The sequence below is a fragment of the Haemorhous mexicanus genome, chromosome Z, assembly GCF_027477595.1.
Source record: "Haemorhous mexicanus isolate bHaeMex1 chromosome Z, bHaeMex1.pri, whole genome shotgun sequence".
Lineage (NCBI taxonomy): Eukaryota > Metazoa > Chordata > Aves > Passeriformes > Fringillidae > Haemorhous > Haemorhous mexicanus.
In genome coordinates, this window is record NC_082381.1 from 3,300,307 (window position 1) to 3,434,017 (window position 133,711).

Below are 133,711 nucleotides of genomic sequence, written 5' to 3' on the forward strand. Positions count from 1 at the left end.
CTCTCTTACTTCTGCCTCTAGTGTTGCTACTGGTCCTTATTTTTCCATGCTTTCCATGCTGGCTTTCCACACTGCTACAGTCATGCCTGAAAAGCTTTCAGTGGCTAAAAATATCATCCTTCTGCACTTACCTCCCCTCTCCCTATTAGTTCAGCCTTGTCAGTGGCTGAAGTTAGCACCATAGTAAAACAAGGTTATAGCAACTACCAGATCAGCCCCTGCTACAAAAAAATTGCCCTTCACCCAAGCTATTGGAATATGCGAAGGACACTGTATCAAGGAGCCTCCTACAGGCATGGCTTTTGGCAAGCCTAGTCTGGGTGCAATGGCATAGAAAGTCTTGTGATTTTCAGATGTTTAGGCAGGAACAGGTGAAGAATTTTTCTTGGAGCAGAGGATTTAACTCCCTTCCACATATCCTTTCTTTCACAAATTATAGTGTACTTAATCAGGGTTTTATTCTTAATTAGCAAGGTATGCGGGGGAAAGTGCTTCAGAACAAAAAGTTCTAGGAAAAGTCATTTTGGACACTGTCTTAGTGAGTCACAAGTGAAAAGAGTAATTCTGGCTCAGTTATTTACAGAGAAGCTAGAGTGCCAAGGTTCCCCCTCCCCTGCTTCCCATACTGTAGCTCTTCTGTCACACACCTCCCATCAGACACTGTGCCAATCTGTCCTCCTGGGTTAGGAATGGCACTCCCCAATTTTTGCCCCCTCAAGACTTTCCAAACCAGACACCACTCTCTTGCTCCATCTTCTCCTCCCCTTGCAGTGTGCTGGAGAGAACTGGAGGCACAAAAGACAAAAGATCACAGGCTGAGAGATAAGAACTATTTACTGCAAACAGCAATGAGATATGAAAATGAATACTAACAGCAACAAACTCCCCAATAACAGACAATTTTGAAGAATACTTCTAAAATCAAGAGCTTTCAATAATACAGTGGACAGACAGACAGGTGTGTAGCCTCAGTTATGTCAAAGATACTCTGCTGCCCAAATTAATTCTGGAACACAGCCTGAGTTTCCACACTTTTGTATCTTCTGTTCAGTACTTTTGTTGGGACAGTAATCATCATAGAAACTGCTTCAGGAAGTCATTTCACAGTCAGACAATTCCACTGACTAACACTGGCCTGCAGTAACAAGAATGTGTAGTTCTCTACTGCACTGATGGCTCATCTATCTATTCAAAGGAACAATTACAATACTTCTCCTTTAATACCTAAAACCTCCCAGATTCCAGCTCATATTTTGTAGTGGGTTATTTTATTTTGAATGTGTGAATATCAAAGCCTGAAATACCAGTTTCACTAGCAAAGTTCATTGCCAGGATGCTGTGAAGAGAAAACACCCACTGAAAGCAGATATCCAATTGTTGAATTTTACTTATTCAATAGTTAACTTAATAATCAGGACTTTATTTTAGGTCTTCAACATTCTGTTGTAACCTGCATTTCCAAATGCTTAACAGTTATGGCCAACACTGTATTAAACATTTTTATGGCTTTCTGTTGAAAAGCAATTGACTCTACAATCACTCCAATGCAGCTGACCCCTTGTAAAATCCTCCTGGGTTTAAACTTACATGTCAAATCTGCAGCACTATTTTCTCTATCACCAGAAATGTATGAAGTTTTACTTAGAAAAATAAACACCCAAGAAGTTAGAATTGCTTAGTTTTACTTCTGCAAGCTCCCTAGGCTCACTGTTTCAGGAAGACCTGAATTCTGTTAGTCTCCTTGCTAAGAGACTTGCTAGAAAAACCATTAGAACACTACAAAATGAAATGCTACTATATTTATTTGTTAATTCTGAGAGAAAGTATTTACTCAACAATAATATATTCAATAATAATATTATTTATATTAATTTCAGGTTTATTTTTACAAAACAAACCATTAAAACCACTCTTTTTCTACAGATCACCTGAATTAATTTTAAAAAATTGCATTTCAGTAGGGAAATGGGATGATACACACATCTGTGGTAAAGTAAAATTATTTACCAAAAGCAAATTCCAATTTTTGGAAAAAAGAACCCCAACCTCTGAAAAAACAACAGTCACAGAATAAGTCGAGGATAACGTAGAAAAATTACCTGCACTTCTGATGCTGCATTAACTGATAGAACAGGGGAAAAAAAAGGAAAACTTTTATTTAAACCTACAATTGAGAAGAGTAAGTTATTTGGAGAAAGTGACCGCTATGAAAGACTTGGAAAAGAAAACTATGCATTTCAAACCTGTCAAACATTTGTGTAAGTTTTAAGAACCAAAGTTCACAATCATCAATTTGTTGACGGTTTTCCTCTTTAGCAATTTCTGAATTCTTGAAACTCAGATGTTTCAATAAAGATATACAAAATACTTCTGTAGAATCAGGATTCAGTCATGCTTGAGAGGTGCCGTTGCCGTCTCTTGAAGCGCTTTATGTTCCATTGGTATGTCCCCAGCATAAAAGGTCCATTGTAGACAAACAGCACAGTCATCTTGTCATTGTACGTGAGATTCTGCAGGAGCTGGTGAAAAACACAGAAACAAAAGTCAAAATAGCTAGATGTTCCCCATTATCTAAAAAAGCTGAATAAGATCTATGAAAAACCTTAGATCTCAAAAATATCACTATACTAGGATTACAAACTGACAAATGAAGTGTATTTGTTCCAAGAAACCCCCTCAAAGGGACTAATTCTTCAGGCAATTTCCTTGCATCACTATTCTTATTAGAGGAAAATTTTCATATCTAATCTGTACCTTTCTTGCTGCCATTGACCTCATTGCTTTTTTCCAGTATCCAGAGAACACCTCCACTCCTCTGTGGGCACAGAATAATGTTTTTCTCTTTTTTCCCCAGGGCAGGACAGGAGACAGTAATTGCACCAAGTAAGTCTGTCTCTCTTGAGCCTTGTGCTCCTCTGAGCTAAGCAATTTCCATCAGTGGAAACTCAGAACAATCAAAATTACTTAGAAGCTGCACTGCTACCTTCTGGAGTAATTCCAGCGCCTGTACTACTTTTCTCAAGTGTAACAGCCAAAGCTGGATACTTATGATAATCCAAACTGTGCCAAACACAAGCCCAGCAGACAAAGATGTCAAGAAAACCACAGATTATAAGCAGTGCTCAGGATGACATTGAACAATTTACCTGCAACTGATGCTCAACTTGTCACTTCCCTCTCCCCAGTCATTTAGGCATTACACCAGATGCTGTTGTTGATTTTTCCCACTTAAATACAAAATTTTTTGTTCGTCTGTACTGAAATGAATCCTGTTTTCAATAAAATTAATCTAACCTAAGATTATTTAGAATTTCACTTTACAGCAAAAAAAGGATTAACTCCCAACAAGGGAGTTATCTGTATCTTTAATAAATGTAATGTTTCACCAGATTTGTATTAAAAATACTGATTTTCAAACCCACTTCTAAGAACATATTCAGTTCATCTACATATTATGACAGCAAATCACAGCTATTCAAAATACAGTATTCCTAATCAACTTAACTGCATATTAATTTATACCCCTTCCCTCTGCAGCTTGTTAAAAATACAACCAGGGGAGGTGTCAACACTGAAAAAAACGGTCACAGTTTTTCCTGTGTCCACTGGATACACACATGGAACTTGACCTAGTAAGACAAACTGCCACACTTTCTAGTAAGTGGTGACATATAGCAGGGGCTCAGGAACTGCAGGTAAGCCATGAACAGCAGAGTCTGGCCTTCTCAGCCCACCCTGTGAAGCCTTTTTAATTATCCTCTGATGCAGCCCGTACAAACACTCTCAATCAAGTAAACCTTTACACAATGTACTCTCTCGACAATTTTTCTTGTGACAGACCATGTGACCTGCCTGTAGAGGGAAGAGAGAAGGAGGCACAAAGAGTATCTTTAGCCACCTCTTCATAACCCTGTCTCTTGTTGCTGAATAATGTTGCAACATGGTCCTCAAGTTTCCTCTTACCATGATGTTGACTTTTTTTGTTTTTTTAAAGCTCAGAGATTTTTTAAATTATGCTTTCTCATTTTAATTTTGATCTTTCTGGTTAGCTCTGCAGACTCAATTTTCCCGTCTCTATTCTTAGTAATTTGACAACAGACTCAACTTTTACAACAGACTCTGGACCCCAAACAGCAATTTTCTACAACTCTTTAAATTTGGGAAGCATTAGAGTTAGTTGAGCCATCTATCTTTCAACATCCAAATCATGTTGTTCTTTCCGTAAGTAGGGAAGCGCATGGAAAACCTGATTCAATAAGGAGAGGAATCACAAGAGGACAAAACAGAAGAGACAACACAAAACAACAAAGAAGTAATGTGGTCAGGAAATGACCAAACTGCTTGGAGGTAAGCATACTGCAAGATCAGAAGGAACAACAAGCATTACCTTCCATCTCCTTCCAGTAAGGTAAATGCTATGAGGTGGCCTTACTCAGACCCTTCAATTGCTACTTACTGAATAAAAAGGACATACCAGCCAGATTTTCTAAAATACAGTGTATAAGGAGATACAGGAGTGACCCTGTAGAGTGTTAATGAAAACCAGCACACTTACTGACTGCTTGTCTCACTCTTCAGTTTCCTACTGAAACAGTAATATTTACTGTTTCAATTTGTCTTGGACCAAGCTCAATATAACATTAGTCTTTTTTTACGGTGCAGGTGGACAGCCACTCTACTACCCCTTTCAAGACTTGGCACTGCATCACTGCATGACTAGTATGTCGACTGCCTTTTTTTAAATTTTGACTGAAGAGTACAATTAAGCTCATCACTTTCAGAACACAGATCTTTTCTGAGCCTCTAAATCTCAGATTAATAGAGGAAAACTATTCAAGTAATCTCTTCTAGTTCTGATGTCAGCAGCACTAGCCTGCTCCTCCTCCAGTATTATCATCTGACTTGTCTGGAAGTTGGTCTCTGCTACAGTTTGAATTTTATCTTAGCTAGACGCACTACCTTTTACAGCCTTTTCCATGGTAACCCTGGTCCACTGGTGGCTAACACATGATACTTCCAGTGGGGCCACAACTCCAGAGCAGGCTTCTGAGGAGATAAGCCTTGGCCTAAGTTGTCTGAATTCTTGCCTGACTGTCCTTAAAATGGACAAATACTCACTTTAATCCAAATTTCTTAGGTAAGTTATGCAGTGTTTATCGGTGTATTATCACACCAAATCCCATTCTCCTACACTTTAAACTTTCTATTTCATTTTCTGCCACACACCTTTGGTGTAATGAGGAAGTACTGAGATGTCCTTTTTTTACAAGCAGTTTCCACAACCATTTCAAAAACTCTTCTCTCATTCATTGGATCCATTCCCTGAAAAGAAAAGAAAAAAAAAGTCTGATCTCTCCACTATGTCATAAGCATCTGTATACAGAAAGAGCAACATAAAAAGAGCAATACCACACTATTGATTCTCACCTGATTTATTTCATCAACAACCCTGAAAGGACATCTGTTGAGTTCTTGCAGAGCCATCAGGTATAACATAGTGGAAACAGTTTTCTCACCCCCACTATGATGATATGGAGTCAATTCATGAAGTTCAGTGCTACTGTGGAATTTGACTCTAATGCGAATTCCATACTTCTCATATTCCTCCTGTGAAAGCCAGTACCTTTTAAACTCATTTTCTTTTTATTATAGCTTATTTTACAACAGCATGCAAAATACAGGACATTTATACAAATGTACACGGGTCTATCAACTACTCAGGTTCAACTTTTAATCAATATATTAATTCTGGTTCATTTATATATATTAATCCTGTTTCATTTGTTTTCCTTTATTTTTGTCTGCTTTTGCTGCAGAATTTCCAACACCATTCCCTTTCCATGAATATGATTTGTTAATTCCTGTTAAAATAGGTTTTCTATGTAGTAAGAACATCAACAGGAAAATAAAAATCTTGGCTAGAATAAGAAGAAAGCAATGCCCCTATAAATCCCATTAATGAAAAAAACAAAAGCCTTAGGATACTATCAATTTGAACAGTGGAGTAATGGTGTGTGTGTAGGCTGTGTACCAACCTGAACCTCTTTAAGTGCAAGCAGCTCAAAATCCATCAACCATTTGCTGTCCAAATCCAGGACAGCATTTCCTTTCCATGCTTCAATGGGAAAACCACACACAAGGATTCCAATGCTGGCTTTTCTTTAACAGGAAAGCGAAACTTGGCAGCAGCCTCAGCCAATGATATCAGGTATCACGATAACGGATGTGGTTCAAAAGAAGGACCATGCATTCATGCTTTCATGCTTAAGATGAAAAAGAAATCTTCAGAGGACTCTCTATGATTGCTGAGGTTGTGTTCAGTGGCCACTGAGTTCACTTGGTCGGTCAGAGCATGATGCTAAGAACACCAAAGTTGTGTTCAATCCCTGTATAGGCCATTTACTTCACAGCTGGACTTGATGATCTTTCTGAGTCCTTCCAACTTATTTATTACTCTCTGAGTTGTTCTGATTACAATTTCATGTAAGGAGAAATAAACCCCAGAATCTAAGGTCTCTTAAGTCCACTGCAATTTAGGATGCTTGACAAAAGTAGGTTTGAAAAAGTGAAGATACAGGCTAGCAAACCCAATTAAAAAGATTGCTGCGAAACACAGCCACAATGGCATCAGTCAGACCTTGACAACTGCCACACTATTCTGAATGCCAGCTGGTATAACTGACAGATTTTCCAAAATCTGACGAAAATGATGCTCAAAACTCCTTACGGAGTGAGGGTTACCATGGCTAGCAGTATGAATTCTGGCTACTAAGTGTTACCAAGGAAAGTCAGACTGTTTCCAGAGGTTTCTGCTAGAATGTTAAGAAAGAACCCAGTAAAGTGTTTCACATAGTATCACAGAGTCCTTTTGGCTGGAAGAGGCCCCTTAGACTAGAGCCCAACCTATGACTGAACACCAATCTGGGAAACAGACCATGGCACTCAGTGCTCTGTCCAGTCATTCCTCAAGCATCTCAGGGATGGTGACTCCATCACCTCCCTCCATTCCATGTTTAATCACCCTTTCTGTAAAGAAGTTCCTCCTAATGTCCAATTCCTCTTATTATCCAATGGTGACAGCAGGTAGTGTCACCAAGGACATCCTATAAGGCAGACTAACAGAGGCTTGAACTTCAGTGTCACAGAAATATCTCTAATAAAAAGTAAGTCAACCTCAAGAGTCCTTCTCTTCTTATCTACAGGAGAGGCAAAAGATTCTCCTGCAGAGAACAGCAAGGAGTGCAAACTTGAGAACAAATTATCCACCCTTCTCGACTGTAGCCATTGATCCCTTGAGGAAAGAAGTTTTACTCAATGGCACAGTACTGGTAGCTAATCTCTTAAAACTATTTGTGAGATCTTTGCTATAGAAAAGCAAGACCTTCCAAAGAAGAGATTCAGAATGGTACTCCACAAGCCTTTTGCTTTTAAATAGCTTTACTGTTCTTTCTGTGTTCTCCCTTTCAACATACTTTTATGTAAAAGACAGTTTTTGTATAATATAGATCTGTTGATGTAACTATCAAAAGACCTGCAAAGTATGTTTTAATGTTCTACTTTTTCATATTACTAGTCTCCAGGTAGACATTTGTATGCAGTTCATATAAGAGCCTTGCCAGTCACTCTTTTGCCCTGAGTAATAACTGCCACTGCTATTTTAAGAAAGGCTGCTTGAGTAATTTACAACAAAAAATATAAAAGCCAGAAAAAAACTATGTTAAATTTCACTATTGCATAATCTATGTGTTAACATATGAAAGTCTCAATATCATTATTTCAGTGATCAATTTAAAACAAACCACCAAATTTCCTTCTCCAGTTCATTGCACTGAATACTTCTCCCTAGGTTCTACTGATGCTTTAAACTCTTCACCAGAGGTAAACCCTACCTATAAAAGTTACTGAGAAGGTAACAGGATAGGCCAAATGACGGCTGCTTTCAGAACAGATCAAATGCCCTCAGACTCCAGTAAAAACTGCATGTAGAACCAAATCAATTCAACACCTAATAAGAGAATATGTAGATGATAATAGAGGACAAAAATTAACTGAAAATTCCAAGTTAAATAATGAGCTCAATAAATCTGAGTAAAAGCTAAGTAAATACAGTGTTTCTAACCAAACTTTGTAAGTTGCAGGGCTATTCCAAAAGTCAGGAGTCTAGATAAAGACTCACTTGTCTTCAATCAGACTGATAAGTCAATCCTAGTACACTGAACGTGTTGAGTAAAAGTTCAGTGTTTTTAAAAAAAAAATCTCCACATGACAACTTGTTATTTTTCTGTAGCAATATATGATCAAAACATTATGCAAGAAAATATTAATGTAATATGAAAAAATCAACCATACCTCATTTTCCGTATGAAGATCAACTTCACCAACACACTGCATAGAACTAAAGAACTTACTGAACTTTCCATTAATTTGTTCAATCATCACTTTCAAGAGGTTTAGCCATTTTTCTTTGACCTAAAAACAGACATATCCATGTAAAATCAATTTAAGACCTGAATTTTCCCTTGGAGATAGCATTTACACTGAAAAAACATCATAATTAGGGAAGTTAGCATCTCTGTTTACACTCAAAACAATCTGAAATGTTACCATTTATTTCTGTACATACATTCCCACAATAACATAGAATTATAATAGTGATGCAGAAGTAACTTGAGCTATTACCTGTGAAATGTTTTGCTTATAGTTATTCAACTCATTTTTCTTTTCCTCTAGATATTCTGTTAACTGCTGTATTTCTTGTGTTTGTTTATTGTATTCTTCAACAACCTGCCAGAACAAAAAAACAAGCAGTCAGCAAAATATTTGCTAATTGTAACCCTGACTGTAAAAATACCACACTCATCAATACTGTTCAAACACAATTACACATACTGCACTGCATACTAAACAAGACAGTTTTCTATCTTTAAAGCAAGGAAATGGTAAAGCTTTGTTTCTCTCAGATTATTGCAACATATTTTTTTAAAGAACCTACTTAAAATCTGAGTAGATGCAGAATATGGCACTTACAGCACATTGTTCCGACTGTCTAGCTTATTATACCAAGATATCTAGCAGAGAGTGGGAAACAAGTACAATGTGGGTAGAGGGGGAGGGAAAGCAATGAACATACCGAAGCACTGAGGCCTGTGAAACAGGAAGCCCTGGTTTTCTCTTCATTCAGAAAAGCATCAATTTCTTCCAGTGTGTTTGGAAGAGTCTGAAAAGCCTACAAGACAAAGGATTGTGCATGTTATAAAGCAATACTCATGAAGGACTCAAGTTTTCTTAAAAAAAAAAAAATTAAAAATTTGGATAAACCATAAATTATTTTTTTACTTTTAATCAGGGTGTCAGATACTCAAGGTTTAACACAGCAAGATTCCCCCACTAACTATTCTGGACAGAGAAAGAAAGTTGGAAGTGCTGTTACATAATTAAGATACATAATTAGTTGTGCTTTAGTTGCCTAAATTTTTTGTGCACAGATACTCAGAGATTCAGTGTAAGACATGGACTATGCTAGATAAGTCATGCAAATGAATACTTTTTAGAGGCTGGGTTCAGACCCCAGATCTTTGGTGTTGCTCCATTAGAGCAGGAAGGTAGAAAAATATGGCCTCTATTTATTTCTGTGAACACAAGACTGTGGATTTCAATTTAAATCAGACGTCTAATTTTCTCTCCCCTCTCCAAAACTAAGTGGTAGTCAAAGGGTATCTCAGCACTATTGCAAAGGTGGTTTAAAAGGCCAATGACAGTAAGAGAAGTACACATAATCCTTTACTGGGAGCCTTCTAATAAAAAAATACATTATTCTTTGCAGGAGAAGTTAGAAATTCAAGAGATATGTGACATTTTCTTTTTGTACATACAACTTTAAATTCTTCTGGAAAATCTTGATCCGGACCCAATCTGCAGATGTGTTGAGCCTCTTTCATCAATTCCTTGCACTTCTCATAAAGAAGTTGCTTTCTATTATCCAGTTCATGAAAACGTTGCTATAAGAAATATTAAAAGGTATTTTTAAAAATCACCACTATATTTTTAATATTATTGTGAATTTCCAGAGCTAACTCTAGCACACTAGCAATAAACCACATCTGAAGCAGAAAAAGTAGGTGAAACCAGACTATCAAAATACCAAAACAATTTGCTTCAACTAACAAAACTCATTATACAACTCCGCTCATCAAGTCAACAGATACCAAGGTAAACTGATCAAAAGCAAGTTCTTCAGAAATACCTACATTTCTTTTCTCTGAGCTTAACAAGTGTGCATGTAGATTCAAGAGCTAGCTTCCCAAGTTTTACTGTTGTGTTCTTCAGCTAAATATAAGAGCCCTCCAGTGGTGAAAAAATTTCAGTTTTCATTTGAAATCATACAGTTAGAGAAATACTTGTTTCACAGTTTTAAAACCAGGACACAGACATTGATAGTCACTCATTACTTTCTGGAATTGTAACTGATTGTTATTTACTAAATACAACAGAAGCAGTAGTAATGGGTATGATCATTAGTGATCATCTCACACAAGTTACCTGTTCTCAGCAGCTATCAATTCAAAAAAACCTGTTCTCCACTAAGCACTACGAAAAAGATCTTCGCATTACTGATCAGCATTTCACAACCTCCACAAACACACTGTAAACATATTTTTCTATACTGAGTTGGTGCTTTCAGAAAGTTTAGAAAATTTTTAGAAGAGGCCTTTTTTAGACCATCCCTTCTACTTCATGAAGTCCACTGCAGAGGAGGGAAATGTCACATGGGTTGCAAGGACTGGCATTAGAGCTGTACAGATAAAACAGTAAAGAGAGGACGTCCCCCCTTTTCTTTCCAGCCAGGATCTCAAGCTACACTGAATTAGCATAAATGCCACTGTATAGCACAACAGTTACCTACCACTGGATATCTGCATATGCCTTGTAATAGTTTTTTGGATCCCAAAAACTTAAAAGTCAAATGGCTTCATCTGAAATATTCTGACATGATAATGAAGGCAAAAGATCCTGTGAGAGGCACCCATACTTTTTTCTACAAGAAGCATAAATTTTATGTATTTGACCATTTCCAGAGCCCAAATCAATTCTGAATCAACTGAAGTGGGGAATCTCAATTTCCAATTGTATATAGAGCTCTCACTTGAAGGGAGGTCTGCAGAAAAAAGAGTTGCTGCGTGAAAAAAGAGTTCAAGTTGATCTGTAGGCACTTAAAATCTGAAACAGATTCAATATTCAACAGATTGAATATGCCTTATCCAAGCTATGGTAAGTAAAATTCTTCAGTGAAGAGGAACATATATAGTTGGAAGGAGAAACTTCAGTATGTGACAGAAAAACTAGAAAGCAATAGATATTTGATGTTACTATCAAGCATGTACTAGAATAAATGCACTGACAGTTCAACAAGTCAATTTTCAATTTTCACTCAACTTTGCCAATTTACTGTCAATGCCCACATGCAAAATGAAATTTAGACAAATATAAATACACAAGCTTTGATTCCTTATTTCTTCTATATATTAGGAAATATATGGCAATGTTTATGTTCCTGTTAGTTTCCTGAGGGGGCCTGAATAGGACTCCACTTGACATATACACACCATTTACTAGGAAAGAGGCAATTTTTAAGAATTATCAGAATGTTCCTAATCACCAATTCTATCTACCGACCTGACCAGATATCTAACTATGTACCAGCCCAAGCTTCTCCCTAAATGGTGGTGATATGTGCAGAGACAACTAAAAACATTACATGAATTTCCCAGTGACAATACACATAACTGATATGAGGTTCATGGCTTGTTATACTTTCTTATTCCTTATTGAGCTCCAGCAATTAAATGATTTTCACTGAACTTTGATAAACCGAGTAAAAGATGCATCATGGGCAAGAACTTATGCAACAGTGGTTTTTTAAGTAACATGCTGGACTTCATCTCTTCAACTGTTCAAGTTACTTTCTACTCCTCTTAAAAACTTCTCCTCTGCCTAATTTTCCTGCAAATGATGGTAACTGTAACTCAAGTGGTTTTCTAACTACATGCTAAGACCACTCTTTTTGCAAGTACCCATCCACGCAAAATAACTATCTACTACCTTTCAAGCTGCTTTCCAATTTCTACTTTCATCTTTACAATCAAGCTGACAGAACTCTTGAAAGACAAGGAGAAATCCCAACTTACTGCCCTTTACTTTGACAGTTCATTCCCCAGTGCACTGAAAGATTGCACTACTACGAAAATACAAAAATTGACCTTTGCAGCAATCCACAAGCAAAGACAGCATCCTCTGCTACACATTAGAAGTGTGTACTTGCTGCGGAACTAACTCCTCTGACTTTTCACCTGAACTGAGCATAGCTTCCTAATAAGACCTAGCAAGAGAAGAATCATTCCAGTCTCTCTTCTGTCCTCCGAGAAACACACTTAATTACAGTATGAAAAAATGAGCTATGAAAGAAAGGTAAAATAGCTCTGTTATGGCACTGCATTTTCTGGGTCATCTTGAGCTTGTATTTCCCATGTGGGTTGGAGCTACTTGCTTATGGACAGACTCAGAAGAAAGTAATCCTTTGAGTAACACCTGGCCTTTTTACACATTTCTTATTGCAATAAAAAGATCCAGGATAAGATGAGTAAGTGGCACATTTTCACAGCAGCTTAGCTGTCTTAACTGAGGATGGCAAAGCAACTATTCTGCTTTAAATGAAGAGGCTGAAGTCAAACTACAGAAATCAAGGCTAAATATTTATCAGTACTAACAGCCACCTCTAAACAAAGACACGGAAGCATCCTTTTCAACAGCATAAAGGCTTACCAGTGAGACATTTTCATAGTAGATACCCCAACATTCTTAAATATTGTTACCTGTGCAGCTCTTAGCTGTACAGTTCCTGCTTTGTACTCTGATTGCAGTCTGTTCTTCTCAGCAGTCACCCTGGTCATCTGAAAAGCCAAATCTACTTTGTCGACGTTCAATGGTATGATCCTCTACACACAGGAAAACAAAGCAGATTTTCTTTCACCAGACTCAAAACTGACATAATCACTACTTAGAAACTACCCATCCTTTTAGTCATAGCATACAATCTCACACTGTGCTCAGGTCATCAATACTGCTGTCAAATTCAATTAAAAGTGGTGACCCAAGTTCTTAAAGAGGTATAGTCCACATGTACTTTTAAGTATCTACAGATACATATATAATTTCCACCAAATATATATAAATACACATACGTAGATATATACACAGGCCTACTTTCAACCTTCCCTCGCCCCATTCTCTTTCCCTTCTCAATTTATACTATCATGTGAAATATAAGAAGAGCTAAGGCTCTTCACTGTTACTCCATCTCAGTTGTTACTCAGAGAGAAGAATCTAACAGGTGGATATTGGTGGACATCATACGTCTCACAGACATGGAAAAGGTCAAAAAAAATAAACACAAAAGACATACACATCTTGTAATGATGTTGCAGTTGACTGACAAGATGTACAGCAACTCTTATATCTGATGTCTTAACTGCAACAGCACATGACAACTAAACAAGGCTGTGTTTGGAAGTTACATAACAGATTTTAATGATCACTAGAATCTGGTTTGATGACATGGACATTAAAATGTTTGGGTTTTTTTTCCAAAAAAGTCAGCCTCAGGAACAATCCAGAGGCTTCAAAACCATCAACACATTTTTTACTGTCTAAAGCGTAGCTACAATTATGGGCCATTGGAAGCAACTGCTTATTGTGTTTTTATGATCAGCACATAAATACAAATGAATCCTCTCCCTCAATGAAAGGGAGGATAAGGTTTCTTCTGTAGACCTAGGGGACCGACAAGATAAATTTTTGAGGGTGCTAGCATCTGACTACAGTGGTGAACCAAGGTCCGAGATCTCCACTATTTGTCATTTTAACACAAAGTTACTACAGTATGAACCTGGGCACAAGAAAAAGTTTATTTGTTTCCTATTCTCTTAAGCGATTTAAAAATAATTATCAGAAATACAGACTTTAAAAAAAATTAGAAGAGGATGAAAAATGGAAAAGTTAAGATTATTCAATAATTAAGAAAGCTAGCTTGAAAACACTAACAGTAACAAATGTTGCATGTCTCCTACTTAAATTACATGAATTGGACTCTTCACAAAAGTGGAACACATACCAAGTTAAAAATACATACCTTAATGAGATGCATCAATTCAGTAACAAGTTCTGCTTTCTGTTTATTTATTTCTTTGATCTTTACATTTGCCAGCTGAAATTCCTTCTCTAAGTCAATAGCATCTTGTTCCAGCTGTCTTAAACTATGGAAGGAATCAAATATTGATTCATTGTGATGAAAAATAAATCATACTAAAAACACAAACATTCTTACACTTGATGACAAACCAACAGCAAGCAAGAACAGGAATTTGTAATCAAAAACACTCCAAACACCTTCGAGGCATTCCCAGCCTACGCACTTTAAACCAAAGAAATAAAACAAACAAAAAAGTAGCAATTAAAGAAACTCCCCTTTTGGCTACTAACAGCATCATTGTGCAAGCATAGTCCTTTACTTCTGTAAATTTCAAAACAGAGAAAAAACATCAGTGTAAGGAATGAACTTTTCTTCTTCTGATACCTCTTTTTAACAATACAGGTGAGTTCAGGAAGTTGACTTAATTCTTGTTACATAGTCTAGCCAAAAAACGATTGTATCCTCATCTCAGTGAGGAAAAGCAGAGTTTTCACGTGTTTTAGAGCTTCAGAACATGAAGAGGAACCATAACATTTAGTGAACTGCAAACCATTTGGAGGTTTTCTAAACTGCTGAACAGGCCAAGAGGATGATACAGGAAACTACAGACTGGTCATTCTCACTTTGATCCCTGGGAAAATTGTAAAACTAGCCCTTTCAGGAAGCACTTCTAGGGGCATAATGGAGAAGGTGATCATAGAGATTCATCAAGCATTTATGAAGGGCATGCCATACCTCATGAACCCAACTGTAAAACAATGAGGTGACTGAGATCAATCGGCTGCTACTTACATCAATTTTAGCTTTCTGTTAGGGTACCTGATTGAAGTTCACTTCCACACATATAAAAGAGACAACAGCAGCTGCCAGAAGTCCAAATAATATCCTGCATCTTGGCTATACCCAGGCTACCACATGAGTCACGAGTCCATGAAATGCTCATCTCCACAAGCCCAGAGGAGCACAGGGCCATGGGAGCAGATGGGAATGCAAATTCAGGACTCAGAGAAAGGGACACCCTGTCCCAGGACAGTCTCAGTACCAGTGTCCAGGTGTGAAACCAAACAACCTAGCCAACCCCAAGGCACTCTTTGGGCTGAGGGGGGTTGCCTTCTTGCACTACATGAATCACAGAATTGGCTGGGCTGGAAAAGACCTTAAGATCATTGAGTCCAGCCACTAACCTAACACTGCCAGATCCTTCACTAAACTGTGCTCCTAAGATCACACCTACATGTCATGTTATAAACCAAAAAAGTAACTGAAATAAACCAAAAATCCACTCTTCCAGGCAATGATACAGCTCTCATGGAATTTCAGGCTCTGAAATGCAAAAGTAGTATCTGAAAATACTATTGTCAAGTAAGTCTACAGGGGTACCACACTGGGCTTCAAGAAAATGAGTGAACACATGCCTGTCTGTGACTCCATCTGCAAGTCTGAACAGCAGTCCCCTACCCTAATTTAAGTGGTGGCACAACCCTTGCTGACAGCTCTCCTGGCAAAGAGACAGGAGAGCTTCATGTTCCTTCCTCTTTAAGCACGTCCTTCCTCTTTAACAAGCCAGTTATTCTCTGCTGGCTGCAGTTCACCTGAAACCCTGTGGTTTCATGGCTCTTTCATGTTTTAGCGGGCATTTCTGTCTGCATTAGCAGTACTGTGAATGTACCAAACATGCTGCAGTGTATTTGTCAAATACTCTGAGTGACCCAAATTTCTCAGTGTGACTGAGCAGCCTCACTGCTGGCCAGCGAAGGTTCACCAGGGTTGCCAATTGCTCACTGAAGCTCATGAACATATGGATATCTTTTTGAAGCAGCAGAGTGTAAAAATTACATAGAGGAGACAAAACAGTGCTCCTACTTATGATATAGAAGATATCTAAATAAATATGTAATTATATAACATAATGAGGGGTCTTGTTTCTGACAATTTTGCTGTTATCTCAGTGGAGATTGCCCTGAATCTTTGTTCCTAAAGGCCAAGTCATCCAGCTTCACTAGTCATCAATTCAGCGTCAAAAGAAACCTCAGTCTGCAGGGGGTGACATTAGTGTCCCTGAGAACAGAGCGCTTTAACCTCTGCAGCCAAAAAGCCGCTATCAGCTGCTGTTACTGAGACTCCTCCCAAGCTGTTCAGCCCCCAGCCCACTCCTTTGCACCTCCTGTAGAACAGCACAGTGCTGGACATTGTGGTCTAGAACAGACATTATGGGATCCAGCAGAAAAGCACAGGACCCTTAATATTACATATTCAAGGCTGTGAACAAATGTGAGGAACGGGAGGAACGAGGTAACTTGGAGAATAACATGTATAGGAAAACAGAGGAATATGAGGATAAGAGGGACACTTAGATGCAAATAGTGGGCTGGTTGCTACACATGTCCAGCCATGCCCAATTGGCACATTCTCTTTTTACTCAATTCCATTCCTTACTCTTTTCTTACTTTCTACTCAGCACTCATGTTTGGAAGTCTAAGTTCAAGCAACTTAGACTTCCAAAGTCAGAGGGAGAAACCTGCTTGTCTGTGATGGCTGCACTGGCTGGAGAGACCAGAGTGAGTCTACTATGGGATGATGCGATGGTCCATGCTGCCAGCACCATGGTACAGGTGTGCTAGAGAGTGTTTGATCCCTAATAAAGACCAAGGCACACTAGACAAGTGGCCCAGGAGCCAATACAGTACGTGAGTCACTAAGAATGACACCATAGGAAGAAATGGCTACTGGAGGGATCAGCCTGGCTGACACAGACTACTGCCATGTGTATGTATTTATGGGTAAGAATACAGGAGTACTGGCTATGGGGTACAGACTGGGGGAGTGATGGCTACCTCTGTACATACATATTATCTCTGTATCTCTGAGACAAGGACCACAGAATGAGATACTGGAAACTAGGGAGTCATAGCCAGTTCAGCATGCAGGCACACATGGGTGAGGGAGGCAGTCTGTACAGGCCAACAGAAGCAGGGCTACTGCCCTAGGGATTTGCATTTCCAGGTACAAGCAAATTCAGGAGGACTGAGGTCTAGGGGTAGTGACTGTGCAGATTTAGAGTGTATGGAACCAGCTGCCAATGGGATCCGCACTGCCCATAGATATGCACAGACAATGCACCAGTGTAATCCCATGCTGCTCAGACACAGTATAAACATGAGGCAACCACCAGTGCTGCATCTGTCCAGTTGCTCTGTATGACCACTGTGCAATGTGTAACTACATGCACATATGCTGTTCAGATGTGCTCTGTGTGTCTAGTGGGAAGTCAGGCTTAGCTCACTACTTGGATACATGCAGGAGCATTAACCTGCACCAGCTTCATCTTCCTCTCAGTCGGCTGGATCCAGACTAATTTCTCTAATTTGCTGAATCTCAGACTAATTTCTAATTTTTTGAGTGCTGTGTCCCGCACCATTCATGCATCTGAATTTCAAGACCACAGTCTGGAATAATTAAAGAGTAAATAGGTAAAAAAATGTGGTTCTATGGTGACTCTTGGTTTGTTTTATCTTGCCCAGAAGTCAGTACCAAGGATTATGTTCTGGATCCTGTCCTGTTTAGGACTCCTGCCAGTGACATGGAAGAGCAAAGAGAGGGCCCTGTTGTTAGGTTTTTAGACTCTGAACTGGGAGGGAGCAATAGGCCTGCAGTTCACAGAGGTCTACTGGAGCTGGGGAAGCGGTTGACAGAAGATTTGTGAGATTCAACACAAACACAAATACAGAGTCCTGTCCTGAAAAGACAGTGGGTCTGGCAGTAATACAGGCTCAGGCTCAGGACAGACCGGCTGCAGCAAAGCTCTACAAAGAACCTGAAGCACTTGTGGACAATGAGCTGTGCATAAGCAAGCAGTGCACCCTGGCAGCAAACCAGGCTGTATGAGTAGAAGCACAGGCAAGATAAGTGATTTTTCCTCTTTGTTCAGCATTGCACACCATTTGGACCACTGTGCCAAACCTCAACTTGGTACAAACCCAGAGAGCAATCAAGATGGTCAGGGATTACAGCACACACTCTACAGCACAGGATGAGGGTGATCTGTTTGTTCACGGTCAAGAGACTAATAACAGCCCTATATCTTTCCACAACAGAAACCACTGACAGGATGGGAAAAAGTTCTCTTATGAGGTACACAGCAGAATTGAAAACATTGCTCCTAGGTTAAAACAAGAAAGGTCCAGACTGGATGTTAATGTTGTCTACACTGCCTACTGGGAGTGTGCGCTTAAATTAAATACCTGTTGAAACATGCCCTGACTCTGCCTCATGACAAACGGTAACAGAAAAACTAATTGCAGAGGCCCACAAAAACAAAAGATATGTAATGAATGATACTATGGACAACCGGGGCCTTACTCAATCCCTGACATGCTTGCTTAGTACCATTTATGCACATTACGGCATTACCTAGACATGCGCTACAAAGTTAGAACATTAACTTAATATTTGAGTAAATACATGCAGTGATATTTAACTGGAATCCTATTATTTTACTACAGAAAATCATCTGGAATATTGATATATGTTGTCTCAGATACTGTCGTAATTTCTAAACACCTTCCTTGATTATCACCTGTATTTAATGCTCAAATACTGGTTACTTTTTAAGGATGAAAGCACGCTGCAGTAAGAGAAAACAAAAATATCTCTGCTTTTAAAATGGTAACATAGATATTATAGATTTTTTCATAGATAACATAGTTTGTTTCCTACCTATCATACTTCACACCAATTTTCGATTCCAACTGCCTCCTCCGGTTTCCTCTCTCTAAAAGCGCCTTCTTCTCTTGCCTGAGTTTATTGTCCTTGTGATCCAGAAGTTTCTGTCTCTCGAACAGTGCAGTCAAACGTGCATCCAATGACTTTAACGTATTACTGATGTCCTAAAACAAAAGAACACGCACCACTAGCATTCTTACTGCATGCCATACTAACATATGCAGGCTCTGCTTAATGCATGACAAAACGGCTAAAAGTTCACAATGTACACAGTTAGAGAAATACATTGGTACCTGTCGCTGGTTTTCCAACTGTCCTCTTTCCTCTGTATCCACTGAACTAGTGAGATACTGTGCCTCCTTCAAGCAAGTATTACTAGAGATGGTTTGTTTTGTGTAAGAAGATACTTTAATAATATATCTTTCTTCCGCTGTATAAATTTGCCTCAGACTGGTTTCCTGTATGATCTAAGAAATACAGAAAAATATTAATCTGACAAAAGCATTACTTAAGGCCTTACTTTTCAGAACAAGGAAAAAGTGTGATTGATAAACACAGTAAAAAAACTTCAGCTTATGCAGGTCCTACTTATTAACAACCTTTGCAAAAGGAGGTTAAGTTTAATGCAGCATTACACTTGTAATTCAGACTGGTAAGCAAAAAACTGTTGAGATACTGTTGGAGTATATTACCATAACTAATTAAACAAGTCTGACTGTCAAGATATTACAGACACCAAAAAAAATTTGTTAGGATTGGTACTGTATAGTAAACAAGGATTGTATTCACTTCAAGTATGTAATATGTTGCACCTGTATCCTGTGTAATAAAGACACAAAGTACTAAAGAATTAATAGATGAAACCATAAAGTGAGCTGTAATGTATTATTCAAGCAAATGCATCTGTAGGAAAAAAGAAGGTATAAAAATACCAGAGCTGCTAGTTTTAAAAGCTTCATATTAAAAAGAATAGCATAAATAACCAAAGATTTACCATAACTCAAGATACCTAAAGGGAAAAAAATGTCCACTAAACCAGAAACAGCAAAAAGCCTCCACAGGATAAGTTACATTTGACTAAAAATGTTGCTCAGTTTATATATGCAGCATCAGCTATATTCTATTACATTTAGTGAATAATTAGGTGGCTTGAATTTGTTGAAATGTCTTGCAATATGTTAGCCCATAATGAAGTGTTCCCACTTCTACAAGGCAATCAAAAAGGGTAAATAAAATTGCTAAAGCAATTTTTTGCATTCTCCATATTTACTTGCCAAACAACTTCCAAAATAAAACTCCACACCACAGGTGCATTTATGCTTCTTCATATGGGCTTCTTCTATACTTTACCCTTTCAATCATGTCTCTGGTCTTCTGTGTTCCCACAGGAACATCATGAATACGGTACTGATAACATAGGTAATTCATCACGGGAGAAGGAGCATCAAACAACTCTCGTAAATATGAATAAAATCCATATCGGCTGAAGAAGAGATAAAAAAGCAAGCATCACAAATCAAATTCAGCAGGTAAGCAAGCTGAAGTTACTGAAGGGTCAGAAAGAAGTCCCACTAACACAGAACTAAACTGGTGATAATTTGATTTGCATAAAAAATTCCAATATATAGCAACAAAATAAACCTGCATTTTAAACTATTAAACAAAAAACTACTTAAACATTAAAACTATTTTAAAACACAATCAGATACATACTGTAATTCTTCAATAGGTATTGAAGGTAAATTTTCAGCACATGATTCAGCAGGTGCACATACAGCATTCACTCTTAGTTTCTGACGATCACGCACCTATATTAAGATTATATTAGATTATTTGGTAAAGACCAGAAAAATACACAATGTGCAAATAAAATATTAATTACTGATTCAGAGTTAGAATTATTTCCAACTGATGACCTCTGAAAGAACTTGCAAATTTACTCTGGCTCAGAAATAACCAAGTTCTCTAAAAGCAAACTCTACTAACATCCCTGAAAACACTATATGCTAGAGAAAATAAAAACAATCAAAGAAATCCAGAGCCAAGTGCTCAGTCTAAAGAGCTAATCATATAAGTGAAGATCAGTTGAGCTGGTTAAAGCAGCCTTGAACCGAGCTCCACAACCACACAAGCAAGATAAGCTCCCAGAACTTCAGAGGGCTTATAGGCTTCAGGGGGCTTCAGGATTTTATACCTGAAAAGTACCACTACTGTTCAGGTATAAAAAAGTGGTTAGCTTCCATGAAGAATGGATGAGTCTTCAAAAAACGCAGGACAGTTTGTCACTGCGTTGACAGTAGTTGGGAAACATTGTGACAGTTTAATACCGTATCTTCTGGTTTTTTCCTCTTGCATCATCTGCCTGACTTTCAAAAGTAACAACCTTCTCACTGTTTCAGGAGACAGCAGAATTATGAAAAAACAAGCTTAATTTGCTGCTTAGACCACTGCATGTCACAAAAGATGCTTCCTGCCTCTTTATTCAAAGGGCAGTGGAAAATTTTGGTACTAAATTTGTAGATTTATGCTGTAGCCATTTTCTTGTACACAGTATTTTCTACTTAAGTGATTATTGCCTCAAGGATGGAAGAAAGGAGGAAGACAATCTAAGAAAACCACATCTTCTAACATTCCTACATGCATCCAGTTAGTCTAAGGTTTAAGGAAACCTTAATTCAGAAGAAAATCTTTGAACAGTTCACATTATCTACTTGTTATGATATATATATCTATCATTACCATACAGATTTACTCGGTAGACTCCCAAGTTCAGGGTTCCTAATTCAGTACTTAATAAAGTTTTAAAATTGGTGTCAACTTGCCTCCACCAGAAATGTCTCCATATCTTCTTGACATTCAAAAACGAAAGCCCTCATGTCATTGGATGAAATGTGATTTTCAACATACTTTGCAAGTCTACTGTCTTTCATATTGATCTAATAAAGAAAGGTAATGAGCAAGTGATTTAACACAATTCAACTTAACACCCCCAAAAAACACTTCTAATAATCAAGACGATATCCACATGTATATTTAATGAAAACAAGAACTATGTCTTCAAAAATATATATTTTTTGCCTTTTTTGCAACCAATTCTCTTGGGAGGAAACCTACGGTAAGTCACAGATCACTGTGCTTAATTTTTAGCCATCCATATCCTTTTTCAGCACTCCTGGAGTTATCACCATGTCTCACCATACCACCTCTCCCACTCCATCCTGACCTTACAATTGAAACCAACCCCGTCTTATGTTTAATGGCACCAGAAAGGGTTATTCAATTAGCAACAGAAAACACCATACTCCTTAAGCTGAAGTGCATATGAATTCCTAAGAAAAAAGGCCCACATACTTAAAAAGGACAATGCTTTCAAAATCGGAATGAAATGTTAATGTTTGTGTTTTTCAGTTAACTTTCACTAGTAATTAAACATTACAACACTATACATGAAACACAAAGGCAAAATTACACAGAACTACACAATTTAATAATCTCAAATTGGCTAAAGGCTGGGTACAGTTAACAGCAATTTGAAAGCTGGACTTTTTAAGTACACGAGACTAATTTACATGATACCAAAGTGCACTGGTTTGGGCTGAGGTAGGGTAATTTTCTCCACAGTGGCCAGTATGGGGCTGTGTTTTGTGTATTGTGCTGAACAGAGGGTTCATTATACAAACTGGGTTGTTATTTCTGAGCACAAGGCCTCTTCTACTCTTTGTGCTGCCACAGTGCTAGGGTAGGGACGCATGGAGACTGGGAAGAAACAGAGCCACACAGGTGACCCAAACTGACCAAAGGGTCATCATCCTCAGTACAGAATGTGAGAGAAAGGAGAAGGAAGGGGGTACACTTGGAGTGATGCCTTCCCAAAAGTCATAGTTTCGGAATGGTGTTCTTCAATTTAGAAGGCCCACTAAAACCATGTCACTGCTTGCTCCCATTGTCCCCTCCCTGCCTCCTGCTCCAGCAGGATGGAGTTGAAAACTGGAGGCAAAAAAGGTAAAAATCATGGGTTAACATAAGAATAATTTATTGGAAAGAGCAATAAGATAAGAGAGCGACCAGTAACTGGAACAATTTTAATAATAAAAGGGGTAAGACTAACAATTTAGACTCCGAACAAATGCTGACTGCCCACTCCACTGTGACTTCTCCCAATCTGAAAGGGATGCCATTCTCAAAAGCAAGAGACCTTTTCCCCCACTCACCCTGCAAAGAGGTGCAGATTAGGAACAAATTAGGAACAAATTAGGGTCTGGCCACACCCTCTCAGCCACACATCCTCTCAAACATCACCAAAATTTAACCCTGTCCTTGGCCAAAACCAAGACACCAAGTCACTGCTACATACGATAGAGCCCAGCTCTCCTGGAGACAGAACAACTGTCCATCCATGGAAATGGTGACTTAATTCCTTGTTTTGCTTTCCTCATGTGCATAGCTTTTGCTTTCCTATTAAATTGTCTTTATCTCACACCATAAGCTGTCTAAGCTTTTACTCTTCTGATTCTCTACCCAATTCTGCACATGGGGCAGTGAGTGAGTAGGTGCCTGGGGCTTGACTAATGGCTGGGGTTACATCTCAACACAGAGAAAACAAATCCACACATCAATTGATGTCACAGAGGTTAATGAGGCCATAAGTAAAAGTAAAGATGTTCTTATTGAAGCATGTATAGAATTATCTTGATGTGGTCTTTCAGGGAGAATTCAAAGTTCTGTCTATAACAAGAAAAACCTGGGATTCTATTCTAAACAAAAGTTAATTTTGAACAGTCCTAGTATATGTACCAAGTGTAAGAATTTGTAAAATTCTTTCTTATAAATATTCTAATATACTTAATAATATATTGCTATAATTTAAATTAGTAAGTTCGTAATTCTGAAAAGAAGTGCAACTGGAGATCATCCTCTTCACATTATATGGAGCATATACTTCAAGAGGTGCAATGCACTAAAAAAGTAATATCCTGTTTGAAAACTTAGCCCTGCTATTTCTAGATCACACAGCAGCTATCAAACCAAACCAAAACACAAAACAAAACTAGCAACTGATTTCTGTGTCACTAGACGGCTGGGTAGAGCAAACAAAAAAACCACTCAGAGATCACAGAGGAAGTAACCACAGCTGACCAGGCTATTCTGTAAGGGGAGATACTCAATTGCCAACTACCACTGCTTTTTTAAGCAGCAACTAAGAACTACTAAAGAAGTAAGACTGGATAATAACCGGTTGCACCACAGAGGAAGCCTGTAACAGGCATCTTCTTGTGGAGGAAAGGAGCATCCCACCTTATTCAATTACTACATTGCCTATGGAATTCTAATTATGAATATCCTGCATGTACTTGGCAGTACATTCCAAGATGCGTCAGAAGTTTTCCAGTCATTCTCGAAGCCTTGCAAGACATACATAATCTAACCGTAATAGAGTGGTATGCCAGTAAATCTTCTTACTTCAAGCATCATGGGTTCACAAGTTTGTTTTTTAAACTTGTCTTTGTTGTTTCTTAGCCACATAAGAGCAGAGTGCGTGTCTCGGAATCTCATTTTAAGGTTCTCTTCCTTCATATGCATTATATTATTAAGTTGTCCAAGGCGATCAATTATTCCTGTAATTTAAGGTATTTTCTTAAACAGAGTCCACAGCAAGTACACATTATAATGAGCATTTTCTGGTATCTAGTGACTACACTCCTCCGAAACTAAGGTTGTTAGTAAATGGCAAAAACTAAGTTTTTCTTTCCAGAATTGAGATGCTGCTACTTCTGAAGAAATCTTAAAAAATATAAAAGCTTAAAATCTAAAATAAATTTAAAAACTTATCCAAAGAATAACAAAATATGGTAAGCACGGTAAAAATACAGGAATTTTGCCCTGAAAGTATGTTTTTTCAAGACTTTGAACTCAAAAACAGAAACATTCCCAGAGGAAAGAGACAGCAGGACTAGTAATGTGAAGTATCTGTGTTACTTCATGCTGGCAAAAACCAAAATGTGTGACAAGAGACTGTATATTAAAGCATCTGCTATTCAGAAGAGATAGAGATCAAAACCTGAGAATTTTGTGCTACTCAAGATAAAATATAGTCTCCTTCCTCAGGTCACCTGGACTCCCTACCTCAGTTTCTTCTTGGATTCTATGATTCTTGGACTGCCAGACAGGTATGTGCAAATGAGCAACATTCACTGAGGAATATGCATACAACACCCTCACCACCTGTCAAGGTTCAGTTTTTAAATTTAATTTCATTTTTTAGAAAGGACTAATTGCAAATCCCAGAATAATGTAAGAAAACCTGGAATTAAGGTTCCCTAAAATTAACCTAAGAAGGACAATTGCAGCATCAGCAGCTAATATACTACATATAATATATGAAGTAGCTAAAATACTGCCTCTTCAAAGCAAACTGCTTTCTCCATCAGGTTTGGGATTGCTTTTCACAACCTGCTAATTACAGACCTTCCTTTTTAACCAAAAAATCCCCCAAGCCTCCAAACTGCCAAAGGAGTCCCCTTACCCAGATATCAGAAATACTAATTCTTTGAAGGATAGTTTTAAGGTCAACTGTTAATTTTCCATCTTCTTGTTCAAATTTGAAAGTAGTTGTTACTTTTAATAAAGCTGTTAACAAGAAACAGGACTGCTATACATGTAAGCCAACTTCAAGGCTTGAAGTAAACACCTTGAATTATTTCACTACAGCAAGACAAGGAGATTCTGTACAAGCAGATTCATTAAAATAATAAAATAAATTGACAAAGAAAAACCGTAAGTAACTTACTTTTCTCTTCCCGCTCTTGGTTGTTTTTTTCTGCTCTTAGATCACTGACATCATTATCAATATTTGCCTTCTCGTCTTGTAATTTTTTCAGCTCAGTATTAACAGCATCAATTTGTGGCTGAAGATTCTCACAGACTGCCATTGTATTTAGCTCATTCTGCCACTCTTCTATTATTTTTTGAGTTTGGTGTATTTTCTTCTGCCTGTTTGTTTCTTCATCTTTTTTCATTCTGAATGCTTGATTAATTTCTTCAATCTAAAAATTTGGAATATTTCCAACAAGAAATGAGTTTGGTATACAGAACCTACAACAAATACCGAGGATACCTGTGAAACTGCTATTAAATGCTGACATAACCATGCACCCAAACTCAAAGAGCCTATGTTACAGTTCCAACAGCACTATGATACAGTTCCAATAGCACTATGGCAGTTGAAGATCGTAAGCAAAAATACACATCAAGCCTATAAATCAATTTCTGAAGTTCCACCATTTTCACAAAAGCAGAACTTTAAAGGTTAATAAACTGATTAACAGTTGCATAATACATCTGAAGTTTAGTCTATGATTAAGTAAATGTATAGCCCAAACACAACTTGCAAGTTTTGACTCTGCATCCTTATACATTTCATTTACTATATATTTCTTGACCAAATGCTTAGAGGAGACTGTTTCACATCCTTGCAAGGATGTTTCTTTTACAAGACGCAAGATGTATATCCTCAAAAGCAGTAACCCCAGCCTCCCACACTATAGGGTCTGTAGCTTTTGAAGGAAAGCCTATCACAAACAGCATGTGTTTATGTCTCTATCAATATATACAAAACATACTGTCTATTTTAGTAGGTGTATATGCAGTATACACCTCTCTCATAGTAATTCCTGTTTGACTGACAGAGTTTAAAGATACATTGTGTACTGGACGGAGTGAAGAGTGCAAGCACATGCAGCATCTTCATAGATATTTGCTACTCTGCCAACAGAAGAGCAGACAAAAAACCCAAAAACGAACACCAAGAAAAGTCAGCAAGACTCTTACCTGTTTATCTTTCATCTCCAAAGCATCTTGTTTCTCTTTACATTTCTGGGAAATATTTCTGATTTCAGCAGTCTGCATACAGCAAGATATTTAAATTTACAGTCATAAATTCAGTTATATTTGTAAAAAGTAGTCAGATTTTGAATAACATCTTGTATATGCATAACTAAGTATTTACTCCCCATTTTACTACTGACAAAGCCATCCTCACCCATTTCTTATTCTTAACTGTATCTGTAACATGTATAATTTCAGCAATTTTGAAGACTTGCATAACAGCATTCGTACTGTACTGTTCACAACCATCCAGCCATAGGTCTGCATATTCTGGCATGACACACAGAAAAAGCTCCTAATCTGAAATTAAAATACCTCCATCCTTGATTTAATACAAATGTTACATTCAGATGCCTACAGTTATAAAATGTTCTTGCCTCTCTCTCCAAAGCAATTTTGCAAAGAAAGGTGATACTAAAGAGCGAGCAAGGCTTAAGCTCCTAGGCACAGGATGGCCAAACCAGGGTTTGTTGAAGTCATCCTACCTCTGAAATGCATTGTGCTAGAGCTAGATATTACACAACTGAGCTTGACAACTTTTTGGCTCATGTGCTGTCATCCATGTCTCTGCTCCTTCTCTATCCTCAGCTTCTATAGTGCGGACGAACAATATAGGTTGGAAGGAATTTCTTGGCATCATGCAGTCCCATCCTTTCTCAGAGCATGTTTTATTAGGTCAAGTCGCCCAGGCACTCACACAGCTGAGGTCTGAACACAGAGGAAGTACACTATCCTTTCTCTGAAAACTGAATTCCTCCTTCCCTAAACCCTCAAGGCTGAAGCACTGTGAAAAGAATACTAGAACACTACAGAAGGATGGAAAGACTGCAAGAAAATTCCAGCGCAGACATGGAAACCAACACAGCACTCTCAGCAGAAGAAACGTCTTCCTACGAAAAGTCATACTGAAAACATTAACATGCATCAAAAAAGGAGAAAATAAAACTATGCAGAATTTTTTCCCTATCCCAACCTCAAAAAATCCCCAAAATTTTAAGACTCATGCAGACAGTTTGCATAAAGCAAACACAGAAGAAATAAATCTGGGTCTTGCAGTTGACTGCTATGAAGAACTGATTCTGTTTTTTATTTACCTTGTATTTTCAGTTATATGTTTCTAGATAGACCTACCTACAGAACAGACAAACAACAAGAACTGTCTTTATGATTTTCATTGTACAACCAAAAAGATTGCTTTATGCCATTAAATATTGCTAAAAAAGTGCATTACATAGTTAACTCTGTTCAAATGCCTTTAAAGAGCATGAAGAAACTGTTCTGAAAACACACCATTTCAAACTTTTCCTCTAAAATGGGTCCATTTCTTTTTTCCACATTCTACATGATACCACTCAAAACACCAAGTGTTACTAAAAATTTTTATTCTAATCCAGAAATTGAAAGGGTTTTAAGAGAAAGAGAGGAGAAAAAGTCATGCCATGTCTGGATATATTCATTAATATAATTCCCAGATTTACTCCACCTTTCCTTGCTGTTCAGCTCCTTCCAGACAAAACTACAACTCCATACAGGGCTTTTTGCCAACAAACTTCAAGAAAGACAAAATGAAGATGGGTTATTTCTGCTCTCACGTATATATCCTCATGTCAAGAGAAAGATCTCAAGAAGCAGTCAGAATTAAAGTCATTTGATAATGGATATAAGCCTGGAGCAAAGGATCTGAAGAGAATTATATTCCCTACAGGTCTGCATATCCAGAATAGAGCAGACTTAAATATTAAACTGCTTTTCCTTAATGCTAAATTGAAACTAATCAACTCTTCCTGGCTTACACAATATTTACCTGTGAAATTCTTGCCAAATGCCTGCCTTTTTACAAAGACAGAATAGTAAGTTACAAAAAATTCAAGCAGTCTCTGAAAAGGTGAGGAACTAATCACGACACAGCAGCTTAAGCCATTTTAAGCTACTTAAGTCTTGCGCTTTCATACTACATCAAAACTATCTCCTGACAATGCAACCAACACTGATTCTCCTTTCCAAGGACATTTCAACAGCCCAACTCTCAAATTATGTGTGAGGGAAATCCATTTCAGCAGCTGAAAAAAAGGTACTATCATGTAAGTTCAGAAAGCAGCAATACATCTCTCAGATCTTCTTAACTTGCCTGGTATCTTGCAAATAGCTAATGCCATAACGACACATATAATACATTGCCTAACGTCTTTTTCAGCAATTCTGGACTCTAAGCTAGAGACAAAAAAATTATCATTCAATTTAGACCTGACCATATCATTTAACACCAGAAAAAACAGGTTTGGAAGTGTCTTAGTATAATACTATATACAGAATAGTATTAGTTATGAATAAAATACAAAATTGTAACTCATCACTGGAAAGCCATATTAGAGTATCTCAGTAAGTCTTCTACAAATTACTTATTTCCAATTTATCCTCTTCTTCTTCCTGTATTTTTGGCTGCTGGAATACTGTAGAACAAATGTACCTAATCCAACTGCCAGACATAAATTATTTAATTTATTAATTGAATAAATAATTAATTAGCAGAAAGTTAACCTTTTGATTATACAGTACATGAAAGCTTTACTCGACAAGTTTAGATTGAAAAGAAAAATATGCTGACTGAAGAGTATCAATGAATCATCTCGAACATTCTCTCAGGCTTTCTTCTACTGTTTTATAGGAAGTGCCTACGCTGAGCAAGCTCCCTGCAAGTTAAAACTAAAATGATCATGTCATAGAAACAAAGTACAACCTTTAACAAGAAAGATTACTTTTATATGAAAACAGCCCAACACTTCCAAGGACAGTGCTACCAATGATTAAGCAGAACTGCTCCCAGTTTAAAAAAAAAACCAGTAGCTTAATACATACAAGTAAAACCTAACATGATAAGACCAAGCAGTGAGAACAAAATTTAGCAATTCACAAGCATGAAGGAATTCTTGTATTATGAAAATCAACTTTAATTTTCCAGATGTTAACCTTTCTCTAACAAAGTACACTTACCTTTAAACAACAAAAACCTTCAAAACAAAAAGCCCAACCAGACAAAAAAAAAAAAGGCAACAGCAGTAAGACTGCAACATTTTGGAACACTGAGGTATTTTGCTTCACAGCATAATAAACTCTTGCAATACTGTAGGACACAAAACCTAAATACTTTCACCAAAGAATTTTCTTATAATATGAGGTACTTGAGTACTTCCTAATGTTGGTGTAGTGTTTATCACAACAAAAACAACAATATTGTGAACAACAATCAGTAGGAGTTTTTTGTCTGGTCTTTCTCATCTGGTTTTGGGTTTGTTTTTTGTTTGGGGCAAGGGCATGTGTTTTGGATGGGTTTTTTTTTTTTTTTGAGGAAGCACATAACTAGTTTATTAACTCACAGTGTAGTAAATGCCACTGAAGTTTCAGACCCCCATTCAACAAAATGCTTCAACACAGCAGTGCTTTACAGGTGTCACATGTCTCCACATCAACTCTTCTGAGCAGGTCACTTACCTTCAAACAAAACTCACTGCAGCAAACAAACATTCTCATGTGATCATTTAACTTTGGTTATACACTACAAATTTGTGCAGCTTACACACACAATGACTTCTGCAGTCTGAATAGTAAATACTAGTCAAAATCCTGCAGGAAATTACAGTACTCTTATTTTTCATATGGAAATAATATTTTTCCATAAAACCAGGAAGAGTGCTATTCAAAAAACTTACATAAACTGTAACATATAAGTAGGTTTACCATTAAATTCTCTTATGCATAAAAATATTCACAACGCATGGAAGATTACTGTCTAATCAAAAAATCAAATCCTACTTATGCAATTATGTTCAATATTAGAGGAATGCTTTTAGGCCAGTAAAGTTGTAATTTACCTTAAATAAACCACATTTCAAGAAGATAAGAGGAGTGAGCATCCCACAAACCCAAACCACAGAACAGATGAAAACAGGCATCTAATTTAATGGAAGTACTTAACTTGGGGAAGCTATTAACATTATACCCCAGCAGATTTTTAATGTACAATGAAGAGAAATTTTAAGATTTGCTTTAACAAAACCAAGACCAGACTGAAGAACTACTACTACAGGTTTACTAAGGAACATATTACTTGAACAGACAGAAAAGGTACTGAGAACCAAGGGCACAGGTGCTTCAGGAAAATTTGTGCTGAAACATCATTATGCCACACTAGGAAAAAAGAGGTTATTACTTCACATTTTACAAAGCAAAACCAGAGCACCTGAAATATTACCTATGTTAAACAAGAACTTCAATACCTACATTATCTCTGGTTTTCATATCCAGATTGTTTAAATTTTCTTCAGCTTCTTGGATTTTTCTTGTCCATGGGGCCTGCACTTCTCTCAGAGACTTCAGTTCTTTCTTAACTTGGTTTCGGCACTGTTTCACTTCTTCATGCTGTTCACGAACATTTTCATATTCCTTGGTGGAGTTGAAAGTAAAACAATAAAAAACTGCCGTATTCTATTGCAGTGTTTTATACGGTCCAAAGATTTTATTTAACTACTCATGAGTTTTAGAAAAATATCTCTTTCAGAAACTAGTATTAGAGCAACTATGTAATTAATACTGTTACTAGTTCCAATGACAAAGAGTTGTAGGGATTATTAAGTATAATATTAAACATAACATTATTAATACTTCTTAAATAATATGCAATTCAGCTAGAAGAAGAAACAACCAATTTGTCTGCAATTACCTTGTCTCCAAGTTCATGTGGGATCATGGAGAAAAAACTCCTTAGCCCTTCCCTGTTCATAGTTTGAGACTACTTACACAGGAGTCTAAAAGCTAAAGAGCAAATAACCACAGAGAATTTTGGGAGAAAGAAAAGGAAACGAGCTGGATAGATCCTTAGAGCAAGTTACAGAAACAACCACTGCTGAAGTAAACCAAGGGGACAGAGTGGAACATACTTTTGGGAAACAAAAACTCCATCACACACCAAAAACACCAAAGCCATTGCTATCTAGGAAGTTTAACTCAAGACACATTCATGAGAGAAAAGAGATGGTAAGCAGTAGGGTGACCAAGAACCTCCACTTCAAGAAGATGGGAATTTTGTACAGAAAGCAGTTTAAGCTAAAGGAGTAATTATTAGTGATTTTTCTCTGTGTGTTATACCCTCTGGAGAGAAAAAAACATTAAAAAAAGGAAGGACAAAAAGAAGGAGAACCTCTCCTCAGCCCCTCCAAACCAAGCAACATATGAGAACAATACATTCCATGACTAAGAAGGGTTCATGAGAAAAAAAGATGTTCAGAGGCCCAGAGAGAAGAGTAGATTCATATATGCAGGGGGACAGAGTGAGGGAAGGCTGTTTGACTTTGCACCTAATTCAGAATACATGCCTAGTTTATTACAAACCCTGGAGGTTATTATTACAATAGTAACAGTGATAGTAATAATAATGTTACATGAAGACCACCTGGAAGCTACTTTTAACAGGTGAATTGCTTTATGTGCTACCATTTTTTCATTGTTACTTAACTAACCTGATGAATCCCAGATAAGTCAACCTAGGCTACAAAATCTAAGGTCTTTCTTGACAGTTATCTTTTTCATAAAGTCAAAAAGTACTTGATGAAAGCTGCTGTAATTCTGTGAAGCACAATCAGTAGCCACTATTACAAAATTACAGAGATAAAGGGATTATATTTTCATTTAGCCAAAAGATTAAGCTTAAAATTTAGCTCTGTTCTAAATAAGGCATTTTATTTCAAGATTAAAGCAAATGCACTCATGTAAAATTAAACTTCAGATTCCACAAATACAAAGTATAAGCAAGTTCCACAGAACTGTCATGACATGATTTTTACACAGCAAATCCTTTTAATACTTTAAGAAAATCTGACTTAACCAAAATACAGAGATCTTGTGTATCTGTACTCAAGAAACTTTGATGCTTGTGATTATGCACTCCACTAGAGACCTGCAGAACTCCCAAAGCATTTCAGCTTTCTCAAGAGATATTTGCATCTTAAAACAATGTTTTTCTTAATTGTAAATATGAGGGGAGGAAAAGAAGAATGGACATAGTTGACCAAAACACATTTGCAAAACTACATGACATGATTCCAGGAACTATGGAATTCTATGGAACTTAAAGTATATGTTCAAAAACTTATTAGACATAGATATATGTGAAAATAGTGTATAATTCTCCACATATAGAAGCAGTTGTCACCGTCTAGGGGGAAAAAAAAAAAAAAAAATCGCTTGACAAAAAAATGTTCCTCAGGCAAAAAGCAGTAGATTCTTCAGAATTAAAATGCACTTTAACAGTGATCAGAACATGAAAAAGCTCATCACTAGACTTCCTCTTTTCCTCTACAATTTAAAAAACAGTCTAATGTAATATTTGAGTTATCATATTTCCAGGCTGTCTGTTTCTCTATTTCACAACGTCATGCAGTGTTTATACATCTGCCTTCCAGCTGACGTGAAAGCTCAGGTATAGCTACTCTGCTTGGTTAATCCACAGAAAGAAGAATAAACTCCCATACCTTCTCAACTTCAGTAAACCTCACTTTAAAACACAAACCCACCAATTTATTCTTAGGACTAAACACAGTGCTAGGTCAAAACAACAAAAACACCCCATGCTCTTGTAGAACAATACAATTCTTCTTTTAGAAAGAGCTTGGTATTTTGCAATGTAACATAATACCAAAAATTCTGTCACAGTTTAACAAATCACAAAACAGCAACAGAATGTGAAATTTTATTACAGCCTGTAATTCAGATATCCTCTACCTAGTAAAACAATTACATCAATGTCCTTAGATTTCAAAAGTAAATTAAGTACGTGAAAGATCTCATGTTAAAATTTATTAAAATTTCCCTACAGTCACTGCTCTCAGCATCTCTAAAGTGACCATTTACCTCCAGTTCTCTTCTCTTTTCCCTGAATCTAGTATACACTACTGATTCTGTACTGTCAATCAGAAGCGTCAAAGCACACTTGTTTCCATGGATTCAGTGGCCAAAAAGTTACAGTTAACTGACTGCAACCACTAAAAGCCTTTAACATACTGAGCAATATAAACCTAGATGTCAGCAGTGGAAGTAAGGTGTTTAGTCAGACAAAGTCTGACTAAACTTGCTTAAGCATCACATAATTACCAGCAATGTTACCTAATTTATGGAAGGCAACTTAATTGACAGCAGATAAAATCATTAGCTTAGTCTTCCTCTACCAGAGTCCAGCAAGCCTTTAGAGCTCTGTATAAGCAAGTATCTTACAGCAGAGATCAGCATCAGTCCACATTTCTTAGGCAACACCAGGCTAACACATGTAAGAAAAAAAATTGCACCATTAAGCAAGTACTGACATCACAGAAGGTATACCCTACTTCCTTAACACCTACCACCATCCATCTATTTAAATTGCTACTCCTAAATCCCTCTGCTGTTAGCAAGATAATTTGAAGGCAGTGATGGGGTTCCCAGCTGCTCAAGATGCAAAGGCCATAACGCTCTTTGCATAGCCATGTGAGGCTTCGTTATAAGCAAAATTGCAAAAGTAAGTTTTCTGCATTCTTCACGAGTAGTAAATCAAGTTCTCTGGAAGTTCTATACCTGTATTTCATTAACTCTATACTTCTATATATAGTATAATTAATTCTAAGCTTGAAAACAAGGCAAACAACATATTGTTTTAGTAAACTGAAATCTCCATCAGTTTGAACTGTTTAGAATCATTTAAACAGACTGATCATTCAACACTAAACTAAGGAAGTATTAAAGGGCTCCTCAGAAATACTTACTTTCATTTATATAAATCACCTGCTCCTTACTCAAGGTTCTTTCAAATGTGTTTAAATATTTTTCTGTCCAAATGCTAATATTTTTGAGATTGGCAACTTAAATTCTGCGACATCTGTCATGCACACTAAACTTCAACTAAAAAATCAAGAGGAACATAACATCTAAAAATTTTTAACAAAAAAAGTAAAAAAAGTTACAGCTGAAGAAGCAGGTAGAGCTGTCTACTAGAGCTTAAACCAGCTGTCTCTGCACAGAATAAAAGGAGTACTGTTCTTGGCATGCACTACTGGCTTTCCTAACTGTGCAGGAACTGACTGAACTACTTCTGAAGCAACCTGTGCAGCTAGGTATGTAAGCAAACATTACAATTAGACCAAGAACAGAATTTAAAGAACTGGTCTGCTTGCACTAAGCATTAAGCAATGATATTCAAATTACTCCAGTCACACTTCTTCTAAAGCAACTTTTGGCCAATTTCTAATTTCAAAGTCTTACAGAAAACAGGTTAAGTGAGAAAAACATTGGAAATTAAACTTACCACCCAGGGCCTTTTCCTCTCAAGCATCTCTATTAAGTCTACATGTCGCTTGCATTCATGGTATCTTTCAACATCTTGCTTGTACCGTTCAACCCTCTGTTTCATTTTCTCCAATGAGGCAGTTTTTTCTCTGCACAAGCTCTGTAATATATATTTTCGGGTTTTACAGTATCTAAACAGTTCCCAGAAAATAGTCTACATCTCACCTGTACATTAAAGCAGAAATTTAACATCAGAGGAGACATTTTAGTACAGCAGTAACTAGAGGGGAACCGTCCAAAACTATATGAACAGGAGAACAAAGGATTAAAAGAATGGCCTGTATGGCTAAGGACAGACATTGTTCCCAGAACACTGGTCCTTTTCCTTTTTGTCTGTCTTTTCATTTTTGGGGAAGTGAGCAACCCTAAAGCAAAGGACCATGCTTGTTCATAAGCCAATGACTTATAAAGACATAAAATTTCTGTCTAGGAAAGTTGTTGACAGTCAAAAATCCCAAAGAAAGAAGTACTTGACAACAGGCATCCCTCATCTTTTGGGTCTGGACCATTTGCACACATCTTCATACTTACAAGCATGTGAGTGTCCGAGTGAATGAGTTCTGAGAGAAGACGAGCTTTATTTGGTAAAATCAACTTAACACAGACTTTGTAAATAAATACCACTTTCTAATTCTATTATATGTCAGGGTAAAATTTATTTCACTTTTCCTACATTCACTGCTGTCTAAAGAACATATTTACCTCTAGTTCTCTTTCCTTTTCTCTGAAATTTTTCAGTTCGCAATGAAACTGGTACATTTCTGGAGAACCAATGGACTTTTCAGTGGCTTCGAGCAACTCAGTCTTACTCAATTTTGTAAATTCTCCAACCTTGTCCTACAAAATTTTAAGAAGTTATAAAAAATATAGGATTAGCTAGAACAGTGCAATACAGTAATACTGGATTTATACACTGAAACATACTTGTCAAGAACATCACCTGACTTACAGTTCTAAGCTAAATAACTCTGTCATAGTTAAGGAACATCTCATGGAGTAGCCACCAAGCCTTCCAGAGCATATGTTCTCAGGATGCTGAAGCAGCCTTGCAGTATAAATTTTTGCAGTATAAATACTATGACTACCTCAAAAGTTAAGCCGCGTAGAAGATATTATTAAAGCTGGCAGACAAGGCTATTGGAAGTATTTCTGTTGAAATACTGAAATACTCTGTTGAGCAGAGGAGCTCAAAACTGAGACTGATGCAAGAAGTGTGCTTGCTGTTGATACACTGGAAGAGAACAAATAAACCAGAACTATCAACACTGACTGAACTGACATTTACGTACTAAAGAGAAAAAGTCCTTTTAAACACAAAGGTGTTTTATCAGAGTATGCTCGAAGCTCCAAACAAGTACTGTATGTAGGTGAAAATGAAAGATACGCCACCTGGCATATTTTTATTTCTGCAGTATTAGCTTTCTAAACTTTAATGCTCTTCTGCATGTCTTCTTGAATTCAACAATAACCCCATAGCTAGGCTCTGATAAGGGTTCTTTTCACTACCATTCCTGATGATCCAAATGAACTGGGAAGGAACCTGTCACAACTTTAAGGTGCAGTGTGAGGCAACTTAGCTCTCTACACAGGAATCCTGACCTGCTTGAACATGCATTCAAATACAGAAACTGCCAGTAGTATTCTTTAATCTCTCTCCTTTAAAACTTACCTTCCATTAGGATGGTTTTACTCTTACATAATTCAATCGTATACATCTTTCAGCCCCTATGCTCAACAAACCACTGACATTACCAGAAAGGCTGTATTAGCAAGTGCTGCTACTTCAACACGAAGACAGGGAACATCAGCATCTTTCCTTTCAGAGTCAACAGGTACAAAATTGTCCTATTAGTGAGCTTTAAAGGTCACACAGCTCCTCTTTCCTTTCACTGCCTCAATCCTCTTTTTCTTTGTGCTGTCCCACTGAACTAGGCAAAGTGCTGCTAAAGCTAACCAGCAACAAAATCTTCTCAAAGCACAGCACTCCATCTGCACCTACTGTCTTTCAAAATTGATTCATACCTGAGGAAGAAACTGGCACAAATTGTCCACCTGGATGTTAAACTCTGCAATTTGTTCTTCTACTGCTTTCAGGGTTGCTGGTTTTCCATTGAGAAACCACACTGATGTGTTGTTCATCACATGAATCTCACGTGTGATAAAAATATTCTCTGGTGACTTACACCTGATTAATAGAAAGAAGTGTTTACACTTTCAAGAACACCTGAAAAGTGTTACACCTTCAAAGGTTACCCAGTATCAAAGTATTGTTAGAATTTATAAACAGCTAAATATTTAATCTAAATTAACTGTACAGTAGCATGAGATTGTTGTTTTCATGATTCAGAAAACATCCAGTACTTCAGTGATGAACAAAACTCACATAGGAAACATCAAGAATATCTGCAAATCTTAACTCAGAAGTTACTTATATAAATGAGATGCTCATGCCGAATGTAAGAAATACTTTGAAGTTGCTAAAAATATGAACAGTTTCTATAAAAGTATAATCTGTGTGACATTTAGTAAGTTTTAAAATTGATGTGAAGGAGGTACAGTACATGTTTAAGTATTAGTACACAGAAACACATAAGTAAGCTGTGCATATATACTCAATTAGAGAAAAAAATAGCATACAACACAAAAAAACTTATTTTCATTTTCTGCTTTTAAAAACCACAGAAGATACATTCATTTTTATTTAGTTTTCTAGCTCCATACCTATTTTCAAAAATTTAGTCTGGTCAAGATGCAGCAATAACAACTAAGTCAAACTCCTGGAATTTTGGTTTACCATTTTAACTTAAAAATTGCCTAGTGTCTGTTAAGCACACTCTTAAGGATGGAGAATATAGACCTGCAGAGTGGCCATGTACCTCAGGACACTTAAGAATGAAGTTCAATGCAGAAGTGAGTATGCATCTGCTGCTGGTGTTTGGACTATGCGCCACAGGGATATGATCCTGTTTCTTGATTACTGAAGTACTACTTCCTGCATCACCTTATTTTAATTTATGAGACTTCCTTCCAAAGACCTACAAAGCCATACTCTCTTCTTTCACTAAAATAACATCATTTTACTATCATAACTTGGGTTTAGCTAAATTTCAAGTGCCAAATTCAACAAAGGCAACACATGCTTACAGAACTTCAATTTTTAGTTCCTGTCAAAAAAGCTATCTTCTGCATCATTGGTCTCCCAACCTAGATGTTCTATTTAAACACTTTCTACCAGGTGGACAAAGGACTCAACTACACTGCAACCATGACATGCTAGGTCTAACGAGCTATGAAATGCTAAGTCTTCACACATTGCAAGATTCTCTCCAGAATTTCAAGAAACATTTAAATATATTTATGTTAAAACAACCACACCATCTACCTGAAAGACATCCTATCTCCTGAACATATTGCCTGGCCAATCCCTAAAGAAGGTCTTACTTGATCATTCCCACAATAACAAAAACAGACAGACAAAAATTTTTCCAAGGCCCGCTGCGGTATCTTTTTTCCCCTCAGTAAAATTATCTTTTTAGAGAAAATAAATTTTCTCTAAAATTCTCATCACGGTGGCCAATTGTTATGGAAATTAACACAGCCTATGAATCAGGTGACTATCTCTATTTTCTCTTTCATTCAGGCCAACAGACTAGGCTAAGGTGTATTAAAATCAACTGTGTCATAGCATCTACAAAAAAAGATGCATGTAGTATTGCCCTATGCATAAGCTACTAATGGAATTTTAAGTCCAAAAGATTTCCAGTTGCTCTGTTTTGCAACAGCTTACCTACAAGACTGCGTTACGTGGAATTAGTCAGATCTTTTATTTTACTTCTTTTCTATCCATATGTGATGCTTTCAGTGAGAATGCATGCAAGCTCCTCCTACCAGCAGCATCAGTATAAGAAAGTGAAGGCAGATCAATCTGTTTTAAAACTTAAGACTTTTGTCTTTTTTCTTTAATGAAAAGAATTCCAATGGCCAGGTAGTGATGGCAGTAGTGACTAAATCATAGTCACTTAAATGTAATCAAATGTAATCAAAGGCTAAACATACTATATAGAACTATCTTTTTCTATGCATTTTTTGTACATCAAGACAAGGTGAAATGCTTCAGAAAGTGAGATCAAGAGCAGCCACCACTGCTTATTTCTTGTGTGATAATTATACAACTTTATGTTCTGAAGCCTGTGGGGATTAAAAAAGGACAAATTAAGCTTAAAGACAGACCTCTGCACAACAAATTTTTTTCTCACAAGTTTGTGAATGATTGTGTGGGGAAATGATCCAATTAAAAGCGCATGAGGAAATAGTTTTACTACTTACAGTTCAATTTCCACTGTGCCTTTCATGCACCCCTGCTTCACAAACAGACCGATCTACAAAATTAATTTACAAGTTGTTATTGCAAAATAAAATGTATTATCTTACAAGAATACACATTTGTATAATGGAGCTACTTAACAATGTATTTTATTGAAAACTCACAATTAAAAGCAAAATGAAGCACTAACTAAAATAAAGGAAGACACTACTATCCTCCATCATCAGCATTAGAACCTCCTCTACAAGTTAAGAACTTCTGATCAACTTCAGCCTCCAAAAGTGAACAAATTATAATCAGCAGATCCACAGACAGGAAGAAGTTCCCATGAATTTGGGTAAAAAGACAAGTGAAAAGACACTGCTGAGTACCTGTACTAGAACTGACAACTCTAATAGTATGAAAATACATCATGAGAAGTAAAGAGAAATACCAACAATACTGTCATGCAGGCAATTCCCATATTCTCATTTGCTTATGACTGAGCAGGTTCAAGAGAGTATATGTAATCATTCAGGCACCCAGATTCATTGCTCCAAACCTACTCAGAGAAATTGCACCCAACAAGAATATCCAAGAAAGCAAAAAAATTGAAAATGTCAAGATATTAACTTCCTACTACAGTGTCAAGGCATATCTTGACAGTAAAAAGTGAAAATAAGAGTACAGCAATCCAAATCTCATTTAAATCAAAGATCAGTGCCTCTATGCTTTCAGCTGAATTTTCAAAACACATTAGTGAGTAGGTTATTTCTAGAGGTACTGTGTATTTTGGAATTTATTTTAGACTTTGTCTATTTCTCCTTTAGTTGGTAACTTCTCATCAAATGTTTAGGCCATTAAGTGGCATTTTTCTACCCCACTGTGGAAACTTAGCCATCTTCAAATAAAATCTCTAGCTGACTCAGACTGCCCTACAATTTAGGTGTTTTAATTTCATAATTTATACAAGACAGCAAGTAGTTAGTTAAAATAACTCCCCTTTGTCTCTGGACCAGGTTACTCTTCAATTCAGATGCCTTACTTTTTATAAAAGTAAAGCAAATCAAAGAAGAGTCTTTCCCCCTATCCTCTGCTAGACAGCGCTCTGAAAGCAATTCAGAGTAACTATGAAAATTACAAAAGCTCATAATTACCTTATCAGCTCGCCCTAAGAAAGAAGGTTTTCCAGCCAGTCCCAGGCAGATGGCACAAACAATGCTTGACTTGCCTGTGCCATTAGCACCTACAACCACGTTCAGGTTGGGCCCTGGATGTACTTCACAGACAGTGTATGTCCTGGAAAGCACAGTAAGTTTTTGAATTTTAAACCACTATATTACCATTAAAAAGAAAAAAAAAAAGAATTTGCTTAGAAACATTTCATTACTTTATTAAAGAAAAGATACAATTACCTCACCTAGACTCAATCGTGAAACACCATTTTGTAAGAAAGTCTCAAGAGTGAAAACTAACATTTCAGTAAAACACCAGGAAAGACATTCCCACCAGCCAGAGTACTCACCAAAACTTTCCTGAAAATCAGTGACTATGAAGAATAAAATCCAGCAACTTTTTAAATAAACTTACTAGGGTCTCATTTTATTTTATGCATCAAAAAGAAGACAGAAAACGGATCATGCAGCAGCTTTCTGCTCATCTCTAGTGTTCGTTTTTTTTTTCTAACTGCATTAGACATCTTTCATCATGTGCATCCAGAATGTCTACTGCAACAGTAACTATGGGAAGAGACCAAACTCACCCATGCAAACTCGTATCAAGCTAACACCCAAAATTTATAAAGAATCATTTGATGAATCACTCTATTCCTGAAATGTGCCAAACACAGAGAGCTGAAACACTACCACAAAAGGGGGAGTACATAGCAGTCGATGGCAATGCAATATTATAAATCATGTACTTGTGGAAGAGAAGGTATATGAACCCTTAAAGAGGACTGAACTACTATCACTGAGGTTTCAATCAACACCTAACAGCTGACTCATGCACTACACTACTGAACATTTCCAAGGCTAGCATGGACCCGTAAGAAAATGGTGCGACAACTTCTGCTGGTCCAAATGCATCCAAAAACCATGGTATTTGCAGTACACAGCAGGTGGAAAAAACATGTGCAAAGACCACAGACACTTCCTCCTAATGGATCTCAAAGCCTATCGTCACTGCCCGACGAGCACCTTCTGCAGTCTCCCCTTCTCCAGTGCTTGGCAGCCACCTGCCTCAGAGGCACAGAGCACGCAGAGGCTGCATGGCCGACAGGAGCCATCGCCTCTGGGCAAGGCTGGCCAGCACCGGGGAACGCGCTGCCAGGGAAGCGACACTGCGCTGACAGCCCCTGGGACTCGTAACCCACAGAGCAGTGTCTCCCAGCTCCCCACGCCAAGTAAGACACCACCTTCCCTGGAATACCGCCTCCCGTACTTCCTCCTCCAGCCCTCGGTACCCGCGCGACCCCGCTCCGCTGCTAAGGCCCCTCTACGGCGGGGCGGAAGGAGCAGGCCGCGGCCTCTCAAGGGGGAAGAAACGCCCCCCGCTCACTTACAGAAAGTTTTTCATTAAGATCCTGACGATGGAGCCCGGTACAAAGGAGGACTTGGACTCAGTACGCTTCACAGCTTTCCCCTTTTCCCGCGCCGCCGCCATGCTTCCCCCCCAGGCCACCCCTCCTTCCCCCTTGGGGCCGAGCCCGCGCCGCGCGCTCGACCCGATTGCCTGAGAGGGCGGGACTGAGCCGCCCTAAAGCTCCTCATTGGTCGGGAGCGCCGGAGCCCATTGGCTGGCGGGGCTGGGCGGGGTGCTCCCGCCCTTGTTGCTGGGGCGGCAGCAGTGGCTGAGTCCTGCGTGGGGCTGGCCGGGGGCGGCACCAGCCCCGCGTTCTGCCGCCCGTGCGGGCCGTTCGCCGCCGCGTTCCCTGCGTGGGGCCGGTCTGGGGCGGCACTGAGCCCCGCGTTCCGCCGCCCGTTCGCCGCCGCGTTCCCTGCGTATGCTCACGACGTTACGAGCAGCTGGGCGCGTTTAGTTTGGAGAAGACTGAGAGGGAATCTCTCATTGATGCATAAAACTCTCTGAAAGGCTGTTGCCAAGAGAAGGTTGCTCGACTCTTTTCAGTGATGTTCTGCGACAGGATGAGGAGCAACGGCCATAAAGTGAAGCTCAAGAGCTTTCCTCAACACGAGAAGAACTTCTTTACATTGAGGGGGGCAGAGCACTGTAACAGGCTTCCCCTGGAGGTTGTGGAGTCTCCCTCTCTGGAGGCATTCCGGCCCCACGTGGACACACATTCCTGTGTCCTGCTGTAGGTGATCCTGCCTTGGCAGGGCGGGTTGGAATAGCTTATCTCCAGAGCTCCCTTCCAACCCTTGCAATTCTGTGATTCTAAGATTCAGGTAAATAACACTCCAAGACTGCCTGTCAGACGAGAAGTTCCCAGGTGTTTCTGTTCAGCTCAAGGGTGAGCCCAGGAGCCAGGAATCAAGGCTGAGGCCTCAGGAGAATTCCCAAATGGCCAGACCGAGGAGTGTGGCTGGGGAATGCACCACAACAGACAGCTCCTCTTTTCTTTGAGGTGGGATGACAGTCAGGTTTTCTCTCTCAAAACATGAGAGATAGAACAGGACTGAGTGTGTCCGTCACTTTGCAAGTGGAGTGTTCTCTCTCTCTAGGCTTTGCCGCTGCTCCTTTGGAGTGGTGGGTCTCCTGAGTGAGGGCAGTCACACTGGCAAGCTCTGCTCACATCCAGGTGGATAAAATGCCAGGTCTTTTAGTGCTTGTTGAGCTGTCTTTGTTAATTTTCATGATTGTAAAGTGAAGTTTATATTAGGTTTATTTTGGTGTGACACCACAGTCAGAATACCATTTCATTTACTTTACAAAGACAGAATAACAGTGACATTTTATAACAGTTGTTATTCTGGATTTCTGTTGGTGAGAAATGAGAAATGAGGGAGAAATTTCTAAATGAGATCTGAATTTGCCCCTCTTTTTGGAAATTAATAAGGATATTGCTAAAATGAAAACTAATGGGACAATATTTATAGAATAAAACCAATATTAAACATAAGGACAGTATTGAACAGGAAGTCAATAAAAGGGCTTTACACTGATCTCAGGACAAGCTGGGTTCCAGTCCAGCACAAAGCTACATTTATGGCAATCAAATACAAGCCCATTACCGCTTGGGGCATTATAGCTGCTTTTCAAGGTTTTTTAATTTCCATTTTACAGATTGTGACATAAATGGGATCAAAGCAATTACTTGTAAGGTTTTCAGTAGCTTTTGAAGCATTTTCAGACATTGAACAGGCCTGGTATGGCAAGTCTCAAAAGAACTGCTCTTTGCCCCACTGTGGTACTGGTACAGCTACTGCAGCAGTGAAGAAAAGGAAAAATACTAAATAAATATGGGTCCAGGACAGAAATTATTGTATGAGGAGTTTCCCATTTGGACAGAGCTGATAGAATATTTTTTTATCTCACCATAAAACTGAAGTTTGCTAGTGGAGAAAGCTTAATGCACCATACCCAGTTTTCAAATGTTTTGTAGCCATTCTTTCAGTAGTCTCTGAATTTCCTATTCTATGAACTGGCACTCATCAGGCACCTTTCAAATTTTCCTTCTGTACTTTAATTCCTGCCACAAAAATGATTGGAAAGGTGATATTCACTACTTAAGGAAGAACTTAGGTGTTTCTTTGGTTTGGTTTTTTTGGTGAGTTTTTTTCCTCCACTTTTCTTTTGCTTCCCTTCCCCTCCCCTCATCAGGGCAATGCCTCACACATCGTGGATAAGTACATAGTTCAGTAATACTGATAAAATCACTGTAGCAGTGAGGTCCCTAGAAATCACTCAGTGGAGAACAGGTCTGAGTCCTTCATTTAGGCTTTTATCAGCCTACATCTGATTCCTTTGATGGAGTGAGGCGGAGTTATATAAATCTTTAGAGACAGAGCCTAACAGTTGTACTTCATGCTTCATTTAATTTACATACAGAGAACCACCAAGTCTGATTATTTGAACCACTTCATCTTCACTTGTTTTCTGCTTAGATAATTTGAGCTGAATATTGATAACAAAACATGCACTTTAGAGAACTGTAAAATTGTGTTGATGCATAGGAAACACTCCATTATTTCTGTTTGCTTTCATTTTTGAATAATACCAAGAATGATGTGTTCATAAGCAGCTGACTAGGGAGACTGTAGGTACCTAGGAGAGGCAGATAAGATATCAATTCCTTTTGGCTCTTCCTCAGTCTCTAGAAAACAAAAAATGGCTTCAATCTGTGTGGTTAAATAAATTTATGAGTATTAAATGTATTACACTGAACAATCTCTTCAATTGTTTCTGCCACCAAAATGAAAATTTACAAAAGATGCAAGGGCCTAGATCATCCCATATTGGAATAAAAATAGGAAGAGGGCAAGGGAGCAGGGGGAAGGGAAGGAAGAAGTTGGCACAGCTGAGGGACAGGATATTGCCTCACACCACAACAATTCCAGGTACTGTTGATCCTTACAGGCTGTTAGGAAAAGCATATTCTTTGTTCTGAAAGGACCAGGATATGGTGGCTGTAAGAATAATTTCTACCACTCACCACATAGCTTCCTGCAGCAGTTCAAATTACTTTTTGTCAGCCTTCTTACATGATGTCATCCACACAATTCATTCTATTCATGTTGAAAATAATGAATTCAGGCTACTTTATTAGGTTCAGTTCTTTCTCCTTACACTGATTAGTACAAATTCTAGAGCAGAGCAATATGATACTCAAACTTACATTTTATTAGGAAGTTATAGTAAATTAAAAAAGAAACCTTACACACAAATACATAAAACCTTAAAAAAAAACAAGAGGTGAATTCAATTTCCTATTAATATAAATGCAAGACATCTGTAGTTGGGCTAAGTGTAAGTGCATTCTCAGTGAGTGTACAAACTTATTTAATTAAAAAAACCCCAAAACCAAGACTCTCATCCCAGAAAACATATGGCTTTAAAGGGTTTCATTTAATATAATTCCACAGGCCAGCATCTTATGCTGAATTATACTGAACACTAGAAGTGAGTTTGTTATTGACAAATATATTTGTTAGAGTAAAATAATACACTATCACAAAAAATTGCCAGCAGAGTATTAAGTTTCCCAGAGAGATTTGTCATTGAGAATAATTGCACTTAACCTGTAGGAATTCTAGTAGCTAACACTATTTTCTTCGTTATTTCAAAACATTTATCATTTTCTTAACAAAAATCCATTCTATCCCCAACACAAAACATTCACTGAATGCAGATTTAAGATAACACATTATTGGACTTCAATTGTGCAACTTCAATTTCCTCTTTTTACTTATATACCAGAAATGTTAAAAAATTAAAAATTAATTATCTGTGCAAAATGGGAAGCCTTTATGTAATAACTGATACCTCATGCAAAAGAGGAAATAATATTAAAAATTATGGTCTAAGAAGCCCTGAGTCAATAATTTCATTGAAAAGGTAAGGAACATGAGTGCTCCGAGTTCTTCCTATGTATTGGTGTGTATTCAAACCAGTCCAGTATTTACTTAAATCATATTTTAAAACAGGCAGTTTGTGCAGTTTCTCACATACAATTCTTCAATGTGCTTAATTCCTTTCAGCAGACTGTATTTAATACTCAATTTCATTTAAGCTGTCAGGATAGCCTGATGAGAACTGAATTTCTTCTACTTCTGGAATACAAAGAATGAAGAAATACTGTAATTATTTTTGGTTTTGTCATACATAAGAATACTTACAGCAGAATTTAATTAGCATGCTGGATTTAAATGGTACTGTCATGTGGTTTTTAAACAGTTTATTAGCACTAGTTTACTAGTTGAGATTCTGAGGATGATCTCACATCCTATTAGAGGGTAAAAGTTCTGCACTAACCCAGCAGCCTGATATTAAATTCAAATGGAGATTCAAGGGAAATATCACCCACCCACAAACAAGCACTGTGAATTTCAGGTATCTCTTACAAAGTACCTTGAAACTTACCCAAACAAGGTCCTGCCTGGAACAGAATATCATCAATAGCAGTGTCACTTCTTATTGACACACCGCGGATTGCCTCAAAAATAATCTGTAAAGTAAGACACAAATTTTCATTAATCCAAATGGTGGAAGGACTGAAAAAAATAACAGCCATGCAACCTATTCAAGGGACACCCTTTACCCCCTCCTCTGCCCCTCCCTTCCCCTCTCCTTAGACAGACCTCTGGCTTTGCATCATCCCTTCTCCTTGGTGCCCCCTTAGAAAGACCATGCTACACGAAGCTGCCATTTCATCACAGCTCAGTGGCTGGGTCAAATCTGGACAAAGCTACAGACAACTGAAGGAAAAGAAATTACACAAATGATCTTGAAAAAGCCCTACCACTACTGACAAAAAATTATAGCATTTAAATATGTTTTAAAAAATTTGAATTCAGAACTATTTTCTCCTTGCAACCTATTAATGTCTTAAAAAAATCCCTCCCTAACTTCATTTGTAAAAAATTACATTATTTCATGTTCTTCAGGTATCCATTCAATGCCATCTACATTCAAACATTTATTATTTTTTTAAAAGCAATAGAAAACTTGGATTCTAGTACATCAGTATTCCAGTTTGATTGCTTCTTGCTTGTTTTTCTTACCTGGTAGTTTGTATCACTTTCATATTCTATGAGTCCCCTTAGCCATGAGATGCTTTGTTCCCCTGTCCTCCTCCAAAGAGGTATCTCTTCATCATCCCCTTCCTTTTTTAGATAAACACTTAATAATCCAGTCCCCGCTCCATACATATGATAGAAAAATGTTAGGCACTGTTTTCCAGATGTTCCTCTTAGTGATCTTGAAACTAGGTATGCTCTCTGTCCATAGACCATGTTAGATGCCTCTATATACATGTAGTATCCTTAAAAAGATATAAGTCAATATTAGCAAAGTAGGATACATTATGTTGGAATGTTCATTATGCTCAATATACTCATTATATTAAAAAACCCCTGATGATTGAAACTATTTTGATAATGATTCATAGACTTTCTGCATTTGTGAACTGTAATATTTGAGATACTGTAATAATTGTGTGCTGTAATAATGATGGATTTGAATTCATAAAGCCAAGAGATGATCTAGTTTTTCTAACAAGTTTATAGTATGATTCAGTCTTTAGAGAAAAAGGCAAGTTATTTTATTATGCTGTAATATGAGCTTTAGGTTTTGATTTTTAACTGAAGGAACTTCTATGCATAGCGAACAACAAAGTCTTTGAAATGGATTGCACTAGGTTTGGTACAAACCAGCTTGGGAATTCTCCAATACCCTGTATGAATTATGAATCTACAGCTGTAGGTAATCTTCCTTTTCACATTCTCTCTTGACTGCTGCTCACCACCAAACTACAACCTAGCTTAGAGGGGATGTCTTCACTAGGGGTTTGCGCAGAAAATAGGACTCTTGAGTATCACAAGAGACTCTCAAGCATCCACTGACTGCTGTTGCTTCTCTCAGCATTCTGCCTGTCTAACTGATCCTTGGGAATTCCCACTCCCTCTGAAGGCAATCTCACCCCCAGGCCTTGTGGTGACAGACAGGCAGGTAAAGAGACAGACCACAAAAAGAGAACATTGGGACTGTATGAAAAGCTCCTGCATTATCTGAGTTCACTGTCTTCTGGCAGAGCATACATCTCAAAACAGAACAGTTGCTTTATGTAGCAGATGGGATGTGGGGATGCTTCTCAGTCTTCTCACACACTTCTTTTTGCTCCAGCTGGTGATGTCTAAATAATGGAATGAGGGGCATGAATTTGCCTTCCACCAATTTATGGCCTGAACCCTCAAAACTTGGTTATATCTGTTGAAACACGTAGCCACAAAAAAGAATACAAAGGAAGAATATACTACACCTGCTGTTAAACCAGGAATTGCACTCTGATAGAGATTGATTCATTGGAATTCCGAGACAGCTGCAAGTACATCTGAGGGTATACTTTAGGCTATGGTTGGTGGTGATGCAGTTTTCTGTGCATTCATGCTAATGGGGGTCCTAAATACTTGAACTGGCACTACTGAGCTTGTGGAGCACATTTTCAAGATAAAGGGCTTGTGGGATCTCTTTTATTCTTCATGTTTTCTTTTAAGTTTGAACCCAAAGTGGTTCATACAGAAGAATCCCAACCCCTTGCACAGCATGCTGTTCAGAAATGAGCGAAGGAATAATCATTGACAGACCAGGCTTAAAAGGCTCTCAGTTTTAAGGTCAAGTATCAGCCTCACTTCTCAGACTACTTAATGATCCACATTAACTAAAAATAGGTCTAAAGTCAGTTTCAGGGAATATTTACATAAACTGGGAGTTTGGAAGGAGCTTTTTCTGTGGGATCTGGACAGTCATCCTCTTCCTTTATCTCTTAAGGAAAAGGCATGACAACCATATTACCCATGTCTTAGAGATAACTCAGATAAAATGTCATGTTCTCAAAATCACTCATGAGTTCCCTGCGTAATGTGCTTATTTCATTTGATTAGTAACTTTTCTGAATAGAAGAGTAAAAGCTTTCTCTATCTTCTGGGTTATAATTGAAAATATTTAATAAATATTTTTTATTAACTGTCAATCTGTGATCTGAAAGTTCAACATGGAATTTAACTCACCTACCCCAGTAGTGTGGTCTCCTTTCGGTCCAGTGTAAGAAGTGGGAGTTGGGCCCCTCTTCCTGTGCCAGCTCCCGCGACCTCTCTTCTTCTGGGTAAACACACACTCATCTTTTTCAAAAGTACATTCTCCAGGAGTGGGCAGCAACAAATCTGTAAGGAGACAATATAGTTTAAAACCTCAAATAATTAGACTGATATATGGAGAGATTACACAAGTAATGTATTGCATTTCCTCACCTGCTGACATCAATTACAGCTACCTGGCAATGCTTGCAATAGTCATAAGCTTATACAAGCTACCTTCAAACTGTCATATAAAATTTAATTTAATTCTCTTCACATCTTTGGGAAAATCTGTGCCCTAGTCTAGCTCAGTGACTAGGATTCATTAGTCCTAGGATTCTTTAAAACAGTTTATTAGTCTTCACAATAGTGTTTTGGACTAGATGATCTTATGAGGTCTTTTGGTTTTAATGGTTTGATTCAATGGTCTTAGAGGTCTTTTCTAACCTTAGCAATTTTATGATTCCATAACTGTTATAGGCTTTGTTATAGAATTACCAATGTAATTTTCTTTTGGCACCCCAAGCAGGTTAGTAAGTCCCAGCATGTATAACATACATAATAAATGAGCCTTGTCAAAGACTGGAGTTTCTGTGAACTGAAATCAATGCCACATTTAGCTCTCCTCTGTTCCTTTGGCACCAGACTCTACTGCAGCCTACAACAGACCACAGAGCTGCAATTACTAGAGTATTTTCATTATTTCAATCCTGTTAGATCATAAAAAAGGTGATAAAATTCAGGGGCATGTCAGGAAGCTTCTGTCAGGTAATCTTAATTTGTCATTCAGAAGTAGACATTTTGAGCTGCCTCTACCTTTTGAAGAGGAGGAAGCCTTGATACCTCTGGGGCATTTTTCAAGCATTTATTTTGCTGCCATCAGAGACAAGCCATAGCATGACTATACACCCAGACACCAGTTCTGCACCTTTGGTTCCTTTTCCAGTTACTTAAAAATTACAGCAAAACAACCACTGAAAACAGTTTAGAAAAATGGCATCTTGTTTCATACATGTGAGTTCTCTCTGTTTTGTTAGCCTGAATGCATAAAATCCAATCAAAAGAGGTAATTAAAAAGCTATTAGGGCCATTGCAAAGACATGGCTTTATTCCAAAGAACAGGATTGTAGATTGTGCCTGCCTCATGAGAATGTTTTTTTTTTTTTTTTAATCAGGATACAATTGTTGTCTTGTCAAACCTCACAAAGCCACAAAAGAGGGAGTTTGGTGCGTTCAGAGTGGTTGGCCTGTGCATGTCAGAGGGTAATATTTTACTGAAAACCATTCAGTTCCTCCCACTACAGTGGGAGTCTTGGACTGCTTTTCTCTGTCTTCCTCAAAGAACTGCAGTTCAGGTGAGGCTGTGTCTTGGCCTTGCACAACTGTACTTCTTGCATAAAAAAAAAAAATTATGCTGTGTTTTGAAAAATACTGCTTTGGGGTCCATTCCTGGCTTCTTAAAGACCATTTGAAAACTACTTTTCACTCAGTTGAACTATGGGTTTATTTTAATGCCCCCAAAGGACCTTTCACCTATATACAACTTCTCTGGAGTAACTGAAATTTATTAGGAGTTAGCTGGTACCCCTGTGAGCAAAACCAGGGGTACTTCCTTGCTGGAAGTACCCCTGGAAACTTCCTTGCTGGAAGTTCGCTACTTTGTAAAAACAGGATTTATGCAATACTTATTGGAAAAAAAGAAAAGACAAGAAACCACAATAGGATGAAGTCAGCTGTAGGATAGGCTTGGAAAATGAAGGTGTATGAGGAACTCTACTCAAAAGGATAGCAGCTGTTGGATGACAAATACACATGGTCTTACCAGCAGCCTGGCAGCTTCCCAGGCTCAAGGATACATCATCCAGTGCCACAAGCCCACAGTCCCAGAAGCTTTTACACCAGCTAACAAAGACAACCTGCGATAGAGGAAGGAAGTTTCAGGTACAAAACGTGGCACTGTTAAGAGTCTGAAATATTAACTGTTTTTTCCAAATGCACAGATAATTTTGAAATTTACAGAACAGGATTAATGGATCCACTTTGCCTTGGCACATTCTGCCAATGACTTAAATTTCGATTCCAGTCAGGACTAAACGTATGTTTTCAATCTAAAGAAAATATTTTCTCACTTTTGTAGGCAAATTATGTATATCTCTATGTAATTCCCATTTTACTAGAGTATTTTTTATTTCTGAGAAAACATGACTCACTGAGGTTGTGTTTTTTTTCTTGCCCAACATCCAGCATGAACAGCTGAAATATCTTCAGCTATCTTATCCTCATAACTTAGAGGTTTTATCCATGGAAAAATAAATTTGAAAGAGTAATGTGGAGTGATGGACAAGAACAGCTGTGGCAAAATGCAAAGAATAACAGAGATGAACTGAACTACTACACACAATGGGATTATTCATAAATGACTCAGTGCCATGAAATCGTAGAGCAGGAGACTTGAAATGTTATGCATAATTCACAGTGTTCATTTGAGTTTGTGAAGATTAATAAAAACATCCAAGATCATTGATTTGAGTAAACATTAATTCTGCCATGGAAAATACAAGTCACTCATGAGATAGTAAAATAAAATATAAAGGAACTTTAAGACTCTCAGTTGCCCTTCTTCCAAAGCTGACACAGATCTCTTTGAATTACAGAAGACACATTAGGATTTATTTTGTGAAAACACTGCTGGTGGTTTTCTTGGCCTAACTATTCCAAACCATCTGTCTGACCACTGGGGTTATGACCATAATTTAGGAGGACCTTTTCAAAACAATTCCTTTGTGTTGAGTTCTATTCTAGTGATTGCAGATGGATTACTGTCACTTCTAACTGTTTAATCTTCTGGACAACACCTCAGTTGCATATTTGAGGTTAAATGCTGACTGACAAGTTTCATGTGGATACAAAAAGGCATTCAAAAGTTGTTAGAGCATTATTTAGCATGTTCTCTTCTAGCAGGCTTGGCAACACCTTCACTATGGTACTTACATGGTATTTTGCCAGTTTGTTTTGCTATGTAGTATTTATTGACTAATTTGCTTATAATAACAGTAACTACACCAAAAACTTGGAAGCACGTATGCATTCTGCTGCCCAGGGTGGAGCAATTTTTGCGACTCTTTAATTCACTGCTACCAATCCTGATTATTATTGACTATCTGTCTTGTAAACTGCCACGGGTATGGAGTTAAGGAGTGCCCTGCACAGAATGCAAAACTGCTCAACATAGGGTGGCCTAAACCTCACACTTTGTTTTGTTCTTTTCTTCCCACTGTAGAACTGTATCTTAGCCTCAAGGTTTAACAGGAAAAAATTTTTTCATACTTTTTCATACTTTGTTTCATACTTTTTTCATACTTTATAAGTTCATTGTCAGGACACGGGGGCAGTCCTTTAAAACAGTAGTATCTCTTGGAAAAAAGCATAAAATAAGTGTAAGATAAGATACTGACATTGGGTAAATATCATTCGCCAGAATTTTAATAAATTCATTCTGGTGAACATTTGTAATGAACTAAAGACATATTACAGCCCTAAATTCATGATTCTTCAGAAAACCACACATGTAAGGGTGAAGTCAGTCCCCATTTGTGAAACAACATTTCCACACTGTGGAGTCATGTTTTAAGCAATGCTTTAGTATTAACCTCATTGAGAGCAGGATTAAGTTCTTTATTCTTAGATTGCAGTAATTTGTTCCATACAAGGTATGGAACAAATTACCATACTGGTAATTTGTTCTACCCACTGGACCTTGGAGAAAGCCCTACATTTAAAAAGCATCACAACAATAACTGTGGTCTCTCAAAGGCCATTGAACCAGTAATCTTAGTACAACCAAAGGATTAATCTGATTCAGTGACACTTGTAAACTTGTTCAGCTTTGCCATTTGTAGCTTAAGCTTCACTTGATTCTTGTGGTGTTGAGGGACACACTGCCACGGGCACACTCCGTAATTTCAGGGATGAAATTACAAAGTCTTCTACTTGGAAGTGTGGAGTTTTCAGTATTGGCTATAGCAAATCTACTGAAATTGTTACAATCCCCTCAATTTATTTTATTGTTACGTTCTTGATTTAGTTTTAGGCAATGGACTAGAACTCACAGGTCAAATTTATTCACTCTTCTTCTGTTTTCAATATCCTTTTCTGTCATAAAGCAAAATGTTTGAGTATTTGAACTTTACCTACCAAAATTGTATCAACTTGGATTTACTCAACTACTCATTTTCACAGAGTCATCTCTGAATCCTTCCTACAGTCTCAATGGAACTAATCTCAAGTTGCTTTGCATTTGTTCTTGTTTTGAATTAAAATATTTGCTAGGTCAATTTTTCCAAAATAAAATCTTATGACTTTATCTCATGCCTTGGAGAAGACAATATAAGATTCTTTGTGCTGAGCTTTTCTTGTCATAAAGCATGACAGATGAACAACATACTGATTGCAAGCTAGGTAAGAGAGATTCCTGGACTCACATGCTATTTTGCATGCTAAATTAAAAACATTATCCAGTGAAAGCAGTTGTTGCCTGTGTTACTGAAAAATAAAACATATTTCTCATGTCTCTTTTTGTTCCAATAACAGGACACAGCTAGAGCATTAGTTTCCTTCCAAGCCACTGCCCCAGCTTAGAAGCTGGATTGTTTATCTTGCAGTGCCTAATCAATGGTCCTGGCCTTCAATCTCAAAGTATCAATAATCCTTTCTTAGCACTTATCCTGGATGATATGAGGTATGAGCAATGCCAGATGAAAACAGCTGGTTGAGCGAGCTTCTGCCAAGACATCATATTGGGTTGTGCTGCAGATACTGGGTGAGGTAGAAGGGACTTCTCATCCCTAGCACTCAGCTACAAGGAGTTAAAACTCACACACATATAAAGTTAATCTGCTTTTAGAGGAGAAAAAATAGGAGGACATGCAGTAAGGTACCTTCAGGGTAAGGAGGGATAATGGGGAAACTTGCTATAGGAGGTTTAGTGGGAGCTGGACGGAGAACAGGAGAAAGGGAGATCCCTATGTGTTCCCTTGGATTCCTATATGTTCTGTGTGTTTTCTTTCCTCCTTGTTTATCCCAGAACATATACATCTTGCTCAATTAGAGCCAGATCAGCCAAACAGAAGAAAAGCATGAAAACAGCCCAATCTGGTGACTTGAAAGCAAGCTATGCCTCTGCAGCAAGCTATGCCTCTGCATCTTTTCCATCCTAATGAATATTCCTAGTTTAAATGATACACTGTAAATCTATGTAGACACAAAACTCAGTCTGTCACTTAGACACATTTAAAGTTCAATTTCCTAAAGAAGAAGAACAGTTATAGGGGAGTCTGAGGTGGGGTTTTTTTCTGAGAAGCTACTATTTTAACTTCCTCACAGTGAAACAAGTATTACAAAATTAAAAAAATAATTTGAACACTAGAAACAAAAGTGTGACCTGACAGGAAGAAGCAGTCAAGATTTTTCACATAAGACAGGGAGCCTGACTTTTCAGTCAGTAATGCAAAAAAAGAGTTTACATATAAGCATGTATGCCAGGGACTGACCACACAGGGGATGGGAAAACCATTTTGACTGTCTCAGGGCTTTTCAATACAGATGTTTTAAGTGTAGACCAAATTACTCATAGCTAGCTTAAATAAAACTAGATTTTAAGTGGCTTGTATTTCTTTGGCCAGTCAGAAATTCATTTATCAAGAATTCAAGTAAGCTGTTACGCCAAAATAAGAACATCTGCAAACTTCTGTCATTTAAAACAGATTGATTTAAAATGGCACTCGCCAGGCAAGTTCAGTTTCTTCCCATGTAAACGGGCTTCTGTGGGAAAAATAATGTAATATGAAAGCTTTTACATAAATAATTGGATAACATTGGTGGTAAGCTTGTGACAGTTGAACAAGTATTTTTGAAAACCTTTCCTGTCCAAGAAACAAAGAATGAAAGAGAAACATAAAGCTAACAAAATAACCTAGTGCCACAGGCTGTTTGTCCTACATCTCCTCTTGCTGGATTACCCAGCCCAGTAGAGAACACTGCCTGCACACAAATACATACAGGACACTGACATTCTCATCTGTCCCCGACCACCCTCACAGATTTCCACAAATCTACTGTAAGGGCTCTATCTTCATTCCCATCAAACAGTTCCCGTCTATTAAGGATCAGAGATACCAAAAGGAGATGTGTAATATTTCATGCAACATATCACCTTGCTTAGCAACTGTGCAGATGCAAGCCATTTAGGCACTGCTTCCTAACCTGAGTAACTCTTTCAGTTTCCAGTAAGCTGTTTCCATAACCATGCATCAAGCACCGTAGGAACTGAGGTTCCCACTTAGCAGCACTATACTGCTCTTTCCAAACTAACTCAACCATTTTTATTTTAGGCATTTCTGGTGACTGTTCTTCAAGAAATTTTTATTCTAAAAGGTAAGGGAAGGAATGACAGGACTGTTCTACAAAACTGCAGCTAATTCCAGCCTCTTTAGGGTGCATACGTTATTGTGGGAAGACTGATAAAGGTTTTGTTGCAACAGTACCAAAAAACTCTTTTATTTGACACAAGTGTGAGTTTTTCAAAGGAGGAGCAGGAGGAGGAGGAGGAGGAGGAGGAGGAGGAGGAGGATGAGGACGAGGAAGAGGTGAGGAGGAGGATGAGGATGTCTGCCCTCCTTCAGCTGGCACCTGACTGGAGAACTGTGTTTTTCACACTAGTGACTTGATCACAGAGATCTAGGGTTTCATTGTTTATCCATTAGATTAGTTTAGTCATTTACCTATGACTTTGGTGGACAAGCAGGAAACACTGATTTCTTGCCAGCAAAGAGAAATAAATGCTAGAATAATTTAACATTGAGCATCACCATGGTGATGATGTGAGAAGAATGGTCCAAAGACAGTCAGATCAAGTACTAGGAAGGTAGCAGGGTGATGATAGATATTTAGGAAAAACAGTACAAGAAACAAACCAGCACTAAAGCTTTTATATTTTGTCCAACCCAAAAAAGGCTGAAGAACTTGCTGGAGGTCACAACTGGACCACTGTGGTTACAGTCACTTTGAGGTCTATTTTCCATAATTTTTTAAAATCTTTTTTAAAATATATGTCTACTATTGGCCTCCACAGCATCTTGCAGCAAAGTTTCTCAGTACTGTTCTGAGAAAGTCCTCTCTTTTCTTTGTTTTAAAACATGTAAATACTCAAGTGCAACACAGAGTCATTTGATTTTGCTTTCTCACAATTGCAACTAAAATTACTTATGGAGGATAAGAGAAAGCAAACAGACAAACTCAAGTAAAGAGAGTGAGGAAAAAGCCATCAAAGAGGAATAAAAGAATACTTAAGCAAGGAAAAAAGAAAAATGCAGCCACAGCTAGATAGGATAGTAGAATAGACTGTTATGCCAATTACCTTTCTGAGGATTTGATTTTGAGCTCTTTGGGAGGTTCAAGCACTATTTTACCAGGTAATATTGCAAAAGCTTGCATGATGGATAAAAAACATAAGATGTTTGCTTTCAAATACCTGAGCTTCAGAATGGTAACCCAAATCTAGCAAAAATGAGCAGAATTGATAAAAGCAGACCCAACTGAACTCAAACCTTCATTTTAATTTAGGTATTTGGACTTCGTTGTGAAGTTGCGTAAGAGAAATATTTTTCCATGCTGGTGTTTACTCACACACACACAAACACACAAAAAATTAAAATGTACATTCTTGCTTCACAGTTCATGTGAGCTTCTCAAGGTTGCAAATGATATGTGAAATTTTCTTCCAGTTAGCTCCTCCATTTTCCTGACATGAATTGGCATGAAAGATCAATTTCAATCAACTGAAAATAATCTATATAATTCAGATTTAGGTTTTCATGCTGCCCTTCCAGAGGCTTATACAATAAACCATGAAGGATTTAAGTGGATTTGATGTCAAAAAACATTAGAATGTTTTTTTTTATTATTTCTTTCTTCTCACACTGATTCCCTGGGCACAATATAAATCAATATACAATGCATGTATATATGATCATAGGTACTTACACCAACTAGGAGAGACAGTGCTGCAAGTACCAATTAGGAAATCAGGATTTTAAATTCCCTGCCTTCTCACTAGCATTATCAGCATGTGTTTTTATAGTATGTGCACACAAACACACCAAAATATAAATATAAATATAAATATAAATATAAATATAAATATAAATATAAATATAAATATAAATATAAATATATGCACACAAACACACATATATGTATGTAGGTATAGACATTTATGACTTGCTTAGCTGAATCATACCTGCCTAGCCTTTGAAACATTTTATTTTCAAAATGTCATATTAAAGCCAGCTGGCCAGCTTCATATTTCCTGCTCACAGAACTCAAGCCATCAACTTGTGCCAGACTGCAGTTAGCTAATTCAAAAAGAACTTGCAAAAACCATTACAGAAACCAAGAAGTGAAAATCTGCATCTTTTTATTGTCCTGATGCAGACAAATATGCTGTCAAAACTAAAATGTATTAGATGAATTTTATATACTTTTCAAAGTTTTGGGAGTAGTATTCATAGTAGAAAAAAGATGAAGGCTGTGAGTAATTGGTTATTTTGTAACAACTGTTTTCTGTCTAAAAAAATAATTTTCAACTTCGGAACACATTGCCATTGACTTGACGGGCTGTTAAGGAAGTGCCAGGAGACTGTTTACTGTTTCCACGTGGGCTGACCCAATCCAAAAGTGGCTCCTGGTAACCAAGAAGATGCTCAGCCAAACTACTGTGCATGCCTACAACTTATTAGCATCCAAGTCTTCCTATGATACATCTCATAAAAAAATAAATAGGCACATCAGTCACTAGGTGTGTATTAGAGGAAAGGTGGCAGCCCTATCTTATTTTGAGACCACCTCTCTCAGCTGAAAGACTGGTTTTCACTTTTCTAAACATTGCCAAGACACAATGATCTCAGCTCAGATTTTCCATGCTAGGTCCTTCCTACAACCTTGTTTTGGAAGATTTAATCCAAAACAGTTCCATCATTTCCCAGAACAAGGCTAGGAAAAAGGGCTTATTTTGCCCCTATTAAACAAAAAAAATTCTGTGAAAAGCTTGAGCACTCCAAGGCTTTGGAGTAGAAGCAAAAAAGTGTCAAGAGTCTGATTTTTATGCCAGTGCTATCTTTTCCGTCAAGTCATTAGTTTTTGACAAATTAAAATTTGTAAGAAATGGGACAAGCAGGGCAAACAGAATGGAACATAAATAATACTACATGGAAAAAAAAAATTGACTGTCCAGAGCTGAGAGTAAGATGAGGACTGGGGTGGGGGGCAGAGGGGTAGTTCATTGCCTATGGGACAGGTTAGATAAAATAAAGATGCCTCAGTGAGGATGCAAGAGACACAAGGACAGGTTGCAGGAGACAGGACAAGAGAGGTCAAGCTTCTGTCATGTCTCTCAGCACTGTCTCCTTCCAGAGCCAGAAGTGTAATCCCTTACTTGCTGGTTCCTACCACTCCTTTCTACCTGCCAAAACATGCTCTGGTGCACCTCCACAGCTGCCCTACACTAAAATGAGTGGTTTTTGCCAGCTATTTCCCTACTAGGCAGACACATCTTCACAGATAACTAAACTGAGTGTTTACACAGTGCCACACAGTAATACTTTTTTTCTTTCTGTTGCCTTGGAAAAGAAGAAACAAACAAAATAAAGCATGAAAAGACTTTTAAAAGTATTAAGGTAGAAGAGCTGGTGATGAGATTGCAAGAAAAAGCCAGAATCAAGTTCACTGTGCAACTTCATTTGAGCCTACTTCTAAATATTATGAGCAGACAGCCTGTAACTACACCAGGTTTTCATCCTTCAGCAGACATGCTTTAACTTTGGCAGTATTTATCTTTTTTATGCTACCTTCCCATCTGTAAACATACCTTGATGTACTTTTCCATTTATTATGTTTCAGAACTTCACCCATTTTCTTCTGTTTATCTAAGGAAAACCTTGTAAACTGAACCCCTATTAAATTCATAGTTATTTAGCTAAGGGGTGCCTGAATTATGGTTTGCTGAACATATGCTGACTTATGTAAAGCCCAATAAATCTCCCAATATTTTGTGATATTTGAGGAATGCCTCTTCAACAGAAACATTTTTCGACTTGTTTCCATGGGAAGGAAGACCTTCACAACACCTGAAGCATCCAGAGAAGGTTTTTGAGAATTGGCAGAGGCCAATAAACCATTCTGCAGGCATAGTTTTTCTCCCCCTCCTACACATCTTCCAACTCAGAAGCAGTGAGGCAAGCTTCTTCACAATTTTTTTACATGTCCTAACTTCCAGGAAAATAAAAATTGTTCTTCACAAATTCATGCTGGGAAAATTTTCCATGTAAATGTCTGATCCTAAAAACCTGCCACCTCCAAGGCTGTCAACCAATCTTAACAGTCATGCTCAGATGTCATCACTACTCATGCAGTTGGTTATGCTACAAAACCCTTCCAGAAGTAATAAAGAAATACCTCAAAAGGAGATGACAAAAGTAAATTATAAACTTGCCATTTTAACTTCTCTGCAAGTATCTTGGGATGATACTATGAGAAACTTTTCTAGTATGTACTAGCTGAGCACTAATAAAATTCTTTTTTTATTCTCTAACACTCGAAAGGGAATTACAAATTCTGTTATGTTTCATGGATATAGTACATTAAAAAAAAAACCCATTGAAACTTTAAGATATCAGGTATCTGATGGAAAACACTACTCAACAACTGGGACTGAAGTTTTAAACATAAATTTGCCTCTCAACACAGTTAGGCATCTGGTTTTTGGTGACCTTTTATGGTCAGTAACTACTGTTATTTCAAAAACTAATTTGTGGTGGAAAAAATATTTAAGATGCTTGTCTTTAATTAAGAAATACTTAGAGTTGCAAGACAAGCTTCCATTCAAATGTTCAACATATTATCACACTCTGGTCAATGTGTAGTGATCCATCTGGTTCTCCATAGATGACTCACTGATAGTGAAAATCTGTTACAGAAATCAGGATAAATACAGAAGTAGCACTTAGAGAAATATGTGTAAAAGTCGGTCTTTGAGAAAAGAGTGGAGATGATTTACAATGGCTTAAGGACTTACTCAGGAGGTGATGTCAAGTACCAATGTGTTATTAATTTGCTGAGATAACGTCATGACCTCTCTAACAAGACACTGCTAATTCTTCAAGTCCATTGCTCTCATTTACACTGACTTCTAGTTTCATATTGAAACCCAGCAGTTGATTTCAGGGAAGAAGGATCAGCTCCCCATTTTGACCAGAACTTATCAGTACTTTTTGGACTAATTAACATCTGCAATTGAGTGCAATGATAGTATGACTCACATAGGAAACAAGCAAACAAAAATGAGAGGATGTGGAGCATGCTCAGAAACCAAGACTCAAATGGCTTTTGTTAGAGCTCCTCTGGTGAAATCTCCAGCTAATTCACTTTGCAGGTATAGCTCACTTAGGATTAATCCTATAACAAAGAACTCTGAGAAGGCAAGGAAAATTTCCTCTCAGAATTCGGAAAATTTGAAGAGTCTTACCTTGCAAGGCATAGGCTTTTTGAAGGAGATTTCAGCTTGAGTCCAAACTCCCTTTGGAGAGTCCAAGACAGACCAGATTTTCTCTTGAACAACATGATTCTCCTCAAAGACATAAACTGCAAGAGTGCCACTCATCTTGAAAAACCCATATAAGGCATAATAAAAACGCAGACAAAACTGCAAGTTTCCTGGCAGGGTTGGGCCATACAGACGCCCAATGTACCCAGGCTGTGATGTAAACTTTGTATTTGCCAACAAATAATAGCCTGCAAGACAGCATAATTATTGTATTTAATATGGTATTAGCACAGCTGATTTCCTATTAAAGCAGCTTCTGTTATTGCATCAGACTTGGGTAATAAAAACAGTTCCAACTGGCAAGAAATAGATTATCACACTCTGACAGGAAATAACCATTTTTTCCAAAAGCATCCTGTCTGCTTCTAGCTAAACTGGCACATGGCTAAGTTACCAGAAATAAGCACTTATCAAACTTATCCTGAAAAATTCCCTGGCTTGCTGGCCTCACTGGAAAACTAGCCTTTTCAGGGTTACCACTGCGAGAAAAAAAAAAAAAAAAAAAAAAAAAAAAAAAAAAAAAAAAAAGAGGGTGGGGCAGAAGGCCTATTATTCCCTGCACCAAGTAAAAAGAACTGAGACGTTAGTGCATATGATAAATAACCATGAATACTCTACGCAAAGAAATGTCTGAATTTCAGAACTTATTTACAATCTTTCCACCATGTAGTTTCACTAGACAATATTTATGTTTTCCCTGAAAAAAGCCAACTATCCCAAGCCTAGAAGAGCTAAATGGCCACTTTTCCTCTCTAAAAACAATGCATTAACCTATTATTACATTTACTTCCATGTTTCTTTGGATTCATCCCTCCAGCAACTACAGAGCAGTACAGTGAAGACACTCTGATTTATGGCCCTGCCTCACTATTCAACAGGACCAAGCTGTGAGTGCTGATTTTTAATGGCAGAGAGTTGCACTGAGGCAAGCTAACCATTGTGCCAGTGATATTACTTAACAGAGTGAACAATGATACAATAGGTTAACCTTAACCTTTTATACAACATTTATATATAGTTTGACTCCTCAAGGAGAAAGCAGTTTTGATTCACCGAATCCAGTAGTGTGATCTCCCGCTCTGTACACATTGCGCTTCACTTTCACTCTGCTCCATCCTGGGCCATCTTTGTGATCTTGGTAAAAATTACACAGATCTTCCTCAAAATTGCAGCCTGCATTGGCAGGATTGAAAGGGGCTCCTAAAAGAAAGATGCATATGTTCTGTTAGGATGAGTACAGTGTGATAAACATAGGTTTGATGCAGCAGGATGCCAAAGAAGACTTTGGTTCGTCTTGCTTTTCTTTCCCAAAGATAAGCACGTGCAAAGATGTTACACATATATAGTGCACCGCCATGATGAAATCAAACTATCAAATTTTTATTGCAAGTTGGTCCTATATTCGTATATTTTTTGCTGGAGCCAGTAGAAACCCTGCTTCATTGCCCCCCTAAAACACAAATGAGCTCCAGATACTAAGACCAAATTCTTCCTCCAGGACAGATAATTCACAAAGACATTCAGACCATTTTTTTTCATCTGCTTCTTCATTCAAAAGATTATTAGGACAAAATGAGTGTGTCCATTTGGCTGGTTGTGCACTGAACATCAACATTGAGTATTTTTTTTTGAAGAGCACTTAATAAAAATCCTTTATATAGTTACATGTAACATGTGTGTATGTGCATGCTCTAAGTAGGTAAGCAAAATAGTTTTTAGTTCCTGTACCACCTCATGGCAACTTTGCTCTGGAGCTTGCCTCACACTGTACTAACACTGCAGTGAAGAAAGCTGAACAATTTATAGTAAAGTTGATTAAAAGCAAAGCTAAGACCGGCCCAGCCCTGCAGATGGCTCTCTCTAAACCTGCAGAATGGAATTCATGGGTCAGAACTTGCTTCACTCAGTCTGAAAAAGAGTGACCCTGCTGTGTGGGCCATGCTAGTAAGTAAAACATTTCTACTTCTTCAAAGGCCTCACCAGTCTCTCATAGAAGGTGCTTGGGGAAGGAGAGGCACAACCCAAAGCAATCCGGCAAATTTTGGCTTTGCCAGGAGCCAAGACACAGGACATTGTGTACACCACTCTACAGCAGCACATATGACCTTTCTTCATGGAGGTGAAGAGAGCTTTTTCACCAGTGGCAGATACACAGGCAATCAGCTCTAGTAGAACAAAAATTGTGGCTTTGGAGCGATGCCTGAGGTCTTTTCAGTCTCAGATAGGCCAAATCTAAGCCCTCCTACGTGTCTGAATTCTTCCTGCAGCCATGGCCTCCCACCTCTGCTTTCCTAGTTAAAGAAAAGGCAGGTGGAGCACTACCATGTGGCATTAATCCCATATTCTGACTCAGCCTTTGCTGAGCAAGTTACTCTGGTACCTTTTCCTCTACTTGGCTAACATCAAGACTTCGGCTGAACTCAACTTCCAGAAAAAAAAAATAAAGAAAAAACTTAGTGCTGTTATATATACTGGTATGGCCAAATACAAGGAGAATGGAGAGCTTTTGCTTTTTAACATCTCTGCTCAGAAGAATTGAAGATGACAACAATTGATAAGTCTGAAGGATCAAACAGTATATGTTGTATATGGTGTATGTAACAAAGTACAAAGCAAATAATTTACTTTCATTTCTCAAACAAAAAACCCAAAACAACCACAAAACCAATCTTCAAAATCAAAGTTAGCAGGCAGAGTTCTAGATGAACCTATCATATTCAGAACAGATTCTGATCCATTCAGATTAGATTTGAACTTCAACCATTGGGGCAGAAAATGCTATAAAATTTATCCCATTTCTCAACAGATAAAAGTTGTCTGAAAATTAAAATGGGAAAAACAGATAAGCAGCTCCAACCCCGTGAAAACTGCAAGCATAACTTACGATTTTTGTTGCAAAATAAAGCAAATACCAAAAAGTTATTGTGGAGATAATGAAAAATGGATTTACTTAGTCAGGAGATGTGGATTATTAATGATTAATGTTTCTGGAATCTACCTCCTTCAGCAGTGATACTTCAGCAGTGGAGGCAGAGCTAGCAGATACTCTGAGATAAAAAGGGGGAAAAAACAGCCCCTTTTTCACTGATCACTTTAAAGAATTTGCCAAAAATTCAAACTTCTGACCAAAGGAATAGATGGCATCATTGGTAAACCACTAATCGACTTTTGACTAGTATTTAGTGCCAGAGTAAAACCCCAGCAACCAGCTGCTTAAGAGGCTGCACTCACAAATGACAATGTCCTTTGTCCCAAGTGTCTCTGCATCAAAGGTCACAGGGATTCAGGTGGCTTCTGTTGCTGTGAAAACCTAACAAATACTCGACAGATACGCCCTGCCTGAGATGAGTAATACGTCCTGGAGGAGTGAAGACAGGGAAGCAAAGCTAGTGTTTTGGCTCTGAAGAACACCTCAGGACATGTGGCACGAAGAATGCCTACACTGGCATTAATGAAAAGCCCAGGGCATTTTCTTCCTCATACCATCACACCTGGGAAAACCCCCCCTCTCTTTCTGTGACAAGCCTGCAAGTGGTAACTTCTCAAAACCGGTAGTGATGCAATTACACCATTCAGTCCAGCACTCCAGCTGCAGAACCCTGAGGCAAGGTCTTTGGAAAGGAAGCATTAAGAATTAAGAATTGGTTTCTGAAAAAACGAATGGCACAGGTGTTATCCGCTGTTATGTCTCCTGAAGGTAGAGGACCCCAGTGGTGTTGGTCATTTGAGAAGGCAGCACCAAAATTGCAAATACTGACAGACAGTTCTGAGGGGCAAGGCATAGGGAGAAAACAAGGGAGATAAATAGCAGCAAGAGCTTATCATACCTGTCTGATTGCTGCAGTAAACCGGAGAGAAAGAAATGTCATCAAGGGCAACATAACCTCCCTTGGCACTGTTGAAAGCCACTTCAAATATTACCTAGAAATTATAATAAGTTGTTATTCTTCTGCCCTATACTCAGCAATAATTTTGGTACACATCTTTGAAATACAGAATTCTGATTGAATGTCCCAGACAGACTCCAGCGCATCTCATACAGTGCTGAAAGTGTTGGGACTAATTAAATTATATAACTTATTAGGGACATAAATCAGAGCCTGACCTTAGAACTAGATCATTTTCCATTCAAGGTCAAGGAAACACCAAAAGGAATATAGCTCTTCTTCTGCTTTATGAAGCACCACTTTTAAAGATGCAGTAAGGCTTCTGCCACCGTATTATACAAAACCACTATTCACAATCATCAGTCTATACTGACTAGACCTCCAGTTTTATCTAGAATTTGTCTGGAACAAGAGCTAAAAACCCCGTGGGTTCATTACTCTGCTATTAAAATATTAAATTTTACAGTTTTCTGGTAATATCCTAAGACACTGAAACACGTGACTTGACATTAGCTGTCAGGGAAGATTTCCTGTACAGAATTTATTTAAGAACCAGAAAAGCTATTGCTGTGTTTTGTTTACCACAAAGATCAAACAATGTATTGTTTTAGTCATTCCCAGGGGAAATAATTTCCTCAAGTAAGTGGAGGACCATCTATAACTCTTGAGGAAGTGTCTTAAAATTTCTCTTAAGTATCAAAGGTCTGAGATACAGGAATACTTTGAGAGCCAGCCCCAGGGACAAAGCAAGGAAATAAGGACAAATGCTTTTGGAATGAGATTCTTTTCAGTGAAAGCAATGCCTGTGATGTTTTGCAAACTCTCCTTTAGCTAGATGAAACAAAGAGTAAGACCCTCTTGAAGCGACTGAAGAATTTATGTGTTAAGGTTTAATATTATTTCTATAAAATGATCTCTGAAATAATTACTGTCTTAAATAACATAGAAATTCCTGGAGCAGATTAAAGGCCTGTCTAGCCCAGTGTCTTTTTTCCAGCAGAGAGCACCTACAGAAAAAACTGAAGACAATTACAGGCTTAACATTATATTTCTGATGGATTCTTCCTCTCCCATTAATTTTTCAGTTTTTTAACTGATCTTAATAATGGTATCTACGATACATTGTGGAAGTGAGTTATGCAGTGGAGTCATATATGAAAAGACCCTCTGTTCACTTTATTTTAAAACTGCTACATGGTAACTAAGAATATGGAAGAGCAATGTAAATTTTGAGAAACAGGGAACAGTTAATCTTTTCTGTGTCCTTCATGACTCTTAAGAACCTCTAACATATTCTACTTCTATCTTTTTTTATAAGGGCTGAAAACTGTTATTTCATTGATGTAACTTCTCCATACTTTTCATTATGTGCATATCCCTCTTGGACAATGTTTTTAAATCTGTTTTTAATCTTCTTAAATCTTTTTTTTTTTTTTTTTTTTAACTGAGAGAGCTGAAGTTGCATACCCTGCTGAACACAAGGTTTCCCCATGCATTTACCCAGCTGTACAACATCCTGTTTTGCTATTTATTCCTGTATGGATAGTTTCCAAAATTCTGGATAGATTTTTGAATGCCACCAGGAAATGAGATGATATTTTCACAAGCTCAACAACAGTACTGCCAAGCTCTAAGTGATCATTAATTAATTTCCATCAATAGTGCTAGGGTTTTCCCCTTTTTAAATGTGAATTTAGTTTCTATTAAGTGATTCAGTAATTCACTTACCATTCTGTATTATGCAGCCTTCTGAGAGCTGCCTTCCTTTCCTGTGAAGTCTGATGATTTAAATGGATTATCACTGACTTTACCTGAGAGTGTAAAAGCCCTATGTAACATCTCATGAAAATTAGCTTTACCCCTAGTAATTTCTAGAAGTCAACAGGTTTATGGTGAATTAGCAAATAGCTCAGGTGGAATTGAAGCAAGTAGAATCTATCTGTAATCCATGTATTAGAAGAATATAAGTATAGAGAGATTATATGTTTGTATATATATAAAAATTACATATATATGTGTAAAATACATATGTAAGTATGTATGTATGTATATAATATACATACACTGTTTATTTCAATCTTCTAAGTTTGGCGTATTTTTTTAGAAAACACTAGGGAATAAAATATTCAATTTTCTTCTGATACTCTTGACAATCACTATAATAACCATCAAGAGCTGTCTTTCACACTTGAGGACTACTGTACTCTTAAGACCCATGTTTGGACTTTCTCTCATGAACTACAGGATCTAAGTAAGGTGGAGAACAGACCCCAAATATTTCTTTTAATTTTTCTTCTGCAGTATTTTTCTTACGCATTATTTTATGATACTCAGCATCCTCAAAAATGGATTACAGAGTCACAGAAACAGGGAACTGAGAGAACCTTGGTATTATTCAGCTACTAAAAAACTTCCCATCAGTGAGACTCTACAACCTCCCAAGATACTTTGATCAAGGACTAAAACACCTGGCTTCAAAATCAAGCATGAGGGTAGAAAGTGATCCCTCCTTGACCTTTATGCAAAGGGCAAAGGATATCACAGATCACCAACACCTTTACAGCTGTCTTTCAGATACTGCATGGTCCCTGCTATGTTCCTGGCTTGGCCTGAGTTGGCACTCATGTCTGAGGCAACCTGGAAGTGGCAGCTGGACTGTGCAGGAAGGATTGCTTTACCTCCATGGGATACGGTGCATTGAAGTCGACTTCTGCCAGTGCCCAGTCCGCGCTCAGTGTACTGTCTGTTCTCCAGATCTCTTCATAGAAGCCACTCATGTCTCTCAGATAAACAGTAAAAACAATGCTGCTTTCCTGCTTAAGTTGATAATAAAAAGATAAGCAGCCAGATATTGGGGCTGTGGTCTTTGGTGAGATTAGCTGGGCCATTTCCTGAAAATGTTTGACATACACAGAGTCCACATACATGTAGTGACCTAGAAGCAGAAAAGCATTTGGTATAAGGATGCTCTTTAAAGACCACCACGTACAGAGAGTATCAACAGATGAACAAGGAATAGACATACATATCTATGAGCAACAATGGTTGCTTCCTAGAAAATTTTAGTAATTCTAAAAATTGTTTTTCCTCTCTTTTCCTCCTATGTACAACCCAAAATTGTTTGGCTAAGATACCAATTGGCAAAAGAGTCAATCCCAGCTCTTTCTATTCTTAAGTCTTTATTATTATTAGAAATAATATATTTATCTATATTTGAAACATAATAAACTCTAAACTTTGGGAGCCATTCATAAATGGAAAAATGTGCAACAACGGTGTTAACTCCCTGCCTCCCAACAGCTAGGTATGGTATTTAGTCTGTGTAACTTTTACTGAAGCAATCAAAGTAAATGAACAACTTTATAAGCCATGTGTTTTATCATCTTTTACAAAGCAGTTTATTTAATATATCAAATTACTGTCAAATAGCTTTTAGTCCTTATATATCTGCTCAGTGTATCAATGAATTTGTTTATTAAAAAATGTCTTATTTTTACTGCATGGACTGGCGTTTTTATGTAAAATCCTTAAAGAAGATTTTTGGGAGATGTTAATGAACAGAAAAATGCATTACATTTGAGGAGACTATCTTCCCATCATGAATATGAGCCAATATGACCTGCAGGATTTTCTAAGGGTACAGCTTCTAATATTTTGATTTTGGGAGTGCTATCTCAATTTAAACAGGACACATCCATGTTCACAAACATGCTGTGCATTGTAGTTTTTCTTCTTCTGCACTCCCAGAAGCACAGCATCAAAGAGTATTTGATGAACAAGAAATGACTCTTCACAAGTAGAAGGCCTGGAGAAGACAGAAACATGAGACTGGAGGAGTACTTTAGCATGAGCACTGCAAACTGTGCTGTTCAGTTTGAGTGGGCACCACTACAGCATTAGCACACAGCAGTCTCAGACCTTCAGATGTCACTTCTTGCTTCACTCTGGTGGAAGGAGGAGAAAAGACTGCTTGGCTGTGGGTTTCCTCCAGACTGCCCACTGCCAGGGACTGGTGACTTCAGCGATACTTGCCTGCAAGGTTCTCAGCTTCACTTTTGTTCTGCAGTTTTAGCACATCGCATGGTTTAGCTACAATCTACCTGGATGATGCAACTTCACAGCCCAGTTGCTGCAAAGAAGTCTTCCATAACTTTAGGCTTCCTGAAGTCTTCTCAGGAAATGCTCAGCAGGGAGGGCTTGGTGTGAAATAGAAATGCTGTGGCTACAAGAAAACACATCCCTCCCAGCTGGGACTATTGCCTCTCAAAGTACTTATTTAATAGGCTGATCCACTGTCTGCTGTTGAAGTTGTGGCGAGTGTAAACTTCCATCAACATTTTACTGGCATTTTAGCGCCAGGGGGTGACACAGGGACGGAGGGACACTCTGTACTCAACTCACACAATTGTGAAGTAAATAAAAAGGCACAGCGGCATGAGTTAAGGAAAGAGGATCAACCCTGCTTTTCATGAGGTGCGACTCCTTGCACTGCCACAAGCATCATGCAGCCCAGGAGACACAGGGTGCAGCACCAGCCCCAAGTCCTGATCATCGCCTGCAGTGGTACTTTGTGCAAAGGTGAAGTTATCCCACAACCTTCTTCACAGCTGTGTAAAAATCTCTTCCCCAAGCAAGGTGTCCAGGACAAGCATTTGCACAGGCAAGTGCAAAAATTCCAATAATTCTTCCTAGCATTATGTCTCTGACGGTCTGTACTAACAGTATCGCATTTGATTGAAAGAAACAAGACTTCTAAACTGTACAGTTTCACCCAAGAGTCTCCAAGCATGTTTTAATACCTTAGTTTTTGTACTCGGTTTTCTCAGTAGCCATTGGAAAGGAAACCCCTGCCAGATGTACAGAGCAGCAGTATAAGAATCTAAAACTTACTGTGGCCCATACACTCAGAATACATAGAAAGTTGAATTGGGCTCTCACATCCAAAATTTCACTCTTATCTCTGAGTACTTCTGAATCCTAGCAAAGAGTGTAACAACCTTTTTATAAAGCTTACAGGCAGCTTTGTCTGAACTTCTGCAAAATCCCCCAGCCTCTTTCTAATTCCTTTTTTTTCCCATAAATCACTCTTACCATCCCCATCCCAGCCCCACAATGGAAAGAACTCACATAATAATAACTTGCAGTATGAGAGTCATACATGAATCACAGACTTAGACTTTTCCACTATATTTCTGCTCTACATTTGTTACTTACCCAGTGCACTGTTAAGTGTGTGGTCTTTGGGCAGGACAGACTGAGAATTCCGAATGTTCCCTCCACCAACAAACCAGTTGACGTTAGGATTCCAGCGGTTCACATAGCCACAAAGATGATTTTCTTCAAAGTCACATTCTGCAATTGCAGACACCACCAGCTGAGTGCACACATTTTCATTGCAGAAATAGGAACAGCAAATTGCTAAGCACTGGCCTCACTTCACATACAGCAGAGCAGATAACACCTGTATTTATAAAACTGGACACAGCATTTAAGAGCTCATAATAAACAGAAGCAAACCTATCCAAAATTTTAGATTATTTTTTAATGAAATTTTCATTTCCATCCTCTTTGGACCAATCTGTCTTTTCACCATTTGCCAGGACAGGACTGCTGTAATTTAGAAACAAATAAAGCAGATTTAAATATACCACCTCCTTGTAGTAAATAGTCAAAGCAGAACTTTCACCTGTAAATCAGGGATGGCCAGAAGCAAAGCCGGATAAGTATCTCATAACAGTAATGCAACAGCTTTGTCTCCTTCACAGACACAAAGAATTGTGACAACTTGTTTGGACTCCACCAGAGCTCTCCAGAAATGTGAAGATGTCCCAGCCTCCTAGACACTGGAATCTTTGAACTTCATTAGCAGTTTTTAGCAAATATCATGAGGAAATGGCAGTAAGTGTAAATATATACATATACATACACACACACACACACACACACACATATATATATATGTGTGTGTGTGTGTGTGTGTGTGTGTGTGTGTGTGTGTATTAGCACAATGTTTTGTCTGTAGCCTCAAGATGACGCTTGTAAGGAAGCCATGAGCAGGCAGAGAGCAGAAATAGTCATGCAGCTGTTATGCCTAGTATTTGAAGCAGTGGAAAGCTCTTTAAAATATAACAGTTGTTCCTGCTTGAACAATAAATAGATTTGGAATTATATTGTTGTATATAATACATATGTATGTATATGAATATGTATATGTATATATGTATATGCATATTTATATGTATCACAGGGATAGGTGAAAAAACCCTACTTCTAGCTTGTGCACTCTTAGCTTAAAAATTATCTGTATTGAATATGGCAGTGTACTTTTCAATTAGGAAAAAGCTGATGTCTTTTTTTTAAAGCCGGACCTTCCATCCAGTTTTAAAACTGCCAACAAGGCATTGTCTTCCATGCAGAGAATATGAGGCTTGAGAGAAGAGTACTTACCAATACAATATCCTGAAGTTATTTTGATTTCAAAAACTGCTATACTGGTGGATTTATCTTGTCCCATTTCACCTTCCAGGACCAGCTGCACAATATAAACCAAACTGTCAATTTTAGAATTTCATTAGTACCTTGAATATTTAAACAGGATAAACAGGAGAACAAATTAAATGTTTCTTGGGGAACCATCATCCTTACAGTCAGGTGTGCTTTTGCTGAAAGAGCTTGGCAGAATGCATTAAAGATGGAGCCAGTGCTCTTCTTTAACCACAGAAGACTCGCTGAAGGACAATAAGACAAGGCAAAAAATTCCCACACTTCATTTAAGAGTATGGAATTCCATATTCCTCAGCTTTGATTATGCAAGACATTATTGTGAGTGATGCAACATGATGGCTTCTGGGTAGAAATACTCTTCTGTCAGCATGTGACTCCTTCCAGAAAAGCACAGAGGGCAGGAACAAGCGAGCCCAGCTGCAGACCCAGGACCTGGGGGTTCCTGTATCTGCCATGTGGCATCAGCAGCTCCACAGGGATACCAGGAGATGAAGCATCCTCATGGCAGGGCTCAGCTGGCCGTGTGTCCCCATGAGCTGCTCCATGCAGTTGCTGGTCAGGGCACTGCCTTGTGCCAGCTCTGCTCACAGTTGCCAGGGACAGAGGGACTTGTGCTGCCAGCCTTAGACAGGAAAGCCAAGAAGAGGGCTCAAAATAAGTCTGCTTATATTAAAAAAAGAAGTTTGTGCAGCCCAGAATATGCACCAAAAAGCCTGTGGCATCTTCTAAAACTGGGCTTACCTTATACTTCTTTGTGCTGTTGATTAAATCCAAGCTAGCTATGAGCCAGCTGTCTGACGGCTCCTTGGCTGACCACAGCAAACGATCAAAACTTTCTCCTTCCTGCCTCAGGTACAGATTGAGCCTGGCAGGATCAGGTGAGGTGTCTGAAGTTGTAGCTATCTGATAGATCAGTCTGACACAGCTCCATTCCTCAGAGTACAGGTCAGGGCTGGTCAGCACTGCTTTCTCACCCTCGTAAGATGTATCCACAGAAATGTAATGTCCTGGGAATAGACACACAGCAGAATAATAAATGTCAGAGGCTTTGCTTTTGCATCCCTGGAGAAAGTACTTATTTAGGAAGGAATAGGTAGTTCTGGGACTAGGTTAGGAGGTGAAACTACCACTCCTCTGGTAAGTCACTTAATCTTTTGATATCCTGCTGTACTCACACAAATGTGACTTCATGTGTCTTCCATCACTATTAAAAACAATTTTTAAATTATTGGAAATTTTGAGACAAGATATTTTATCAGTGTAAAGCAGATTATTAAGCAGTACCCTTTGGAACTGATAGCTGTAGATTATCTTGTCAATTTGATTAACAAGATAATTTGCACATAAAGAAATATTTTGCAGGAATATTTAGTTGTTTTATAGACCAAAACTTTTTAATTTCATGTTGGCTTAAAAACAACACATAAAATGAGACATTGCAGCTAAGAACTCCCAAAGCACTTCTGGTTTCAAATAACAAAACTAGTAAGACATTTCTAAGTAGTAAAATTGACATGTTCGAGACTGCCAACTCAAAAAATTGCAGAATGTAAAGCAATATTTAAACATACCAGCAGTCCAAGATTATTTTAAAATTACTCTCCGGGGCAAGGTCTATAACAGCCTTCCAAAAAAAATAAAAGGGTGCAATGACAAGATGAAAGTGCATGAGGAGGCAAAAAAAGTGGAAAAGAAACAATGAGCAGAAAAATGAGACAACAGCAAATAAATTATAGCGAAGCATAAGCACAGTCCTGGAAAGTCTACTAAGATATCAAAACCAAGAGTAAAATGGACTACAGGAGTCACAGAAACCTGAAATGCAATGCCAGAAACAAGTGATACAAAAAATGAAAACTTAAAAATAAATTTTAAAAACCCAAAACACCACAAAACAAATCAGTAAGACAAACTCTTTATCCCACAGATTATCAGGAAAAGTATCCTAACCTATTGTCAATGTACATTAGACAAATCCCATTTCTGATACTAATTCTCATCTCCCAAGCTACAAGTATGCTTTAAAAGTGCTGTCAGGGCCTGTGTCCAATTAGCCCTTTACCCTGCAGCACATCACACTTTCCAGGGAACACACTTGTTCTTTAATCTCATCTCACTTGACCACAGAGTTCATCAGTTTCCATGCATATGTAAATGCTTGGATAACTCAGAAATGTCAGTAGCCACACTGATGTCAAATACATTGCTTGTCTTTGAGGCACAAAAATCCCCCTCCCAAATCCTGCCCGAACCCTCCCACTCTATCAAGACACCCTGGGGTTGCTTCCCAGAAGCTCCCTTGTTGCCTTTTAAAAAGTATTCTCTCCAAAGGAAAAAAATCATCTGCATGGAGGGTCACCACCCCGTCGAGGCAAAGCACATGTGTAGATCTGCTTTTTGAGGTTCCCAAAGCCTTCTCCCATAGACCCCCCAGGAAGATGCCAGGAGCAGACACTCACTCTGACAACACCTGATTCTTTGGGAACTGCGAGTCACAGCATCGCCCTGCATCTGCTCCCTTTCTCACCTGCAGACACAGTGCCCAGCAACACATTTGTACTGCACATTTTGTTTAACTCATGTAAGATAAATGATGCTAGGAGATAGCTGCAGCCCTAAGCAGTGTAAGAGGCTGTGCAAACACAGAAAAGCTGCATTCTCTTTCCCTTTTTAGGAAATGGATTTTTTTTTTTGCCTCTTTGATAATTTCTCTTTATATCTGCTGTCTGGTTTTAGTCTACTGGGGGAAGATACTTTGTATCACTGGTAAAGTACAAGTAACTTGTTAGTGCAGCAGTATTTGAAAGAAAAATAAACACAGGAATAAATATTTAAAAATAGGTACTTAACGTGCGTGCCAAATACTTAATCTGCCACAATGTTACAAGGAAGTCCGTTCATGCATTAATCCGGTTAGCTCACACAAGTTAGCACAGCCAGCATTTATTTGCTGGCATATGCCTGCCCAAGGTACACGTTTTTTCACCGGAAGATAGAGGAAAATCACCGAGACTCCATCAGAAGTCAAATGCTTCTTGCACATTTGGTTTTCATTGATGTAATTGATAATATCCTACTCACATGAACAATCTATGTTTTTAGGCTAGCCTGAACTTGAATCATTTTAATGACAAAGAAACCTACAATTTGGAATCCATACCTGGCAATTTCAGCTCAGATTTCAGCCCTGTTTTTGCCTGTACTTCAAGAGAAACTCCACAGAAAACAGATCCTTCTTATAATAGTAATCTTTTTTCTTCTTTTTTTTCAGAAATAAATTAGCATTGACATAGGAAAATACATTCACATGAAGACCACAAATTACCAGCTATGAGGCTTAAATGGCTGTCAGGCTGCCAGGTTTTAAAACTTAATTGTATGTAGACTAAGGCTTCTTCTAGAAAAATAGTGGTTTCAAAGAAAGCCTCTTAGAATTTCCAATCGGGATGATTATGTTGGTGTAAATTTGCCTCTGCTGTCTGTGGGTTGTGCACTTGCTCCCACTTTTGTCTGATTCACCACAGGTACAAGAGCAAAGATCATGAACTCCCTTTTTAACTGGTTGCTTTTTCTGAAAGATTAATTTTACATATTCATTAACTCTCCAGTAAGAGAGAGCTCTCACTCCCAACCTAATAATTTTAGCTTCTTTTGAAAACTTTAAATGTGTAATTGGTTCCACTGAAATCAATGTGAGTACTGATAGAGAGCTTTAAGTGTAGGTTCAAATGCTTTGCTAATCAGGATCAGGGAGCGTGGCACTTGGCAGTACCAAGCACAGAAAATGCCAACATTACATTTCTGCCAAATGAATGGGGGCATTGACTACATGGCCTTTACCCTAAACTGTCCTTCAGTAACAGCAGTGACATGCCATTGATGTAGAAAAGAAGGTCTCACAATGCAGACCTCAAGGACTGACACAGAGCAATTGTGAGAGCAAAGCAAGGCAAAGGCGGGGGGGGGGGGGTCCTTGGAGTAAAGCAGACCACTTTCCACACTTGTTTGTGGGAGTAATAGAAGGTTATTTTCCAGTCTGTGGAGAATATGATGAATGCACAGTGGTGTAGCCTCTCAAAAATGAAACATGCAGCTTCATTTTGCAGCATGCCACAATCCTCCTGCAAATGCCCATGACAGTTGATTTACAGCAGTCATTCAGGAGTTATCAAGAGAGGGCTACTCTTCAAAATCACAGGAAGGCAGATGAGAGTAGTCACAAAACTCTAGGAAAAGCCTGATGACACAGGAACACAAGCATGCAATTTCCAGCAATTACTTGCTCAGGGGGTAGATGCAGCCCTTAGTGTATTTCCTGCAAATACAGGAGAGCTGAACTTTCTTTGTCATTTTCTGAGTGACACAACTTTCTGAGTATCATGGAGAGCAGCCTGGCAACTGTAGAGTCAACTCCCTCAGGAGTCTGGGATACATCTCATCAGATCCCATAGACTTATGTATGCTCAGATTACTCAGGTGGTCAAAAACCTGATTCTTTCTGAGGCACTTAGCTCCCCCAGCCACATTTTACAGTCCATTCACTCAAGAGACATGGGGAGAGAGGCTGCCAGTGAGGGTTGAGGCAAAAAATTTTTGAGCACCTCAGCCTTCTCCTCGTCCTACTTACCAATTTGCCAGCCTTGTCATCAAGTGGGTAAAAGCTTTCTTTGACCCTCCTTTTTCTGGCTGACACACGTATAGATGCCCTTTGGTTTTTCTTTGTGACCTTTGTGAAATTCAGCTGCAGCTTTGCAGCTTTGCCTCACCCCATTCCTACACAACTCAGCAGTGACTTCCCTGGACACCTGTCGTTGCTTCCACTGACTGTGTATTTACTTCTTGCCCTTTAGTTTAAACAGCAGGTCCTGACAACCCATTCCAGTCTTTTGCCTCCTTTGCCTGAACTTTTCCTCTTTTGGCTAGTTCTTGTGCTCTACAGAAAGCAACCTTAAAGATCCGCCAGACTTCTTTTGCTACCTTGTCCCTCAGAGCAGTTTCCCAGAAGATCCTATTGACTACATCCTGGACAACCTAGAATTTTGCTTTTCTAAAATTCATCATTCTGACTTTAGTCTTTACCAGACCCACATCCCCCACGACTGCAAACTCTTGAGTGCATGATCATTGCAGCCCAGGCTGTCTCTAATCTTGAGGGCTCAAATTAACTTGTGTTGACAGCCCACAGGTCCAGTATCACACCCCCTGTGGTAGGGCTGTCTATAACCTGGCTTCAGAAGTTATCCTGTGCACTATGGAGTCTCCTGGACTGCCCACAGCTTGCTGTGTTACTTGCCCAGAGTTGAAGGCCCCTGGCCAGACACGAGCCTGCAAGCACAATGCCTCTTGCAGCTGGACCATGAAGGCTTTGTCTGCAGGCTTCCTTTGGTTGAGTTCTCTTTGCTGGCTCTGCATGATTCTTACCACAGGCTTTCAACCTGCTCATGCCTGTTCTTCAGAGACAGAACTTCACACTCAATCCACCCCCTGAAGCACAGGGCAATCCCTCCAACCTTACTTTTCTGGAACAGCCTGTAGCCATCCATAGTTGCAATCCAGTCATGGGATTTGTTTCAGTAATGGCAAGGAGGTTATAACCTCACAGCAGCACAGTGGCTTCCTCCTCCTCCTGTTTGTTGCCCACACAGTGTGTACTGGTGCAAAGGCACCTCAGTTGAGCTGCCAGCTCATGCTGCCCTCTTGGAGGAATACTCTCTAATCTCACTGAGATATTTCACTGGTGTTTCTTGGCTTCTGTTACACCTCAGGAGTCCCTGGCTTGTCTCCATAAGGCATCAAATATGCTCCAGTGTGGCCAGCACATCTCAGGTGCACTGGCTGAGAACCCTCACCTGCACCCTGTCCCTTTAACCTTGATATGTCATCCCACAGCTTGTCAGGGGCAAGCCTGACATTGTCCCCTTCCCTGACACATCTAGTTTAAAGCTCTATCAATGAGCCCTGCTCACTCCTCAGCAAAGACAAACCTCCACAGACATGACAAAAGCCATGGATTGCTGACTACCTTTGACAGCTGACAGCCAGCAGATGCCTGGTGAAGGCAAACACCTACAGCCAGGACAAGGGACGGGAGAAAGGAGAGACAGATATGTTTCCCTCACCACTCTCTCACTACTCAGGCTAGTAAGTAATGCATTTTCTACTTACATTTCTATGATGATGTTTTACCTACCATATAACTTGACTGTCTTCCACTTGACAGCTGAATCAAACTTTACAGGACCAAGCATGGTCCTGTAAAGTTTCATTTTATATTCCTCCATGTCCAAGGGGAATTAGGACACTGTGTTTCAAGCCTATGCCCCCTCAATGCAACTATGCACTGATGAAACTAGATATTTAAAATCCTCCTGTATCAATGTCTGTCATCTTGCTGCTCTAATAAGCAGTTCTATACAGAGCTTCTCTCAATTACAGTTGGTGATGCACTACCTCCATGAGTCATTCACCCAAGTTTTCCAAAAATATATACATAAAGGTGGGCACCAGGAGATCTGTCAGCAGTGGTAACATCAATGGCTAAGGAATAAGGGCTACTGAGGTCAGAAATCGTGCTTTTTCCGAAAAAGAGCACAGAAACTACACTGATTACATCCTCTGTAAATAGCACAAACAAGACAAAAAAGCCAGATGCTGGCTAATAAACCAAAACTAATTGCATTGGGAAAAATAACAAAAACCCCAAACATCCACTGAAATAAAAAAAAAATTACCAGTTAGCTTTTAAATTATACATGTCCTCTGTAAAAATTTGGAAGGGTAACCACAGACTTGTTCCGGCTCTTGGTGGAGTTTATATCTGACACAGCTGTTCACTCAGTTCAGCCACAGCACAGCTTTACAAGAAAAACTGAATATAAGCAGCAAGCTCCAAGAGAAACAATAATATGGAAATATGAAGCAGGAAAATTTGAGAACTACAATTAATTAGATACTCATTTATACAGAGAAATGGCAAGAAGGGTCTAACACTTGCAAGTCCTGTTTTCATTTTTCTCTGTATTTCCCATACAGAAACAGGAAAGAATGTTACCAGGGTTCCTTAGGACAAAAGCTGATCTATTGATACTTTCTGCGGAATCTCAGAATCTCAGTTTTGGGTCTTTGCTTTAATTTTGGGATTTCTTTTTATATTTCATTGCCAAAAAAAAAAGAAAAAAAAAAAAAGAAAAGAAAGGAAAAAAAGAAGGCAGAAACGCAGTACATTTCTGAGATCTATGAAGTCTTCTTACATCTCCAGAAAAATATGGTTGGAAATATTAACAACAGAGCCAGAGGGACAAAATGTTGCAAATGAAGCGCATCCTGCAGGTAAGAAAATGCAGCAACAGTGTGGTGGATGACCCAAAATGTTATTTCATTCCACATCTATCTGTGCCCAAACTTGTTACTGTCTCTAAGACCCAGCAGTGTGCCAGGAAACACGGGGCCAGCAGGTGCTGGGTCTTTTTAAAGCCAGGGTCGCCCAAGCAGAGCTCTCTTGCCTCCAAGCTCTGCCTCACACCTGAGGCTCCCCTTTGTGGGTTTTTTGTTTCCCTCTCGCCTTCAGAGAGAGGGGGCTGTTTCGGGCAGGTTTGTGGACCCACAACAGCAGCGACCCGAGAAGCTGCAATTCAAAACCTGTTTCAGAGTGAATTCTGCAGTGCGGGGCTAGAGCCGTAGGGGCTGGAGGGTGCTGTTCTCAGCGCTTGGGGAGATCCTTTCTGCCCCCCAACGGCTCCCACGGCTCGGGAACAGCAGCACCAACACCGGTGGCGTTCAGCAGGAGGCTGCAAGAGCAGAGCACCAACACCCAGTGAACCAGAGCCTCTGCTACACCAGCAATTCTGCCACCAGAACTGCTTGGTGAGCTCCTGCCTTCCCGGTTTTTGATCCAGAGATAAGGCTGCACCGGGCAGGGTCTGTCTGCCGTCTTCCCAGACGATGCAGTGGCCTGAGGAGAGCAGGTCTTGGGCGGGTGGTGACTCCCCCATTTGGAGTTTCCCTTTGCTCCCCAGGAGACAGTGAGATGTCAGCACCTTTGTAACTAGTGACCGCTAGTGTTATTTTTTGCCTGCTGCTATTTTGTTTTGTTAGTAAAGTGTTATTTTCTTTGCCTATATCTACTCCTATTTGTTTCTCCTCATTGGTGGAAAAGGATTGATTAAAACTGTAAAGGTAGGTAACTCATATCAGAGTGTCACTTATTAAATTGTCTTAAAAGAACACCAGCAGTGATCTGCTTTTTCCAGAGCTGGTGTTTCATCCCTTCCCTTTGGCCCGTGGGAGACTTGCAGCAGCAGTTTCTCCCCTGAACAGACAGATTCACTCACAATACACTCAGCATGGCTGAGCGGAAAAGCCTGGCCCACACTAATGAACGTAGAGTCTCGGTCCCCAGACATTCAAGGGGGTGCCCTGATTACAGCTACTTGATGCTGCAGGGTATAACCAGAGTTTTCATTCCCATCAAGCCACAGATTATTTTATTTCTGGTGAACTGTTAGATTCACACCAGACGTCCTACATGGTATACCCTGAGACTAATCAGTGTTGTCATCACTGAAAAAACGTTCTGTTCTTTAAGCCTCCTGGCCTCCTCCGTGGTTTCTTAAAAGCAGCTCTGTGAAAGCAGCTGAGGGATGGAGAAGTAGAAGGTGGGTTTTTTGTGTTTACTGCCTGACATGCATTGTTATTGTGAAAGTTTTGCTTTCTCTTCCGTACCTACAGGGGCAGCAGCAGTTTCAAGCCCGAAGAAGCCTCTGTGGTCCCTCCTGGCTGCCCTTCCAGGCAGGGAGGGAACTTGAATACCCCACCAGATCTGCCCCTGTGCTAGTCATCCTCAGGGAGTCAACAGGGTTTCCAGGTAACTCTCACAAAGCTGAGTAGTATGTTAAAAAAAAGAAGAATTTTTTTAGAAAAGCACAGCCTGGTGTGATGAACACACAGGCAGTTCACACAGGTAGTCACCCACCTTCCTCTGGACAAATGGACACACCTGACAACAGCAGTTCCTCCAGCAGCTTTCTCTCCAGCTCACCTTACTTTACAAGCTGAGTCTCCCTACAGGGACTGAGATTAATGATTTGATCTTCTTGCCACATTCACCAGACCAGGCCAGAGAACTGCTAGCCAGCCCTGGGGCATAAATCTGCCAAGGCTCCTTTCCCAAAGGATGGCTTTATGAATTAACTACCAGCTCCACCTCCTGCCCTGGCCTTTGTTCCCCCAGGAAGTTCAGAAATACAGCTGTTAGCAAGCCTGTCAAAACTAATACAATTAGCCCTGAAACACTCTGTGACTGTGGCATCTGCCTGCAGCTACAGCCACTCTGGAAAAGTCTTTCAGCCTCCATCCGTCAGCTTGCCTGTGAAGGTCTGGCAAGGGTCCAGCCTGAGCTGCTGTTTTCTGCTTCTGATTTAGAGGAGTTGCTGAACTGCACTGGGGATGCTTCATCTCCTTGTTCTCCTTCAAGTCCCAAGGTCCTTACATCATGCACCAGATCTCCTGTTTGTTCTGAGCCACAAGCATGTGGTTTTTTCCTTTCACAATGACCTCAACAATTTTCATGCACTTTCAAATTTTGTTTCTCTTGTTTCAACCAATCCATCAGTCTCAGAAAACTGCTGTCCACATCACTCAGTTCTCATTTTCATGCTACTCATCACATAATTTCAACAACTTTTCATCTGCTGACACAAAGGCTGCCAAGTTTTTGTTGAGTATTTCTGATTTTTCTTTAAACAGCTCTCTCCAAAAGACATGTCCATGACTTCTGTTAGTTGGTATACATCAACATCCTATGTCTCCAATACAGGTAATATGTGGAGACACAAGATTCTCTGCTGTGAATTTCTGGATGAAAAATAATTGAAAAAAGTTTATTCTCTGGTATCTTAAATGAATTTCCTTTGCCCCCAGTGCACAGGAAATACTAAAGATAAGAAGCAGATACAGAGGAAATCACCAAGCATCTATTTGTTCACATTTCTCATCTCATCCATTACTAGCTCTATTTCTTTGCTAAATCATGTTTCCACCAGGATCAAGCACACAAGGGAATGCACTGTGACATCTCTTCCAGCACAGCTGCTTGCCTTGGTGGAGTGCATCCCTCCTTCAGCAGAAAAATACAAAATTTCACTCCCTTTGCATTATGTTATCTATTTACTTTGCTCATCACTCCTATTTGCTTACACAGGTGCATGTGATGTGATGTAGTGGAGTATGCAGGTGACATATTACGAGCTCTGCTCTGTATTATGTGCACATAATGTGCTCTGTGCTATGAGCACATCTCAGCCTGGCCAAGGCAACCTGCCTAACTGTAGTCCACACAGTTTTGGGGGCACATCTTAGAAGAAAAAACTATCAAACCTGCAATCCACATCAAACTGTAGGCCAGCATTCCACAGGGAGCCAGCATAAGGAATTTGGTGAGCCAGGCCATGAAATAAGGGACTTCTTGAGGCGTTTTAAAAGGGCACATTTATGGGGCCACACTTCTCCTTGGATCAGAGTGACAACAACAGCCATGGGGAGTAAGAGTTTAAGAAAGAAGAAAGAGATACTCCAACCCAATCAACCCTGTTTTGTTTTCTGCATGTTTGGACTTCCATCATCTGGAAGATCAGGACTTTGCACATCAAAAGTAAAGATTTCTTGGCTGAGTCCTGTCCTTGGTGTACTCCAAAGTGATTAAACTAAAAGCCCATGGTGTTTACCATCTACACCAAGCTCTGAAGCAATCCTGGACTTAGGGAAGCAGTCAGACTGGTCAGAGGAAGGAGTGGTCCTGGGAGGGAGAAGCAAGTAAGCTTTGGAGTTGGCATGAGCAAGGAACAAGTCTGCCCATCATGACTTGGCTTTGGTTCATGACAGAATAGGGTCACAGCATGCATGGGAGGTCCTGGACCAGGTTTTCCCTTGGGGAAACAAAAAACCTCAGCTGGTGGCCTTCTGGAGTGCATCTGCAAACCATGTCCAAATTAAGTGCATCTGTGGATGCACTAAATGCATGATTATAAAAGCTAAACTTTTCTACTGCCTGGATCTGCTCTCTCAGCATCTGCCAAATCACTTGGCCTACTGCATTACCCTGGAAAACAGCTCATCTACCTAAACACTTGTCTGTCTCTCACAGCTACATCAGATCAACTAAAATGCAACCTCTGTCCACAAGCCTTGTCTCTCCAAGGGAAACTATAGATCCACTTGGGTAGTAGAAATTACATTTATTCTGATACTCAGCCAGGCCCCAGGTCCTACACAGATGGGAAAAAAAACAAACCAAAAAAACCAAAAAAACCCAACCAACTTGAAATACATATTTGGTTTTTCTAGCATCAGAAGTTGAACTCCCATGAGTTCAGTTTCCTGCTTTACATAAGCTTAGTAGTTTCATAATCTTTTTTATACCAGAATCACTGGCATAACTGGCAGGCTCATGGTGGGCTGATCAATGCTCTCACATCATAAAATGCAAAGAGAACTGCAGACAGGTGAGGCACATATTTGTATACATGAGCTGAAACAGCTGGCTATAACAAGAGCTTACAGGTGATCTAATCAGATCCTGATGAGTGTGGGCAGTAACCTGGTCACAGGTCACCTGAGGGAACTGGCTTAGCCACACCATGAGTCTCCAGAAACTGCTGGAGATCACTGCCTTCTAACGAGTCTATCCCAGGCTGCTGTTGAGCAGCCCCTTATTTCCTGCTCTACTTACTCAGTGGCCACTCTTGAAGTGGCCTTAAGCAAGAAAGCAGCTGCTCTGACTCATCTTCTGCCCCAGCAAGCTTCATCCTGGACCAGGTGCGTGCAATGGTGAAGATTCAACATGCACAATCACAAAACCTTTAGTCGAGGCACACATCTACTGATGTTGAACATCACAACCACCAGGCCCATGGCTAACATTTCCTGGAGTTCTGCACAACTGCATGCATCAACTGACCATTTCAAAGATTGGCTTCAGTTTATTAGGGATGCTTCTAGGCTTGCAGTCCTGTACATCATTCCTGCTTGGCAGGGGCTGGTAGCAACTGAAAGTGTGTGTGAGGTATACAGATAGACTGAGCCAAAATCCACAAAATCGGAGAAGGGTTTATCAAAATAGTCCCAAGATATATAATTGTAATGTCCAGAACACTGTCTCATACACAGTGGTGAATTTACTGATGGTCTCAATATCCATAAAATTCACAAAGTATTTTACAGGATGCTGTGGGCCTTTGTGGGGAGGGGCTGTTGTCCTAGGATTCTCTCCCCTGTCCCTAAGTAGTTGCAGTCCCTAGAACCACTGGAAGAAGACTCAGTCATGGAGCTTCTGCTTCAAGCAGGATAATTGAACTATCCAAAATTAGTGAGGATCACTTAGTATCAAAAACAAAAGACAAGTCCTTGAGCACACTCTGATATAAGGAACAGAAAGAGACAGATGCCACTCAATGGCATGAATGTTTAGTCATTAGGAGATTTAGGAAGCAGTATTTGGCTTTCTATGGCATATCTAACTGCTGATTGTAAGCAATTGAGTTTTGATATATTTTAGCTTCCCTAGGTTTTATTTTATTAAAATAGCTAGGCAAACCCTTCTTTGTCCAACTCAGTGAACCACCTAACACATCTAAATTCACCTCAGGCCATCAGATGTCACCAGCCCCAGGGCTCTGCCATCTGTCCCAGTCCAATCTTCACATGTCTGTCACATTGTGGTGGCCCCTCTGCTTCCCCTTGCTAGGCAACAGTCAACAAATGAATTCCTTCAGGCATCCCCTTCAAATACTCCCCAGCTGCCCTGGGCCACTTGTCATCACAGATGCTAAGATTTTATTGGTAACAAAAGCCTCAAATATTTCCATTTTTTTTCCTAGATTACTTTTGAAGTGAAAAGCTCATGAGAATGTTAGTGAATTTTCGCATTTTTTGCAATGTCATTCCAGTGAATATCCAGTATTATCCTTGGGCAATTGCTCACAAAGGAATTCGGCAAATTCCACTTGAGCTGTAAGACACATTTATCAAGACTGAAGTAAAACCAGAGACAAAAATGAGTCATTGAAAAAAATCTATCAATCTGACCCTGCTCAGTCATGAAACTGTTTTCTTCAAGATGTGCTCACTGACTCTTGTTTCACAGTCAAAGCAAAAGCTTGTCAAAACTTTCCAAAGTAATTGAGTTTATAGCCTCTCATTAGATTTTTTTTATTAGTATTATTCCCCCTAAGGGATCACTAAGGCTATTAGTCTTTATTCCACTTATTTTATATCCTAAATAGCCCGGAGAGGAGGAGGCTGAGGGAAGGCCTTGTTGTGCTCTTCAACATCCTCAGAGGGGAAGTGGAAGGGCAGACACTGATCTCTGCACACTTGAGACCAGCGAGGGGACTCAGGAAAACAGCCTGAAGCTGTGTCAGGGGAGATTTAGGTGGGATATCAGAACAAGGTTCTTCACTCTGAGGGTGGCTGAGCACTGAAACAAGCTCCCCAGGGAAGTGGTCCCAGCACCAAGCCTGACGGAGTTCCCAAAGAGTCTGGACAATACTCTCAGGCAATAGTGTGATTCTTGGAGTGTCCTAAGCAGGGCCAGGAATTAGACTTGATGATCCAGATGGGACCCCTCCAGCTCAGCACATTCTGTGATACTAGGGTGATCAAACAGACATCAATGAAGTTTATGTAAATCCATAAAACACTGTTTAAATTAACTTACACTCAGTGTGCTAAATCTCACTGGGCACTTAACACTACCCAAAGGAGGGGTCCCTTGCAAATGTACACCCTACCTTTGAGTATTGCTCAAAATGCAGTTAAAGAACTCCAAAATGTGCCAGCAGATCTGACCTCACCTCCTCCCAGCTGGCTGTTAGTACCCAAGAGTGGTCTCAGATGGATGCCCAGGTATGAATAAAGTGTAGAACAAGCACACTGTGACACCACCATCCTGTTGCCTCCCAGTTCCTGCTGCCATTTTTCAACATAGAGGTCTGCCTGTTCTGGTTGTTGTATCAACTGTATGAACACACAAGCCTAACCAAGCAGCATGTGCCTCACATTTATTCTGAATAAAAACAAACTATGCAGAAAATAAACCCTGCAGAAATAACTTTGCTCTATCTGCCAAGCTTTGTGTGGTCTTTCTAAAAACAGTCCTTAGTCCATGTCTTCTGAGAATGCTTTTTAGTGTGATATTTGCCATGAAGTATAACTCATAAGTTGAGACAAGGCAAATGCTGCAATGCTTGAAGGCGTTACCAAAGTTCAGACAGCATCAACAAACACATTCAGTGCAGATCCCAAACACATGTTCTCTGTGTCTGCAGCTTCCCCAGGAAGAGCAAATTCTCTGCTGCAAAAGTATTTTCTGCAAACACGGGTCTCTCGAGGGGAAATGGGAGCCAAGAGCTCGCACGGGGCGCATGTGAGTGCTCCCATATGCTGCTCACTCACTGACAGGAGTGCTGGCATGTCTGGCTGGTCACTAGCAGTGACTCACTGCTTTGTTTCTAGTGAAACAACTCAAGAAACAGATTTTCAAGCCTGTCCCTGCAGGTGATTCCCCCAGTTTCGCCTGCTACCCTGCAGAGCCAGAAACTTCTGCTGCTTGCAGAGAAAGCTCATTGTTTACTGAAGAAATCTGCAGTTGTGCTCATCCAAGAAGTATCAATGGATATCTCTGGGAATAGAGAGACAATTAATTCCTTATAAAAGTTAATGAGTGATTAGACTAACTGGACAGCTGTTATTTTGGGTTCAGATTTCATACACAGGCTGCTCAACCCTTAAAAATAAAAAGGTGTAGGAATGTCTTTTCCAGCCTCTGCTCCAAGCTACAGACTCAAATAGCATCAACAGCTGCTTCACAACACAAACACACCCACCCACACACCCACACCCACACATGAGATTTGCCACGAAACGTGCTATCAGTGCAACCTTCTGACATTGTCCCCAGCCAGTCCCTCTGCCGTGAAGCAGGAGAAAGACCCACTTCCAGAGCATGCAGAGGGGGAAACTCCCAAAGCTGCTGTTCCTCCACACCTCAGAAGCTGGGAGTTAGGCCACAAGAGAAGATGCTTGCCAAGTTTTACCTTGGAAAACAAGGGGAATATTTATAGCCATTGGGAACTCAGAAAAGACAAAAAAGACAACTTTTCAAGGCATGATACTGAAGTAACCTGAAGTACTGAGGCCTACAGCTGCAATGCTCTGAGGAAGGAAAGAAAGCCCAAGAGCTCACATACCAGTCTTCAAAAACCTGGTCCCTAAAGCTACCAAGAAGCTGACAGAAGCTGACTTAGTATGAAGCAATTATCTAAGGCAAAAAGTCTTCACATTCTGAATTAAGGAAAATGTAATGATACAAGAATGCTGCAAAGAACTTTGCTATATGTATTTTACTTTTTCCATTTAAAAAAAATTATAATGGGGGGGGTCAATAAAATACATCCTGCAAGTAGGTAACTAAATTTTCTGAAAGATTCTGTGAGATTCATAGAGGCTTCTGGCCAAAAGGAATGACAAAAGTCAGAGGGTCTGCAAAAGCTTATCAAGTTTTGTTAGTAAATTATATCCTTGCCAAGGAAATTGGGAGCTTGTTCCTGACCTGCTATATAAACACAAAACAGTGGGTTTGGGATAAAGGGGTGGGGTAAAAGAGAACAGGGAGAGAGATGTTAATTAAAGAAGCAGAGAGAGAAAGAGAGAAAGGAAGAAAGAGAGAGATGTCACCAGTCCTGGCTCTAGTATTGAACCAGCCGGGGTGTCCAGAGTCCTGGAAGTGCCCAAGCACCGGGGCTTTGCAGAGTTACCTTTCTACAGGTCAGTTATCCCTGCCCTGGAGATAAGTTTCTTGCCTTCTATGTGAATCTGCTACCACACATGGTACATCCTTTTAGACCTTTATGGAAAGAGTTCAGAGGGCTTTAGTAGTTTTTGGTGGTCTTCATTTCCCCCTACAGTCCATACCCCCTTGTTGCCCTCAATTCTGTGCCAGCACTGTACTGTGCTGCGCTTATCTCCCCATTATTATTATTAAATATTATGCAGTTGTGCAATAAGCTGGTGAAATAGGAGAATAAAGCAATAAGTATAGACTAGTTCATTACAGTTGGTGTTTTAAAAGCAATTAATTTAATTAATTGCTTTAGATGAAAATTAAAAATACGCCGCAACTGGAAAAAAGAGCAAAAGCAATTATTTGGAGTATTACTTATATGATCTGTTTGATTTTAATCTGACCAGGGGATAATTTAATCAAGAATAAAAGTTTGGAACTGAACAACCCATCTCATGCTCATTTCTGATGCTCACTGAAGTTGTCACTGTACTGGTCCATTCTCCCTCACAGCTTATGGCTCTTTGGCTGTGGATGCTTGCAGACTGTTGCTGACATAAGACTCTTGGTATTGGCTACAGATGATGGGCAGCAGAAGTGGTTGATAGAGGACTGACAGAGGTCTCCATATTTCATAATTTTTATAATTCTCTCAGCTTTCTGGAAAAAAAAATTGATTTATTGTTTGACAACATACTGATATAAAAAGTTGGAAGAGATGAAGTGATTGGAAAGCAGAGCCATGACTCCTGGTTAAATTTTGAAATTCCATGCTGCATATCAATTCCTCTTTGACCTGGACTCCTCCAGCACCCTTTCCAACAGATATACTGTGGTCTACCTATCTAATGCATTCACAGCTTTGGACTATCTACCACTCCTAAACTCTCCTCCATGCCTTTGCAGGGCTGTTTCCTGCCACCTTCAGGCACCTCAGGGGACAAGAGTGACCACAGCAGCACTAGTGGAAACCCTGCAGCAGATTCCCTAGGCACACCATGCAACCTCCTCAGCGACTTGTGCTTAAATGCACAGACCTCCTGGCCAGGTAAAGCCTGCAAGCATCTCCCCAAAAGATTTTACAGACTACCTTCTTCCATCAGGCTAGAGAAAAACATTCCTGTGAGGGTCCTTCTGTCTGCCACGGGCTACACTGCAGTACAAAACAGCTCATACACACACTGTATGAAATCAGATGGTACAACTGCTGAATTAGAAAAGACCTTATGAGGATGATTCAGCTAGTGCAGGTGTCCAGCAGGCAACAATTCCATTTTCCAGCAAGTTTCAAAGATAAAGTAGGAGGTTTTTTGTCTTTTCACAGAGTGGTTTAAATATTTTCAGACTGTGAACTTCTGTCAAGACTTCTTACTGCTCTGGGCTTCAACTTCCTCATAGTGGACTAACCTGCAGGTCAACCATAGGCATAGCATCTGTTAGTTATACATCCTTCTAGATGCATAACTAACAGAAAACACAGAATGGTCTCTCTCAAGACAAAAAAATAGTTCAAAAAACAGCAAAAAATCTAAGCAACCATGAAAAGAGTAGTTTTTTAACTAACAGAAGAATATCTAGCTGACCCAGCACAGGAAAAGATTCTCATTCCTATGTTAGTAAGGGATGATTGATCATGTAACCCTAATTTTGGCTTCAACACCCATCAACTGTGAATTTATATTCACTTTATACTTACTCCAAATTTATATAAAAACAAACACTGATTACAGCTCTCAGGTTTTTAGCTACACGTGGTAGTCCAAACTACACATACCACTCATCTTATTTCCATATAAGACAACTTCACTGTGCAATGTTCTCTCTTCTTTTTCAAACAAACCACAGTTACTGCCCTAATAACTCTCCAGTTTGACACTCGGTTTAAAATAACAACTAGAAGTGGCTATATTTAGAGAACAATCTGGTATTGGTATAAAGCCTCTCATGTTTCCACTCAAGCACACAAGAATATCCTTGGCCAGGAAAGAAATCCCTCTGTGAAAGGTCTTGTAAGAATTCAAATGCAAAGCAATGACTGTGTAGGAACTAGAGAAGCTTAATTCATTTGAATTCCTCCTGCTTGTCAGTGAACTTCAACTAAACTTCTACAAAGCTCAGCTTAGATTAGCACTGCCTGGCTATATGGATGCACATTCAAAATGTTAAAGGTCACTCTACTTGAAATGCTATAAAACAACATCTTAAAATGAAGCATCCTTGTAGCTATATGTACATTCTGGAGACTGTCTATGAAGATGCTAATACCTCACAGTGAGTACTGTGAAGCTCAATATTAAGCTGCAGATGCAAACACTAAACAAACCTGTATAATGACACAGACTAGAAAATGCACTTTATTCTGTACAGGGTCAGATTTTATAGTTGCTTGTGCCCACATTATCACGTCGCTAAGGCCTACCTCTGAGGGAAAAAAAGGTCAAGTATATCCAGTTTTCTTAGAAAAATTATTGCTGCTATATTTGTTACCTTTTAAAATCCAGGCACCAGGATAGCTGCATTTGCAGTTTGTGTTTGGGTATCTCTGCGTACTCTAGCACTCAAGGCAGACTTTACTTTCCTTAAGAGCGCAGGAATTGACACAATCAAAAAGTAGTTTACACTATGGAAAACCATATCCAAATTTGTTCTCAGCTAGGGGAGTAAACCAATCTGTAGCTCAAAGCCAGAGAAGTACTAGAAGTTCCTCATTTTCTTGCAGTCTGTATTAAGTAAATTTTCTGAACTGAACAGTTAAGGACGACACCAAACCGTCAGGCTCTATAATGGAAATTACTATGGAGTAGAGGCAAAATATAACAACAATGGCATTACTCCAGTTCTCACTGTTGTACTACTGTAATCATACAGGACAAAACTGACTGTCGCCTGACACCTGCATACAAATAGGATTCTCCTGGAATAAAAAATACCTCAGGAAGATTGTGAAGCATGAAGAAATGTGTCACCAGGTACCCGGTCTGCTGATTCGAGCTCCTTCCTAGAGCTTGCAAATGACTGTGATTGATTGCCACAAGTGTTTACATGTCTAAGGCAGAGAATATGCCTTGCTGTACACCCAGCATCTGGCAATCAGGGGAAGGAGAGAAGAAGGGATTTGCTAGAAGCAGACAACAGCAATAAATACTGATAATGAACTGCAGGTCAGCTTGAGGATACATGGCTTGAGAGAATTAAGGACTCTATTTCCCAAACAGATGCAAGGAGAGAGCAGAGACATCTCCATCTGTTTCATCACCTGCCTGAGCATAGTGATGAGCTGAGAGCAACTCAGAGTCAATATCCATTCACTCATCTGCTTCCCTGTTGGCTCCAGAAAACAATGATGCCAATACCATCAACTCTCTCATATGGCCTAAAATGAACTCAATTCACTTTGGCCAAACAGCTGCAAAACTGTGGTCTCAGTCAAGGAGGTTCATGTGCAGAATGATCTGCCAAGAGTGATTAGATGGAGCACAACTATTTTGCTAAAACTTCCTCAGGATAACAACCATGTCTCAAACAGAACACACCAAAGGCAAGCTTTCCAAAGGAAACTACTAAAAAAGTAGGAAATTATAAAGAACAGATCCTGTCACAAAATGCATCAGAGCACTCTACACTTTAACCCATCTGCTTCCCATGAAATTCTGCAGACATAAGCATTAGAAAAATTAGCTACATGACAATCAAGCTCCAAAGATACCAGTAAGTAGCAAGTTCTCTGTGTTCTGCTTACAACTAAGAGATCATTCATCTAACAGGATCTACAACAAACTCATTTCTTCTCTTGCATAAGGGCGCAGAGATTTCATATATACATACATATAAATGGGTCAGGCATCTACACATAGCATGTGACTATTCTGTTTAATTCTTAACTTTAAAAGGAACCAGAAATTCTTACGTTCTTTTCCTGTGCATGAAGATATCTCTGAAAGGCCACTGCAGTAGGGCTTTTTTAACTTTCAGTCAAAAATACAAAGATGCTGCAGAATCACAGAACAGTTAAAGTTGGAAGACACCTCCAGAAATCATCTGTTCTGACCCTCCTGCCCAAGCAGGGCCACCTACAGCCAGTTGCTGAGGACCATGTCCAGACAACTTCTTAGTATCAGCTGGAATAGAGACTCCACAACCTCACAGCCACTCTCACAGTGACAGAGTGCTTCCTGTTGTTCAGAGGGAACATTCTGTGTTGCACTGTGTCCCCACTGCCTCTGGTCCTGTCACTGGCTACCATCGGAAAGAGCCTGGCTCTGTCCCCTCTGCACCCTCCCTTCAGGTCCTTCTATTTATTTATAATATAAACTTCCCCCTCAAGCCTTCTTTTCTCCAGACTGAACAGTCCCAGCTCTTGCAGACTTCTCTCACATGAGAGATGGCCTAGTCTCCTAATCTTCACAACCTTTCACTGGGCTCTCTCCACTATGTCCATGTCTCTCTTGTACTGGGAAGGCCAGAACTGGCTAGAACTCCAGACAGGGCTTCAACAGTGCTGAACAGAGGGGAAGGGTCACTCTTGAGCTGCTGGCAACTGCAAATGCAGCCAGGACACCATGAGCTGCCCTTGCACAAGGACACACTGCTGGCTCGTGTCCAACCTCGTATCCACCAAAGCCTACAGGGCCTTTTCTGCTGAGCCGTTTCTAACTAGGCCACAATATAAAAAACATGAAATGTTTTCCCAAAAGACCCTCCAGTGCTCACAAATCTTGCAGTATCCATAAAGATTTTAAGTCAGAAGTGACTCTGCCTTACAGGTACCTATAACTCCATGGGCCTGGCTGGATTCTTATAGCCAGGCACCAACCTTATCATCTAACCCTGGAATGCACAGACAGACCTTAAAGTGGTGTTTGCTGCATTCCACAGTTCTCCAACCCAGAGAAAGCACTCATCCCACCTGCTGACTCCAGCCTATTTCATGGGCCTTCTCAAGTCGTGTCCACGGTAATTTCTGAAAAGCATGAAACCATGTTCCAGGCTGGAATAAACACTGTTTAGAAAATGTGAAAGAGGCTGGCGAAGGGAGTCACATTTTCATTGTCAGATCTACAAATGAATTAGTAAGTTCACTGGACAACTAAGTTCCCCATCTTATGTATCCACTGAGTATTTCTACTGCAAGGGGAGAGTGCTTTTTGGAACACTTGAAAATTTTATGAAAGAGAAGCATTTACAGAGAAGATCTAAATTTTGCTTAGTGCCTTAGAACATGATTTTTAATGTTATTACTACAAAACAGGGAAGTCTGCTTATTCACAGATATGATCAGGTATAATTGCCTGGCTTCCTTACCCTCCAGGCAAAACATTTTGCCACAAATGCGTGAGCATTTCCCTAGACTTCACTGTCACGCAGAAGCCTTCTCCAATCTTTTTGAAGCATGAGGGACAGACAAGGCAACAGTCCCACAGTATTGATCAGTTGTTAGTGATGTAACATCCAAATAACAAGATCATCTGAAAATGGATAATTACTTCCTTCAATAGCTTCATATCTCACTATGGTTTTGTATACAACAGCTGTAAACTGCTCTTCCATTACTGTAGCTCTTTATGCATTTTTAATATCAAATACAATTTGTGGGCCAGGAAATTTGAAGAAACTTGGCACAAGTCACAAGAACACCTCTTAAAACATTTTAACAGTTTGCTAATTGAAAACTGTGAAGACTCTGTTTCCTAAAAGACTTTGGCTAAAGTTTCAAATGGAAATCTAATTACCATGATTCATGGTTATTTTCATACTAGACTTACAAGGTTTTCAGAACAGAGAGAAGCACTAGTAACATGTAGCTCATACTTTATCAGAGAATATTTCTATTTAAAACAGCATTCAAAGTACACCAACACAATTACTCACACTTGTAGAGCAGTCTCAAATACTGATCTTGAGCCACATTTAGCAAAGGAAAATGTGTTGGAGGAAAGAAACAGCCATACAGTGTAGAACACACGGTTAATCAGAGACCACTATACTGTTACATAAAATTGTAGGAACCTTTGTCTTGATTATGATGTGAAGAAGAACTGCAATAATCACACGTTAATCTCTGGCTGTCTAGAGACACAGTGAAGGATTGGACAAAAGAGGCTTACTCTTTTCAATGGGAGCAATAAAATTCCTCAAATGATATAAAGCATTCTAAGCAATCAAAGCATTATATAAAATTACATGGATCACTGTGGTCTTTTATCTGGCCTTCTGCAGCATAACAACAAACAAGTATTATTAAGACAGTAAAAACTCAAATGTTAAACGAAAATCTCTCAAATTTTTAAAGTGTATTTTCGTAACCACAGAAGATTTGGCCCTATTTGGTAAGTTTAATCAGTGAAGTAATTATAGCTTTGCTTGCACTGCTCTTGCCCACAGTGGCTGGGGACAAAACATCTCAGAAAGTAACATCATGGGAGAACTCCAAAAAAAGCAACCAAACCAACTAGCTGTAACTGGTTTGGACTTACTTTTTCAGTAAGCCTTCAAATATTTCTACTCAATAGCATCCTATATAATAAGAATATTAGGGCATTTTCAGGCTGATTATGTTAAAGTTTTGAACAGCCTGAACTATGTGCAAGATGAACAAATCTTTTCTAGCAGAAATGCTTCTGGATTGTCATGATCAGCCTTTCAGAACAAGTGCAAGCTTACTTTTCCTCACTGCCCATCTTAACTCACATTGGATCTTGACCAAAATTTATAGTGAAAATTTCTTCCCTTCCCTCCAAAAAATGAACTGGCAAATGACTGGCTTTCCTCTTCTTCTTTCAAAATGATTACACACGTAGAGTAATAACCACAAAATACTGCCTAACAGCACTTTTACTGATAAAAAAACTCATGCCATGCTGCATCTTGAAATTCCTGAAAGGAACTTAACTTCCCATCATTTGCATCTTCCATTCTTTCTCAGAAAGCTGAAAATATTTCTAGCAGTTTTCAGTGATTTGCATGTCTGTACTTGAATTTTAGCAAACTTCAACAACATCTGCAAGGCCAGGGGTTACATGCAAGTGATTTTTTTGACTGAGGTAATTTCACCTCCACCCCAACTCCCAAATTCTCTTTTGCCCTCCTACAGTTTTTTCTTTTTCTTTTCTTTTTTTAAATTCAAGTGGCAAATTATCTATTTTCAGTATTTTCATGCAAAACAAAGTCCAGCCAAATTGTCAGAAGTGCAAGGTACATTCAGAAAAGATTAATTTTCTAAGAGTCATCCTCCCTCTCTTGTGGCCAGATTCCACGGCTCCGTGTAAAACGCACTGCGGCAGTTGTTGACTCTGCAAGCTCTGAACCAGTAACAGCTGTATGTGAAAATACACTTATGAGAATGTTACTATTCTGTGGAGTAGAGGAATGCTTTGAAACTCATCTCCCATCTAGTGACTCACCGACAACAATTTAGGCTTTGTTTGTACCCCTGCGGCAAACGGAAAGGCCAGACTTATCACAAGTGTCATCATGCACAGGCAACTGCTGCTGAAGCTCTTGATGGAGAGAAAGTGCCCTCAGCCATCTTTTTTTTTTTTTTTTTTTTGCACAAGACCTGCCTCTGAAGATGGGGAAAAAATACACTAACAACTGTAATGCAGGCATAACTCAATAAAAATGCTATTACCCAGAAGCCTAGGATGGAAGTTATACCTGGGCAAGCAAAACGTAAGGTTCTGGGATCCGGGATCCCAAAGTGAAACAAGGGATAAGCTGGAGCAAGATGGAATGCTCCTCATATAAGGTACTACTATTAAACTGCCAGTGACAGACTGAACTGGAATAGTATGAAGAAACAAGTTGCTAACACAAGAGTGGTGGCTGAGTAGTCAAAGTTGAGTGTACAGGAGAAATGGCACCAGAAGTAAAGGAAAACAAGAAGAACATGAGAGTCTAAGTGTAAAAGAAGTGCGTGATTCAGCCTTTCTTTCCCTGCTCCTCAATAAAGACAGCTGTCTCTCCAAATTCAATTACTTCAGCCAGGAGCACCAACATTTTATTTATCAGATCAAGACAAAACAGACGATATGCCAATCTAAGAGCTTCTACCCTCCATCAAACAGCACTCAGCACAGAGATGCTGTGGCTACAGGTTTGGAAATCCCAAACCAATAAGCTCCTGTGGCAGGGTGAATTCATCAACTGAGAACTTGCCAGCAAACAAGCTCTGGGGTATGCCAGCCTGGTTCTGCTGCAGCTAGGTACAAGCTGGTGCAATTCTCCTTGACTCCCAAGTATACAGTGATCTCACAACAAACACGTGAGACCACTTGTCTTGTACAAGAATTGTACAAAGCCAGCAATGTTACAAGGTTTTTTTTTACATTTTCAAATTATGTACTTCCCAATGTACAGGAAAGTACTGCAGATCGATGGAAAGAAAACTAAGACTTCAAATGTGCTAATTTATTTCCAACAGGTTTGTAACGAAGCATGACAGAGTACATATCAGACATGAACTGTGTTTGCTGTGCCACAAAATCTAGGATTGCCAATTATCACCTGCTTCATTACTCTGCATATTACAACCACATGATGTGACATTCAAGATCAGAGAGCTCAGATCAAAAGAGGTCAATTTTAAGTCATATGGCACAGCTGTAAATACAAGCCATTTAAATGGTATGCAGGCAATGTTTAGATTTGAGATTCCTTATGCTGCTGCTCTCATGCCTGACTTATCTGATGGCCTGCAATAGCTGTCCTGTCTCTTGAAATTATTTTCCATTTATTTTTAAGAGTAGCTATGTGATAAATCTGTTCCAAAAGACAAACTTCAGTTTCCTGAAACTAGTGTTATTGATGTTGCTTGCTTACCAACTTTCCATAAATTTTTACCTGATGGATGCCTATCTGGAGTGCATCACAGGAGCAGCATCTTGGAATAATGAGGCAAAAAGAGGCATATGCTTTAAGAATAAGAAAAAATGGTCATATTTGTATGTAATGTAATCTATTAGATCACTCTTCTGAGTGACATCTATCTCTTTTCCTTCAAAATACTGAAGAAAGAGAAAACATTATTAAACCCCTGAAATGTGGGCTATTAAAATGTATCCTTGGTGACATGAGATATGAAGAAATACACACTTCCAGAATTTTCGAAGGAAAGCAACACTCAAAAAATAGGTATTTGAAGCCGTCAATTCTCCTATGAGAGTCAGGTGAATTCAGCTGTATCAACTACCAGTGATAGCTTTAGTGTTTCAGTGCCACAAAACTCAACGATCACTTGCCTTTTGGAGCATGTTGCTAATATAAAATCTCTCTTCCCCATAGGTTGCTGTCATAATAGACAAGTTTCTTATCTAGTGCTTAAATCCAGGCAAGTAGATGCAGCAAGAAAACTCCATTAGGGCAGAGTTAAGCTGAAAGCCAAAATGCACATTATTTTTAGCACTATTAAACTGGTCTCTGTTAGAGTGAAAGGCAATGGAAAGCAAAACATATCCACAGTTCACACAAAGTGCTGTACAGATATTCTAAGTAAAAATGTAAACATTGCCCAGAGTCACAGAAAAGACATGCCATAGTTATTGTGTTTAATGAAATTTATCTCTAATAATGTTTGTGAGCAGGAAGTTCTTACCATCAGGTTATGGCCAGTTCTTTGCTGGACATGGCTAAGTGTAAGGTTTGGCAAAAAATGCCCATACCTAACACTTTAGAATGCCTACAATTGAACCAAGGCTGTGTTTCCTACTGCTGTTTTAAGTGTCTGGGCATGGTTTTATGTATTACTCTGCTGAGGATTACTGCCTATTACACACAGCATCTTCCTTTGTTTCAAAGACCATTTTGGATTTGCAGAGTGTGTCTGTCATCTAAAACAACCCTACCCTACGCAGTTTGACAGCATGTATTAGAATTAACTGGTATTTCCCTTGCAAACACATATGCTGCTGACAAAGAAGTGAATTCTTATGGAAATCAGCCACTATGCCTCTGCAAAGCTCTATGCCCCAAAATAACTGGACATGAACTCATGCTGCATACACCTGTAGTTGTTAGTAGAACCAGCATGATGTTCAAACTTCTCAACTATCTCTAACTACTATAGTATTGATGAATATAAATGTGATTCCTAAATTTCCTATCCATTGGTTGAGTCCAAGAGTTTAATCTTTGTCTTGTATAATGAACTTAAAAGTAAAATTATCTGTTCAGAGGTATCATGAATGCAGCAACATTTCTGCGGGCATGCCTACACCACTGAAATTAAAATGGACCACTGTCACCCCTGTTTATGTAGAGCAGAAACTCACATAAAGCTTTCAGATCTTATCACTGGTAACATACAAATTGATCTGTTGCACATTTCAGAAGCAGGATTACATTATGATGATCTCTTCCTAAGCAACAACATGACTATGTTTCTTGTGTAGTTGGTATCCTACAAACACACGAAGCAGAACGTGTTGCATGGAATTTCCCATGCTGCACTGAAAACAGAACTGGCTCCTTAGGGAACAGACTGCCTCAAGCCTGATAATGTATTTAACCAGCCTGGCCCATGACCTCAGTTGGGTGTGCTTCCCAGCCCACCCCAAGCCTCACTAGAAATTTACATCCACTTTATATCCAGCTTTTTCTGTATGTTACATCTTTCCTTGCATGATGTTTGTCTGCTAAAATCATTATAGTTCTAAAAGGCAAACACTGAGCTAGCCAGTCACTGAAGAAGCTGACACTTAAAAAAAGCACCTTGATATGCTTGAAGGTCCTATTCCTGAATTCACAGCCATGTGAGAGAGCTTGAGGCTTACAGAGGGGCTCACTGAAGAAGAGGTTTTATGGGAGGACAGGTCAACTGGACTCATGCCTGAATTGCTTCTTGTATAGCTGTTCCTACAAACAGCCACTTCACTAGGGCCTGATTTGCCAGCCTTGAGTAAAGCACTTAGCAGTGAAGCAGCTATCCTTTGTAGCACCGAGTATTTTCTTTTGATTTGCACTTGATTAAAATAGGCCCTAAAATGCCAGTCACAGGTATCAAAACTTTAACTATAAAAATTAAATTTTTTTCAATTATGAAAATTCTAAAATTAAACAAAAAAAATATTGTATGCCAGAGCTACCAGAACACTAAAGAGAAACCAAAAAAGTTTAAAACTGCAGCTGAACCTTAGAAATATATTCATTTAAGTGAGACTATGTAGCTGCAAACAAAAGCAAAACTTATACTTCCTTTCTGTGTGCCTGGCCCATCGGAAGATACTGGCTTCCTTAGCAACTGGGCAAAATACTTTCAAGTATGGAGTGGAAATTTCTGGGCACAGTTTTAGTTATATTTACATCACCTTGACAGTTTGGCACAAGACTACACTATTGAGACATTTATAAGATGCAAGAACTTGCACTGCAAGTCACATAATCTCTGTTAAAGACCCACTGAACGCAATTCTATACCACAAATAACATTTTAAAATAATAAAGCAACTTTGAAGCAATGCAAGAAGAAGCGGAACAATCCAAAGCTAAGCTGTGTCTCCCGTTCTTAGCTTCCTCTGCTGTACCAGTAAATCACCACATGCACATACGCTGACCAGCAAAAACCAGGACACAGTGCTGCCAAAACGGGCATGGTTTTATAAGACAAAAGAATGAAAGAGCGTCTAAGGAAGATTACCCAGTTACAACCATGCTGTGCATATTTTTTTTTAGTCTTTTGTTCATGTAGATTCTGTCAAAAATTGGAGCCCACACTGAAAACTTACCCAGTAGTTAGAGCTGCATGGAAACTCTGCAGTGACTGACTATTCTTTTCAACAGCATTAAGTCTTGTAAAGCCTAATACAACTTACTGAAAGACTTCACTTTTTCTGTTAAACTGAACATACTATAAATCGGAGAAAAGTCTTAATTGAACATGTTGCAAAGATACTCTTGCCAAACACTGTCCTTGCCCTGGAAATGCATCCACTTTTGAAGCAGAACCCAAAAAACATTTAGAAAGAAAATAATGCATACGGAAAGCATAAGGAAAATAACGCATAAGGAACGGGACCGATGTGACTGTTTTTTTAGAAAGAGGTCTTGATAAAAGACACCTTTTCCCAGCAAAACGTGAAAGAGAAAGAAAGGAGATTTCTGAGGCATCCTGCAGAAACCTGCGGAGATACCTGTGCCGGGGGAGTGCAGACGCTTCCCCGCAGGGCCTGCCTGTTGTCAGGGAGGAACAGACCCGGCGGGGGGAGGCTGCTCCCCGCGGAAAACCGAGCGGCGCAGCCCCCCGGCAGCAGCAGCACCCCGAGCTGCCGCCGCCCGGCCGCGGGCTCCGGCGGCAGCGCCGGGCGGAAAGGTGAGTGCGGGGGGAGCTGCGCCCGGGAGCGGCAGCGCTCTCACCTTCGCCGTGCAGCGCCCAGGGCAGATGCGCGTAGTCCCACTGGTAGCCGCAGGCGCTGTCCTCGAAGGTGCACGACCCGGGCGAAAGCAAGGCCGCCCCGGCGAGCCGTAGAGCTGCAAAGACAAAACGAGCCCCGGTCACGGCGCGCCCGGCTCGGGGGCCGCCGCGGCCCCCGGAGCAGCGCCAGGAGGGTCCCGGGCGGGAGGGAGGCGTCCCCGCCGCCGCTTACCGTGCGCGGTGAGCAGGCAGAGCCGCAGCATCTTCCGCGCCGGGGGCCGGGGTGGCGGCGGCGGGGAGAGCGCGGCGCCGAGCGCGGCCGGCCCGAGGCGCGGTGCGCGGTGTGCGGCGGGGCTGAGCGCGGCCGCTCGGCACCCCGGAGGGGCGCGGGCAGGGCAGCGGCCGGGCAGGCAGGGGAGGAACGGGGAGGGACCGCGGACAGCGCGCGGGGGCGGCCCGTCCCGCTCCTGTCGCCGAGCGGCGTCGGCCCCCGACGGTGGCCCGAGGCCGGAGTGGCTGAGGCTGGAGTGCCCTCCAGAGTAGGGGTTGCCGCCTCCTGTCCGCGCAGCCTGCGGAAGAGTGTCACCCCCCGCGCGGCGAAAATGTGCTTTCTTAGGTTTAATTGTTTTTTCCCGCGTTTCAGCTTATTCGCAGTGCATCTCTCCTGTCGTAGCTTACCATATCTGGGTACCACTCGAAGAGCTTGACTCTGGCTGACGTACTCCCTGTCAGGTGTTTGTGCACAACAGTAAGGTGCCCACTCATACACATCTGCAAAGAAGGGGCTACCGCAGCACCAGAGCTCCCATATCACCACAACTTGCCCGTCCGTCCTTCCCTTCCGCTAAAGCTGACCTTCCGAGGACCATGGCAGGGTACCCTGGCACTTTTAGCTGAGAATGGTCCAGCAGCTGCTGACCAAGTGCTCCAAGTGCTGTAGTTCATTGGCTTACAGAACAACTCAGGACTGGACCACGAGAGATGTCCAGTTCAAACTCTGCCCAAGGCAGGGCCAGTTTTGAGCTTAGACCAGGTTGCTCAATTGGGGTTTGATAACCTCCAAGGCTGGTTGGGCTGGCTGAGCCCTGGCTCCAGTCCTGGACTGTTTTTGTGGGGAAAGTGTCTCTTCCTTGTGAATGCTCTGAATTGCCACTGTTTCAGCTGTGCTGCTCCCTCTTGCTCTCCAACCATGCACCACTCTGATGAGTCCTGATGTTGCATTTCCTCTGTCCCTCTCATGTCCAGGACTGGTGTTGGATGTTGTCAAAGTTATCTCTCTTCCCAGCTGAACCCTCTCCTCACAGAACAGGGTCTCCAAGCCAACTGCCTCAGTGGCCTTCTCTCACCTCACAACTAAAAGAGATAAGGATCACTAAATTTGTTGCATTGCAAATACAGAAATTCTGAATTATTTGTCTAATCAGGGCTGCGGACATAGCATGCTTTTCAGATTTGACTGGTGGCACACAGTACTGTTTAAAATACAAACTTCCATTTTATTACCATGCTTTAATATCAAAGCATTCAGTGAATAGGACCACCAGAGACCCTTTTTGTTACTCTCCAGGACCATAAAAGGACTTCCAGCAGGAGGTGGATGTGTGTAAATTATTTTCAGGGAAGTGATGTTTATGTAGTAGATAAGAAACACCTTTTAATGAATATGTATGATTATGATGGATAGACCTCCTGTTGTAAAGTCTCACCTCACACACAGAATGGGGAGAGTTTGATCCTCTGTGTGTCCTGTGCAGATAAAGAATGCTTGCTTTCTAATCCTTCAAATTGGGTTAGAAGGTTTATTCTGGACAATTTCAGTGTCTCCACGAATTAATTTCAGTACTAAGGCAGTTGATTAGCTAAATTTCTCCAGCAGCTTTCACACATGCCTATTTTTACACAGAATTGAGTATAGTGGATTATCTAGAATATGCCAATTCTGAAAAGCTGGTGGCACAAATAGCCATTGGATGCTGATGACTCACCAATATAAGTACTGACTAAGAATAGCTGAAGTGGCTCATGCCCTCAGTTTTTTTCCTTGCTGATTTCCAACATGTTTCACCTCTTAGCAGAGATGGCTTAGCTTCACGTGCCAGCCACCAAAGTTTACAGCCCCATGTGTAAACTGGTTTTCAAACTGGCACCTCCAGCTTGCTGCAGCCTCTCAGGAGCCAAGGAAGTAGCAGGTGTGTATAAATGAGATTATATTAAAATTCCTGAAACTGGTGTAAAACCTCAGTGGCCCACTACAGTCTTTTCCAAGACCTGTATAGAAGACATTCTCCTTAATAATGAATTTGAAAAAGCATTTTGCCCCTCATTGACTCATGTTTCCTGAAATCTCACCCCATACTTTCCTGCTGCTGATTTAACTAAGTTGTTCTCTTCATATCGGGGAGTAACATAATCAAGGCCATGCTCACCAGGCAATCTCACAAGGGAAAACAAATGTCAGAAACATCATTAATTGTTATATAGGAGTATTTGAGAGGTACAAAAGGCTTCTACAGATGGCTGAGTTTAATTCTGTAAGCACTCGCCCAGTTTGTTCCTGACCAGGCAGGAAATGGGTAAGGCACATTTGTCCTTTCTGCCTTTTGAGGCAGGGAATGCAGAGATCTAGCATAAGGCAGAAGGCCAGTTACACCTCCTGTCAGTTCCTATTTCTAAGTGAGCTTGCTTTGAGTACAAAGTTGATCCAAAGGCTACCATTTGACTTTTATTAATTTGACTCCAGTTTTGCAGATTAACTGCAACACCAGAGAAGGAGATGAGCAGCAACTGAAGTCTGAGCTTTTCCAAATTCTCTGCACAGCTACAGATACTGTCCTGTCCAGTGTTTGCTTTGAAATCCTGGAAAATGCACTTAATAAAAAAACCTCTTTGCATGCCCAGGCACATCCAAACTTTCCACTTGTTCTCAGACACTGGACACCAGTACTATTCTCAGTTGGAAAAGGATATCAGGACTGGAAAAGGAAATGAGGTCTTGTAATACCTTTCAGTGTTCAAACTTCAATCTTCTCATGTTTTAATATTATTATTTTATGCTTTATATGCTTTAATGGGACTGTAATAATGCATGACACTTTACATATCTACTTAGGCAGAAGTCCTGGCATCTTTTTATATTTATCTTCAATAAGAAAAATACAAATCATTTGAGCTGAGCTCATCTAATCTATCTTTGCTTTGGCATATCCATATTTCTTATTTTCTTTGCCTGTTGTGTCCTGTGATTCAGAATTTCAGACAGTTCTGATCTTGCCTATGAGCGACTTACTGCAGCTGCTGTCTTCTTCATTCTCTGGAAGTATGTCATGCTGTAGGAATACTTCCACTGGAAAGGTAGAAGGTACTAGCAGCCAGTGGCTGTGCTGGACATTTCTGCTCCCATATGGTTTACCATTTGAGGGTGGGGTAAGAGAAGAAATGTACCCATGAGATGAGCAGTATTACTTCATTTTTCTGGTTGCTATCACATTGTACTCTAAGCAGCAAACTGCAACTGTTGCAGCTAGAGCATTGTGGAAAGCTCTTCTACTGCTGTCTCTCTCTGGCATGAGCCAAGTGTTTATCAGCAAATCAGGTACACCTGTGTGCTTTTGGGGATGGCTCACAGAGGAAATTCACTCACATTCTGTTGAACTGATTCTGTATAATGCATTGGAATGCCCTGCTCTGCACAGCCCAATGTCTTTACTCCTAACAAAATGCATGTGTTTGTGATGTTGTTTCAACTTACTGTGTCTCAATTCTGTGTATTTACTCTTCTGTGCACTGAAGTTGTATCTACTAACCGATGTTCTGAAAACTACACATGGAGACCCATGGAGCTCTCCACTGCTTCTAGTTTGCTGAGGGCGGGTGACTGATCTTAAGGAGCACCTGACTTTGTGAATGGAAATTGCAATCAGGCCAGTGCTGGGTCACCTGCTGAGTGAAGGGAATCCTGCTGCAGCTGAGCTTGGCAGGATTGGCTGCTGCTGAGGGTTGTGATACAGAGCCATGATAACATACAGGAGGGGTTGATCTGTTTCAGATGCCAAGTCAGCATTTGCTGTATATAAGTATATATATGAGATGCATGCATAGCTGTAAGTAGTGCTGTTCTTACAGACAAGAATTTAGTTAGTGACTGAGCTGAGGAATCCTTAAGAAATATTCAGTCATTCTGTAATATGCAGCGTTCTCATGGTAGGGAAAAGACCAGGAGACTCAGGAAAGTTAAAGCCGGGCATGAAGGCACTGCTCAGTAAAGCTGACTCTTTGTGAGGGGCAACAGAGACTTCAGCAACCCTCTCTTACATTAAAAGTACTCTCTTATATTAAAATAATCAGGCTACTTTTTATAATTTCTGTATTATTTTACTAATATTATGCTCATCAGACCTTGTTTAATTCCCTGTAAAGGAAAGCCAGCTGCTGGAATGAAGTGGGCTCTTGCTGTACATCATCGTGATTTCATGAAGAAGAGTAAAAGAAACAGTCAAGAATGACACCTGCATATGAAATTACTAAAGAGTTAAGTCCCAGTGATCTGTCACTTTGTTAAATCTCTGCTGGCACCAGCAAACTGCAACTTCCTCTTTCAAAAAACCAAACAAAAAAAAGAGACACCATTCAGGTGCCAGAGAAATAGCTTGCCACAAAATGCTCTGTTGAATAGCTAATGAATGTTTTACAACTCTTCTCACATCTGAGTTTGATGATTTTTTTTTTTTTTTTAAACCAGCTAGCAGAATATTGGAAATGGTTGATTCATCCTCCCTGGAGGTATTTAAAAGACATGCAAATGTAGCACTTAGGGACATGGTTTAGTCAAGGACCTGGCGGTGTTAGATTAGTGTTGGATGATCTTAAAGGTGTTTTCCAACCCCAACCATTCTATTATTCTGTGATTCTGTGACTGAACTGTACAGTATCTAAATATTGACTGCAAGGCAGAGAATGGGCCTGCTGGCCAGATAATGGCCCCTAAAGGCCACTGGATATTGCTTTTAGCTGCAAATTCTGTCCTTTTCAGTCAGCGGAGGGTGCTCAGGTCACTGATTTTGCAGTTGGTATAAGTGATCACGAATGTCATAAGAACACCCAAGCTTGATCCATCCTAGAGAATGCAGTTCTACAAGAGCCCCTTCTACAGCTTCACACTATAGGCTGGTCAGCCTTGTGGAGAAAAGGAAGCCAGTAGGTAGGAGCTGGAGTAGCACCATCCTTGGCAAAGCAGGAGAGCCAACGTGAGATGGGCAGTCTCATAGCCAGGAGAACTACAGATGAAAGAGTAGTAAAAAGCAGCCTTTCCACATGCATCCATATAAGGGAGTTTCTTGGAATAAGTCCAAGCTACAGCACCTTGCTTCACTAGCAGGAGATGAACCACCACAAGAGAAGACCTCACAAGGCAAAGCTGAGTGCTAGAATTTCCCAGATACTCTGCTAGAGATAAGCAGTTAGGAAATGAACTCAGGAAGAAGAAGGAAGAAATATTACCATATTTTGGATTTTGGGGATCAATATTCAAGGAGGTTTTGGTTCCTGGACAAACCCACAGAACTTCTAAAGATTCAGGCAATTTAGTGAATATTTCAGCTACTCAGGTGAGAACAAAAATAAATGCTTCAATTAAAGCTGTCCTGTGAGTGTCCTGTTACTGAGGGTTAGTTATATCTAGATGAAAAAACAGCCTTAGCTGTTCAACATGAAAAAATGAGTTTAAATAAGTACAGACCCCTGGTATGACTCTTGGGGTGCCCTGTGCAGGGTCAGGAACTGGACTCCATTATCCTTGTGGGTCACTTCCAACTCACCATATTATGTGATTCTGTGAAATATAGAATAGGGATTACTTGCAAAAATATAGTCTAAAAATTAATTCCAACACAAGTATATTTTTCATTTTAAAAGCACTCTGAAACAAGATGTACTAGTGTAACTCTAGGTTGTAAATTGCAAAGTTCTCCCATGAAGACAAAATTCCAGGAAAATCCAGATGGTCACAGGATAGAGTAGAAGGACAGCATATATTTTGAACTGGAGAGGTTTATCACTTACTTTGCATAAAGCTGGAGCTAGGATTTGGCTTAGGGCCAGGGAAATCAAATATCTCTAAGTTGAAGAATCATCAACATCTTGCTCAGCCCAAAGACCTGGGATGGCACCTGGGCTCAGGAAAAGCTGTAACTCAGTACACATCTGAAATCATGAACAGGTTTTATCCCTGCAAAGGTACCTAGTTTAAAGTCAGGGTCTGGGTTAGTTATCTGAGGACCACATTGGAGCAGTGTCCAATTAGCCAAAGTAAACTGCTCTTTCCAATAGAGAATACCTGCTGTATTCTGCTGCAAATTTTAGCTCTGAAAATAGAAAAGTATTTTTTGCTCAAAAAACATTCAAGTGCCATTATCCTCTTTGGACATTGTAGAATGAATCAGGTAAGAGAAGAAATTGTAAACAAAATCTTGTAATCCAGAAATAAAAAAATACCGTGGACAGTAATTTGTACCAGATGCTACAGTGTAGATGTAAAAGTGAATACAATTAGGCCTACAACATCAAATATGAGCAAATTAACATCACTGATTGTTTTAAAATAAGTAATTCTTTCTTATTGTCATGAACAAAAACCACTGACAACAGCAGGAAACCTTTTCTATCAATGGTGTCCCTTTTGTTTATTGGTTCTGTGCCTGTAACAATATACTTTTAAGATTTCTCTGAGATATCAGCTGCAGAAAATGCAGGGGAATGCCCAGCTGTTCAAAAGCTATTTCATGATACAGAGGACTGCACAATGAAAAAAATTAGGGTTGCCATGGTAAAATATTATTTGTGTATAAATAAATGCCCTGCATACAGTTTCTTCCTCAGATGACATTACTTTTGCAGAACTTTGTAGAAAACAGAGGACAAAGCCAAATATGACGCTATGTGCAGAGATGGAAAATGGGGGGGGGGGGGATGGGGGGGGCAGGGGGGAAGGAAGTGAGACAAGAAAAGGAAGATTAGATTTTTTCAGTGCTGTTGAAAATCATTAGTGCCTATGTTTTAGAATTCAGTGAAGTGGACCTGCATGTACCTTATCTTGCTATAAAGTAGCTTTCCAGGGGCTTCTTGAGACTGAAACAGGGTCATGAACCCCTCTGTCAGGGGCAAAATTTCTGCCCAAAAAATTATCAAAATCCTGCAAAGGAGGGTTGCCCTCTTTAAGAGAGATCTCCTGTTGCAGGATTAGTTCAGCTGTGTCAGGATCTTTTCTGTCTCCTGAGTCAGCAAAGAACTAGCAGACACCATCTCAGCATTGTATCCTTGGGGTTTGAAGTCCTACAGCTGCACTCACCTGGCTGCTGGGGCTGGAATTTCGTGTGGCTTGAAGTCATTCACTACCCACCTCTTAGCTGGGTATTCCTCCTGCCTGTGTCAGACCTTTCTCCTTGCCAGCACTGGAACCATTTCTTCTGAAACATGCTGAATAGAGCAAGGATATGTACACATGTACATAAATGAAAGACATGCTCACAGCAATAGCAGTCACAGTTGCAACATCAAATAGGAAGTGTATGAGATTTTTTTTAAAAAAACAAACAACAAAAAAATCCAAAAAACAACGAACCACCACAAAACCAAAAGAGCTGACATACATATGGCATTTTTGCCTGAAGGAACTACGGCTGCAGTTTTACAAACTCATAACAAAGTGAAGAATACTCTTTATTTTAAAACATCTGCAAAGGAAATCAGGACACTCACTGAATGCTAGAGATTGCTGAGTATCACAAGATATATAGCTTCACTTTTACAACCCTCCAAAGAGCTGCTCATCGTTTTTCTGTTTGATATATAGCATAAATATATGGGCCACTAGATAAATATATATTTAAAGCTGTACAGGCAGGTATTGCCACAGGGTACCCCAGCCCACTCACGTTAAATGCTAGCATTTCAACAGATTACATGCAACAAAGAAGAATCTCTGTAATGTATCGCTTACTTTGATTACAGGCCAAAACTTGTTATCTACCTGATGAAAAACCTGAATGGCAGCTCCACAGTGTTCCTGCATTGCCAACTGATCTGACTTAAACCCTGTTTCATGGGCAAAACTGGCCATTTTTTTCCCTGCTACACCAATTTGTTTCTTATCTGTAAATGTTGTGGCACTAAAGCAGTTGTTGAAAGCCTTTAGTGCAGCTTTTTTTACAATGGTAGGAGAAAGGGAACTGCTGGAACAAGAAAGGAGGGAGATTAACACGGTGGTGGTTTATTGTTTGGAATCATCCATTTCATTCCTCAGCAAGAGGGCAGCATGCTAATAAGCTCAGGTTATTTGGTGTCATTAGCATGCTCGGGTTATTTAGCGTTGTTTAAACAGTTAAGGCCTGGTTGGCATTTCACATCCCAGTTTTATAATTCAGTCTACTTCTTCCTAGTTTGCCCTGTGGCTGGTGTGAGAAGAGTGTGGCTTCTCAAACTGAAATGCTATGTAGCCCAAGTTAAGGGAGTATAGGACCCAAATAATGAACATTAAGAATGCAAACCTGGAGGGTACAGAAAAATCCTTGTATATTCTGCTCTTTAGAAGCCAATTTTCATGAAAGAGAGAGCATCACTTTGTCATTCCTGATTTGTTCTCCAACCAAAAAGCCTTGCCAATTTGACAATCTGCAAGGACAAAAAATGTCTTCCACAGGTTAAAATATTTGTTCCCTAGGAATTATTAGGGGCTGTTGGACGTTTTGAATGCTTCCAGATTGGCAGAAGGAATGACTGACTCACACTGATAATCTCTAAAGAGAAAATTAAATCTAGAAACTTTAGAAGTTCTTCTTCCTGTTTTTAAAGCGAACAAACAGATGAGGCTATTTCTTCTAAAGTTTTTTACTTAGAAAAAAAAAAAAAAAAAGCCAAAATTACACCCCTTCTTGTGGCTGTGGTTTTGTCCTGTCAGCTGATCTGATCAATGTCTCCAACAATCTGTGTGTGCACCCTGGCTACCTCATACCAGATGAGCCAGTAGTGGTCTTTGCACCAAAAGCTGCATATCATGGTAAACAAACAAATTTCATTTGTCAACAAAGCTACCGTTTTGTGGCTTTCTTGCAACCATGTAGAGACAAAAGCAGGGAGTGAGGATTACAGTATATCGCAAGGTCCAAGGGGGGAAATGACTAATAATTAATGACACTGCAAATGAGGTTTTCACAACAATGTGCTGTCGTGGACTGGGTCCTATGACTGACTTACACAATACATCTATATGTTTTTGAGTTGCGTTCTCTTCTGGTTAGGAACACTCCATTTTTAGTTTTAGCATCATGACAAGATGGGTTCAAGCTGCCAGATACCCTGTTTCTATCAGTTTCTAGATGTCAATTGTTACTTGTTCTGAGATGTGCAGGAGTGCCTAAACTGTTTTTTTCCAAGGTGAATTCTCACACAGAGATTTATGGTTATATTGTGCCAATATCTATGGCCACCTAGGGAACAAACCAGAATAAGGGTTGAGGTGCTCAGTTACACGTGGGCCAAAAAAGAATTGGTCTGAGCAGGGCTCCAGGACAGGGCCCCCGCACAGATCCTACATCAATCACCGTGGCATAGCAACAACATCATCAGCTTCCTCATATTGACTGGGCCACAGTTCATCACCGTTCCACCTCCCCCAAGCACCAGGTTTTGCCCTTCTTTGTCCAGACCTGGCCTTATGAGAAGGGAGAGCTGGGTGTTGTAAACACATAATCTCCTGATTAACTTTGTATTGATTTCCTTTATACTTGGCTGATGGTCTGCAGGTCATCACCCCAGCTGACAGCTTGTGAATAACATATTAATTGATGGTGCCCATTGGTCCCAGCTATATGACAGCTGACTGTGACACTTAGTTCACCTTCTGCACAGCGGTGAAGCCATGGGCTGAAAGGGCCACAGAAGGGTATGGGAGAATAAATAGGAGCATGTTCTGCTGCTATTTTTATGGCATCAGACTAAAGAAATCTGATGCTCCTGAATTTTTAAAGAAAGAATGCTTTCAAATTGGTTTGTCAGCTGGGATTCCTCCCTGTAATTTCTCTATGAATAAGCTTTTCTAAAATTTACCATGAAATATGCTTTGGAATCTATTTTTATCACAGATCCATGTCACAGAATCTCAGAGGTTGGCAGGTATCCCTGGAAGTCAAAACCCCTGCTCAAGCAGTATCACCTGCAGCAAGTTTACCAGGACTGTTGTTCAGCTGGGTTTTTAATATCTCTAAGAATGGAGACTCCATCACCTGCCTAAGACACTGGATGCACTGTTTAATTGTCCAAACACTAAAAAATTTTTTCTTCTCTTTCAGCAGAATTTCCCATATTTCTCTTTTGTCTCTTGTCCTGTCACCAGGCACCATTAGAAGAGTCTGGCTTTATCTTCTTTACCCCCATCAAGTATTTGTACACAGTGAACTACACTGTCCTGTGGTAAATGCAATCATGGCTCCTCCCAGTTTTCATATTCCCAACCAATCTTTTTTTCTGTGAAATTAACAGAAACAACAGAACTTCTTTGGCTTTTCAGTCACCGATGTCAGGAAATCATCTTCAGTGGAGTCCAGAAAATTTCTGAATTGTGCTCTACTGCATTAACACTGCAACAGATAGAACTGAAGAGCTGAAGAACCCCATGAGGGCAAGTGAAAGTGAAGTTTCTTCCAGCTGTCTGAAGACCTTCTCTGAAGATCTTCAGATCTTCTCTGAAGCAGATCTTCTTTCTCCCAAGCATGTTGTCTGTAGAAGACACCTTTCTGAACACCCTCATGGGTGCCTGCCATCCCAAGATTGTGCTCCATGCACTCCTCCTGCTCCTTTGTATGAAGGGCAGCTCCATCTCCTCACTCACCCAGCAGGTCCTTCCTAAAGAATCTGTTCCCACCCATCACAGCACTCCAGCCATGTGAGTATGCTTCCATCCATTGCAGTACACCAAGATAAGTGCAGTGAGACTGTAACCCTGCAAATGCACTTACATCTCCAATTCCAGCTGTTTGCTCCCCAGGCTGCAATAGACAATTAAAGGGTAGTGGGTGCTTGCAACTTAAATTATGAATTCCAAAAGAAAAGTTGAAAAAAACAATCTCGTTTTAACCTGTATTTCATCTTCTGATATCCAGTCCTTTAGGAATACAGTCCTTTCTGTAACCAAGAAACAAGAAGTTCTGATCTTTTCTGCAGCTTAATCCAAAGACCTGTGGAATTACTAAGCTTTAGATGGAAACAGCAAAGAATGCAAGGGAATAATGGAGCACTATAACAAATTACTTCTTTAGTTTTCCCTAGTAACTCCTTTTGTGGAAATCATTTTGTTTCAGTTTTAAGTAACCATGAAAGAATATGTTATATCTGACTTCTGCTCTGGTGTCAGTCAGAAAAAGGCAGGGAGAAAGGAAACCCCAGGCTTGCTTGTGAGACAGTTATAAGCCAAGGAAGAATTTCAGGACCTTGAGAACCTGCCACAGTACTGCAAACTGAGATGCCCCAAAGGGATGGTGACATAGACACAATGAAACTGAATTGTGTCACAAGCTCTTTCCCACATGGACTAGAGAGTTCATCACTGAAGGCAAAGGGATGAGCTGTGTTGCTTTTGGGAGGTGGAAGAAACAGAACACATCTTTGTTCACCTTTCAAACACCTCTGTGGTGTTACCAAAAATTGGTCAGTCATTTCAAGGTCATGAGATTGCAAGGAGCAGGCAGAGTGAAAGAAAACTGTTAGAAAAAGGGAGGAATGCAAAGTAGTAGGATGGGCAGGGAGGTCTAACCTCTACAGGTCAGCAGAGCCAGAAGATGAAACTGACTGCAAGAACAAAGAAATCCAAGCCTGTACTGCAGCTATTTTTCATGACTTACAATCACAGGTGTATATATAATCCCTTGTTATATCAGCTGGCAAATTGTGCTATTTGCAAAAAAACCCAGACTGGCTTTAGAACAAGTATGAAAATTATGTTATTTCTGCTGTAATAGAAAATTTTAAGCTTGCAAAAGAAAGTTATGCCACAACAGTAGCAACTGTGAGCAAAAGCAGATCGGGAATAATGCTGAATGGCAAGTTTCTTTCACAAAACCACCAGAGGTTAAACTGTGTTAGATGACCATTGGGACCACTTAACAATGCCCAGTTTTAAAACTCAATAGACCCTAGTTATTTTTGTAATTCAGCAACTTCCTGTTTACAGTTGCTGAATCATACAAGATTTGCAATCAAATCACCTGACAATTCTGTTTATTTGCTATTGTTTCCTTTGGTGCTACTGTTAATTTTAAATTTGACCTCTATGCTTCTCACTTGAAAACTTGCCTTATCTATTTCATAATACATTATGATACTGCATCAAAATTTGAAATGGCAATTATGGATACCTCTATAATGTAAAAATCAGTCTGTAAAACTAAACATGAGTGACTTGAGCTCAGTTTAATTGGAGACTCTAGGAAAGGCAAACACAGAATGACAGAACCATAGACTTACTGAGGCTGAGGGGGACTTCTGTTGGCCATCTGTCCAACCCCCTGCTCATTCAGGACCCCCCAGAGTCAGGTGCCCAGGACCATGTCCTGATGACTTCTGAATATCTTTAGGGATGGTGTCTCCATAGCCACCCTGGGCAACCTGTGCTGATGCTTTTTCACAGTGAAAAAGGGTTTCCTGCTGTTTTTAGGGAATTTTCTGTGTTTCAGAGTGTGCCCATCGTGTGTGGCCCTGTCACTGGGCTTGTCTGGAAAGAGTCTGGCTCCCTGCTCCGTGTGCACTCCCTTCAGGTACTTGCACACCTTAATAAGATCCCCTCCAAGCCTTCTCAGAGCTCCAGGCTGAACAGCCCCAGCTCTCAGAATCTCTGCAAAGGAATCATACAGCACACAGGGATTGAAAACATAACATAGGGCCTGTTTTGGCATCAAGCTCAGAAATAGCTGCATTTTCCATCATTAAAATGAGATGTTCTCTTTGTGGCCTGACTGTGCATTGTGATTTCATATTATGCTATGGGTAAGTGTATTAAGGAAAAAACAGCAGTACGTATTCACCAAGCAGTAGGCACAAGTAAACACTTCCAGATTTTGGTCATAATAAGTATAGAATCAGTAGAAACAGAGATAAAGTATCAGTATGCAAAATTATGGAGTGTGTTAAAATAAAAAGGAGCCATGTTTACAGGTATAACAACGTGCAATCATGCTGACAAGTCTGAGGTCAGCTGAAAAGATTATGGCCAGCTTAGCACTTGGTATGAATATGGTAGCAATAATGTAAAATAGTAATTAAAATCTACAGTGTGTAGAGTAGATCCAAAGTGAGAGTATTTCTACTGAAATGAGTTGTCCCAATTTGGAGAAGACAGAAATTTTATGGAAAAGCCATGTGAAAATCTGTGCCAAAAAGTTATGCCATGATCAACAGAGTCTTCCTACTTGGAATCCCCTGATTCAGTCCTGCCAGCAGTTTTCCATAATTGGTGCAGACAGCTTCACATAAAACATGAGTGTGGAAGCAGCAGCTATTGCTTTCTGCAGACCTGTGAGGAAATGTGGTACCTCTCAGAAAATAATAACATTTTCATATGAAAGAGATTATTCAGAAAAAAAATTTACAAAATTCTTCATTGAAATAATCTGTGCATAAGAAATACCTGTGTTGATTTCCTTCAAATAAAGAAATTTCCAAACACCACCAGAAGTGGAGACTTTTGTGAGCAGAAGAATTGAAAACATCTGGTTTTAAAGACAGACATCTAGTAAATGATTCTTCTTTGTGTAATTTTACAGGTCATCATTCTAATCCCCAGTATATTCACAAAAATAAGAGAAAGGCTCCCCGAGCAAGAGGAACTACATTTCACAAGGACATCCAATTTAAGATGGAAATACAAGTTGGATGCTGTAAAACAGCTGGTGACCATCGGGCCTGTTGAATTCAGACTACAAACTCATTAGAGTAGGAACTGCTTCTTTGTTCATGGCTGGTGTCTTATTTCTTAATTGCCAGTGTTATTGCAAAATGAGAGGAGAAAGAAAAGCTCTGAGTTTTGCCAATTCAAGCCAGAACTGGAATGACATCAGTTTGTTAGAGTTGGAAGCTAAATTTTGACAGGCATAAATAACAGAAATCCTATTGCACTATGTCAAACACTAGAGTGTCCAGTCGTGTTTGACTTTTCTATGGTCACACACTCTGTTCATTACCAACATTTTACAAAATCTCCTGCTTTTAAAAAAAGAATTAAGCCTTTTCCTGTTTCTATTGTAGATTTCAATGAAGATTCGGAATCTCTTGATGAAAATAGATGTGGAAAATGCAAAAACAAACATACTTCTGAAATGCTGGCACAGGCAGAATTGAATGCTCAGCTTACTTCAACCTGTCTCATGGTGATGCATTTCCCTGGTTTTGTTTGTAATACTCTCCAAATATTATTAACTAAGTCTTTCTATTAACAGTTCTTGTGTGCCAAAACAACAGACTGAATTTTGAAAATAGAAAAAGAGTGTAGTAAAAGGCTAGAGAATAATAATATATTGATTTTTATTAATTTCCATAATAGACATGAGAGGGAAAAAGTAAAAAGTAAAAGAAAACAGGATCAGATATTGCTTTCAAGAAACTGTATGTAATTACTCAATTGTGCTCCCACTGAAGGAAGAAAAATACTTTCACTTGATATTAATGGAAATAGGTAAAGATTTTCAGTCACCTAGAGATGCTGCAAACTGAAAAGATGTGTATCCTTGAACACTATGGTGCAGACAAAGAGAACATTACATTTTATTTTACATCATTCAGTGTTATTTGGCCATAGAAATAGAAAGATAATCTCACATGCAGCAAAAAGCTAGAACATTCAAACACAGTGTTAAAGGTATTTATTAATTCTTTTGTCTGCTTATGAAAGGTTATGAAAGGCATCTTACCTCAGCTCATCCAGCACATCACAGTAGAGGTTAAGGATTTCTACTTTCAGAACAGAAACAAATGAGTACTTTTTTAAATTAATCAGTGTATAAATAGGTTATTTTCTATCCCTCTGTGTGCATTTTTTCTAAATATATTTGAGATTTTAATTCTGTAAAACATCCCAGAACACTAGATTTAACATCCAGTGTTAAATCTAGTGTTCTCATCCTTTCCCTTGCCACAGTATCTATTGCTGTCCAAACAGCAGTTCAGCTGTAGGCAAAACAGCTGCTAGTTCACTGGAGGCAAATTTTAACCCATTTCTTATTCCTTTGCACCCCTCTTTTTTCCACGACTGAAAGGTGATGTAAGAGGCCATGAGTCAGGTCCTAGTCTCATCCAATTGGGCATAAAAGTCAGCAAACACCCATGAAATCAAGGCAGGAAGAATACCATGCAGAAAAAGCCAAGCCTTTTAGGAAGGAGTACTAATCTGTCTGAAAAAAAGCCTTGCACACTTTTTTCTTTTCAAACAGTTCATACACAGCTGTGAGAGTTATTTACCATTTATGTCCCTGCTTGTCTTCAGGACAAAGATTTGTTGGTACAAAAAAACCTCTATCCCTCTCCACTTTCACCAGATGGGATTGTGGACCTCCAGCCATCCCACTGTATCCAACAGACTTCCTGGCAAACTTCCCTTCCCCTTAGGAATGGTGTCTGAAAGACCAAGTTCTGATTTGCACTTGTCAAGCATATCTGTGTTAAAAGAATTTGTAGCATGTTCACAACTAAGGGCAACTTGCATTTGAGGCCAATGGCTACATACACAGCTTCAGACATATCTTGGGTTTTGAAAGCCTTTAATGCTAACCCCAGAACAATTGTCAGCATTTATTATGGTGATTTCTGACATGCCACTGGGGATTGTTTCATAATCAGAAAGAGAAGAAGAAGAACCACAAAAGTAAAAGATCTGCCAGAAAAGTAGACTAAAGCAGACAGATGGTTTATATTAACTGAAAGGGCATCCAGATTTGTGATTTTCTTTTTCCTTAACAACAATATCAACAAACAAATTCAGAAAGCCCATAATATTTCTTTAATTAGCTGTTCAAACAGTCTCTTTGTATTCCTTAGGTGACCATCAGCACCATCATCTCCCATACAGACAAGGTAACTGGGGATAGGTGGAGATCTCACCCTGCTCTGAAGACTTTTTAGTGGCAAATTGTGCACAAAACCAAAAGGCATACTGAAAACCCTGCCATACAGTATAAATGAAACATCATACTACTGATGTATTTTGCCTGTCCTAGCACAGAGCATGCAGAGACCTCCTGGGACTGCATGTGGTGAAAGAAGCCACACACGGTGCGATGTGTGTTCGTGCTGCTTGTTTGTACATATCTGTGTGGTGAAACAGCAAGACAGATCTGCCCCAGTTTCCCCTGCCCCACCTCAGAGACACCAGCACAAGTACATCCTGAGTGATAAACCATAGGAAAAGGTCGTTCAGCAAAGCAGGCATTACAATAAATTTTCTACTGACTCCCATGTACTCTCCAGTGGCAAAGAAAATTATGTCAAAGAAGCTCATCTATGTGCTTTTCCTTCTCCTATACTTGTCCATTCTGTAACTAGGTTCCCAAGAGGCTTTTTTCTTCTTGATGTTCAAGTTTCCACTGAAAACCTAAAACTTGTGGCCACTACACTATTATCTCCAGGTTTGAGAGCCATCTGTTTTTCTTCTTGGGTGGCTTCCACAGTTGTATAATATAATCAGGATCAATTATGTATTTATTTTTGACAAAGAACAGCCACTTCTCATGGTTTATTCCACCTCTTCAGACAATGATGGAGACAATTCTGACTCCTGTGTCCCAAAAAGAAGAGGAATTCTTACAAAATAAATAGAAGATTTACTAGACAGGATTTATTGGAAATAGTTCTTCCACACAGAAGGTCACAATACAATGGGCAAAATTTTTCATTAGAAAGTTACTACTAGGTAATGAGAAACCCTCTGAAAATATTAGGGCAGCCTCTGTAAAAATATTACATCTGAAGCTGACAACTTAGCAGCAGACATAAAGAACATAGATGAACCCAAGAAGAAAGAGGAAGCAAACCCTATCTTTTTCACACATGAGACTTTGTCTATGCAGGGAATAGACAAGCAGGCTCCTACAGCCCAAACCAGTGAAGCAAACCAAAAGATGCAGCTTCATCAAACACAGCTTGGCTGCAGTCACAAAACTTCTCTGTGAAACAGCCCCACGTGACCATCAAGTGCCTGAGAGAGTGGAGCTGAAACTGCTCCTGCATCAGCTGGGCATGGGAATGCTGGGGGCCCCAGACCCACCAGAGGGAGAAGCTCCTCCTCCTGAGTTTCCTCACCCAAACCTGAAAAATCAATGAAAACCAGGTCCATGCTGAACAGCCCATGGCTGTAAGAACACCCCACCCTTGTAAATGATGGCTGCAGGAAAACAGATGCAGCCAGGCTACACCACTCCTTCTTCATGGTAGTCACCAGAAGAGAGATTCCAGCCCTATTGTACCAATCCACACAGCTGTTCAGAATATCAGGTATCAGTATTTTGAAAGTTTTCTTTGTCATTATTGCCGGATGTCAAAGCAATTATCAACCTAGATGCTAGTGGTATCTGAGATGCCTGCAGCAAGGTTATGGCGACCCATGTAACAGTCTCAGTTCACATTCCTGTGGTCTGGGATTTCAGATGAGTCCTATTAGCAGATAATTCATACATTTAGTAAGTGTTTATTTGTTTCTAATTGTACTTGAAGCTCCAGCTAACAGACCATAACTACAAGACCTTTAAAAGCTCAGGCATGACCCAGTAAACCATCAGAACAATTAAAAGGCCTTTACAGACTTATCACACTTTAAACTGAAAAATTATGTTTAAGGCTTGCTACTTCATTCTAGTTTCCCCAGCAAATAAAAACCTATTCTTCAGCTGTTTTAAAAAGAGGTTACTGAAGTAACAACCACTTTCCTTCAACACCTCTTGAAATAGGGGAAAAGAAATGAAGAAACCAAAGTGGTGGGCAGTAAATCTTTCACTATTGATGTGATTTGGTCTGCACTTTTCATACTGTGTAAAAGCAATGTGGCTTAATAATATTAGCACATCCTTTTGAGAGAAAAGCTTTCGGTTTTAAACTTTCTAGAGTAAAATGGTAACAGCAGGATGGGGATTTGCTATCCTCAAGATTCCCAGATCACAAAAACTCAGTTTATGTAGAAAATGTGTTTTGCTGCCTACTCACCTCCTACACCTGCATGGGTGCTTTTATGTGCCATTGCCATAAATATTTTAGTCGCAGTTCTTGATGAAATGTGAAACAGGAGGAGTCCAGTGAAAAAAAAAACAGAATGGGGAGAATGGACACAAAGATGTCTTTGAGACCTTCCTTCTGCCTACATCTCTTCTTGGACGAGCTGTTCCTCTGTGGGCTGTCAGCATAACCAGGACTCAGGGATTGCCAGGCATAAAAACTTCTCTGCTCGTTGCAAAGAGTAAGGAACAGAGAAACAGGAGCAGTTCTAGCTTGAAGCATGTTTTGTGTCATGTTACCTGTGTTTAGATTGGCTAAAATGCAATTACTACTTCATAGTTTTGTAGGAATGGTTCTGACTGCTCATGTTAATTAGCACAAGAGAGCAAAAAAAGTTTCAAGAGAGACTGTGAGCACTTGTTTCTACAGTGGATTTTCTTCAGTGAAAACTACAAACTTCAGCTAGGATGTTGTTGATAATGCTGTCAGACATATGGTGGGATTCTTGGGGCTGTCCTGTACAGAGCCAGGAGCTGGACTTTGATGATCCTGGTGCGTCCCTTCCAACTCAGGATCTTCTGTGATTCTATGAGTATTTACTTGGAACATTTTTTCCTACTCTTCTAACTCAAGGAAAAAAAATACAGTAAAATGCACAACATATAGGCCTAAAATGACAATTTGTCCCTGATTCTTAAATCAAATGGAGAACTTACTGTCCACATGAGAGTAGCTTGGATAAAATAGTAATTTCCTGAAAGTGTTGTCATTACATGTATATAGGAAGTGACAAACCTAAATTTTAGTTAAAGAAAGCTTATAATTTTAACAGTCCACTTCCTTTTTCCACTTACTTGGTCTCATTTAAAAATTATTTTCTCAAACACCTCTTCAATAACTATGCTGACTTTTTCTCAGCTCAAACACAAAAATTCTTTGAGTTCATTGTGGAATCACTGAAATTTTCCGTCAAATGTAGGTTTTCTCTTTCTCTTGTGTTTTTCCTTTTAAATCTCTGTATGTTTGGGGCACAGGAAGAAGAAGAAAAGCAAAAAGAGTGTGAGAGGTCACCATAAATACTACGAATTTTAAATTATGATAATAGTAAACTGAATTTTAAAGCGTCCAAACAATACTTAGATTTTTTTTTTTTTTACTTTTCCATGACTAAAATGAAAAATCAAGGCACAATTATTATTCTCTCACAGCAACAGCTAAAATCAACACCTGGATTCTGTTCTGAGGTCCATTGGAAAGCAATGTCTGGGAGAAAGAAGCAAGATAGAACAATGTGTTTCTAGCACAAAATACCTCAAATTATGAAGGGACCACACTAACACCATGCATGTAAGAGACATCTCCTGCAAACACTGATTTATTAGGTACAGCAGTCTTCCCAGATAAATATCACAGTATGAAATATAGCTTTTTAGTTGATTGTTTGGGCTTTTTTAGACTGTGGGAAGCTTAACACAGTTATCACAGATGCCTCTGTTTTTATATACCCAAGGTAGAACAGAACAGCATGTATTGCAGCACACTAAAAAAACCTTAAATGTGAGTTGTACTGCCACAAGCAACAGTAAAAATGGTACTGTCTGTTCCTTAGGAATATGTATATACACTTTTCAGCAAGTATGTTCTTATGCTCTATGCATAATGTAAGAATGTCCTGCTGTATCCTTGGTTTTGTCCACCAGACTGATATGGCAGCTGCTGCCTGACACAGAGCTCTAGCAATCCTCATCCCACATTTTTTGCACCATTTTTTTACGTCAGACTTTGAGTCCTGGACAGGTAGGTCAGAGCAGGAGGCGTGGATCTGAACAATGCACATGTGGGTCTCACTTTTCACTTGATAAGTACTCTGTTACCTGCTTTGCCTCTTCACCAGGAGGTTGCTCTGTCCCAACACATATGATTTTAGCATGCTACTTCAGCTGTCAGTTGCCTTTTCATTTTAGAATCATAGAATTATTTAGGTTGGAAAAAACTTCTAAAATCAACCTATTATTATAATTTTGTGCTTTGTTTGTCAAGTTACAGAGGACAGGAGTGGTCAGTACACAGCTAAACTCTAGAAAAACATGTTCTATGATAACAACAAATACATTTATTTTCATGGTAATAGTAAACTACCCTTATAGCAGCCTTGTTGACCAGAAAAGGATCAAGAAACTAAATAATTTACTGTGTTTACTAGATGAGAAATAATAAATATTTCAGGAAATTCAATGAAAATCAATCTCCTTAAGTAATTGTTACTATAATTTATCAGCTTTAACATTGCTTAATTTTTATACGTATTACATACTAATTTATCATACCAGCTTGTACCCCAAGTGATTTAATTGTCGCTAAGAAAACAGTAACTTAAAGAGCAGTAAACTGATATTCTGGCAAGAATGTTCAGATGTGATTAAGCTCTACATGAAAGAGAAATTAAACCTATGATGTAACAATGATAGGAAGTTTTCAACTACAGTACCTTTAGGAACTTCATTAGGGAGACTAAGAAAATTATATCCTAATCCTGTGCAATATTTTCTCAAAAGTAGCATTCTATCTTTATGTCTCAACTTGCTTTTCAATAAAGACAAATAGAAAAGATGAACCTGTAAACAAAATTCACACTTTTGCTGAAACCAAATACACCAATGTATTTAGAGAAGACTGAATTTCATATTATTTTACAGTCTTTCCCAAATCTCTGCTGACTTCTGTTTCTTTTTGTTTAAACTTTTCCACTGAAATCTGTCTAGTTGATGAATATAGTTAGTAACTTAATTTCACCATTTAAATCCATGGTTACATACAGAAGGAACACCTGCCCCAGAAGATGTACAGTCATTGCCAGGTCTAATCAGATACTGAAAGCAGAACCCAAGTGCTGTCCTAAATTATTTCAGCCAGGAATTTGTTACTCTTTGTTAGACTTCATGTGCCTGAAAACTTTCTTTTGACACCCTAATCTATTATGTAATCCTCTACAAGTTAGCTTCCATTCTTCTAAATCCTCTATTAGTAAAACTATCTCAAGAAAGTGCTCACATGCTGAACAGTTTGTGTATTTTTTTCTGCTAAATTACCTGGTCTAACTAGTATATTTTGTTTCCTATCTGTCCTTGTGAGGGGAAGAGGAAGATCTTTTTTCTGTGGTGACCAGTGACAAGGCCCAAGGGAATGCCCTGAAGCTGAGTCAGGGGAGGCTTAGGTAGAACATTAGGAAAAGGTTTTTTTCAATTAGAGGGTGGCTGGGCACTGGAACAGGCTTTCCAGGGAAGTGGTCACAGCTCCAAGCCCGATGAGAGTTTGAAAATCATTTGGACAATATTCTCAGGCACTGGATGTGACTCTTGGGGTATCCTGTACAGGACCAGCAGTCAGACTCAATGATCCTGATGGGCCCCTTTCAACTCAGCATGTTCTGTGATTCAATGATTTATTGGAGACACATTGATTTCAAGGGAAAAAATAAAACCATAACTAAAACCCTTCAGATATCTTATCCTTTTGTCCCAACTGGTATTGAAATAAAATGTCTAAGTAAGACTTAGGCAGGTAGTAACTTGCAAGTGTACCTTGTTAGTTATGCTCTTTTTACCTGTTGCTCTATGTTGCTGCTGAGCAAAGAGTATGTAAGACCTGGCTCTTATTCATCTTTTTTAAGACAATAGTTTACAGGGACAAAAACATCAGCTGTCTCTCCTGATGTGTTTGATTTGTCACTACTAATAGTAGCTTTGTTACTAGGATGCTCCCACAGAATTAGGTGCCTATCCTCTATTTGACATACACAATAGGCATGATGCAGACTCACCGATACACTTGCACTTTCTCTTTTTCTATACTGTGCAAAACAGACTTCAACTAGCTTAAACATAACAAAATTATCAGAGAAGCAGAATATAGCCCTGAAAATGTAGTCTTTATCACAATGTAAGCCTAATGCAAATGTAACAAAACAAGAACCATTTATGAAAGCAGGAAAGGCTTATTACATAAGCTTCCAAAACAGCCTCTGCAGCTTTGCTTCTAGGTCCAACACAATTTTTGTTTTCTCCTGTTTTCTCCCCTTCCTGGATCCACCTCCAAATGGATCCAGGAAAGGAAAACAGGAACACAAAACTCTTACCTATAGGTAATAGTTTATTTTCTAGGTGTGCCTTAGGAAATACATGACAGTTCACATTCTTTGGTTCCCTAAGATGGTAGTTTCTTCTTAAGAAGCACCTGGAGGTATACAACAGTTCAATATTTCTCCATGTTGGCTTACCTAGACTTATTTTGGTATACAACTGGGCATTACAGAGCCATAGTTACAAACTATTACTAAATGTTTTGTTTAGACTCCATTAATTTGTCAACAGAAGCTATCTACACAACTTAGCTTGACCTCTTGTTGATCTATGAAAATTAATGGATAGTTCAAACACTATCAGTTTTCCTTATTCACTAAAACTGCAAAAGAAGTATGCAAGTAAATAGGGATGAAGTAAAACATGTTCCATCTATTATTTTGTGCATTGTTAGGTTTTTCTGCCCAGTAACAAATTATTTTAATAACTGGGCTAGATCTAAAACACAGAAAATAACCTGTGAAAGACATATGCCATATACAGATTTACTAAATATGACTACCACTGTGACTAATTCAGCAATAAGAAATCCCAAAAAAATGAATACTTTTTAATTTAAATAATACTTTTTAATGCTTTTAAAATTTTAAATATGTTTAAAATTAAATGTTACACTGAGTTTTTCTAGGTTCATTCACAATGGAAGCAAATATTTCATATATGAATTATTTGATGGTAACTGGACAGACAATATTTTGGGGGAGGAACAATTTAAAATGTTCTACTTTAAATGTTACACTGTTTTTGTGGAAACTTAAGCTGCATCTGAAAAAGCTCCAGTGACTTGACACAGTCCCATTTAGAGCTCTCAAGGTTGCATATGAGTGCATTGCTATATGATGGCTTCATATACAAAGAATTGCAATGAAAACAAAAAGAAGAAAAGAACGTTTGGGGTGCTTTCATGTCGCCAGACATATATTAAAATATTAGGTTCTACCTTATTATTAATGGCAGAATAATTTATTTTCTTTGAGGTTTCAACTGCAGGGAAAGAAACCAAATAATGAATAGCACAATACATTTTTTATATGAATATCCCCAATAAAACCTACAATTTGTAACTCAGAGTGTTCAGTGCTTGGGCCAGTGTCCCAAAATAAAACCTACAAATTGTAACTCAAAGTGGGCAGTTTCAGGGATGGGGGCTATAGTTATTTTAATTCCATAGAATTGAGCTTATCTGTGTATTAAAACCACTAAAAAACCTGAGAAAATACCTTCCCAAAGAGTTCTGAGAAGATTCCATTTGCTGGGGACCAGATGAGAATTATCTTACTGTTTACCACCTTGACTCAACACTCTCCATTTGGTTCTGAGATAAGACAGTGGGGAAAAAAAAGGGTAAGATTATCTGGCTTTGGTAACACATCTGGTTTTATGATGTTATACTGACTACAGCTGTAAAGAAAAAACCCAACAAACCAAACACTGGAAAAATAAAAGAAGAAAAATCAAGACTACATAATTTCAGAAAAATGCATTTTGAAAATTCTTTCCTAACAGGCCAAGAATTGTGGCTGCCTGGAGCTGGAGAAACATTACAAGATATGTTCTTGCTGGCCTTTACAGCTGGATGGAGTAATGTACACACCAGACTCAGGTATCCATTTGGGTAATGATCCATTTAGGTAACAGAGACAGATTTTGTATTTTCCACAGTTTTCTGAAGTTTTCTAATGATCATGACCACCTTCAAGTTTGACCACCTTCAAATTAACAAGAACATGAAGACTTGTCAACAGTCAAATAAGAACAACTGCTATGTCTGCAGATAAGAACCATTTTATCTCTGTTGGCTTCAGTGAAATTACTTGTAAGGCATTTGAAGGCACTTTGTCAATACATGAGAATGGTTTAAGGACATAGCTGTCAATACTCGTATCAGATATACATCCCTCAAACTGAACTTGGTGATCTAAGCATAACAAAAATGTGAAATGAATCTTAAATGGATTTGGTGTTTAACTGTGATATGAACTTATTCAGCTCCTCAGTTTGGCTCTCTACCCTTGAAATTCTAAAAAGAGATTTACAAGAAAGGCTGAAAATCAAAAACTATGGACAGCAAGAAGAGTGACTCTGGAATATTACTGAGGACAAGTTCTTACTCTTAATTAGACTAAAACTCTTTGTTTCAGGTGGCACTAACACATATTGCCCACCACCTCTTTTACCAGAGTGAACTGCTTTATCCAACAGTATGCAACAGCCTACATGTTTTCAACTCTGCCAGCCTTTTTTAAAGTCCTATATTTTAAATGCATTTCCAGAGATGACTGAAAACTGTCCACCAACATTTGCCTACTGAAAAATTAAAAACAGGAGGACAAAGAAGAAAAACAAATCACACCTTTATATCTAAAACGCAACACTAAGTCATTAGTCACTGCATGTATTAAGTCATCTCTGTCAAGAGTTGCACCAGAGCACCTGGCTGACATCCAGTTGTGGAGTTTGGCTATCCTCAGCTATATTTGCAACTAAAGATCAAAGGAGAAGAAAACCAAAAAAGGAGTAAAAGATGCACACAGGCCCTCCCTCTGCTAGCTACACTGTGTCCTCTAGCATCTGAGCTTTCATTTAAGCAGCCCTTCTATATTCCACTTATGCTTTTTTAGGATAAATATCTGGGGAAATCAGTTTGGAAGTCAACATCCTTTTACTGCTTTATTTCCAATCCTTGAAGGCGAACTTGACATACTGACAATCAAGAGCAAAATAAAAGCAGTTCTGAAGTGTGTTATGTTGAAGTTTCTTACAATCTTCCCAAATATTTTTGTTGGCTATGAATATATTACACCATACAGATCTGTAATGTTGTTTACCTGAAATAATAAAAAGTAAAATCATGAATATTTTAAAGTGTTCTGGATGACAGCCTGAGAAAAGAGCTACAGAGTCTAAAAGACATTCTGTCAGTTTCCTGAAAATCAATCACTATACAAAATTCCAGACTTACTGCATTCCATCTGTAATGAAGAAATGTTTAAATAGTAAGCAATTAATGATAGAAAACTGATATTAATCAAACAGTTTTACAGGAATTTTTTAGAGGCTCACAGTATTTTTGCATTCAGGGAAGGTTGTTGCTGAAGACTTAATAATACATACCTGTCACAAAATATTGTTCCTCTTCCTTTCCACAGCCAAAAAATAGCATAAAATTCAGCAGAGCAAATTAAGCAGTGCCATCTTCAGCATGCACTGTCTCATTTCCTATTTAAATAGTTTTTCAACAGTCCCTCCTCTCAAGTTCTCTGTATATAGAGAAAGCTTTTTATTTGAAATACACAGATTACATTTTAACTATATTTGCATCATATAGTGTTATACATATTTTCAGGCCATATCCATTTTCTTCCCCATCAGGCCCCCTCCATCAGCATGGCTTTAGATCAGGGATTAAAGGCCTGTGTTGACCAGGGGAAAATCCTAAAAATTAAGTCCTTCAAACATCGGATTGAAGGGGCTGTTGGAGTTCATCATGCTACAAATTTTTTCAGAGGTCCAGTTCAGAGTTCTGTATCAGACACAGAGATAAATTCTCATTATGGTACCAGAAATAACACGTTAAGTCCTCATTCCATTAGCGTGAACTTCTAGAAATCTTAGATATAATTTCCTTATATTACAAAATGATAATAGATGAGAAAGGTGAGCTTGATAAGTGATGATTCAAGTCTGCAAGGAAGCAAAAGAAAACTCTCACGGTTATCTTCTGGCACAGTGATACAAAATCTGGTGGAATTTTTATGGAAAATGCTGCAACATTTTCTTCTAGAAATGTTTATTCTTCAAAATTTTATCACCTTTTCTGAAAAAATTTATACATTCTTCACAAAGAATGCCAGAGCAATAGGCTGACAGAAACCTCATGAGGTTTCACCAGAAGTGCACAGTTCCACATGAGCGAACAGCCCCTGGTACCAGTACATTCTGGAGATTGCCCAGCTGGGGAGCAGCTTCACAGAAAGCACTTGGGGGTCCCCCAGACACAAAACTGACCATGGGCCAGCAATCTGCCCTTGTGGCAAAAAACCCTACGAAGAGCATCCTGGGCTGTGTGAGGAGCAGTGCTGCTGGCGGGGGTCAGACGTGATCCTGCCCCTTTACTCAGCTCTGGTGATGCCACACGCAGGTGCTGGTCCAGCTCTGGGCTCCCCAGACACAAGAGACATGGACATACTGGAGAGAGTCCAGCAAGGGCTGCAGAGAGGATGAAGGGATTGGAGCACTGCTCCTTTGAGGAGAGTCTGAGAGAGCTGGGGCTGTTCAGCCTGGAGCTTCGAGAAGGCTCAGGAGGATCGTATTAAGGTGAAGGGAGTGCACTCCTGAAGGAGTGCACAGAGGAGGGAGCCAGACTCTTTCCAGACAAGCCCAGTGACAGGCCAGAGGTGATGGGCACACACTGAAACACAGAAAAATTCCCTACAAACAGCAGGAAACCCCTTTAATCACTGTGAGGGTGACTCAGCATTGACACAGTTTGCCCAGGGAGGCTCTGGAGTCAATATTCAGAAGTCATCTGGACATGGTCCTGGGCACCCAGCTCTTAGTGGCCCTGACTGAGCAGGGGGCTGGACCAGATGGCCTACAGAGGTCTTGTCCAAGTTCAACCAACCTGTGATTCTTCACCACTGAGCAGTCAACTGTCAGTCCGGGGTTCAAAAATAAAAGTTTCTGCACTCAAGAAAACATGGGGAGTTTTTTTTATACTTCCTGCAATGCTACAAAACAAATTTTCCACTGGAAGGTTCCTAGACCATGCAGCAGTACCACAACAGCCCCTAAAATGCATTACATTACCAACCTCTTTGCCATTTGTTGCTCTTTTATTGCCTTCTCACACTAGAGTGGCTGCTGTGAGCTTACTGTTTCTGGGCCAGCCCTTCACAACCACATGTTGCCTTTTATTGCACATTGTGCTTATCCTTTCTAATGACTCAGTGCAATAATACACACTGAATTCCATTGTTACTTCAAGCGGAGACCATCATGGAAGGGGTCCACTCATAGGATTCATCACTGTTAACTAAGTATTCTCTTACAAACATACAGTTCCTACACACTTGAGGACTTTGAAATACCATCTTCATCACTGCTTTATCCATTAGAAAACAAGTCTACAAGCAAAGCTATTTGGTGCAGAGAAAGGTGGAGTAATTTTTTTTAATACGGGACAGGGTCTAGGCATTATGCAAACAACCGCATGTTTTTATGTTGTTTTGGTTTTAGGACTAGGATTCAAACATCATTCTATCTTCAAAATCCACAGGTAGTACTCTAGGATAGCATGAGTGTGTTTCAGCCAAAGCACTTCCTTGGTGCAGCCATAGAGAGGGAATCTGTGGGAGCTCAGGAAATTCCTCCAGCTGCCCTGGAAGGCTTGAGACCCTGCCCAGGGGGCTCAGACACCTTGGCACAGAACCCAAGACCCCTGTGCCTTTGATTTAGCCCTTGGAAAAAACAATTACCAACCTTTATATGAAGGATTACAAGCCACGAAAGTTTAAGTAGAATGATAGTGAATTTATCACAGGGTGAAAAAGTAGATTTTGGGGTTCTTAGAATGGGGGTTCAGGGGGCGAGATGGAGGGATCTGGGCATGTCCAGCCTTTCTCCTTCTTCCTCTTCTTGGCCTCCATCTTCTGCTGTCATGTTGGCACATTTAGATTGGTTTAGAGTAGAAGCTCACTGTCTAACATAGGTGATAGGTATTGGAAAGTAATTGTAAACATTGTACAGGTAGTTTTTTAGCATAAAGACATAACACCGCCCCAGGGGCAGGCAGAATGCCTGTGACTGTCTTGCTGAGCAGACCTCGGCAGGACAGGAGAAATAATTTTATGGATAAGGAACAATAAACAATCTTGAGACCGAGAAATGAAGAGCTCTGACTCCTTCTTCAAGCTCCAGGCTCGGAAAAGGGACTTTCCAACTTTTCTCGGGGTCACTCTGACCAGCTAGAGACCCCGAGAAGAATCCACCCATCCATCCATCCATCCATCCATCCATCCATCCATCCATCCATCCGTCCATCCGTCCGTCCGTCCGTCCGTCCGTCCGTCCATCCATCCATCCATTCATCCATCCATCCATCCACCCTCCCACCCGTCCATCATCCATCCATCTATCCATCCATCCATCCATCCATGGATCCCTGCAGCCCCAGGATAAGGTGTCACGCGCCCCCTGCTGTCCCCGGTCGGGCGCCGGGAGCCGCTCCCGTGCTGATCCTGTTAGTTGTTCCTGCTGTCCTATCCAGTCACTTTCCTGCAGCTACAGCCAAACTCAGAGCGTTATAACAAAATATGTGAAATGCAAGAGCTTTTTATCATAAAGGCTTTGCGTTTTTAATCCCTTTTTTCCTTCAGACTACATTAAAATATCACTTAGTACCTTCCCTGTCACATGAAAGCCTGGAGTGACTGCTGCTCAAAGTAAGTGCTGAGGAGTTTCTCCAAAACCACAATTTCATAACACAGTTAAGCCCCAGTCCTAAAAGGCTGGAAAAATTAAGCTAGGTTTTAATATAAATCACTTTTCTACAACTGCAGTAAGAACTGTTGTTCCAGCAGAACACAGTTACCTGTTTTCTTCTTCTTTTGCATTTAGAAATGGAATTGTATTGCTGTGATTTACCACAAAAGGAATGCGGCACATTAGAAGTCCACGTGCTATCTCTGTTTGTCCTGGACTTGAGAAACTTCTAATCTTTCCTTTCTGCAATGAGTGTTAAGTGCTTTTTCTATGAGTCAGATAATTAAATCTGAAATGGGGCTTTGTCAGCCCTGCATGAGAAGTGAAGTCAAAATAACTGTGACATTAACTCAGTTAATGATGAAACATAATAAAAAGGCTCCCCCACTACACTTTACCACCAGTCACATATTCCTACCACATTTTCCTAACATTCTGGAACAGGAAGGTGTTTCATAAGGACTTTAGCAATGGAGAACCACAGCATTAATTGAATAAAGTGATAGTAATTATGTCAGATCACTAAGTCTAAGTCAGAATAAAAGAATTCGATATTTTTTGGTTTAAACACTTGTCTTCTGTAAAGACTGACAGTATTGCTAAGGACTGGTTTTAAGTATTGTTCAGTATTTTAAGCAGACATTTACAGCATTGTTTTTTAATGTGTGAAAAGCTTTTCATATTCAGTAGCAGCGCCTGTGCTTTATATTCATTACACAGATTCAGTGCAACATAGAATCTGTCACTTTGGAGGCCTCTTGCACAAACTGCAGGTTCACTAATATCACATATTTACTGTGTTACTGTGTTACTAATCTGCGTTACAGCTTTAACACTACAGATAAACATAAACAAACCCAAACACAGTCAGTTACCTGACTTCAAAATAAAATACAGGTTAGGACAAGTGGGTGAATTTACTTTGCATCCATGTGAGTATTAATGGAACTGGGTTTATGAAGACAAGCAGGGGGAAGGGTATGGTTGTGTTCGCAGGGGTTTTAGGATGAGGAAGAGACAAGGATTTGACTTTATGTTTTAGAAGGCTTGATTTATTATTTTATGATATATATTATATTAAAACTATACTAAAACAATAGAAGAAAGGACTTCATCAGAAGGCTTGAAAGGAAAGCAAAGAATGGAATGATAACAAAATTCTGTGTCTGACCAGAGAGAGTCACAGCTGGACTGTGATTAGCTATTAATTAAAAACAACCACATGAGACCAATCACAGATCCACCTGTTGCATTCCACAGCAGCTGATAATCATTGTTTACATTTTGTTCTTGAGGCTTCTCAGCTTCTCAGGAGAAAAAATCCTAAAGAAAAGATTTTTCATAAAACATGTCTGTGACAGAAGGGTTAGGAAGTCCTACACACACCTGATATGAAAGTCTAGTCTCTTCTTTATTCTATTCTAAAAATGCTCTTGAATCTTAGTTTTTCACAGAAAACTCTTCAGAAATTGTAGAAGTCTGACATTTTTGAATTATTGTACTTCAGATATATGAATGCTTCTAAAAATATTGATATCATTATATAACACACCTTTGTAGTCAACTGAATAAAAATTACAGCTAGTTTATCAAAAGTTTTCTAGCAAAAAATGTAAAAAGCATAGGCTATAAGGAATCAAAGCATGTTTTACTTTGAACTTAGGCTGCTGAACTGGTTTAGTTTCATTAATAAAAAGGTGTCTATTAGAACAGCCAGCTTTCACCTGATACCTTAATTCACTGACCTGAGGAGATTCACCAAGCAACTCAGAAGAAAAAAGCCCAAAGATAGTCTCGGGGTGTTGCTGTCTTGGAAACTGTGGCCCAGCTGACTACAGTTCCTTGGAGAAACATTTCTGTATGAATGCTTTTGTTTAGCATAACTGAATTGCATTTCTCTCCAGAAGAAGCAGAGAAATAAAGCAAGCATGGAATGATACAGACCTATTTCTCATTTTGCCTTAGTGACATTCCTATGAGCCATCAGATCTGACCCAGAAAATACACAGCCATACCCACTACAATTGAAAAACCTTGTTTTCTGTACACAAAAAAAATTATTATTCACAGAGTGAAGGTATCTTTAGTCTGTTATACAAAGAGGAAAAGTTACCCACTTTAACTGAAGTGAATGTGCCTTCTCAATGGAAAATGCACATTTAAATATTATGCTTGCTGAATAAACTAAACCTAAAGGACATGAAGATGCAGGTCTTGTTAGTTAAAGCTACAAACAGACCTCACAGATGTGTGCACTTCAATTTCTGAGCTACAATAAATGATGTGGCACAGGTGTTCTTCTGTACTTCCTTGTATCAAATACATTGAAAATAATTTCATTTATATCCTAGTCTTTTGAGAGCAGCCTCTTGGTGCCAAGGCATGGCAAGGAGAAAGGTTAAAAAAAGTACAAGTCACGTTTTTGGAAAGCCAGAGTGAAACATTCTCCAGTTTCCATTTCTCCAGGATAAAGGCTGAAAAACAGTATTATTTAATACTATTTTCCAACCCTCTGCTACCACCTTTAATTCATATAATGTTTGCAAATGTATCTCACTACAGTGGAGAGATGGCAAGTAAGATCTATGCCTCCCCTTCAAGGCAAAAAATCCTTCCTTCTGACACACAGTATTTTGTGCATTAAAGAATAAAAAAGGTCAAATTTGTTCCCTGATCTCTACACTAATACTAAAATAAATAGCAACAAAACTAGCTGAGATGTATGCGGCTATAGGACATTTCCAGAATTATCAAAACTCTTCTTTACCTACATTAATGGGCACATAGTAGAGTTCCTTCCCAGCAGCCCTTTAAACCTTCTCCAGATCAACGACTGCCCTCTCCTATTAACCATCTCCAAGATATTTTATCTTAATAAGATGTATTCAGAACGTCAGTCATCAACAACTCCAGAAAAATAGAACTGAAAGATGAAAACTGCATGAGCAGCTGCAGCTGCTGAAACCACAAACATATTCCGGAACTCCCTTTATTTGCTTCCCAGACTTTAAAAGAAAGATGAGACTTCAACCTATGGCTCCACATGTATTTTGCCATCATCTTAACTAAAAACGTGATTTCATCATTTACAGAATGGAGGAACAAACAAGTGCCTGATTCTCTTTAGCAATCCATGTTAATATGTGCATAAGATGTGCAGCACGTTAAGTTACAGCTACCAGGACTGAGTGTTGCAAGATCTGAAGGCTTCAGAGCTGTTATTCTCAGGAGCCTTCTGCTGATTATGAGTGTTTTTTCCTTATCTAGCTTGACTAAACAAATTGAGCCTTGCATGCACTACCCTTAAACAAAACTGTTCTCTTTTATCAAGCCAATATATTTTTAAAAGTTTCAATCTCAGCCCTGGAAGAGGGAGGGAAGGAGGGACGGAGTGAGGACTTAAAAATTCTGTTACTCTAACAACAGTTGCAAGACTACTGTGAAGAAGAATTAGCTAGAATATGTAAATAAACATCAAAAGGAAACCAGGTAGTCACAAAATTTCATTCTCTACCATTCTTATTGTAAATAAAAAGCAATCCTATTAGAGATAAAATCAGTTCTCTTATATACAAGGAACAACTCTTGAGACAACTTTGTCCTTCACTAGAAAATGAGAAGACATTCTCAAAAGTAGTCTAAGATGCATTAGTAGTCTAAGCATTTAGCAGTAAGAAGAAACATTGAAGATATTCTAAACACAACAAAAAATGTGCTCATTTACAAAAACAATAATCCCACACTCTGCTACAATAGAAAGGAAAATGAAATAGTCAAATTTATTACTTCTCTGAATCACTCCTTGATGATTGTAAGTAAAATCATGCTGAAACTATATTTATTTAGGGTGAGAATTTCAACATGGCTGATATGGAAATTATAAAGAAATCTCAACATTGTCCTAGCTAACACTGGATGGGCAATGTTCATTCAGCATCAAAATCAACTATTCTTCCTTTCAGATTTTAATAAAATTAAAATAAATTATTTTTAACAGAAAAAAAAAGGAAAAGTTAGGTGTCAGACTTACAATAATTGGTTATGCATGATTTGCTGATTTGAGTGCATATAACCAAAAATTGCTGCTTAAAACCCATCTCGCTCTTCAGGCTCTGTGGGTGTACTCAAACCACTTGACATTATGCATATAAAAGCATGTTGGAACTTCTCCCAGTCACATGCAGGTCTTATGGAAAATGAATATAGAGTTTGTTTCTAAGAAAAATTTTGACATTAGTTAATATGTTGGGAACATGTTCACAATATTAAAAATTTATTTCCTAAAAAAAGTAGAATTTATATTAATTTAACATATTTTCCATTCAAGAGAATGAGGAATTCAGTCTCTGTGAGATTGTTTCTTCTTGGAACCCCAGCTGCATTTTCTTTCTAAATAAGAAGTGAAGAATTTGGGGAAACACAGACAAACTTACATACACAAGGGACGTCCATTATACCCAAAGTGTAAAGCATATGAAGTGTTTCTCAGAAATGTTTTATCCAAAAAAAAATTCAGCATATTTTAGAGTGAGGTTTGCTTCCATTCCTTTTATCTCTCATCCATTGGAGGACCATGCTTGCACTGTCTATCAATGATGCTGTTTCCACAAGCCCACTGATGCTTATTGACCACATGATGAACAAACCCGCACCACACTCCCCACAGTGGCGACCAACCTTTATCATAAAATATAATTTCTTGCATTAAAACCATTACATTAGGATATTAAATTTTGATGCAATAACAATATACAATGATTTTTTTCACATGAACCTTGGAGCTTCCTTGGAGCAAAGCCAGAAGTACCTAACTGCGTCTGAACACTGCTGTACAAGTGCCCAGAGGAATCAGCTCCCCCTGTCCTGGTGAGGCCACACCTCAAGTCCTGGGCCCAGTTCTGGGCCCCTCAGGTCAGGAAGGACATTGAGGTGCTGGAGTGTCTCCAGAGAAGGGCAACAGAGCTGGGGAAGGGTGTGGAGCAGAATTTCTGTGAGGAGCAGCTGAGGGAGCTGGGGTGTTTAGGCGGGAGAAAAGGAGGCTCAAGGGGACACCTCATTGCTCTCTATAACTGCCTAAAAGGAGGGTGTAGGTCTCTTTTCCCAGGCAACAGGATGAGAAGAAATGGTCCTCCTGGATAACAGGAAGAATTTTTTTACTGCAGTAAGGCTGAAACATTGGAATGGGCTGCCCATGGAGGTGATGGAGTCACCATGCCAGGAAGAGTTCAAGAAATGACTCCTCCAGGACACGGCACTTAGTGCTATGGTTTATCTGACACAGTGGTGTTTGGTCAGAGGTTGGACTCAGTGATTTTGAACACCTTTTCTAACCACAATGATTCTGTAACTGAGTC

At 39.3% G+C, this 133,711-nt stretch overlaps 2 protein-coding genes across 6 annotated transcripts; both read right to left on the reverse strand.

Annotated features, from left to right (window-relative positions):
* Positions 1 to 816: 816 nt before the first annotated feature.
* On the reverse strand, positions 817 to 42,241 carry SMC5 (structural maintenance of chromosomes 5). 3 transcript variants are annotated; one of them, XM_059836638.1, is made up of 24 exons: positions 42,085 to 42,241; positions 40,679 to 40,820; positions 39,545 to 39,597; positions 37,241 to 37,403; positions 35,921 to 36,055; positions 35,178 to 35,318; positions 31,130 to 31,291; positions 26,795 to 26,866; positions 25,755 to 26,010; positions 24,428 to 24,582; positions 21,790 to 21,903; positions 20,681 to 20,775; positions 20,318 to 20,450; positions 19,261 to 19,434; positions 18,962 to 19,131; positions 14,186 to 14,309; positions 12,870 to 12,992; positions 9,873 to 9,998; positions 9,131 to 9,226; positions 8,680 to 8,784; positions 8,350 to 8,469; positions 5,428 to 5,607; positions 5,227 to 5,322; positions 817 to 2,519 (listed from the first exon to the last, which is right to left on the reverse strand). In XM_059836638.1, exons 1-24 carry the CDS (start codon positions 42,183 to 42,185, stop codon positions 2,379 to 2,381), a joined length of 3,177 nt encoding a protein of 1,058 aa, XP_059692621.1. In that variant the 5' UTR covers positions 42,186 to 42,241; the 3' UTR covers positions 817 to 2,378. The 3 variants fall into 3 exon arrangements, with proteins under 3 accessions (XP_059692621.1, XP_059692622.1, XP_059692623.1); XM_059836639.1 differs by lacking the exon at positions 5,428 to 5,607; XM_059836640.1 differs by lacking the exons at positions 37,241 to 37,403; positions 39,545 to 39,597; positions 40,679 to 40,820; positions 42,085 to 42,241 and having other exon boundaries at positions 35,178 to 35,383.
* A 2,965-nt stretch (positions 42,242 to 45,206) lies between these two features.
* MAMDC2 (MAM domain containing 2) lies at positions 45,207 to 99,865 on the reverse strand. 3 transcript variants are annotated; one of them, XM_059874120.1, is made up of 14 exons: positions 99,731 to 99,865; positions 99,501 to 99,614; positions 72,062 to 72,327; positions 71,264 to 71,348; positions 70,031 to 70,168; positions 67,495 to 67,751; positions 64,757 to 64,850; positions 61,983 to 62,129; positions 60,852 to 61,117; positions 51,096 to 51,189; positions 49,208 to 49,360; positions 47,204 to 47,463; positions 46,563 to 46,647; positions 45,207 to 46,252 (listed from the first exon to the last, which is right to left on the reverse strand). In XM_059874120.1, exons 1-14 carry the CDS (start codon positions 99,759 to 99,761, stop codon positions 46,191 to 46,193), a joined length of 2,052 nt encoding a protein of 683 aa, XP_059730103.1. In that variant the 5' UTR covers positions 99,762 to 99,865; the 3' UTR covers positions 45,207 to 46,190. The 3 variants fall into 3 exon arrangements, with proteins under 3 accessions (XP_059730103.1, XP_059730102.1, XP_059730104.1); XM_059874119.1 differs by having other exon boundaries at positions 45,207 to 46,249; positions 99,731 to 99,840; XM_059874121.1 differs by lacking the exons at positions 45,207 to 46,252; positions 46,563 to 46,647 and having other exon boundaries at positions 47,303 to 47,463; positions 49,212 to 49,360; positions 99,731 to 99,840.
* Between the last annotated feature and the right edge of the window lie 33,846 nt (positions 99,866 to 133,711).

Bases quoted from the DNA above. Each gene is read 5' to 3' on its own strand.
- MAMDC2 (XM_059874120.1), bottom strand. From the start codon at position 99,761: ATGCTGCGGCTCTGCCTGCTCACCGCGCACG. The intron at 49,361-51,095 runs GTAAGACCATGT...GTCTCCTTACAG, and splicing joins GGGAAGCTGCCAGGCTGCTG to ATTTGTTGCTGCCCACTCCT. The intron at 47,464-49,207 runs GTGAGTTAAATT...TATCTTTTTAAG, and splicing joins AGACCACACTACTGGGGTAG to GATACTACATGTATATAGAG.
- SMC5 (XM_059836638.1), bottom strand. From the start codon at position 42,185: ATGGCGGCGGCGCGGGAAAAGGGGAAAGCTGTGAAGCGTACTGAGTCC. The intron at 39,598-40,678 runs GTAATTATGAGC...TTAATTTTGTAG, and splicing joins TCTTAGGGCGAGCTGATAAG to ATCGGTCTGTTTGTGAAGCA. The intron at 8,785-9,130 runs GTATGTTCATTG...TTGTTCTGGCAG, and splicing joins TCACAGGCCTCAGTGCTTCG to GTTGTTGAAGAATACAATAA.